Below are 144,179 nucleotides of genomic sequence, written 5' to 3' on the forward strand. Positions count from 1 at the left end.
AAATTGCCAGCTCCAATGCACCTCTCCCCGATGAGCTCAGCACATTCTATGCCCATTTTGAGCAAGAGGTCAGTGAAAGCATGCCCTCCATCCGGAGATAGTCATCGACTTCAGGAAGCGTAGTGGAGGGCAGGCCCTGTCTACATCAATGGGGACGAAGTAGAAATAGTCGAGAGCTTCAAGTTTTAAGGTGTCCGGATCACCAACAACCTATCCTGGTCCCTCGATGTAGCGCTATAGTTAAGAAAGCCCATCAGGTCTCTACTTTCTCAGGAGACTAAGGAAATTTGGCATGTCCGCTACAACTCTCACTAGCTTCTACAGATGCACTATAGAAAGCATTATTTCTGGTTGTATCACAGCTTGGTATGGCTCCTGATCTGTCCAAGTCCACAAGAAACTACAAAGGGTCGTGAACGAAGCCCAGTCCATCACTCAAACCAGCCTCACATCCATTGATACTGTCTACACTTCCCAGTGTACTGGAAAAGCAGCCAGCATAATTAAGGACCCCACGCACCCCCAGACATACTCTCTTCCACCTTCTTCCATCGGAAAAAAGATACAAAAGTCTGAGGACACGTGCCAACCGACTCAAAAACAGCTTCTTCCCTGCTGCCATCAGACATTTGAATGGACCTATCTCACATTAAGTTGATCTTTCTCAACACCCTAGCTATGACTGTAACATTACATTCTGCACTCTCTCCTTTCCTTCCCTATGTGTGGCTATTTTGTCTGTTTAGCACGCAAGAAACAATACTCAATTGAACGTGAACAGCTTACTAAATATGTCACATGCCCAGCTGTTCAATTGAGGATGTCTCATGGTAAAAGACAGGCTAATGCATCAATGCAAAAAATTGACAGAATCTCAAAACCACTTCTAATAAGAACAGTTTTGTTGTATAGTAGAATGTCAGTGAACAAATCTATGGTTTCAAAGTGGCTGCATTCATTCTGGTTACTAAGTGCATTTTAAACTGACTAATCACTCTAAATGGTGTTAATGTTAGTGATCCCCAAAAAGATTTAATTAGCTAGTTCATAAATGAAAAATTCAGTACATAGCTTAAGGTCAGTATGTTTTGAACATTTTGTTCGGTTATTGTTTTAAGTAATGAGAGATGTCTGAATTTTTAGCACTTACTGACTTAAAATTGCAAAAACTAATTTTGTTTAATGTCTCACTCCATTTTCTCTTGTGTAACATTACTAAAATATGCATTACTGAGAAATGTTTGAGTTTTGAAATCCATTGGTTTATTTTCACCAGTAAGAAATTGTAATATTGAACAATGTGATCGATTCAATAGTGTTGATTGGTACCACATTTAGATAAGGGGCATTTTTAAAATTTATTTTACAAGATGTGGGTATTGTTGGCTAGGCCAGCATTTATTACTCATCTGTAGTTGCACTTTGAGATGGAGGTGGTGAGCTGCCTTCTTGAATCACTGCAGCCCCTGAGGTGCAGGTATACTCTTGGTGCTGTTAGGGAGGGAGTTCCAGGCTTTTGACCCAGTGACAGTGATAGAACAATGATGTTATTTCCAAGTGAGGATGCTGAGTGACTTTGAGAGGAACTTCCAGGTGGTGGTGTTCCCATTTATCTGCTGATCTTGTCATTCTAGATGGTAGCAGTCGTGGGTTTGGAAGGGGCTACCTAAAGGTTCGAATGTGTGAATGTGCTGAGACTATTAGCCCTCTAAATTCCACTCACATGCATTGCATTCAAATACCAAAAACAACAGTGAAACACAATAGAGAGCACCTTTCATACCATCAGGGTACTCAGAGAACCTTACAGTCAATGAACTAACTTGGTTCTGTTTTTATGTGAGGCACATGAGGCTTAATGAGGGTTACTTGTTTGATGTAGTATACATGGACTTCAAATTGGCACTGCCCAATGAGAAGTGCCAAGGTGCCCCTTGCGCATTGCCAGTTTGCTCCTTCGGCAGTGGCACAAGGCCAGGCTGGCAATGCCAGGCTGGCAATGTCCACAGGCCACCCCCCCCCCCCCTCTCCCCGACCTCCTAGGAGGCCTCAATGGCCTCTGTTCCCTCCAGCAAGGTGAGGCCGCCTGTTCGCCACCATTAGTGGAGAGGTGTTGTAAAGCTTGCTGGAGGGAACCACTCCTGGCAGGGGGTGGGGGGGGGGGGGGGGGGGGGACATTATCATGGAGATTTCTGTCCTGGGCTTGCTAATGATAAGCAAATGTTAATTTAAATATTTAAAACAGCTCCCCACCAATTTCCGGCGCAGTGCTGATTACTCCAAACATCTTGGAGACAGAGGCAGTGGCGCCCAGTGGGGAGCTCACTAAATGGCCTCGGCTGATGTCACCTGGCCTGTTATGCTACTAGAGCTGTGTAGCAGGCTGGGACAATCGCCTCCATTATAATGTTTCAGCATCCATAGTCATTTGCTTTTATTTTATGCCATTTAATATGCTTGTCAGTAAAATTGAAGCCCATGGATTAAAAAGAACAATGACAGCATCAATATGAAGTTGGCTAAGTGACACAGAACAGTGAATAGTGGTGAATGGTTGTTTTTCAGGACTGGATGAAGATATATAGTGGGGTTTCCCTGGAGGCATGTGCATGCTTTTCTTGATATGTAATAATCACCTAGACTTGGATGCACAAGGCAAAATTTCAAATTTGCTGATCTCACAAATATTGGTAATGCAGTGAAACTACAAGGAGGACAGGGGTGGACTTCCGAAGGTAGTGGTAGGGATGGCAAATGAAATTTAATGCAGAGAAATGTGACATGATACATTTTGGTAGAAAAAATGCAGAGGGACAATATAAAATAAAGGGTATAATTCTAAACGGGGTCTGGAACAGAGAGACCTGGGTGGGTGGCAGTGAGGGGAGGGGGGAGAGGGTGTGGTTGGTGATATTGTCACAAGTTATTGAAGGTGGCAGCGCAGGTTGGGAAAGTGATTAATTAGGCATACAAGACCCCAAGCTTTGTAAATAGAGGCATAGATTACAAGAGCAAGGAAGTTTTGATGAACCTGGATCAGCTTCAACAGGAATATTGTGTATGATTCTGGGCATTACAGATTAGGACAGATGTGAAAACTTCAACAAAAGGGCAGAAAAAACTTATGCGAGTGGTTCCAGGGATGAGGAACATCAGTTATGTGGATAAGCTGGAGAAGCTGGAACTGTTCTCCTGAGAAAAGAGGAGAATCGATACAGATGTTCAAATCCATGAGGGGTCTGGACAGACTGGATAGCAAAAAACTGTTCCCATTGGTGGAAGGGTTGAGGACCGGAGGGCCCTCCTTGTTACAGAGCGAGCAGTTACTATTCTGGAATGCACAGCCTGGTGGAGGCAGATTTGGTTGTTGCTTTCCCATAGGAATTAGATAAATACCTGTAGAGAAATGAATCTTCCGGGTGAAAGGGCAGGGGAGTGGCAGTAGCTCTGGGAGTTCAGAAAGCAACACGGACAGGGGAGGCCTCCCTCTCTGCTTTAAATATTCAACGATTCCAAGATTGTATTCTAGGAATTGCTTTTGAAGCGTAGTTACCCCTTGTAATGCAAAAAACATTGCAATTTTCATGGAGCAAGTTCCCACAAACAATGTGCAAATCAGTCTTTTAGTGATGATGATTAAGGGTTAAGTATTGACCATTTTTCCCCTGGGTGGAACTCACCTGCTTCCCTTCAGGCAATGCTGTGGGATTCATCCGCCTAAGAGAGCAGTAGGACTTTGATTATCTCATCTTAAACAAAGCACCTCTGAGTGTGCAGTTCTCCCTCAGTGTTCTATTGGAATATTAGGTCTCAGTAGTGCATGAACCCACAACAGTCTGACTCAGAGGTGAATGCTGAGTGCAGCTTACTGATAGCAGGGGTGCATGTTCTCTGTATTTATCTCATTGGGCCTGCTTTCAACTTTCAGTGTACAATGGGCAGTCAGCAGGTAGAGCACATCCTGTGCACACCTCTTGTAACTCCCATGAGGCCTAAACCATTTTGAGACATGAGTCTAACTTGCATGTCAGAGAGACAGCACAGGTCAAGCTATCACCCCTGAAACAGGCAGGTGCTACCTGCATTTGCCCCTTCTCAGTGCCATACCCAAAATAGCAATGCTCAGAATCCCAGCAATAAATGGGGTCATATGTGACCAGATACCTTTCATAGAATTCTGCTGCCCAATTCTAATGTAAAATTGGCCCCATCTAAATGCACCTTTCATTTTCTGACCGCGTTGGGGAAATTCCAAACAAGCCCATAACACACACAAAAGTTTAAAGTTTATTTATTAGTGTCACAAGTAGGCCTACATTAACACCGCAATGAAGTCACTGTGAAAATCCCCAAGTCACCACATTCCGATGCCTGTTTGGGTATACTGAGGGAGAATTTAGCATGGCCAATGTACCTAACCAGCACCTCTTTCAGACTGCGTGAGGAAACCGAAGCACCCGGAAACCCATACAAACATGGGAGAACATGCAGATTCTGCACAGACAGCGACCAAAGCCAGGAATCGAACCTGGGTCCCTGGCACTGTAAGGCAGCAACTTTTAGTTTATAACTGTGTGATATCTAAAACACCTTAACTTACAGCATGGCTATCAAAATAAGAGATGCGTCTGGTTTCAGTGCTATGATAAAAAGCCCACTTACATTTGGTGCTATATCAGAGATTATAGATTTATGATTTGTCTATCAGGATAGAGTGATGTAAGTAATGTAAGCAGTGTTAATGTAGGCACCTGGTACATGAACATTGTCTTTTCCAATCTGAACTGAATAAGTAGCAAATGTAAAGATATGTAGGATTACAGCAGTCATCTACAATGAGCCAGTAACGTTGCTGACGTTAATATACATCAACAACACCAATAACTATTTTTTATAAACTTCAGGGCTGCGATAGGGTGAAGGGGTTGACGTATGAGGAGAGGTTAGACAGTTTGGGCTGATACTCGCTAGAGTTTAGAAGGATGAGGGGGATCTGATTGAAGTATATAAAATTTTTAAAGGGATTGCTAACGTAGATGTAAACCAAATGTTTCCTCTTAAGGGGCAATCTGGAACAAGCGGTCACAGGTAGAGGTTGAGAGGTGGTAGATTTAAAACTGAGGTGAGGAGGAACCACTTCTCAAAGAGGGTGGTGAATTTATGGAACTCACTGCCCCATAGCGCGGTGCTCTCTGAAACGTTGAACGGTTTCAAGAAGGAGATAGATATATATTGTTGTGACGTTGAATAGAGTAATTGTAGAATGTTTGTGGAATTGTAGAGTGCTGGAAAAAACATTGCATGGTCCCTTTAAGAGGGTGGTGCTTTTCTGTTCTGAGAAGGTTAGAAAAATGCAAGTACAGATAGAGTGCCCAAAGTGAAACATTTGTGTCGGAAGGATAAGCAGCAAGGTTACCAAGGCAACAGGCTTTCAGGCATTTGAATTATTTGAATTTGGCCGATCAATTTGAATTAAGCACTTGGATACCAAGAGCCTATTAAATTTAAATTTGATGATTTTGGAAACCTGGGACCAATCATATTGTGGGGGATATTGATAGGTTATCACAGGTATAAAAGAAAGGGGGCAGTGTGACAGAGGAGGAGAGCAACTGCCATCTGTCAGAGTAACAACTCTTTGCTCAACTCTCTAGATAGAGAGAGAGAGAGAGAGAGAGAGAACTTCTAGCTCTCACAGCTTCATTTCTGTCTTAAGAGAAAGCACCATTTCGATAAAAAAGGTACCAAAGAAGAAAGCAGTTCCATATAGAAGAATCAACAGAAAAGGCCCAGAATATTCCGGAACACGCCAAACCTGGTTGTAATTTAAAGAGTGACTAAAATCCTATTTTTTGGTAATAAGTGGGAATTGTATTTATCTGAACAGCATTCCAATAGAATCGTGTTTTTATTTGGTCTGTTAATAGTTTAGTTAACTTGTTCAGTTAGTTAAATCAATAAATTGTAACTAGTTGACTTTAGAGGGAGTGTTAGGGAGTTATTTTGATTTAACCCCTAAAAGTTGCTGAAGAGCAGATCGTACCACTTCACTCACTTTTTCAGATTATGAGGTGATGTACTCCTCTTTGAGTGGTTAGGTATTAGTTCTCGGAGAGGGAATCCACCTCCACTTCATAACAATATCTAATAAAAAAAGGGATAAGGGAAAATGGGGAACAGGTGGGGAGGTGGATTTGAGACCAGGGAGAGATCAGCCATGATCTGACTGAATGATGGAGCAGGCTCGAAGGGCTGAATTTGCCTACTTCTGCTCCTAATTCCTATGTTCCTATGATAGAGAGGTCCAGTCGTAGCAATCTTGAAATGTAACTTTTTTTGAAACCTTTTGCCATTTGGTGGTACCAGCTGTTAATGTGAGCTCAAATAATGAACTACCAAAGGTTCTGAATTCCCCAAGCAGGCCTGTTACCACGAGCTTGGGTTAACAACAGTACATGGTCCAGTATACTGAAACTAATGTGAAAGCAGTCGCAAGCTTGTAATTTAATCAAGGAATTCTGATGACATTATAAATCACAAATGCAACGCTTATACAATTTATGGACAACGGCAAAACCGTTTGATTAGATTAAGGACTGTAACTTCCTCCGTTATTTTATTTAGTTACTATTACAAATTTTTGTTTTAAGAATCAGATTAATGAAACAAATACCCTGGCTGCATTGCTGCAAACAGAATGCTGTGTGGTGTATTTTTATTTTTTGGAAATGGCAATAACCCCTGAATGAATAGAAAGTTTAATGCCTTTAGTAGTTATTAAGTCCCCGCCACTTATTTCCTACGCACCGCAATCCCCCCCCCCCCCCAACTATTGCGGGAAACGGTTTACACTGGATAATTAACGTGAAACATTTGTCATTCCCACTGATGTCAATAACAAAGGCTCCGGCTATTTCGGGTAGACTCAGCTCTGCAATCAGCAGTGCGCATCTCATTAACGTGCAATTACTTAATGGCTACTTCATCTCCCGTCACTAATATCTGGCTACAGCTTGCTTAACATGATAACACCGGCAATGAGTGCAATCCAGACTGGTGTGATGTACAATGGAGAGAAGGGAGAAGGATGAAAACAGTGAAGAGATCAGGGTTACACCAGCTGACATTTACTCTGTGGTTTGACATTGTGATACGTTATAGAGCAGCATCCTGATAGATAGCCAGACTGGGACATGATAACAAAAGCAGAGACAGTTTGGTATCATACTGCCGGAAAAGGGCAGGACAGACAGGGATTACTGAATTCTCTGCTAGATAAAAGTAGGACTGTGAAGATGTATATTGTAAGTCTCAGTACAATGACATTCTCTGTAATGTGTATTTAGTTTTAAATTTTTATGCAGGAAATGGCTGAAGTATTAAATTAATACTTTGCACCCACCTTTACCAATGAATTAGATGCTAATCAGGGCATGGTGAGAGATGATAAAACTCTGGCGGGATCATACCAGCTCACCAAGCCCTGCGATCAGCGCAGCGAGCTGTGAAAATAACATGCGAAGCTAAAAATCCGATTTGCGCTCGGCGCCAAACATCTTCTCAACCCCTTTTTAACGGCACGAACCACTTGGTGCCCAGAAAGGATGAGAAGCTTATTAGCATGAGATTAACTGGATTTCAATGTCATTAGCGAGCTTGGCACACATGCTTCCCCCTCCCGGATACTTCCCAGCTCTCTGGCGTGACATCACGCCGGCGCTAATTAAAAGTGTGGCTCAGGCACAGCAGTAGAGGAGGAGAACTATGTTCAAGAGTGACATTTTAAAATAAATTAAAGTAAAGTTAAAGTTTATTTATTAGTCACAAGTAGGCTTACATTCACACTGTGATAAAGTTACTGTGATAATCCCCTAATCGCCACACTCTGGCACCTGTTCGGGTACACTGAGGGAGAATTTAGCATAGCCAATCCACCGAACCTGCACATCTTTGGACTGTGGGAGGAAACCAGAGCACCCGGAGGAAACCCATGCAAACACAGGGAGAACGTGCAAACTCCACACAGACGGTGACCCAAGCCAGGAATCAAACCCAGGTCCCTGGCGCTGTGAGGCAGCAGTGCTAACCACTGTGCCATCCACACAAATTGATATTTCATTTAAAACATCACATGAAGTGATAAGTGAAAAATGTGATTAAAATCTTCCACTTACCTATGAGCACCAACCTCTGGGATGCAGGGTGTTGGTGGGGGGGGGGGGGATCAACCGCTGCCATGGTGCAGGATGGTGTGGGGGGGCATGCATGGGTGCAGGGAAGGACTCGCGCTGGTCTGGGAGATCCTCAGGTCAGAGGTCGCCACTGGTTTGGGGCTCATGTTGCACTTCCCCTGACAACTGAACGATCCCCGAGGGGTTTCATATATGGTTGAGTCTCAACCCCACAAATATTGCTCTGATTACCCTGCCATCTGTCTGCTAGACATTGCATCCAAATCCCCACAGTAACAAGCACCAGGTCTGGCAGCTCTTGCCCTATATGGTTCCGCCCACCGCCTGGACTGCTCTGGCCGTGCCCTCCAGTACAGCCCGCTGAGGGTCTCCGGCATCATCATAGCCTGCTGTGCCCTCCACAACTTGGCACAGCAGTGGGGAGACTTCCTAGAGGGCAAGGAGGGGGGCCAGGCGGACGCTCCTGAGGAGAAGGTGGATCAGGAGGATGTGGAGGACAAGGCCAAGGAGGAGCCAGAGGATGGAAGACCAGAGGCAGGAAGGGTCCACAGGACAGGATGGCGAAGGAGGCCCTATTCGTCACAAGGTTCTCCCACTCGGAGTCGTGGGGACCAACCCCCACCACCCCGTCCACCCCAAACCCCCACTCCCCTCACCCCTTGTCCACACCCCCTGTCATGGGTCCCAGGGTGATGGGCCTGGGTGTGCTGTGTTCGCGAGTTACTGGTCCAGGCAGGAGGGTGATGACAACTCACTGGGTGGGATATTTCAGCCATGCTCACCCCAAGGTCAAAAAATCCTGCCCGAGGTCAACAGATCTTTGCACAATCGGGACTGCCGGGGTGAGCGCAGTGGGAAATCGAGGTGGATTGGGTTGGCCCAGACATGTCCGGGAGGCCAGTAATTGGGGGAGCGGGGGGAGGGCGGCCGGAGGGTCAGTGATGCGGGGGTTGTGGAGCTGGCCAGCGATCAAGCTGGCCCACCATCCAGAGGCCGGCAGTGCGAGTTACTGTGCATGCGCCAATCTCCGTGCTGACAGATCGGTGCATGTACAGTGGCCCATTCAGTGCTATGCTGCCAGCCTCTTCAGCGGGAATATCCCCGCCCCCAGCATTTCAGTATGATTCGTGCTAGGACACTCTGTGATGCCACTCTGCACTCTGCTGCTACTGTCTCTTTTATTCCTCATTGATTGGATTTACTCCAGTTTTTAAGCGAATTTGGCGCTTAGAATTTTGTTGGGAGAATGCCACCGCACATTTTTGCATGTGACTACTAATTTGCATGATGAGGGTATTGCTGCTCATCTGGTGCACTTGGACTTCCAGGAAGCATCCAATACAGTGCCACACAACAGAGAAAAGTTACAGCTCACAGAATAAAAGAATCAATAGCAAAGTGGATACAAAACTGGCTGAATAATAAGATGTGGAGATGCCAGCGTTGGACTGGGGTAAACACAGTAAGAAGTCTAACAACACCAGGTTAAAGTCCAACAGGTTTATTTGGTAGTAAAAGCCACGGATAAAGTTCTTGCCACGTAATGATAAGGTGGCTTTTGCTACCAAATAAACCTGTTGGACTTTAACCTGGTGTTGTTAAACTTCTTACTGTGAATAATAAGAAGCAGAGAGTAATGGTCAGTGGATATATTTTAGGGTTGTCTGTGGTGGAGTTCGCCAAGGGTTGGTATTGGAACCCTTGTTTTTCCTGATATATATCAATGATCTAAATCTTGGTGTGTAGAGGACAATTTCAAAGTTTGCGGGTGAAACAAAATTTGGAAGTATTGTAAACTGTGAAGAAGCGCAAAACTTCAAAAGGACATAGACAAGTTGGCAGAGTGGGTAGATAGATGGCAGATAAAGTTCAATGCAGAGATCTGTGAGGTGATACGTTTTGGTAGGAAGAACATGAATTGAAATTATAAAATAAGGGGTAAAATTTTAAAGGGATGCAGGAGCACAGGGACCTTGGTGTATATTGCAAAGATCATTGAAGGTGGCAGGACAGGTGGAGAGAACAGTTACTAAAGCTTATAGTATCCTGGGCTTTATTAACAGGTTAAAGTCCAACAGGTTTATTTGGTAGCAAAAGCCACTAGTTTTCGGAGCGCTGCTCCTTCCTCACCTGACGAAGGAGCAGCGCTCTGAAAGCTAGTGGCGTTTGCTACCAAATAAACCTGTTGGACTTTAACCTGGTGTTGTTAGACTCCTTACTGTGTTTACCTCAGTCCAACACCAGCATCTCCACATCTTTATTAATAGGGGCATAGAGCACAAGAGCAAGGAGGTTTTGCTGAACTTATACAAAACACTAGTTAGACCTGAGCTGGAATGGTGGGTACAGTTCTAAGCGCCACACTATAGGAAGGATTTGAACACATTGGAGTGTGTGCAGAAGAGTTTTACAAGAATGGTTCCAGGGATGAGAAGCTTCAGTTAAGAGAATAGATTGGAGAAGTTGGAACTGGAGAGAAGGCTCAGAGGAGATTTGATACAGAGATGTTCAATATCATGAGGGGGCTGGACAGATAGATAGGGAGAAACTGTTCACGCTTATAAAAGGATCAAGAACGAGAGGGCACTGATTAAATGTGATTTGCAAAAGAAACAAATGTGACATATGAAAAATCTTTTTCACACAATGTGTGGTTCAAGTCTGGAATGCACTGCTTGGAAGTGTGGTGAAGGCAAGCTCAATTGAGGCATTCAAGAGGGCATTAGATGATTACTTGAATAGAAACAATGTGCAGGGATATGGGGAAAAGGCAGGGGAAAGGCATTTCAGGCATGATGCTCGTTCAGAGGGCTTGTCTAGACACGATGGGCCAAATGGCCTCCTTCTGCGCCATGTCAATTTTGTGATTCTGTGTCTGAAATAATGTTGGTGAAATTACATACATGCTTGGTTAGTTTGTTAACTGGTGATTTGGGTGCATTTGAAATGTTTGAGAACAACTAGTCATTTCAGCAAGCACCGCATATAGTGAGAAAACCGCATTATTACAAATGCTGAGGAACAGTGGGAAATATTTTATAAAATGCACCTCTGTGACAATTTTTATGACCTGCAAAGCTAGATGTTCAATTCTTGTCACGTAATGATAATAGCTGCTGCTTATTAAGTTCAGCTCATTTTCTTTAGTAACTATCCAAAATAATATTTGTGTTCTCCAGTAATTAGACTCTGAAAATAAACACTCTACATTATACAAATGTTATTATTTGTAAGCTCAGCAAAAAAGTATGGAGCGGCTCTTTTCGACTGGCACAAATTGGATCTCACCCAGAAAGGGCGCGAGGTTGATTATCATATTTACAGTAGCATATAAATATGCTTAACCCGTTTGACGCTGGATTCTCCCAGCTCCCGGGATCTGCCAACACACGGGCGCAGTGCAAACCCTGTGAGAATCACTACTGGTCTCCACTAGTGGAGACCAGTAGTGGTCACGCCAGGGTGGTTGGAAGCCATTGAAGCCCCCAGATGGTCAGGGACATGGCTGAGCAGTGTCCATCTGGCACACCGGCAGTACCCACCAGGCACTGGCAGTGCCCGCCGAATGGGGCCTGAGTGGCGGTGGCCTGTGTGGGTCATGAAGGGGGGAATATGAAGTGGGTTTATGACAGGGGGGCTATGACGGGAAGGTTATGTTGGGGGGGTTATGATGGAAGGCTATTTAGGCGGTTCATTAAAGGGGTGGGGCATGAAGGGGGTCGTGAAGGGAGAGCATGTCGGGGGTCATGAAGAGGGACCAATTGGGAAAGCCCCAATGCCCCAATGCCAGCAATCTGTGTCAGGGAGGCCGTGAGGAAACATGCCACCAATGGTGGGGGATGTAGGTCCCGATGTCCATGGGGGTGTTATAATGCAACCAATGATAACATGCTGTGAGGGTCAGCTGACCCAGCAGACAATGTAACCAATGGCAAAATGATGTGGTGGTCAGCTGATCTGCTGACCCAGTATAAATAGAAAACAGATGGGGATTGTGAGGAGCTTGTGTGGCCCAGGGCCTGGCCTGAGTGTTGTGTAATGAAGTTTTTTTTAAATTAAAGCTTATTCTTTGATTTACTTTGTGTAGTTAGTTCTTTTATTGCTTACAATATACTGTCAGATGAACAGGAGGCAGGGTTGGGGTCTTCCATTGAGAGATCGGGGTCGCCCTTTCAAAATGGTGCCCAATCACTTTGCAGACGGGCTCACCAGCTTATTTAGGCCCCATCCCTCCCAGAAACGGCACGCAACTCACCACTCTCCCAAAAATATGGCTAAGTGTGGAGGATTGAGGTCCAGAGCGCTCTGCTTTTCTCGCTGTTATGTCTAGTCATTTTTGGGGAAAATTCCACCCTACATTTAAATTTTACAATATAAAAACTGTTAATGGAAATATCAATTTTTGCTTTAAACTACAATTATCAGTGAATGGGCAAAGATTGCTGGGCTTTCATGGAGGCTTCCTTACTGTTAGTTTTACTAATAAACCAATTACTGTCAATAAATAAAATTAAAGTTCCAAAACAGAAAATATGTCTTTTAAAAATAGACTTTGCACAAATGTACAAGTTATATTGACATTTTTTTAAAAATCTGTTTCCAAATGCTCTTTTACACTGAAGTTTACTGGTGATTAAGTAACTAGTCTCCTCGGATACCAGGTTGGATGCCATGTGTTCTATTTTGAATGGCTCAAAAATTAGTGCATGTTCTATGAAGCAGTAAACATCAATGCCAGGCTGTAGCGAAGCTGTGCCACATGCTGCTGGGATTTTAAAACTCATATACTGGCTGCACAGAAAGCTCTTGGACTATAACATTTGCATGTTTGATATCACATCTGGTGTGGGTACTGCCACTGCCAACAATTAATGTGACAGCTGATCCATCTTCAGTAATTTCTACTGCTTATATTAATGATTTCTGTTTATAACCTTGCTAAGCACAATAGTAGCCTTTTCCCATAACACCAGGATTAATGTTTGTCCATAAATATCCATTTAGATACACTGAGTTAGGAGCGTTTGTCTATTTGCATACTGTAATTGCTATAGAATTATGAAACTGTTAGCATCAGCTTCCACATTTGCACTGCCATATCCATGCATTGGTAGGGTAAAGTTCTGCATTTTAATCTTTTGCAATTCAGGGTTTTTCTTTGTGCAGGGAGCGGGAAGTCCCTACTAATTCCCCAGATCTTCAGACTTTAAGGGTTTTATGGCAGTGCATTATCACTTAGAAGGTAACAGCAAAAGGGCGATAATTTGATCCTGGTGCCTATGGTGGATATTCAGGCTTTCAATGCTTCTGTTTTGTAGAGGGGCTGACTTAACGGTGAGGTCAGTTCATTTGTGTGATGTTGCCACACTCCTGTCAGACTGTGCATGACAGAATGGGATTACCCCAGTTTCAAAGGGGGTGCCAGCCATCTGCCCTTAAAACTATCTTAAAGTTTAAAGTTTTAGAGGTTATTTATTAGTGTCACAAGTAGGCTTACATTAACACTGTAATTAAGTTGTTGTGAAAATCCCCACATCTTGCTTCTAATCAAGGGGAATAAATGTTGCAGCAATTGCAGATGGAAAAATATTTCAACTTAATGAAGTAGCTTTGGAAAGATTGAAGGTAGACCTGCATTTGCAATAGGGACCATAGAACAAGAATAGGCCACTTAGTCCCTCAATCATGTTCCACCATTCAATAAGGTTATGGCTGATCTGCATTTGCCCTCTATCCCTTAAAAGTTTTGGCTAACAAAACAAATCTGTTAATCTTGATTTTAAAATGAACAATTAATCTAGAATCAATTGTAATTTTCAGAAGATGAGCAGTGTTAAGTATCCTGAATGAAGAGGTCCAAAAAATTGACCACTATTTCTCTGTGCACCAAATCTGAGGGAAAATGTGATGATTTCAGAAACATTAGCAAAAAATGATTTGTCTCACGTTGAGTTTAATATCATAATACTGACTTACAAGATGTTGTAACAGCACTTCAGCAGCCAAATGCCAACGTGCCAGATTTTTCACCCTCCCATTCTGAGAACTGCCTATCATGTTGGCAGCTTGTTGATTTAATTTAAATCTGGCCGGGTCCATGAAAGTAGCACAGGCCCCATGCATATTCCTTTGGGCTGGGGAAGCAGATGTCCTGCCCACAGCTTGCCTGATTTACACTTCAGATGGAAATCACCCCCACTCTCTCCCCATCACATCATCAAACTGTACGTTGAATGGATCTGAGGTATTTACCTTTACTATCCCTACATGAGACCAGTCCAAATGTTGACCACTTCCTGCATGAAGAAATTTTGGTCTTTCATCACTTGCAGCCAAAGTCACCATTTCTAACAATAAGTACAAATGAAGTGGCCATTCATACCATCCAGCTCATCCTTCCATAGAAGTCTTTAGCCAGACATCCAAAGTGCACTTCATCCATCGGATATCCATCTCCCATTCTATTTTCTAATAGATTCTACCTTGCATTTATTAGCATTGAATTTCATTTGCCATGGATAGAACGCCTTATAAATGTTGTTAGATCCTTCTGTAACTTCTTGGCTACTGTGGTGAACCATTGTTGGTTACCACCAGGAGTGCTGAGCCATGGTTTGGCCAGCACTATGAGTCTGTAGATATGTTACTGTTGGGGTTAGGGTTGGGCTGTTCTACCTGTTAATATAGTCCTATGGTACACCCCAGTTGGCTCCGCCTTCCAGGAGAGGTATAAAGGTCACTGCTCTGCCTGGTGACCCTTTAGTCTGGGATTGTATATTGTATATAGTACCTCAGTTATTGTTGGCAATAAAAGCCTTTATTTCCCGGGTACATCCTGCCTCCCGTGTGATTTATCGCGCATCAGCTACCTTGTTAGAATTGACTAACCTCCTTCATGAAGCTTAGCTTCATCTTTGAATTTGACCAATTTGCAATTCATTTCTGAATCCACGTCAGTTTTGTAGATTAGGAACAGAGTAAATCCTGTAATGAATTACCTTTAAAATAATGCTTCAGACATACCATTGATAGCATCCTAAATGATCTTAGGACATTGCAACGCATTTTATAGCCAATGAAATGCAATATAAAACTGTTGCCACCATTGTAATGTAGGGTTGTAACTTTGCATAAAGCAAAGGTTCACAAACAGCAATGTGATAAGCACCAGATAATCTGTTTTAGTGATGTTGGCTGAAGGATAATTGCTATGATGTGGAGATGTCGGCGTTGGACTGGGGTAAACACAGTCTCTCAACACCAGGTTAAAGTCCAACAGGTTTATCTGGTAGCAAAAGCCACACAAGCTTTCAGAGCGCTCGCTGCTCCTTCATCAGGTGAGTGGGAGTTCTGTTCACAAACAGGGCATATAAAGACACAAACTCAATTTACAAAATAGTGGTTGGAATGTGAGTCTTTACAGGTAATCAAGTCTTAAAGGTACAGACAATGTGAATGGAGAGAGCGTTAAGCACAGGTTAAAGAGATGTGTATTGTCTCCAGACAGGACAGTTAGTGAGATTTTGCAAGCCCAGGCAAGTCGTGGGGGTTACAGATAGTGTGACATGAACCCAAGATCCCGGTTGAGGCCGTCCTCATGTGTGTGGAACTTGGCTATCAGTCTCTGCTCAGCAACTCTGCGTTGTCGTGTGTCGTGAAGGCCGCCTTGGAGAACGCTTACCCGAAGATCAGAGGCCAAATGCCCGTGACCGCTGAAGTGTTCCCCAACAGGAAGAGAACACTCTTGCCTGGTGATTGTCGAGCGGTGTTCATTCATCCATTGTCGTAGCGTCTGCATGGGCTCCCTAATGTATCATGCCTCGGGACATCCTTTCCTGCAGCGTATCAGGCAGACAACGTTGGCCGAGTTGCAAGAGTATGTACCATGTACCTGGTGGATGGTGTTCTCACATGAGATGATGGCATCCGTGTTGATGATCTGGCACGTCTTGCAGAGGTTGCTGTGGCAGGGTTGTGAGGTGTCGTGGTCACTGTTCTCCTGAAGGCTGGGTAGTTTGCTGCGGACTATGGTCTGTTTGAGGTTGTGCGGTTATTTGAAGGCAAGAAGTGGGGGTGTGGGGATGGCCTTGGCGAGATGTTCGTTCGTCTTCATCAATGGCATGTTGAAGGCTCCAGAGAAGATGTCGTAGCTTCTCCGCTCCGGGGAAGTACTGGACGATGAAGGGTACTCTGTCCGCCGTCTCCTGTGTTTGTCTTGGTGATCTCCTGGACTCGTTTCGATCGCCTCAGGGGGTCGGAGAGGAATTTCCCAGATTTTCTTTCCCCATATTGGCCCTGGGGTTTTTCACTCTGGGTTTTCGCCTCTCCCTGGAGATCACATGGTCTGGAATGGGGGGGTGGGGGTAAGTTAATAGGTTGTAATGAACAAAAGCATCGTAGCTGTGAGGGACAGCTCGGTGGATAGGATATTGGTATGTAGATAGGCTGGAAAATTGGGCGGGGATCCTGGATTCAGGATTCAATCCTGGACCGGGGAGCGGCGCGGGCTTGGAGGGCCGAAGGGCCTGTTCCTGTGCTGTATTGTTCTTTGTTCTTTGTTCTTTGTCTTCTGAGGAGGTCAGTGCGGTTTTTCGCTGTGGTGCGTCGGAATTGTCGATCGATGAGTCGAGTACCATATCCTGTTCTTATGAGGGCATCTTTCAGCGTCTGGAGGTGTCTGTTGCGATCCTCCTCATCTGAGCAGATCCTGTGTATACGGAGGGCTTGTCCATAGGGGATGGCTTCTTTAACGTGTTTAGGGTGGGGGCATGGTACATTGGGGAGACCATGCAGACGCTACGACAATGGATGAATGAACACCGCTCGACAATCACCAGGCAAGAGTGTTCTCTTCCTGTCGGGGAACACTTCAGCGGTCACGGGCATTCGGCTAAGCGTTCTCCAAGGCGGCCTTCACGACACACGACAACGCAGAGTCGCTGAGCAGAGACTGATAGCCAAGTTCCGCACACATGAGGACGGCCTCAACCAGGATCTTGGGTTCATGTCACACTATCTGTAACCCCCACGACTTGCCTGGGCTTGCAAAATCTCACTAACTGTCCTGTCTGGAGACAATACACATCTCTTTAACCTGTGCTTAACGCTCTCTCCACTCACATTGTCTGTACCTTTAAGACTTGATTACCTGTAAAGACTCACATTCCAACCACTATTTTGTAAATTGAGTTTGTGTCTTTATATGCCCTGTTTGTGAACAGAACTCCCACTCACCTGATGAAGGAGCAGCGAGCGCTCTGAAAGCTTGTGTGGCTTTTGCTACCAGATAAACCTGTTGGACTTTAACCTGGTGTTGTGAGACTTCTTGCTGTGGATAATTGCTATACAGGGGAGAACACCATTGGTCTTGTTTGAAATATCTCCATGGGATCTTCTATGTCCATCTGAGAGGGCAGAAGGGGCCTCAGTTTAATGCATATTCTGACAGTGCAGCACTCCTTCAGCACTGCACTGCCTTTTTATCCATTTCTCAGTAATCTCATCTTAAAACAAAATTTTTTCAACTGTTCATCACGTAAACCTCTGACACTGGAGGTCAATCTTTCTTTTAGCAGCTCCAGAAGTTGAATATTTCCCAATATTTTGGAGAACAAGACTGGATACTGTGTTCAAAATGTGATTTGACCAGCGCACCTTGCAGTTTTAATGACAATTTCACAGTAATTAGATCACAAACCTTACAGGAGTTCCAAAATGTTCTGTAAGAATTCTGCACCATTTGTTACGTTAATTAATGTTTTAAGATCCAAACAACACAAATTCTTTGACACTATTTATACCTGGATTAGCTCGAGTGCAAGCAGCCTCAAGATATATTAGGGAACATTTTCCGGTGCTGGTGTTAAAATAATGGAACCTTGCAGCAGTAAGCATAAAATCATACTAGGATAATCTCACAGGATTTCCTGAAGTCAATTGCATTAGTTATTTATAGTTGAGCTGTCAGTTCGGATTGGGCCTGCCTGTGGGAACTCACCAGTGTTGAAAAGTAATGCAGGATTAGCAGCTCTCAAAGGCTGCAGTTGCTATTTAAAGATTTTTTTCTCTGTTGATGGGCAAATTATGAGAAATCACTGCAAAAGGTTTCAATGATGTTTGCAGATTTGTTTTGTGAAAGTCAAGTGAGGGAGGGTTCTCCTTCATAGCATACCAGGGCGACCTTTTCATAGAACATCCCTGTTAACCTGCAGAACATGCTGACTGCTATTGAACCACCCTTTCAGTTAGTGCATCCAGATCATTACAGCTCACTGTGAAATTGAGATTGAATTGAACTGAGATTCATCTCCTTCCTGGTTCTTTTGCCAACTCTCTTGAATTGGTGTCTTCTCGAACTTCTTCCAGTGGAAAATTTCTCATTATTTACTCTATCAAAACCCCTCATAACGTTGAGGCCTCGAACAAATCTCCCCTTAATCTAACGCAAAATACTGCGGATGCTGGAATCTGAAACAAAAACAGAAAAATGCTGGACAATCTCAGCAGGTCTGACAGCATCTGTGGAGAGAGAGTAGAGCTCTGATGAAGGGTAATCTAGACTTGAAATGTTGGCTCTACTCTCTCTCCACAGGTGCTGTCAGACCTGCTGAGATTTTCCAGCATTTTTCTGTTTTTGTCTCCCCTTGATTTTCTTTGCCTAATGATTCCTTCTCCAGTCTCTCCAAATAATTGGAGTCCCTTAACCTCAGTTCCGTTCTAGTAAATTCCCCCTACTATCTCCAAGGTCTTGACATCCTCCCTGAGGTGGGGTACCCAGAAGTGGATGCAATTCTCCAGTGAGCAGTGATTTATGAAAGGCTTGTGTTAATTTCCTGGCTTTGCTACTGTATTCCTTTTTCTATAAAGCCCAAGATCTGTTCTTCACTTCCTTTCAAATTGTACCATTTATATTGCCTCTCCCGACTCTTCCTTCAAAATGCATCACTTCACACTACTGTACAGTAATTTAAATTGTTATAGGGCTAAACAAATAAAATGCCAATCTGGGACTTACCAGAAAGTTCACCTTTCCTGAAAGGGGGTAATTTTAATAGATTTTCACTGGTTGACAAAAGGTGATAGCATTTTTACACCCTGCCTGGTTTTAGTTTGCATTAAAGTCAGCTAAAATGATTCACTAGCATCCATTTTTAGTTAAGATTACCCTGAAGGAGTGTGATCAATACATAAAATGGACTCATGGATGGAGCAATGAAAACATAGGCCCTGGTATCCTTTAACATCCAGCTGGATGTTGTAATGCATGGATTTTGGTTGGAGGAGCTGTGAAAGCCTTGTTATCTTGTCATGTGGCACTGTGCCACAACACCAGGACCTGTTTTAGCATTTGATTGACACATTTATTGAACAATAAATGAATAAAATAAATTGTAAGTATACATTTGCATTATATAACATGTAAACTCCACACAGACAGTCACCCAAAGCCAGAATTGAACCCAGGCCCCAGGTGCTGTGAGGCAGCTAACCACTGTGTCACCATGCCATCCTTTGGACTGCTTGGGAGCTGCAATTAAGAGAAAGATGCCATCTGAGCTCCATTTTCTGCAATCGTAGACAGAGTATCAAACTACCTACAAAGATCTGAAAGCAAAGAGGATCCTACTATTCAACTGTGGAGTTGTGGATGATGACTGAACGAACTTGCAGTCCAGCATGAAGCAACTTTCAGCGGGATCTGTAGCAGAATAAGTAAATGAATGGAAAGGAATCCATGATGGTGTAGTTAATACAGAGGCCAACGTTGGGGAAGGTGCATTCATCCACTGCAATATATATCGAGATGACAGCTCCACCAGAACAAATTCAGCCATTAGCAGTTGGAAAAAAACTGAACAGCTTTGTGATTGCTCTGACCAGGAACCAGTGCCTGTTGCAGCCATAGCAACCCACCTAATAACTGAAGCTGAACCTCCTGTATTGTCAGCATCACAAACAAAACAGTCTGGCATCAAAAACGTGAAACTGTCTTGTGCAGAAAATCACACAAGTATCTACCTGAAGAAATCCAATTAAAGAAAAATGCTGATAAACATTTAACTTTTAACTAAATAAGAACATCAAAACAATGTTGTAATAAAATTAATAAACCAGTGAAAGGAATTTAGAGCTCCAAGCATGTCTGTCAGTGTTTTATTCATCTGAATTGTCCATCCTTATGTAGCAAAACACAACAGCAATTTTCCTCATTGCAACATAACAATGAGTTGAATGACCAGTTAATCTGTATTTTCTAATGTTGGCATTGGTTGAGAAATTAACGTTGGCCAGGAAACCAGGAAGCTTGCTGCGATTAAAATTGTGCTATGGAATCTTTACTACCCAGCTGGAAATCTAAAAAATTCAGACAAGACCTCATTTAACATCTTATCTAAAAGATAAGAAGATTGAATGTCAAAGATAATGGCCGCGATTCTCTGGAATAAAATCAAAGTACTGATGCCAGTGGGAAAATCGAAGAGATTCCCACTGGCACTGGCAGCGCTAACCTCATCCTATTCAGTTGATTTAAATGAGCTACCCACACCACCCCCCCCCACCCCCCCCACCCCACATCACAGGAATCCCACTGTACTGAATGGCCCAGGCATGTGCCCCATTGATATCAGCAATAAGCACTTTCTGCTTTGGTGTTGTCTTGTTGGCTTGTGTTGTGTGCGTGTCTCCTTCTCTTTCTCGCTCACTTTTTTCAGTATCACATTAGCGTGGGCAACTCTCAGACTCAGCACATTCCACCAAACTTACATTACTGAAGTTATTTGTATTTTTTTTAGCGTATAAGCTGGAACATTTAATGGAGTAAAAGACGTTTCACCATCCAGGATCTACAAATCATAGTCAATCACATGTGGGAATAGCAAATGTCCATGTTGGAGTAAAATGACAGAAGAATAAAGAGGGGGGGGGGGGAAGGAAGAAGAATGAAGGCAATAGAGGGAGAAAGATGAAACAGAGAAAGTCTTTCTGCTTTCTTGGAAGGCTCAGACATTTGACAAAAGGTGCAGTGTTAAAAAAACTGGGACAGGCTGATCAGCTGTGGAGAAAGAGGAAGTACTTCTGAGTTAATGAGGTGTGAAATGATTGTATCAACAATACAGTGTTTGATCTTTCTGGGCTGTCAGTCAAAAAAGTCTTTCAGCTGCTCTTGGACCACCTGCTGCTTCTGTAAACAAACACAGGTTAATGCTCTGATGGATCTGCTGTGGAGCTGTCAATCTCCTAAAACTCAATGGAGCCAAAGGTGATTTTGTAAACAAACCCTAATGGTATTTGGAGGGCAATGCCCTGGACAACTATGATCGTGAGTGAACCCTTCCTAAATAGAAGGTAGTAACTGATAAATGGATGGCGTTAGCCATTGGTAATGTATTTTTCACATTTGTTCTTTGTGTATTTGTAATTGTTTTGTACTAACGTACTTGTAATAAATGAAAATAAAAACCCTAATGGAGCAAGTGAAACTGACAGCCTCCTGTGAATCAAAGCAGTTCAAAGAGGTTTCAGAGCGGGTAGGGGGGGTGGGGGGGGTGGGGGTGGGGGGGTGGGGGTGGGGGTGGGGGGGGTGGGGGTAGGGGTGGGGGGGTGGGGGTAGGGGGGGCGGGGGTAGGGGTGGGGGGGTGGGGGTAGGGGGGGCGGGGGTAGGGGTGGGGGGGTGGGGGTAGGGGGGGCGGGGGTAGGGGGGGCGGGGGTAGGGAGGGCGGGGGGAGGACGGAGGGGCGGGGGGGGGGACGGAGGGGCGGGGGGGGGGACGGAGGGGCGGGGGGGAGGGGCGGGGGGGGGGACGGAGGGGCGGGGGGGGGGGACGGAGGGGCGGGGGGGGGGACGGAGGGGCGCGGGGGGGGGGGGGGACGGAGGGGCGCGGGGGGGGGGGGGGACGGAGGGGCGCGGGGGGGGGGGGGACGGAGGGGCGGGGGGGGGGAGACGGAGGGGCGGGGGGGGTGGACGGAGGGGCGGGGGGGGTGGACGGAGGGGCGGGGGGGGTGGACGGAGGGGCGGGGGGGGTGGACGGAGGGGCGGGGGGGGGTGGACGGAGGGGCGGGGGGGGGTGGACGGAGGGGCGGGGGGGGTGGACGGAGGGGCGGGGGGGGTGGACGGAGGGGCGGGGGGGTGGACGGAGGGGCGGGGGGGGGTGGACGGAGGGGCGGGGGGGGTGGACGGAGGGGCGGGGGGGGTGGACGGAGGGGCGGGGGGGGTGGACGGAGGGGCGGGGGGGGTGGACGGAGGGGCGGGGGGGGGTGGACGGAGGGGCGGGGTGGGACGGAGGGGCGGGGGGGGACGGAGGGGCGGGGGGGGGACGGAGGGGCGGGGGGGGGACGGAGGGGCGGGGGGGGGACGGAGGGGCGGGGGGGCGGGGTGGGAGACGGAGGGGCGGGGGGGGGAGACGGAGGGGCGGGGGGGGAGACGGAGGGGCGGGGGGGGGACGGAGGGGCGGGGGGGGGACGGAGGGGCGGGGGGGGGGACGGAGGGGCGGGGGGGGGGACGGAGGGGCGGGGGGGGGGACGGAGGGGCGGGGGGGGGGACGGAGGGGCGGGGGGGGGGACGGAGGGGCGGGGGGGGGACGGAGGGGCGGGGGGGGGACGGAGGGGCGGGGGGGGGGACGGAGGGGCGGGGGGGAGGGGCGGGGGGGGGGGACGGAGGGGCGGGGGGGGGGGACGGAGGGGCGGGGGGGGGGACGGAGGGGCGCGGGGGGGGGGGGGGGACGGAGGGGCGGGGGGGGGGAGACGGAGGGGCGGGGGGGGAGACGGAGGGGCGGGGGGGGGAGACGGAGGGGCGGGGGGGGGAGACGGAGGGGCGGGGGGGGGAGACGGAGGGGCGGGGGGGGGAGACGGAGGGGCGGGGGGGGGAGACGGAGGGGCGGGGGGGGGAGACGGAGGGGCGGGGGGGGAGACGGAGGGGCGGGGGGGGGACGGAGGGGCGGGGGGGGGGGGATGGAGGGGCGGGGTGGGGGACGGAGGGGCGGGGGGGGGGACGGAGGGGCGGGGGGGGGGACGGAGGGGCGGGGGGGGGACGGAGGGGCGGGGGGGGGACGGAGGGGCGGGGGGGGGGACGGAGGGGCGGGGGGGGGGGACGGAGGGGCGGGGGGGGGGGACGGAGGGGCGGGGGGGGGGGACGGAGGGGCGGGGTGGGGGACGGAGGGGCGGGGGGGGACGGAGGGGCGGGAGGGGGGGGACGGAGGGGCGGGAGGGGGGGGGACGGAGGGGCGGGAGGGGGGGGGACGGAGGGGCGGGAGGGGGGGGGACGGGGGGGGGGACGGAGGGGCGGGAGGGGGGGGACGGAGGGGCGGGAGGGGGGGGGACGGAGGGGCGGGAGGGGGGGGGCGGGGAGGGGCGGGAGGGGGGGACGGAGGGGCGGGAGGGGGGGACGGAGGGGGGGACGGAGGGGCGGGAGGGGGGACGGAGGGGCGGAGGGGGGACGGAGGGGCGGAGGGGGGGCGGAGGGGGGGCGGAGGGGGGGCGGAGGGGGGGCGGAGGGGAGGCGGAGGGGGGGCGGAGGGGGGGCGGAGGGGCAGCCGGAGGGGCGGGGGGGGGCGGAGGGGGGGCGGAGGGGGGGCGGAGGGGGGGCGGAGGGGGGGCCGGAGGGGCGGGGGGGGGGGGGGGACGGAGGGGTGGGGGGGACGGAGGGGTGGGGGGGACGGAGGGGCGGAAGGGGCGGGGGACGGGACGGAGGGGGCGGGGGGGGCGGAGGGGGCGGGGGGGGCGGGGGGGGGCGGAGGGGGCGGGGGGGGCGGAGGGGGCGGGGGGGGCGGAGGGGGCGGGGGGGGACGGAGGGGCTGGGGGGGGATGGAGGGGCGGGGGGGGGACGGAGGAGCGCGGGGGGGGGGACGGAGGGGCGGGGGGGACGGAGGGGCGGGGGGATGGAGGGGGGGGACGGAGGGGCGGGGGGGAGGGAGATGGGGGACGGAGGGGCGGAGGGGACGGAGGGGAGGGACGGAGGGGCGGGAGGTGGACGGAGGGGCGGAGGGGGACGGAGGGGCGGGGGGGACGACGGAGGGGCGGGGGGGGGGGGCGGAGGGGCGGGGGGGGGGCGGAGGGGCGGGGGGTGGGCGGAGGGGCGGGGGGGGCGGAGGGGCGGAGGGGCGGGGGGGCGGGGGGGGACGGAGGGGCGGGGGGGGACGGAGGGGCGGGGGGGACGGAGGGGCGGGGGGGACGGGGGGGCGGGGGGGAGACGGAGGGGCGGGGGGGACGGAGGGGGGGACGGAGGGGCGGGGGGGGACGGTGATGGGGGACGGGGGGGGACGGAGGGGGGGGACGGAGGGGGGGGGGACGGAGGGGGGGGGACGGAGGGGGGGGACGGAGGGGGGGGACGGAGGGGTGGACGGAGGGGCGGGAGGTGGACGGAGGGGCGGGGGGGGACGGAGGGGGGGGACGGAGGGGGGGGACGGAGGGGTGGACGGAGGGGCGGGAGGTGGACGGAGGGGCGGGAGGTGGACGGAGGGGCGGGAGGTGGACGGAGGGGCGGGAGGTGGACGGAGGGGCGGGAGGTGGACGGAGGGGCGGGCGGGGACGGAGGGGCGGGACGGTGGGACGGAGGGGGGGGACGGAGGAGCGGGGGAGGTACGGAGGGGGGGGGAACGGAGGGGCGGGGGGGTACGGAGAGGGGGGACGGAGGGGCGGGGGGGACGGAGGGGGGGACGGAGGGGCGTGGGGGTACGGAGGGGGGGGACGGAGGGGGGGGACGGAGGGGCGGGGGGTACGGAGGGGGGGGGGACGGAGGGGAGGGGGGGGGACGGAGGGGCGGGGGGAGACGGAGGGGGGGGACGGAGGGGCGGGGGGGGTACGGAGGGGGGGGACGGAGGGGCGGGGGGTGTACCGAGGGGGGGGACGGAGGGGTGGGGGGACGGACGGAGGGGTGGGGGGGGGGACGGAGGGGCGGGAGGGGGACGGAGGGGCGGGACGGAGGGGCGGGGGGGGTACGGAGGGGGGGACGGAGGGGGGGACGGAGGGGGGGGACGGAGGGGCGGGGGGGACGAAGGGGGGGACGGAGGGGCGGGGGGGATGAAGGGGGGGGACGGAGGGGCGGGGGGACGGAGGGGCGGGGGGGCGGAGCGGCGGGGGGGGGACGGAGGGTCGGGGGGGACGGAGGGGCGGGGCGGGGCGGGGGGATGGAGGGGCATGGGGGGCGGGACGGAGGGGCGGGGGGGACGGCGGGGTGGACGGAGGGGCGGGGGGGACGGCGGGGTGGACGGCGGGGCGGGGGGGACGGCGGGGCGGATGGCGCGGCGGGGAGGGGCGGGGGGGCGGGGCGGAGGGGCGGGACGGAGGGGCGGACGGCGGGGCGGGGGGGACGGCGGGGCGGATGGCGGGGCGGGGGGGGCGGAGGTCCGGGGGGGCGGGACGGAGGGGCGGGGGGGGGAACGGCAGGGCGGGGGACAGGACAGCGGGGCGGGGGAGGGGACGGCGGGGGGGGACTGGCGGGGCGGGGACGGCGGGGCGGGGGGGACAGCGGGGCGGGGGGGACGGCGGGGCGGGGGGTACGGCGGGGCGGGGGGGGACGGCGGGGCGGGGGGGGACGGCGGGGACGGAGGGGCGGGGGGTGGATGGAGGGGCGGCGGGGGGTGGACGGAGGGGGGTGGACGGAGGGGGGGTGGACGGAGTGGCGGTGGGGGGGACGGAGGGGCCGGAGGGGGGACGGAGGGGCGGGGGGGAAGGAGAGGCGGGGGGGGGACGGAGGGATGGTGGTGGGGGACGGAGGGGCGGGGGTGGGGGACGGAGGGATGGTGGTGGGGGACGGAGGGGCGGGGGTGGGGGACGGAGGGGCGGGGGTGGGGGACGGAGGGGCGGGGGACGGAGGGGCGGGGGTGGGGGACGGAGGGGAGGGGGTGGGGGGGTGGGGGGAGGGGCGGAGGGGTGGGGGGGCGGAGGGGTGGGGGGGCGGGGGTGCGGGGTGCGGGGAGGGGCGGGGCTGGGGGGGGGGTGTGTGGAGCAGGCAGGGGGGTGGAGCAGGGGGTGGTGTGGAGCAGGTGGGGGGGTGTGGAGCGGGTGGGGGGGTGTGGAGCGGGTGGGGGGGTGTGGAGCGGGTGGGGGTGTGTGGAGCGGGTGGGGGGGTGTGGAGCGGGTGGGGGGTGTGGAGCGGGTGGGGGGGGTGGAGCGGGGGGGTGGAGCAGGGGGGTGTGGAGCGGGGGGTGGAGTGTGGGGGGGAGGGGCGGGGAGAGGGCGGGAGGGGTGGGGGGAGGGGTGGGAGGGGCGGGGGGAGGGGTGGGGGGGCATGGAGGAAGAGGGTTTTGGGGTTGGGGTAAGAGACTCAAGATGGGTTGGGCATCCAGCGGGAATCCTGATTTGGCCCTCTTGCCCAGTTAAACAGACCATTGGGATTCCTGGCTGGGGCTAGCAGCTCCGGACAACTGCGCCCAAAATCACTGAACACTGGAAAGTCAGGACTCTGACATGTTTTGCATTTCTGCTGATTTTAGAGGACAATTTGGAATCGTAATGAAGAGTTTGGCTTCAATGTGTTGGACAGTTCAGATTGTGAAATTCAACCCAAAGCATGTTTTTGTGAGCAATACTGAGTGACCAGGTATTAATGGCCTCTCGTTCTTTCTTGTCTTTCTGAGCTGTCAAAATTGAAAAATACATTTTGTATGAAAAATCTTTTGAAATCATCATCACCTCACAATGTTAGTATTTATATGCCATTATGTGCTGCAAGTATTGCTGATCTACAATTCATTGCTTACAAGCCATTCCCACTCCATTAAAAGTACACTACTTCTGTTTTTTATTACCTTGTTAACCTGTGAATTGTTTTCACCCTTTAGTTTTTAATCTTTTCAGTGATTTCATCCTTTAGTCAATTACATGACAAGATAAAATATCTTTTAAAAACCTTGTATGCAACATCACTTATTTCCTCAGGGGCCCAACCCATCCTATATTTTCTCTTGTACCTCACCTAGAACATCTCTCACTTCGGAGCATTTTCTCTGAAGTGGAAATTTATACCTGTAGATGAAAAGAACATTTGCTTCTATTAAGGCTGCCAAGGTGAGCCCCCCTTGTTTTGGAAAACTCAAGTGGGAAACATATGGAGGAGAGTTTATAATACACCACTTACCTTTAGGAGAGATGGGGAGGAACTCAAATGTATCACAAAGCTTAATTTGTTTACTGTTTCAGCATATTCACAAAGAGATGTTGGCTGCCCTTTGATACTCATTCAAGTGGCCATTCTTCATCTGTAGGTTGTATCAGTCAGTTTGTGTAGGCTATTCAGTAGTGGGAAGGTTTATCTAAGCCAAACCTGATCATGTTCATACTCAATATTCATGGTAGGACAGTGGTTAGCACAGCTGCCTCACAGCGCCCAGGACGTGGATTCAATTCCCGCATTGGGTCACTGTCCGTGCAGAGTCTGCATGTTCTTCCCGTGTCTGCATGGGTTTCCTCCCACAATCCAAAAGACGTGCTGGTTAGGTGCACTGGCCATGCTGAATTCTCCGTCAGTGTACCCGAACAGGCACCAGAGTGTGGCAACTAGGAGATTTTCACAGTAACTTAATTGGAGTGTTAATGCAAGCCTACTTATGACACTAATAAATAAGCTTACATGATGTTTTCAGCGGTGTAAAAGAACAACCATCAACACAGGAACATGGATGCTTTTCCTTTCTTTATTTCACAATTGTTCAAGGCCAAATGCAGCCTCCCTGCTGCTCTCCATCTGAGATCAGCAAACACTCGAGCACTGGCCAAAGATAGAACTTCAGACCCTTCTGGTCTATCTGGCTCATTTCCAGATTGCATTGTGCATTTACAGAATTGTGCAGCAACAGAGGTTAAAGAGTAGATTTTCTGATTCCCTGCCAAAGCAGGCTACTTGGCCCACTCGAAACTCAATATCCCAGGCAATGAATGGGAAATAATTGGCAGTGCCCCTGTGGTTTTCTGAATTGTGCTGAAAGCAAGTCAGTCATTTTGACATGGGTGAGGAAGCTGAAAATCTATCCTTGTTACGTATGTATTAAGTTTCATTACAGTTCTGGATTGAATCTATTAATTTCTTCAGAAATGGCAATCTATCTGCCCAATGGCCATATCTGTGTTTTTCACCTTTGAATTGGTTACTTTTATTTTCATATTATGAAAAATGTTTCCCCGTGAAAGTAAGATATTAATGCTGATAACATATAAAGTGGACATATAGTTAAATGCCAATATACCATCCCAACCATTATTGCAAGATACTCTTTTTGCAACCTTGTGGAGTCCATGAGCCATGTCTATGTTCAGTGTTATAGGCTGCACAACCTTTTCAGTTTCCTTAAAAATCTTTATTGATGTTTTGTTTGCATTTCAGTCTCACGCTCCTGGTCTATGGGCACCTGGTGAGGAGGGGGGTGGGGAAGGAGGAGGACCTCCTCGTGAACCTGCTCCTGGGCCTAGCAAGGCATTCCATCAGCGGGCGATCGAGGGGGTTGTCCAACCTGACTGCCCGTCCCTCTACCATGGCTATATTCACGGCCAGGTGTCCCTGGAAAGGGAGCATGTGGTGTCCGGGGGCACAGTTGATGCTTTCCGTGCCTGCTGGGCACCGCAGGGATGGGGTGTATTATTGACCCCTCTAATCACATTTTAATTTGCTGTTTTAAGTTTCCTTTGTTTTTTGTTTTGGGCGGTTCCCCTCCTTTTAGGGAGCTGCCCTTTTTGAGTTGTCCCTAAGTTAATTTGATTTTGTTTATTTGGTTGGTACACTAAAAGAGGTGCCTGATTGCAGGTGATTTCTCCCAAGGCTGAATTGTTAAAGGCTTAATTTTATTTAATAATGTATAATTTTAGAAAGGGCACATCTTACAACATTTTAGTGCTATTTGATTTATTTTGAAGGTTCAATTATGCATCACTTTGAAATCGATTGAGTAATTTTTATAACAGATTAAAACATTGGAACATAAATTTAAAAGTTTGCATGTATCTTGTACATTTACTTTTTTAGTGGCGATGCTTTTAAATATCCCGAAAAATTTATTCTAATTTAATTATTTTTTCACTGTGACGACACTGAGACCCGGCCATCTTCTATGCAAACCTAGTGCACTTTTCTTGTAAGCTATGTTTATTTCAGATATCGTACTTAAACGGAGCCTGAGCATAAGCAACGTCCCAGGAGATTTGATAGTTTTATAAAACATGTTAGCATTTGTTAACGTCAATTGGGTCACTAGCATCGTAGATTCAAAATATTGCTCAGCGGGACTATTTTAAAAAGTCAAGCCCATCCTATTTTTTCATAATAGAATCCTCCTACAGTGCAGGAGGAGGCCGTTCGGTCCATTGAGCCTGCACCGACAATAATCCCACCCCCAGGCCCCATCGTACCCTGCTAATTCCCCGACACTTGGTTTTACCTCCTTGCTAAAGTGCACTCCCGCATAGATTTACAGTGATATTTTATGAAATTGTTCCATCGTGGGTGTTTTTAAAAATGTAACAGAGTTTTGAGTGAAGATTAATGAAGGAACATTACACTGCTGCTCCCAGAGAGCTGGCACTGCTTGGCCTCGGTGTGAAGTGAAGATGGCGGCTGTGGGCACGGTCTATCTGTTAGACTGGGAGCTCCGCGGAGCGGCCGGAAGTGCGGCCTTGTTTACAGGGCTGCGCAGCGCGGCGGTTGGAAGGTATCTACTGTCGGAGCTGAGGCTGTGTTTCTGCTGTGAGTAAAGACCGTCCAGCGTTAGCTTCAGCGGTATTGCGACCAGTTTCCAGTTGGCGGCCTGAGCCGATGTCCCGGACTCGGCACCTGGAGGCTCCGGACTGACAAGTGGGCCTCTCCATCGCCCAGGGGGACAGGCACCCGTCTGCCGGGAGGGAAGGGAGTGGGGGTGCATCACCAACACCCAGTTTAAAAGCAAATTACTGCATTTGCTGGAATCTGAAACCAAAAGAGAAAATTCTGGAAAATCTTAGCAGGTCTGACAGCATCTGTAAGGAGAGAAAAGAGCTGACATGGTCTGAATGGTCTAGTTTGGACCAGGGAGCGGCGCGGGCTTGGAGGGCCGAAGGGCCTGTTCCTGTGCTGTATTGTTCTTTGTTGACATTTCGAGTCCAGTGTCCCCAGTGTCTCCTACAGGCAGGAGGGGAGCAATCGTGGGCCCTGGTGGGGCAGTATGATGGCACATAGCACCAGGGACCCGGCTTGGGTCACTGTCTGTGCGGGATCTGCACGTTCTCCCCGTGTCTGCGTGGGTTTCGGGGTACTCTGATTTCCTCTCAGTCCGGAAGACGTGCTGGTTAGGTGCATTGGCCATGCTAAATTCTCCCTCAGTGTACCCGAACAGGCGCCAGAGTGTGGCAACTAGGGGATTTTCACAGTAACTTCATTGCAGTGTTAATGTAAGCCTACTTGTGACACTAATAAATAAATTTTAATTTTCCCCCTTTCTGGGCCCTGTATTCACCCCAACTCTTAATCATGCATGATATTTTTTCACTTTTCAAAATTCACCAATCAACTCACAGAAAGATCCTAGTCAAATAGCAACACCCACTGTGGGCATCTGATCTCAAATCTTGTCTGAGTCCCATATATTAAGTGCAGCCACAATATAATGCAGTGTTGGTTTGAGTGTGCCCTAATAGTGATCCCATGAAACTATTAAACAAAGTAGAAAATACAGATTTTAACAGCCTCATGTAGCATTACTAATTTGACAGGAAAATATCCTATTAGTTATTTATAGCACTGTACAGGTGATAACACTGATTTTGGTGACTGTCTCAGCCTTTATTAACATGTTCTGGACGTTGCACCACATGAACATGGAGACAGAAAATTCACATTTGGAGATAAGATTCAATAATTGCAACCCAGATAAACTGTGTGAGATCTTTTTCATCCAATAGAAGAATTGGAAGACTTTCCTTTTTGAATTATATTCAGTATAATTATTTCATACAATTCTATTTTATCAGTAATTTCATGGGGTAGAAAGATCAAATGATTCGAGCAACAAAATGGAATGATTGAATGACATAGGTCTTCATCAGTAGTGAGAAGCATTGGGGTCTCTGTAAGACCCAACCTTTAAGAGGCCAGAGGACAAATATTGAATGGTTCACAGTAGTATCTGTGTTTTCTTGATCAGGTCTGAAGACTGATGGCAGTGGTTAGCACTGCTGCCTCACGGTGCCAGGGACCCAGGTTCAATTCTGGCCTTGGGTCACTGTCTGTGTGAAGTTTGCACTTTCTCCCTGTGTCTGCATGGGTTTCCTCCAGGTGCTCCAGTTTCCACCTACAGTCCAAAGATGTGCGGGTTCGATTGATTGGCCATGCTAAATTGACCCTAGTGTCAGGGGGATTAGCAGGGTAAATGTGTGGCGTTGCGGGAATAGGGCCTAGGTGGGATGTGGTTGGTACAGACTCGATGGGCCAAATGGCCTCCTTCTGTACTGTAGGGATTCAATGATTCTATGGTTCTTCTCATTACAATATATCTCCAATATCTACTATGTAACACAACATTTCATTATAACATATAACAATACATGGCCTTCCTGTGCAATGGTAAAGGATCAAAAAAGAGCTCCTCTATTTCGCACATAATAAACTTCATTGAATGAAATCAACAGATCATGCTAAAAAAAAAGAAAAACCCTGTCACATATTGGTGTATATGCATGTATTGATGGAGGAATGTTTGTAAACATCTGGTATGAGAGAACAAAGAACGTGCATGGACAGTTACACTGGCTAAATTGATTGGTTTCAAAATTATTTCCCATTCAATGTTTGCTGAGAGTTTCATCAGGAAATCCTGAAGCTGCAGTATCCCGGCTTTGGTGATTTTACATTTTCTGCTATAGCAAAATTATGTGGCTTTCTAACATTTTTCATCTTGGTTCTGTCTGCAGGATTTATCAGTGCCACCTTGGGTGAAACTTTCCCCCAACATTGTGGAAAGACCTGACTGAAATGATTAAACTCGAAGTAAGTTTGCCTTTTTGAATAACTGTACATACCAATTTGCTTTTGTTCTTGAACCTGTTTCATAGTGTAAATGGGATCATTTGGCCACAGAGGAAGACTTAGAATAATGAAAAAGCAGCTTTCATTAGAGGGTGATCACGTTGTACTGAGCTGCCGGATAAAGTGGTAAATGCGGGGTCACTTTTAACATTTAAGAAAAACTTGGACGGGTTCATGGATGAGAGGGGTGTGGAGGGATATGGTCCAAGTGCAGGTCAGTGGGACTAGGCATAAAATGGTTCGGCACAGACAAGAAGGGCCAAAAGGCCTGTTTCTGAGCTGTAATTTTCTATGGTTCTATGAGGAGATTTGATAGAGGTGTTTAAAATCATAAGGGGATTGGCCAGAGAAGATGGGAAGAAACTGTCCTCACTTGTAAAAGGATCAAGAATGAGAGGGCACAGATTTAAGGTGTTTTGCAAAATAAGTAAATGTGATGTGTGAAAAAACATTTTTACTTAACGCGTGGTTTGGGCCTGGAATGCACTGCCTGGAAGTGTGGTGGAGGCATTCAAGAGCACATTAGATAATTATTTGAATAGAAACAATGTGCAGTGGTATGGAGAAAAGACAGGACAATGGCACTAAGTCATGATGCTGTTAGTGGAGAGGTAAACTTGAAATAATACTTTATTGGCTGTAAAGCACTTTGGGACACCTTAGGGTCGTGAAAGATGTATATAAATGCATGTTTTTCTTTTTTTATCAGCGAAAGGGTAGTGAAGAGGGGTTTAAATTATATTTGTGCAATTACTCTACCTATCAGGAAAAATTCATAGAACTAAATAAAATAATGCTGTTTAAAAACTAGGTGTAAATGGATATTAACTTAGAAATAGAACATTATTGTTAATTTATTTCTATTCTTTTATAGAAAGCCTGATGCAAGCATGTACATTTATCTTGGAGAATTATTTTTGTGTGTGATTAAAATGTATTTCTTTTCAGTGTAAACTTTGCATTGTCTTTGCTGAGTGAAAATTATCTGCAGATCAATTTTAGTTTAAATCCCTGTTAGTCTATTTATATTACTTTAATGTTCAGTTTTCAATCCTTTGCATATTTTTTGACCATGACTTGTGCATCACTCCCTGGGTTTTCTCAGCAGACATTCAGAACTTCTTCCGTTCCTATTGATAATCAAGGTCAGAAAAATTGATTTCATCTTTAACTTACACCAAACACCAAGTCTTAGTTTCAGTTTTATTTCTTCACCAATGTTTACAGTGTGTTCGTTTGAGTGACATGCAAGAGCTGTCACCCCATGAGTTTCTTTTTGCCAATTCTGACATTAAATAGTGCAAATGTTATATATCAATTAACACTGTCCCACTTGTGAACTAAAGTGAGACTAAGTTAAACTATTCCCATGTGGAACCTCAGGCAAAAAACTAGCAGTTCCAATTGGAAGAGCCACCACTAAGTTTGGTAAACTCAAAAATATACTACTATATAAACCATATTTAAAAACCCTCAATTGGCATGGTTCCTTACAATTACTTCCAGATATCCATTGTTTTATTTAGAATCAATCCATTTCTGAAGCTATTATTGTTGCATATTTGTGTTTTATGCTGCGTAGGCAGCATTGATTGCTGACCTATTACTTTGCTAAGGGTGTCCATTCGCTCAGTTGGCTGGATGGCTGGTTTGTGATGCAGTGCGATGCCATCATCGCAGGTTCAATTCCCGTACTGGCTGAAGTTATTCATGAAGGCCCGCCTTCTCAATCTTTCCCCTTGCCTGAGGTGCAGTGATCCTCAGGTTAAGTCACCACCAGTTAGTACCAATCACTCCATGATCATCTGGGACTATGACGGCTACCTTTATTGCTTTGTTGCAGAAAGAAGTCCATACGTGTATATTTGGGTACTCGTCATTTGGAAAGGAGTAGTCATTTTTAGTGAAAGGTGTTTGTTGAAAGCCTAAATTGGAAATACTTCGGTTATAATAAACTTTTTTTTTGCAGTTCACAGATTAAGATTAAAAAATCCTGAGATCAAAGCATTATGGAATCTGGGACTGTACAGAATATGAACCCGCCTGCCCCTGAGGAATCTGCCGGTGTGGTGGGCTTAGATGAACCAAAGAAGATGACCAGGGAGGATTGGAGAAAGAAGAAGGAATTAGAAGAGCAGCGAAAGCTTGGGAATGCACCAGCAGAAGTTGATGAAGAAGGAAAGTGAGTACTATTTCAATTTTAAATCTTTACTTTTTATTTGGTCAGCTGATTGGCTTCCTGGGGGAGAAACAGACTGAAGATTTGAAAATGAGAAAACTGTTGGATGTTAATTATATGGTTGGTGACTGCTCTGTCTGCTTACATGCCTTGACCACTACTGTGTGAACCTTTTTCTTATTTGTTGCTGTGGAGATTGCATTATTGGTGATTCACTGCGCATCAATGCTTAGCATATGGAACTCTTTTATTTTTAAAGAACAAATGATTCATAGTACCTGGAGTTGTCGAATCTTGGTAGAAAATTGGAATGATATTGGCATCATTCTGATTTTTTTTTAGTAACTCATTATTATATTTGGTTTTGATTAGCTGTAACATACCTACAAGTTGATGTAAGTGCTGATTAACTGGTATTTAATAAAAATGTCTGTGCTACATTCCTGAAAGACTGAACTTAGACCTGTTGTACTATTTTATTGCTAATAACAGATGTTCATTGGCATTGCACGCAGTGAGTGAATTGGATATGTTATGCAGGTGTGTTATTGGATGTAGCATTAAAAGAGCCTGATCAACATTGGGGTGAGCCTGTGATCTACTGCAGGCTTCTCCCAGGATTTGGAAGCTTGAGAAGTGGAATCCAATGCTCTAAAAACATTGAAGAGGGAGGTTTTAGGATCACTGAGGCATTTTTTGGGGATCTTAGATCATTAAGAGAAATACCCTGGGACCTGTGGAGGAAGTACTCTGGTTCTGTGAACAGCTATAGGACCAGGCAGTACTAAGAATGCAGTCTCGAGGATTATGAGCAGAACAACTCTGGGATGGGAAGTTTTATGACCTAGTAGAATTCTGAAAGGAATTGCTGGGATCTGGCAATTTTGAAGTTAGTAGGGTCTAATGCCCTTGTCAGCTTGGGGCCCAAATGATAATCCCATTGGCTTCTTTTGGACTATTTGCTCCTTTTGCACCTCTGTCCACATCTTTTAGAATGTCACCTACCATCAGCAGGTGGTTCCCATTTTTATATTCTTGCCTTAAAGCAGTCATGTGTAAATTTCTTGTTTACTGGATGGAAAATCATTATCTGATCTCTATTCCTAGCATGCACTAGAAGCACCATTAGTGAGTCTGCTAACTGTGTTTTTAATATAAATTGCTATAAATAAATGATTGCTGAATAAATTGTTCAGAGTTCATTGCTTATCATTTTACAGTTTTTTTGCGTAAAATTCGGCATACTTCAAAAATGGTTTCAGATTCTTAAATTAAACATACACGACCAAAAGTAGAAATATCATCTTGCTATTTACACTGCTGTCTGATTTAAATACTCTTATCGTTCCCCTTTGTTGTCTTTGTTTCTTGTGAGGGGTTCATAAGTACTGTACAGTTGTGATCTATTTGGATGCATTCATCACTTACCTATAAGAAAAATGTTGAATTCTGTCTGCAGCAAAGAAATTCTCAAATCCTCACTTCAGCTCATGTCTGCATCAGTTGAATACTGGGAATTCAGCAAACAGCATAAGTTCAAATGCCAGATGTGGTTGAAAGCTATCAGAGGAAACATTGAAACCCAGGCTTTTGGCAATGCTCCAGTGTTCAAATCAAACTTTAAAGATACCATGATCATTCAGTGGATACATTTAATCATTTTGTGATTTCTTTTTTTGTTTTGTTTAAATCCTATTTTAGGATGTGAGAGATTTCAATTATGAAAGAAGTAATAGTAGATATAAGAAAATTTTAGAAAGCATTTTGCACAATTTATAGAAGTGCAGTGTCCCAAATTGCACTATCAGGATGATTTACTCGCTATAAAAGAGTAGCGATTGTGTGACGCACAGCTTGACATGATTAACTTGGAAAATGTTTATTGCTGAGCTGCCTACAGGATTAACAGAGACATTCGGTACTTATACTGAGTTTTCAACGAAATGCCACCCCAAGTACCGAATTCATTATGGAAATAGATATTTTATTAAATAGATTACAAACCAGAGATTAAATTGTCCAAGAGAATAGGCTTAATATCACAATGAACCTTCCAGGTAGCCGACATTTTAATCAGGATAACAAATGGTGGAATATTCATTATGACATTCATGGATCGCAAAAATAGTTCATTTTCTATTGGAATGCCAGCTTTAAACATTGGTTGGCAAAAACTCAAGCCACGAGTTTAAATAAAAATTGTGTACTATCAAAATTTAAACTAACCTTCTGTTTTCACTTGCACCCTACAGAGACATCAACCCACACATTCCTCAGTATATATCATCAGTCCCATGGTACATTGACCCATCCAAAAGACCGACTCTCAAGCACCAAAGGCCGCAACTTGAGAAGGAGAGAAAGTTCAATTTAATTGTAGACTGGTACAAGAAAGGTGTTCAGGAGGTATGTGGAGTTTCAGCTTGTTTCCACTGAGATTCTTGTATTTATCATTTTTCAAACAAGTTTTAAAAACATAAAAAATATAGAGCACTGTCTAGTTTTCATTTTTGTAAGGAAATATAGTAGTTGTGGACTACTCAAGGTAAGTTCTTTGTAAGACCTGATCGTGGAGTATTCTTCAGGGAAAACAAATCAAAGACTTTGACTGTCTGGAAGAGGAATCCAAGATCACAAATTCAATTGCCTATTTTGTGTCAAAAGAACAAAGAACAAAGAACAATACAGCACAGGAACAGGCCCTTCGGCCCTCCAAGCCCGCGCCGCTCCCCGGTCCAGGATTGAATCCTGAATCCAGGATCCCCGCCCAATTTTCCAGCCTATCTACATACCAATATCCTATCCACCGAGCTGTCCCTCACAGCTATGATGCTTTGTTCATTACAACCTATTAACTTACCCCCACCCCCCCATTCCAGACCATGTGATCTCCAGGGAGAGGCGAAAACCCAGAGTGAAAAACCCCAGGGCCAATATGGGGAAAAAAGAATCTGGGAAATTCCTCTCCGACCCCCTGAGGCGATCGAAACGAGTCCAGGAGATCACAATGGCCCCGATCGGAAAATGCTTCCCAACCCTAGTCATTTCCACTTCCACGAACACCATATGAATTCCCTGCCCCCGAGACAGGTTCCCAACTATCCGCAGTCTCACTCTGTACTGGCACCAGCAAGATGATCGTAGAATGAAGCCTTGAAACGAGAAACCAGGAACAATTAGCCCGCGCCGCTCCCTGGTCCAAACTAGACCACTCTTTTGTATCCCTCCATTCCCACTCCGTTCATATAGCTGTCTAGATAAGTCTTAAACGTTCCCAGTGTGTCCGCCTCCACCACCTTGCCCGGCAACACATTGCAGGCCCCCACGACCCTCTGTGTGAAATATGTCCTTCTGATATCTGTGTTAAACCTCCCCCCCCTTCACCTTGAACCTATGACCCCTCGTGAACGTCACCACCGACCCGGGGAAAAGCTTCCCACCGTTCACCCTATCTATGCCTTTCATAATTTTATACACCTCTATTAAGTCTCCCCTCATCCTCCGTCTTTCCAAGGAGAACAACCCCAGTTTCCCCAATCTCTCCTCATAACCAAGCCCCTCCATACCAGGCAACATCCTGGTAAACCTCCTCTGTACTCTCTCCAAAGCCTCCACGTCCTTCTGGTAGTGTGGCGACCAGAACTGGACGCAGTATTCCAAATGCGGCCGAACCAACGTTCTATACATCTGCAACATCAGACCCCAACTTTTATACTCTATGCCCCGTCCTATAAAGGCAAGCATGCCATATGCCTTCTTCACCACCTTCTCCACCTGTGACGTCACCTTCAAAGATCTGTGGACTTGCACACCCAGGTCCCTCTGCGTCTCTACACCCTTTATGGTTCTTCCATTCAAATGGTGTCATTCAAAATATTTCAAGTTAATGAATAGGCCAGTGAAGGTGGAAGAGTTTGAATATTAGTGATTTATGATTAGGCATCCATACTCTCTAACTATGTAAAACTAATGCTAGTTTCATTTTTCATGTGGCCCGAGGAATCCAAGAATGTGACGCCAAGTCTGGTTTTTATTACAACTCGAGTGTCAGTAAATTGCATTATAGCAATGCTAAGGTTCTAGTACACACCTTGCAAGCTTCCAACAATGTTTAATAGTAGATTTGCTTTGTTTTTTTAATCAAGCTAACTCTGTTAGATTTCTAGATTTCAGCTACACAAATCTAGGTTTCAGGTTTGCAAAACAGTGTTGGTCTGAATAAAAGCTTGATGCCCTTTGTGTGACAGAACTTAAAATGGACATAACTCAAAATAATCTTTGTAAAATGATGGAAGTTACTTGTCATTAACAAATAAAAATAGTACTTGACGACAATGCAGCAACCAGGTCATAGTGTAAAATTATAATTGGTTGATATATGGTAGAAATTAACATTCTCTTCACATAACATCTTAAATATAGAATTACAGCTGATTAGCAGAAAGCTTTGGCATATAAAGAATGCAATCAATTATAATATTGTGCAAGAAATATGTTGGCCAACTAAGTTCTTAAAATATCATATTGGGCTGATATAACAAATGTGCGCTGCAGTGATGTGGCCAAATATTGTTTCTCAGCGTTAACAGAACTGGACAGCCCTATTAATTGGAGAATTATTTTCTATTTCGCTAATTATGTTTTGATCTGAATCCAATCTTTACATGCTATAAATGGGCATTTGAAATGTCAAAGGATAAAAGCTTAATGGTGATATTGTGTGCTCTCTTACTCAGGGTTCTGTTGTGACCAAATACAGGAGAGGTGCATGTGAAAACTGTGGAGCACTGACACATGTGAAAAAGGATTGTATGGAAGTAAGTGACTGTCAATTTCAAAGAGTGATTTTTTTTTTGTTGCACCTTTTTGCAAGTTATTTTCATGGAGCCTTTCTCCCAGTATTTCTTTGGAGCAGGTAAGTCAGAATGAGCAATAATTTATTTAGGTGTGTATCTAGAGAGGTACACCATTCCAGAAATAACCTTTTTACATCTGTTGCCTTAAGCAATGAAAAACGTGGTGCCATTTCTGAGTGGCTTTGGGGATAAGTTGCTTTGTATTTGTGACATTACTGGGCGTGTGGAAGTGCATAAGGATGGTTTGAAAATCTAATCTAATTTATACAGGAGGGTTTATTTGCATGAAGCACCACGCCTTCTAAGCTAATTTTACTACAGAAATTGTAAGGGGAAAGATATTCTGTTAATAGGTTTTATCTTAGCAGCTCTGCTGAAATATTACTAAGTTATCAAGATTTAAATGGATAGAAAATTCTGGTTAGAGTGAGTCCTTTAATCTGTTGTAAGATATGTAATTATAAAAAATACATTACAGCTTTGAATTTCCTGTCAGAACAGAAACATTTTGGATTCCCACCCTTCCAAGCCCATCTGCTAACACTGCCACTTTAGTTTCTAACCATGTCCTGAAGCAATTCTATCCATTCTCATAGAATCATAGAATGGTTACAGCACAGAAGGAGGCCATATGGCCATTCTTGTCTGTGAGCTGGAACAAATTGGTGTGTCCTGTTCCCCAACTCCTTCCCAACAGCCCTGCAATTCTTTTCTCTTAAGGCGCTTATTCAATTCCCTTTTAAAAGTTATAACTGAATCTGCCTCCACCACACTATCAGACAGTGCATTCTAGAGCCTAAGCGATTGCTGCATAGAAAAGGTTTTTCTTATGTCACTGTAAGATCTTTTTGTATAAGAGAGGCCATTTGGCCCATTGAGTCTGCACTGACTTTCTAACAGAGTATTTTACTTAGGCCCCCTCCTTCTGTCCTATCCCTGCCTAACCCAACACATTTCCCCCTCTAATCTGTCTAACCTACACATCTTGGGACACTAAAGGGCAATCTAGCATGGCCAATCCACCTAGCCTGCACATCTTTGGGTGCTCCGGTTTCCTCCCACAGTCCAAAGAAAACCCACTCAGACACGGGGAGAATGTGCAAACTCCACACAGACGGTCACTCAAGACTGGAATTGAACCCGAGTCCCTGACGCTGTGAGGTAGCAATGCTTGCCACTGTGCTGCCCCAATGCCGATTTGACTTGTATCAATGTCATCTGGTTCTCCTGTTACTCGGTCAATTTTGTATCACTGTCCCTTTTAGTCCATGAGCTTTTTGTGAGTCCATGTACACCACATCAACTGCATTATCTTCATCAACTCTCCATTGCTCCATCAAATTGTTAGTTCAATATATTTGTCTTTAACGAATTTGTGTTTGCTTTCTTTAATTAATCCGCACTTTTCCAAGTGACTCTTAATTTTGTCCCAGATTATTGTTTCTAAAAACGTTCCCATCTCTGCATTTAAATTGCCTGGCCTGTAGTTGCTGGATTTATCTTTTACCCTTTTTGAACAATGTAATATTTGCAATTCTCTAGTTCTCTGGCACCACCCTGGTGTCTAAGGAGGATTGGAAGATTATGGTGAACGCCTCAGTAATTTCCTCCCTTACTTTCCTCAGGGTCCTTGGATACTTTCATCCACTCCTCATAAATACAGCCAGCTTTTCTAATATCTCTATCGATTTTAGCCTGTCCAGTGTTTCAACTGCTTCCTTTTTCACTGACTTCAGCACCTTCCTTGGTATAAGCAGATGCAAAATACTCATTTAATATTTCAGCGATGGTCTCTGCTTTCATGTGTTAATCCTGTTATCTTTGCACTTCCAAAATCTCACTTTCCATCTTGTTTCCTATCCCTACCCCACTAGAGCCATCTGCTGCATTCCTATACTCTGCATTTTTTGGTCTGCCATTTACACATTCCGATCTCTTAATGGACACTCTTAGCACCATTCTCAACCTTTATCATCTCCATTTCCTTTGTCTTTTTGTCTATGCCATTCCTATCAACTAGAGCCCCCGCACTCCCCCTCATCCTCTCAGTATGGATCTTGCCCAATTTTCCTTGTCTTTAGCTCTGACAAAGAGCCAGCCTGACTCAAAACGTTGGCTCTATTCTCTCTCCACAGATGTTGTCAGACCTGGTGAGATTTTCCAGTATTCTCTGTTTTTGTTGTGAATAATTTATATCTCCTATGAAGACAACTGTAGACATCTTGTTTTTAACCAAGGCTCAGTTCTAACTGACCGTATTATGTACATAGGGAAGGTTCGTTTTTTGCTAAATACCTTGGCTGACTTGGCAACTTAGCATTCCAGAGTTTTAATTACCCCAAAACTACAATTTATATTCCTACAACATATGAATCATGAAATTGTGTATTGTTTGTACTATTTGTACAACTTTTGGATTCCCTTTTAGTTTAGCTGTCAGTCTCTTCTCTTTCTCTGTCTTTGCCTCTCATTTCATTTTTCACTTCACCTCTGAACATTCTGCATTCAGCCTTGTTCTCACTTGTATTGTCAACCTTGCGTTTGTCATATATGTCCCTTTTCTGCTTTCTCCTATTCTCTATTTCTTTCATTGTCCAAGAAACTCGAGATTTGTTTGGCTTAACTTTTCCCTCCAGGAGTTTAAGTTTATTTATTATTCTCACAAGTAGGCTTATATTAACTCTGCAATGAAGTTACTGTGAAAATCCCCTAGCCGCCACACTCTGGCACCTGTTCGGGCAAACTGAGGGAGAATTTAGCATGGCCAGTGCACTTAATCAGCACGTCTTCGGACTGTGGGAGGAAACTGGAGCACCCAGAGAAAACCAGTGCCACCATGCCGCTCATGCATCTCTTTAATGGCAACCATTGTTCTATTACAATTTTGCCTGAAACTCTTTGATTCCAATTCACCTGTTTTCCCCACCCTCCCCCACTGAAATTGCTCCTCCTCCCCAATTAAGTATTTTTACTGTAAATTGTTCTTTGTCTTTTTGATAGCGAAACTCGGCCTTCTGATACCTTGATCGCTGTTCCCGAAATGATCCCTTTCTGACACTTGATTCACTTCACCCACCTCATTCCATAGCAGCATATTCCAAAATCCCTCTTTCTTGTTTGGCCAGTAACGCATTGACAAGAAAATTCTTATAATGCACATCAAAAATTCATCCCGTTCTCTGCCCTTTACAGTAAACCTACTTTTGAACATATTGCCTTCCCTCTTACTCTGACCCCACCTGATACCTTACTTTACTACTTCTTACTCTAGTGCTATCTTTCTCTGCCAATCCATTATACACCTTGTTTCTCGTTTTTGTTTCTACCTCCTGGTTCCCATTCTTGTGCTAGCTTTGTTTAAGCCCTTCCAAATGACACATTTTAATGGTGCTTGCAACTTTGGGTTGCCCCACCCCCAGCTGCCTGCCACACTCTCTTCCTCCATCTAATTTTTAACCACATGGAAGAGCGTTGGGCCAAAGTGAACTTTGTAGCTTGGGTGCCTCCTGGCTACCTTTGTATGAGGTCTAGATGCTTTCTCCAGAATTTTCACTGGTGGACCTTACAGAGTTTGTGAGAAGATATGAAATTAATGTTCTTCACAATGGGAATTGGTGAAAATATAAATGTTTCCTATGAATTAGATGTTTTGATTTGAATAATGGTACATAATTGGGCGGCACGGTAGCACAGTGGTTAGCATTGCTGCTTCACAGCTCCAGGGTCCCGGGTTCGATTCCCGGCTCGGGTCACTGTCTGTGTGGAGTTTGCACATTCTCCTCGTGTCTGCGTGGGTTTCCTCCGGGTGCTCCGGTTTCCTCCCACAGTCCAAAGATGTGCGGGTTAGGTTGATTGGCCAGGTTAAAAATTGCCCCTTAGAGTCCTGTGATGCGTAGGTTAGAGGGATTAGCGGGTAAAAATATGTGGGGGTAGGGCCTGGGTGGGATTGTGGTCGGTGCAGACTCGATGGGCCGAATGGCCTCCTTCTGCACTGTAGGGTTTCTATGATTTCTATGATACAGAGAACTTTATATTACAAACTTGCAAATGCTTTCCTTAAGCTATGTTTGTACTGTGCTCTGACTGATGTTTCATATGTTTTTTGAATAGAGACCTAGAAAGGTGGGGGCAAAGTTTACAGGTGTCAACATTGCTCCAGATGAGCACATGCAGCCAACGTTTTCATTTGACTATGATGGAAAGCGCGATCGTTGGAATGGTTATGATTCAGAGGATCATATGAGGATTGTGGAGGAATATTCAAAAGTAGATTTGGTATGTAATAGAATATTTGATTTATTATTGTCACATGTATTGGGATACAGTGAAAAGTATTGTTTCTTGCGTGCTATACAGACAAAGCATATCGTTCATAGAGTACATAGGGGAGAAGGAAAGGAGAGAGTGCAGAATATAATGTCATAGTTAGTGTGTGGAGAAAGACCCGGTTAATGTATGGTAGGCCCATTCAAAAGTCTGATGGCAGCAGGGAAGAAGCTATTCTTGAGTTGGTTGGTATGTGTTTTCAGACTTTTGTATCTTTTTCCTCACGGAAGAAGGTGGAAGAGAAAATGTTCGGGGTGCGTGGAGTCCTTGATAAAACTACTTTTCTGAGGCAGTGGGAAGTGTAGATGGAGTCAGTGGGTTGGAGGCTGGTTTGCGTGATGGACTGGACCTCGTTCACAATCCTTTGTAGTTTCTTGCAATCATGGTCAGAGCAGGAGCAAACCAAGCTGCGACACATCCGGAAAGGATGCTTTCTATGGTGCATCTGGACATATTGCTGCATCTCTGTCCAGTCCAGTAGAAGAGTGATTGTGTAAAGAAGCTGTTTTCTCTAAAGAAAGGTTAATTACAGAGCTACCAATTGGTTTGTTATAATGAGTATTGTAGACATTCATATTGCAGCTGATAGAGAACAACTTATTTTTATCCATCCAGATCTCTTGCAGTGTTTAAACTGTGCTGTCTCAATGTTCTCTTTGTATAATTCTAAAATAGAGTTTTCAAAAATATTGTAGATGATGTTAATTTGCTTTTTTAGTACAGTCAGCTCCGTGGGTGTGACTGACTAGAGGCTGTTTTATAGCGACATCAGTAATTAAAAAGATCTAGGCTTTAAAGTTTGGGCTATTTTGGGAAGTACTGTTCAATTCAAGGAAATCATGCTACCTCCATGGGCTTCAGTAATTTTGAGGAGATCCGTTCAATGTAAGGAAATTGTGGAAATCTTGCAGCTTTAAGTTAATATTTCGTACTTAATATGGAAAGATAATATACTATTGAGGTTTCAACTGCAGGTTATGAAGAATGGGAAGGGAATCAGCACAGCAACAAATTTAGAAAGAACCAGCTCAGAGTGAAACAGTTGTTAATACTTGTGTTCATCATGTTTTCTCAGCATTCTAGCTTCATACTTTCTCTTTTTTGATGCTGGGTGGAGAAAAGTAAAGTCATCTAGGCTACTATTGGTAAACTGGCCTAAATTTTGTGGTGGAAATAACAGTGAAGCTGACCATTATTAAGGAGTAAATTTGACAGCAAACTCCTGGACCATACACACACACAAGTCACAAACATGCTGTCTGAGTTGTTCAGTTCTTCCAGAAGCTTAGTTCTAACTGTATTTCACCAAGTGACTTGGCATTCAAGCACATGAAAGATGGATACTTACCCATTAGATATCCACTAAACATGGCAAAGTTAGGGATTGTCTATTCAAGTGTAAGTAAATTCTGTCATGGGGGTAACACTGCCATGGGGTGATAAGTCTTAATTACTGTTAATCCTTCGCACAGAAAATTTACTTTTTAAAGCATGGAGTCTTATTCCATTAGATTTTAATTATTACAGATCAAAGAAAAGCATTCACACTAGCAAGTGAATGGCGAGAACTTCTCTCCTGGAACGAGCACTTAGTCCAGTTGAGTCTTAATATCCTAAAGGATCACCAATTGTCCTAAGCCCATAGATTTCTTTTTGTTTCAATAAAAATTATAATAGAGGTTGAATAATTCATTGTATTGCCAGCACTTTAAGCAGCACACCAAATTATATAAGAGGTTTTTACAGGATTTAATGAGAGTTGATTTTTCTTTTAGAATAAATAGCAGTAAATCTGTTTGGCTAATGGGATTTAGTACATAATGTACAATACATTGAGGATAAGGTTATCAACAGGACAGAAGACCATCATTTAATTAGTCAAACAAAGTGCTGAGAGATCACACAAAGATGTAAATAGCTGTGTATGTTGGGTTTGATCTTGGGAGCATTCTTGTATGTATCAACCTGAAGTGACTAAAGAGTTGCTCTTCAAAAAAAAAGTATTTGTATAGTGTTGTTTAGTGTAGAAAAATGCCAAAGTACTTTGCAGACGTGTAATAATAATTAAAATAAACATCAGCATGCAAGTACTGAGAAAAGTCAACACCGAGTATTCTGCAAGACCTATTAGACTCGAACTGAAATGTTCTGTCACTGTTATTTAAATTGTCAACTCTCGTTTAGGCCAAGAGAACTCTGAAAGCTCAGAAACTGCAGGAAGAGCTAGCATCTGGAAAGTTAGTGGACTATGTGGTGAGTATAGTGATCATGATGTTGCTCCATATCTATAATGGTATTTCACTGGGCTGAAACTGTAGAGATAATTTTGGAACGGAGAATGTTGGAAAATGTAATATTTTTTTCTCTGCTATATACTTAGCCGCTAACCCAGGTATTCATCATGTAGAGCAGGGCTTGTCAGTATTCTGACACAAGATCACATATTCTAGATTTGAAAAGAATCTATTACTGAATCACCTCTTTGCTTTAAGATTGCATGGTAAAACTGATGAAAAATAGCTTCACACTGCATCTTAAACTATCATCCTGGAAAGCCTATGTTCTTAGGAACACTGTGAGCTGTTAGTTGGGTTCTGCTCCTGGAACAGATTTTAACAGCTTTCTTTAAAAACAAAATACTTCAGATGCTGGAGATCTAAAATAACAACAGATACTAGAAAAACTCAGCAGGTCTGCCAGCTTTCATGGAGGAAGAAACAGAATTAACATTTGGAGACCAATATTGCTCCTCTTCAGAATTTGAGAGGTAGAAATGTGTTGACTTTTATGCTGTTGATAAAGAGGCGGGATCAGGTGGAATAAAAGAGAAGTTCAGGGATGGGTTATAAAGCAGGAGCGATTACATGCCAAATATGCCGTGGAGCAAGAGGCAAATGTAGTCAAGAATAAAGCATAGGTCCAGTATAGGTGTTAGTGGCAGAATAAAGGTCAGCTCAATCTGAAAGCGAGAAAAAAATACAGACTGGCACTTGGCAAACAAAAAATCAAAATGGAGGATGGAGTCCATTGTCTGAAGCTGTTGAACTCTATGTTCAGTTCAAAATGCTGTAAAATGCCTAATCAGAAGATGTTCCACCAGCTTGTGTTGCGCTTCACTGGCACATTGAAGCAAGTTGAGGACAGAAATGTGAGCATGAGAGAAAGATGGTGAATTGAAATAACAGCTGACAGGAAAGTTAGGGTCATGCTCATAGACTGAGTGAAGGTGTTCAGCATAATGGTCACCCAGACTGTGTTTGATCTACTCGATGTAGAGGAGACTGCATTGTGAGCAGTGAATATAGTAGAATAAATTGAATGAAGGACAAGTAAATTATTGTTTCACCTGGTAGGAGTGTTTGGAGCTTTGGACTGAGAGAGAGGAGTTCAAGGGGCAGGTGTTACTGCGGTTGCCTGTACAGTGAAAAGGGGATGAGATGTTGGGAGTGATAGAGGAGTGGACCAGGGTGTCCCGGAGTGCACAGTCCCTTCGGAATGTTCACTGGGGAGTTGGGAAGATGTATTTGGTGGTGGCATCATGCCAGAGGTGGTGGAAATGATAGAGGGTGATCCTTTGAATACAGAACTGGTGGAGTGGAAAGTGAGGACAAAGAGAGCCCTATTGTGATTTTGGGAGGGAGGGGAATGGGTGTGGGCAGAAGTTGCAAGAAATTTGTTGGAAATAGTTGAGGACCCCTGTCAACCACACTGTGGAGAAATACTCAGTTCAGGGAACAGGAAGACAATGTTGGAAGTGTCATTGTGGGAGGAAGCGTCATCAGAACAGATGCGACAGAGGCAGAGAAACACGAAGAATGGAATGGGATCGTTACGGAAAAAATGTAAGGAAGTGAAGTCAAAGTAGCTGTGGAAGTCGATGGGCTTGTGATGAATATTAGTAAACAGTCTATCCCCCATAAATGACGACAGATGTTAAGGAATAAAAGTTTCAGAGATGGACCTTGTGAAAGTGAGAGAAGTGTGGAAATTGGAAGCAAGACTGATGAATATTTCCTGCTCCAGACGAGAGCAGGGAGCAGCACGATTATAGTCATTAATGTACCAGAAAAAGAATTGTGAGAAGGAGCCTGAGCAGGACTGAGCAGGATTGTTCCACATACCCCACAAAAAGACAGGCATACCTAAGATCCATTGCCACGTTATTTTATTTGGAGGAAGTGAGAAAAGTTCCGTGAGACAACAAGTTCAACTGCCAGGAGGGTGGTGATGGATGGCAGCTGTTCGGTCCTCAATTTAAGGAGGCAAGCAGAGAGCTCACAGACTGTCCTTGTGGGGATGTAGAGGTGTTGGATGTCCATCGTGAAAAGGAAGCAGTTAGGGCCAGGAAACTGGAAGTTGCTGAAATGGGTGTTAAAAGAGTCATAAATGTAGGTGGGAAGAGACTGGACAAGAGGAGATAGAATAGAATCAAGATAAAGGAAATAATTGCAAAATATTTCTTAAGATGGCAGATGAGGTGAAGTAAAATGAAACAGAATAGCTGTCTCAAGTCTCTCTTTCTGTGGTTGATCCAGGAAGTCTTTGTTACAATCAGTGCAAAAGAACCTTGGAACACTTCAATATCCTTTCCTGGCCCAGTGCCTGAGGCAGTTGACAAGACCTCGTGCTAACAAAAGGGGAGGAAAGTTGAGCACCATTACAGGCCTGAGAGCCCAGTCCTGGAGCCTTGTGACTTGTACTGAAGAGTCAAGTTGCATTCAGATGGCCCCAGGTGATTCACTTTCAAAAACAAAACCTTTTAGTTTTGGGCAGCTCCTCGGCTTAACGCCTTGCCCTTTGACCTTCTAACTTGTGGGAATTTCTGGTACAAGCTCATTATAGGCTTCAACTCAACTGTAATGCAGGCTAGTTCCTATCAAAAACACATCTTGCTCCACCCCTCTGACAAAGCTCTGAGAATCCTGGAGCAACATAGAACAGCGACCATAACAATGAATCTCCACACCATTTTCTGATCATTTCTCCAAAAGAATGGGCATTCTCAGATCTAACAAATTATGGAGCTGATTCTTCCATGGAACTGCAATCACCATCAGATTGCCATTCAGCTTTCTTTTTACTTGCCCCAGCTTGGAGCTGCACATTTTTCACCCAGACTTCCAGCTCGGGCCTCCTGAGAAATGTGCAGCACTGCTGCTGCACAGGTCCCATCATCGGGGGGAGTTTTATCATGCCCCCAGTACAATTTTAATCTATAGATGTTTCTAGATACAAAAGAAGTCAATCGGTGGGAAACCTAAAAGACAAGTTTATTCAAGGACATTTTAAAGTTAGCACACCAGGGCATGATTGAACTCAAAATTAAGTTTCTTGCTGAGTTGTGGAGTATGGAATATTCAATTTTTTAATTGGCAGGAATTGCCCGTTATCTGCTCATTTAAAAATAACAAGTTGCTTGCTGCACTCTGCATATATAAAACTTCAGCTATTCTGTTCCAAACTCAAGTCCCCAATGCTGTGAAATCGGATGCCTTTATTGATCAAGGAAGCTACCTTATCCTTTTTAAGTCCTTGCTTAAAGTAATTATAAAGATCAAAAGAAATACTGCTCGTGTATTTCTGATTGTACCATACTTGCCTCCAAGCTTTAATTAAAATTATTCAGGTTATTAAAACATTGTAAATTTCTGAAGTGCATCCATTCAATCTACATAAGTGGGAATTTTTGGCACCAAAACCCTGTTAATCTGTGACTAATTTTCTAGCAATTGGATAGAATGTAATACTCAGTGATTACCTCTCCAGGATTTGAGTACTATCTTGGCTTCATTCGAAAGTTGAATAACTGCAAGTAGAGAAAGTTCTTCCTTTGGTGATGATCAAGATCTGGCCCATGTTTCTTGTGAGACCTTGAGTAATGAAGAGCGTATATGTTGTGTGATGTGAGACTAAGGTTCAGCTGTTTCCAAAATTCTTCTCAGGACTCACAACAAGTGAGAAAAATCAGTGGCTTATTTTTTTGGTCATGTAACCCATATGTTTTGAAGTGAGCCGTATGTAATAAATTGTATCCTCTTTGAATTTTCCATACAATTGTCTTATTGGGCTCCTGCATGCTGTAAGTTTTTCTTTCCGTAATACATAGTTGCATCTAGCTTAGAAATGTAATTACCTATATTTTTGGCATTTGTGATGCTTTTACTTAATTTGGCCAGGAATCAAGGCATTTATTTTGATGATGTAGATAAATTGGTTGGTTAGCAATAGAAAAAAGGTCATGCACTTTTGTGTTTTCTGACTGTTACTCATTTGGTTGGTTTTAACATGCATCCCATTAAAAAAACCTGAAATAAATCAATCTAGTCAAAATTCTTAATCTTGTTTATGCAAAGATACTGAAAAAATTCACATTTATGACCCCAAAAGAGAAAATGCTGGAAAATCTCAGCAGACCTGGCAGCATCCGTAAGGAGAGAAAAGAGCTGATGTTTCGAGTCCACACGACCCTTTGTCAAAGCTAAAAGGCATAGAAAGTAGGAGATATTTATACTGCAGGGTGAGGGAATGAAAGATGAGTCATAGCCACAGAAACCAGGGAAACCCAGTTAATATCTGTCCACACAGAGAATAAAGGGTGTGAATGGCCAAACGGCAGAGAAGCTAAAATGAAAATGTGGTGGCGCTGGCAGGAGGTGGGGCGGGGTGGGGGGGGGAGGGGGGGGGGGATGTTGTGGGGGAATGGGTGGGACAGAGATAAGATTTAGAAAAGGAGAAGCAAAGGGGGAGAAAAGGTAGGGGGAGGGGCGTAAAGTAGGGGAAAAGAGTGGGAAGAAAAATGAAGAAAGACAATAAAGAAATAAAAGGTAGAGAACAGTAAAAAATAAAATAAAATAAAATGAAAACAAAGGGGTCGAGGTGGGGTAGAACAAATCTATGACTATTATTTATGACTATTTCTGTAAAAGCTTCCAGGTAGTGAAACTTTGTGAATACTGGGTGAAATATAATCACTGAAGGAGTAGCTGTGAGCCCAACTGAAGCGCGTTTTTAAAAAAAATGAAAAAAGCAACATTTCATCAAGAAATACAGTCTTGTTAAAGACTCAGAATAAAGAGGAACTTTATTCTGGTCGATGTCTGAAAACTAAGACAATTACACAGAGTGGATATAAATCTATAATTACTGTTCGTTTTTTGTGTAATCATACTTAGCTGCATAGTTGATCTATCTATCTTTTATTGCTGCAGAACTCTTCAAGACGTCAGCGGGGAGAAGAGGATCATAATTCAGCAGTATGTGTGTTAGCCGAATGGAGCATTTTTGTCATCACTGAATATTTCTAGTTCCGTTTAGAGAAAGTGTACTAAATTCTTCTGACACACACACTCACACACACACACCTGATGCTAATCCCACTGGGGAGATGGGTGAACAGTGAGCTCCATGTGACTCAGGCTGTAAGCCCACTAATGACATGTAACTATGTGTACTTAAATTCTTATAGGCTTCCCACCTGCTCCGGTCAGGAACCTTGTTGTCAGTTGTTAACAATTCAGGACAAGTATGTTCCTGTAAAAATGGAGGATAAAGATGGCAAGACTTGGAAACCCTAGATGACAAGAGAGATTGTGAGCTTAGTGAAAAAGAAGAAGGAGGCATACATAAATTTCAGGAAATTGAAAATGGATAAGGCTCTTGAGGAGTTCAAAGATAGCTTGGAAGAGCTTAACCAGGGACTTGGGAGGGCTAAAAGGGGCCATGAAATGTTCTTGGCAGGCAGGATTAAGGAGAATCCCAAGGCTTTTTATATGTATATAAAGAGGAAGAGGGTAGCTAAGGAAAGGGTAAGTCACTCAAGGACAGTGGAGGGAATTTGTGTGTGGAACCAGATGAAGTGGGTGAGGCCCTTAACAAGTACTTTGCATCAGTATTCACAAAGGAGAAGGATGTGGTGGATGGTGAGTGTAGAAAGGAGGATGTTGACATTCTAGGACATGTTGAAATGAAAAGGGAGGAGGTATTAGAGGTTTTGAAAAACATTGTGGACAAGTGCCCTGGGCCAGATAAGATCTATCCCAGAATACTGAGAGAGGTGAGGGAAGAAATTGTTGAGGCCTTGGCCAAAATCTTTTAATCTTCTGTAGCCACGGGCAAGGTCCCAGAGGATTAGAGAATAGCTAATATTGTTCCTCTGTTCAAGAAGGAACAAGAGACAATCCAGGAAATTGCAGGCTAGTGAGCCTTACATCAGTGGTGGGGAAATTATTGGAGAAGATTCTTGGGGACAAGATGTGCTCACATCTGGAAAATAATAGGCTTATTAACGATAGGCAGCATGGTTTTATGAAGAGGTGGTCATGTCCCTCAAATTTGATTGAGTTCTTTGAGGCAGTGACGAGAAAAAAATTGACCTGGGCAGGGCAGTTGGACTTTAGTAAAGCCTTCGATAAGGTTCTTCATGGCAGGTTGATGCCCAAGGTGAAGTCATATGGGATCCGAGGTGAACTGGTAAGATAAGTACAAAACTGGCTTGGGCATAGAAAGCAGAGAGTAGCAGTGGAAGGGTACTTTTCTAACTGGAGGTCTGTGACGCCAGTGTTGACAAGGATTAGTGCTGGGGCCTCTGTTATTTGTAATGTATAAATAATTTGGAGGAAAATGTAGGTGGTCTGATTAGTAAATTTGCAAATGATGCAACAATTGTGGGAGTAGTAGATAGTGAGGAGGATTGTCAGAGGATATAGCAGGATATAAATCACCTGGAGATCTGGGCCAAAAGATGGCAGATGGAATTTAACCCGGACAAATGTGAGGTGATGGGATTTGGAAGGTCTGCTGCAGAAGTAAATATACAGTAAATGGTAGAGCTCTTAAAAATATTAGCATACAGAGGGATCGAGGCGTGCAGATCCACAGTTCCCTGAAGGTGGCAACTCAGGTATGCAAGGTGGTCAAGAAAATGTATGGCATGCTGGCCTTCATTGGTTGGGGCATTCAGTATAGGAATTGGAAAATCATGTTGCAGCTGTATAAGACTTTGGTAAGGCCGCATTTGGAGTATTGTGTACAATTCTGGTTGCCACAATACTGGAAGGATGTTTGTGTGTTGGAAAAGGTGCCGAAGAAATTTACCAGGATGTTGCCTGGTTTGGAGGATATGGACTGTGAAGAAAGATTGAACAAACTTGGATTGTTTTCATTGGAGTATCGGAGGATGAGGGGGACCTGATAGAGGGTTACAAGATTATGACAGGCTTGGATAGAGTGGGTAGTCAGAGTCTTTTTCCCAGGGTCAAAGGGTCAATTACTCAGGGGCAGAGGTTGAAAGTGAGAGGGGGAAAGTTTAAAAGAGATGTAAGGGGCAGGTTTTTCACACAGAGGGTGGTGAATGCCTGGAACATGTTGTCAGAGGAAACAGATTCTACAACAACGTTCAAGAGGCATCTGGATAGAAACATGAATAGGCATGGAATAGAGGGATATGGACCACGTAGAGGCAAGAAAATATTAGATTAGAGAGGCATCTGTGTCAGCACAGACTTGGTGGGCCGAAGGGTCTGTTCCTGTGCTGTACTGTTTTGTTCATTTAGTCAAACAGTACCATGAGAAAAGCATGCTTCATAGATTATAGTATTTATATTGAAGAAAGATTAACAATTTTATATTCGATTGTTGAATTTTATTCCAGGGCAAATCCATTCTTTTTCGCTTGGTGATGGTTGACCTTGCTAAGTAGTTTCAGGGCAAGCCAAGGCCCATGTGCAGCCAGCCAACCTCAACTGTTGGAGCCTCAGTACAAACTCTTTATGCCCTTGTGGGAGAGGCACAAACAATGCCGCACATTTCTGATGAGTGTCCCCTCCACAGATTAAGTGGCAGACCAGTCATCTTAAACCCAGCAAATGGAGAGGCTGTCATTTGGCTTTGGGGATTTGCATTTGCTAAATAAATAAATTCTCAGTAAATAGTCTGTGATACCAATGTTTGGATAAAGGAGTGTTCTGCTCTTTATAAATAAAGCTTTTGTCATAGATGGAATCATAGATTGATTACAGCACGAGAGGAGAACTATATTGTTTTCCGGTTGTATAGCACATAACTGAGCTTTATAATTGTCATTATGTTTCAGGAGAAGGACAACAGTGAAGATGAGGATGAAGATAAGTATGCTGATGACATTGATATGCCTGGACAGAACTTTGATTCTAAGCGAAGAATTACAGTCAGAAATCTCCGTATTCGTGAGGACATTGCAAAAGTATGGAAGTATTCTTCATGTTTAGATTAAAGCACAATATTTTTTTGACATTTTGCTGTTCAGTTACATTTTACCGTTGGTGATAGTACTTTGGTTAAAATTGCTGCATCATGCTTATGTTTCCAAAATGTAGACTTTGAAATTTTCAGGACATGGAGGCATTTAATGTCCGATTGGGTGACAGCTGCTAATTTAATCATGTATCAAATTTGAAAGTGTTTACATCCTTCTAAAGTATTTTTGGCCCTTTTTTCTGTTTCTTCACAAAACATATGTTCAGTAGCCAATAGAATGGTTTTTCTGGTTCCAACAAATGGTGTTTTCCATGTTGCCATTAGGAGGTCCTTGCAAGCTGTCTAAGATAAATTGTGTTCCAACAGCATTAAAAAGTATTGTTTGCGCTACTCAAAGCAAAATCCCCTAAATCGTCCAATAAAGTAGTCTTAAAGTCATCATTAAAAATGTAAATTATCCCTTTGAGAATTGCATTTGCATTCTGTACCAGAACAAAAAAGCAGCAAGATTACAATTCTATTTTGTACTGTAAGTAATGATGTTGAAAATGTTTTCTTTGATTCTTGGCATTTCCTATAGTGCATGGAAGAAGTTTACATGAGTTACATAATGACAAGTTTTAGTATTTTGAACACAGGTCAGACTGTTCTGTGGTAAATTCTGTTCCGTGATAGATTATTGTGGGGCGTGGTTCTACAGATGCAGACAGTCTTCGAGTGGTTATTCGTTAAGCATGGGTCTCAGTAGGAGTGGTTTGAAACTATTCAACTGAAACATCCTCACACCCATAGTGAATTGCAATAATAGCTTTATTTCCCCTCTCCAAAGTTAAGACATTAAGATTAATTTTGACCCTACTGCAACCCTCAGCAAGGTCAACTACCTCCACATAATTCCGGATCATAGAATCCCTACAGTACAGAAGGAGGCCATTTGGCCCATCGAGCCTGCATCGACAACAATTCCAACCTATCCCTGTCACCCCACACGTTTACCCTGCTAATCCCCCCGAAACTAGGGTCAATTTAGCATGGCCAATGAACCTAACCTGCACATCATTGGACTGTGGGAGGAAACAGGATCACCCGGAGGAAACCCACGCAGACACGGTGAAAACGTGCAAACTCCATACAGACAGTGACCCAAGCTGGGAATCAAACTCGGGTCCCTAGCGCTGTGAGGCGTCAATGGTAGTCATGATGTGGAGATGCCGGCATTGGACTGGGGTAAAGAGTAAGAGCTTTAACAACACCAGGTTAAACCAGGCCCACCTGGGGCTAGCTAGCCCTGTTGAAGCTCCAAGTAGAGTACTTGTTTTGGGAATCTCGTGTTAGGCATGTGGACGATGTGACTTGATATCATACAGAAAATGTACTCTTATCACATACAGACACGAGGCAATTTGTGTTAGTGTGGATGCTTGTTATTTTCCTGTGAGCTGTGATATTGTGTCAACAACAGTGATGGATTTACAGCTAGTGGGGCCCATGCTTTGGTTGATTTTACATCCCCCTCCCCCACCCCCACTGCCAGAACCATCCTTTCTCCTCCACTGCCCACTCCAGGGCCACCCCTCCCGCCACCCCATGCAATCGCAAACAATAAAACCATTAATCGGAAGGGACCAATTTCTGAGGAACTAACATGTCCCGGTTAAATGTCGAAAGTGTGGCCAAGTGCTTAATTTTCTCCTAATGATCTGCAAGTAAAAATGAGTAACAAGTTGACAAGGGAACTGAAAATTCCCATGACGGTCCACAGGATGAAAAGAAAGTATGATATTTATAATTAGGTAGACTTTGGAAGTTTAGTTAATCTTTGAAATTACTACTGGGTGATGCATTGACAGGTCAGGATGAACATAATGCCTGTAGAGTTGATTGAAATCATCGACTTCTGGGGCATGAAGATTTTACGAAATCACTCAAATAAGAATATCCCTCCCGTATCTTTCCAAGGCACAGTGGTTAGCACTGCTGTCTCAGCGCCAGGGACCTGTGTTCGATTCCCGGCTTGGGTCACTGTCTGTGTGGAGTTTGCACATTCTGCCCGTGTCTGCGTGGGTTTTCTCCGGGTGCTCCGGTTTCCCCTCTCAGTCCAAAGATGTGCGGGTTAGGTGGATTGGCCATGCTAAATTGCCCCTTAGTGTCAGGGGGACTAGCTAGGATAAATACATGAGGTTATGGGGATAGGGCCTGGGTGGGATTGTGGTCGGTGCAGACTCGATGGGCTGAATGGCCCCCTTCTGCACTGTAGGGATTCTATGATTCTATTTAGATGAACGAATTACCAGTTTGTAGCTGGGCTGACTGCCCTATCCATTCAAACTTGCAAACTAGAATGTATTAAAAAATTAAAACTTCTCATTATGTAAAACATGCATTTTTTTTGCTTTTCTCAGTACCTCAGGAACTTGGATCCAAATTCAGCATACTATGATCCAAAAACAAGAGCCATGAGAGAGAATCCTTATTCCAACACTGGCAGAAACCCAGATGAGTAAGTCATTGGACAGTAAGTCCTCGCTTAACATCGGTTCCCTTAACATTGGTTCACTTTAACGCCATTAATAAAATTGTGCAGTATATCTGTTTAACATTGCCAGTTTCACTTTAACGCCATTTACCACAGACTTCGCCTACTGTGGCCTGTCTGTTCACCTGACTTTTCCTGCCTCCACTCTTGCGCTCAGGCCTTTTTCCTCATGCTCCTGGATTTGCCAGCTCCCATCCTCTGTTCTCACCCTAGTCCTCGGGTCCTGTTCTTCAGTGGCCCCTGACTTTTGGCTTCGACCTTGGCTTTGCTTTGCTTTGCTTCTGAAGTTCTGGCCTCCATCTAGCGGCAGAAGTTGTTTGGTGCATGCAGTCAGGACTTCAGCTGCTACCTGCACCAACCAACCTCTACCACTAGATGGAGCCTGGTTAAAGGTATTGTACTGAGGTGAGTACTGTAATTTTAAAAAATATTTATTTTCTGTTTAGTGATATATTTTATTTTGAAAAAATTTCAGGTAGGGATGGCACAGTGCTGCACGTGTTTGGTACAGTGCTATTAACTTGTACTTTTGTCTGGGTGAGAAATATCGAAAGGAACCCAATTCTGGCTTTAATATTGACTCCTACGGGAACCTGTGATTCAATTAAAGTTTGTGTCACTTAAAGTCATGATTTTCAGGGACACAACCACAACTTTAAGTGAGGACTTATTTAGATGTGTAGTCACAATAGCACAGATCTGGTTAGAATTATCAATGAACAGGTATATTTTTTATCATAAGGCAAATATGTTGTACTGTGTTCGGATAACTAACAAAGGAATAATGACTGGGTCTTAAATATAGGTTGTCTTCAGCTGATTTTAAAGCGAAAGATTGGTAGGAATGTTTCAGTGCAGGTAGATAGAGGGATCTCAGAATTACTTAAAGTACAATTCTGAAATCTAGCAGTCGCGATAAATTTTGTAATTTAAAATTCATGCATACAGTGTTCCTTTTTCTATTTTCCACTTCACACTTGTATTTTGTAAAAGAAATTGAATGCATCCTTTAAGTTTGTCAAAAATGCCGGTCTAATTTTATTTTTGTTCATGGGATACAAGTGCCACAAGAGCAACATTTCTTGTTCATCCCTGAACCGCTCAGGTGCTTGCGAGGCCATTTCATTGGCCAGTTAAAAGTCAATCACATTGCTGTTGGTCTAAGTCATATTTGGACCAGACTGGGTGAGGATGACAGATCACCTTCCCTAAGTTTTTTAAGTTTATTTATTAGTGTCACAAGTAGGCTTACATTAATATTGCAATGAAGTTACTGTGAAAATCTCATCGTCGCCACACTCCAGGTGCCTGTTCGGGTACACTGACCGTATGGGGTTTTTAAGCAAGCAGGTAGTTCCAGAATTATTTCATTCATTGCATTTAAATTTCCCTTGTGTCTCTGGATCATTAATCTAAGTCTCTGGATTACTAGTCCAGGAACATAGTCAGTATGCAACTGCACCCCTTAATTAACTCTCCCAATGCCTCCAGTTGCACTGGAACCAAACCATAAAGACATTCAGTCAATCACTAAACCCATCCTTTTTCTGAAAGTCTTCTCCTAAAAAAAAAATCATCTTTAAAGTATGTTCTAAAGAAAGACTTTGGGATATGGCTTTCTTGTCCTATTCACAGCAGTTCAGTTGAAACTTTGTTGTTTGTAAATAGAAGGTAACTGAGAGCCTTTGTGTCATGTCCACTTTATAATCCTTCAGTATGCACCAGAATCATTGTACAAAGAGATCTGATTCCAAAAGGCATGATGTCAGATGATTCAATGATTTGTACAGGGAAATCAAATGAACATCACTTGCCAGTTTGATTTTTTTCTAGATAACAGCAGCTTGCGTTTATAATACATCCTTAACTTAGAAAAAGGTTCCAAGGCACTTTACAAAAGAATAATCAAATGAAGTTGGCACTGAGTCGAGGGGGGAGGTGTTAGAAGCTTGGTCAAAGATGTAGGGGGCGATTCTCCCGTCCCGCTGTGCTAATTTTCTAGCACAACAGGCTGGGAGAATCTGCACCGCGCCAGAAATCGGCGGGGAGTCAGGGCTAACATTTATATTTTGCAAATCATTTAAATGCTATTAGGAAGCCCAGGACTGAATTCTCCGGCCCCGCTAGCCTCTCCCACCCCGCCAGAGTGGGAGAGATTTGAATAGCTAGAACCCTCTAGCGGGGTTTACAGTAGGCCCCCACTTTCAGGGTCCCCACTCCCTGCTGGAGTGAAGGTGGGGCAATCAAGGCCTCCCCAGGGGGATGGGTGGGTGACCCCTGGGCATGGGTACCCTGGCAGTGCCAGCCTGTGTCCCCGGCACTGCCCAAGGGGCAAAGTGCCTGGCCACTGGTGTGGGGCAGTGCCAAGGGGGCAGGGCCCAGGGGGCGATCGGTGGGGGGTCCCACTGCCATTCTGTATTGGGATAGATGGAGGCGGGAGGGAGGTCAGCGATCGGGGTGGGCTGGGGGGGAGAGAGAGTCTGGTGGGGGGGGTCTGCTGGGGGGGCTTGGCACTGCGGGGGAGGAGGGCTGGAGATCGGGGCGGTCCAGTCTGGGACGGGGGCAGGTTGGGGGACCGCAATCAGGCTGTGGTGCGGGGGGGGCCGGAGGGGATGTTGGGGCGGGGGGACACTGCAGGGGTCTTGAGCTGACCAGCAAACAGGAGGCTGACAGTTTGGGGCCACTGCGCATACACAGCGGCAGCTGGTTTCAGCCTCCTGGGCAGGAATAGGCCCCGTACCCTGAAATCTAATGAGATTCATATTGGTGGCCTCTGCATTGCACAGAGTGTGGGAGATTCTAGTGTGAACTCCCAGTGAAAAAACCAGCATGAATTACTCGTTTTCCCACAAATTCGACACTCGGAACTTTTTTGGGAGAATTCCGCCCGTAATTTTTAAGGAGAATCTTCATGGAGTAGAAAGGAGCTTTGTAGAGCTTGAGGAGATTACATTTGGTGAGGAATGAGTTGTACAGAGATTTAAATAAATGATGTGAATTTTAAATAGGAGATGTCGGGTGCCAGAACCTATTGTAGATCGGTGATCACAGGGTTGATAGGCGAGTGCAGGTTAGGATGGCAGGAGCTGCGACTTGGATGAGCTAATCTTTATGGAGGATGGTAGGTTGGCAAGCAGATCAGTGGAATAGTTGAGTCAGGAGGTGACAGAAGCATGGATGAGGGCCTCTGCGGGAGGTGGGTTGTGGCAAGGATGCAGGTGGGTGCTGCTATTCAAATCTTTCTAATTTTTTAATGGAGTAGACTGTGCTTCACTGAGGCAAGACTGGTCGTCAGAGAAGCAGGCTGATATCCAATAGAGGAGTTGATAACAGGTGAAAAAAATGTAAAAGTTGTGTATTAACAGCTTGTATGTTGAATTAAGTGCAGTGTCGTAGGATGATATTGTCAAGGGACACCCTTGAATGAAGATGATGGATGCTTGGAGGCCACTTTTGCTTACAAACACTGAAACTTGATTGATGGGGTGCATAGAGATGTTAAACGTTACTGCTCAGAATCTCTGTGTTGAAAATATGCCAATAGATCTGCAATAAAAGTTCTGCATTTCGTGTTTTCATTTTATCAATTTGTATTCGCAAAATGAGATCAAATGGCCATGCTGTCTAACAATGAACATAGTATGGTTTTTAATCTAACGGTAATTAGTGCTTCATATGTCTTCATTGAAACAGTGACTATACCTCAAACTTATTTTATTGACAGTGAAAGATTTTGAAATTTCCTGATGCTGTAAAAGGATTCCTTTAAATGGAAGCTCTTTTTTCTCTAGTGATGGCACAGAACTACGATATTATCCATATTTACTTTCTTGCATTTTTTATTCTAGAGTTGGCTACGCAGGAGATAACTTTGTACGTTACACAGGTGACACAGTCAGAATGGCACAAACCCAGTGTAAGTCCTATAACATTTGAAATATTTCAAGGCTTTATTTCTTCTAACTTGTAATTGTGAGACAGTTGCAGTAACATTTTTTCTCCTAATAGTGTTTGCTTGGGAGGCTTATGAGAAGGGTTCAGAAGTCCATCTCCAAGCTGATCCTACGAAACTTGAAGTCCTTCACCAGTCATTCAAGGTTAAGAAAGAAGAGTTTGAGAAACAGCAGAAAGGAAGCATATTAGAAAAGGTACAATGCAAAATAAATTCTAGACCAAATAGCCTCATGAAAGTTGCATCTTTAAAGGTTACAAACTAGGTTGAACATCTTTTTGTTCAAATTTTACAGAAAATGTAGTGGCTCTTTGATTTTTTTAAGTCATTGGTTTCCTGATCAAGATGGAGATTTTTGGGTTGAACCTCCTTTCCTGCATGGATAAGACATGGTATCACCGGCATGGAGTTTCCCAGAGTGGTTCCAGTTGCAACTATGAGGGGGCAATAATTTCAAATCAACCTAAAGCGCTCATCTTTGGTGTGCGGCTGGTAGAGTTGTTGCATTAAAGGAGAATAAATGGAATCATGAATATATTATCAGATACCTCGGTTACTTCAAGTTCTTTGTTGCATTTCTTTTTGGGAAAGCCCATTTCTGTTTCAAAATGAAGTATAGAATCACAAGGTTCCAAGCTGACCGAATCAAACATTTCCTGAAAGCTGCTCCAGAAGGTGGAGTAAACCACAAGAGCATATTAATTATTGCCTTAAAGCTCACTGTATAATGTTATTAAATTAATTTAAATAGCTCGAATCAAACTTCATGAGCAAGTCTCTCTCATTAGACAGTAATGGGGAAACAGGTATCAGTAAGTGCCCTAATGCTTCAGTGTGCCAAATTAATTAATTTAATGCAGTAATTAACTAATCATTCCCAAAAAAATCTAAGTTTGTTACAAGGTTTGGGACTTTCAGTACAATAATTTTAATTAAAAGGATCAATAATAGGTTAAAAACAGCATGGAATGACCATTGTAAGTGAACAGCTAGGATTTCATTTTAGGATATTAATTACAAAGGCAAAGTGGCTGGCTTATTGGATATACAGCTTTTATGTGCTTCTGCTAGAAATTACAACATCACCATTAATTCTGGAGGGAACATTGTGCTGGATATCTGATGTTGGAATAGCTCATGTGCATGGAGTCTTTATCCATTTTTTATTCGAAGTCCAACCTATATATCCTCGTAAATGCAAAAGGAATAGCCACTTTGGTGTTGATTGCCTTGAAGAACTTGTATGGACACAGTGCCTCAAATCTGGCTGACCGAAAATAAAAGGTCTCTCATTTTAAGGCGGAGATGAGAAAACATTATTTTTCTCTAAGGGTCATGAGTCTTTGGAACACTTCCCTGGAATGTAGTGGAGGCACGGTCAATGAATATTTTTAGGGCTGAGGTGGATTCTTGACTAACAAAGGAGTCAAAGGTTATTGGGGTAGGTGGAATGTGGAGTTGAGGCCACCATCAGATCAGCACAATCTTATTGAAAAACAAAGCAGGCTCTTAGGGCCATATGGCCTTATCCTTCTCCTAATTTGTGCTGTATTTTTTAATGCATTTCTTGCTGAACTGGTCATTTCAGTAGAAATTATATTGTGTTTAAATTTTATTATATTTAAAACTATGTAGGTAGTTAGTAAGATTTTTTTAAAAAATCCAAAGCTGTTTATTGAGTATAGTGCCGAGCCAGAGCAACCATCAATTGAATAATGTTTTTCTTTCCAAAAATGACTTCTCCTCCACTCCCTACAGGTATCAGGTTTTAGGAAATGTAGTTGTTGGAGTTAAGGATCAAACCTAAAAGAAGTTATTTGATTACCTCAGGGTTTTTCATTTTGTTACAATCTTAAGAGTTGACTGAGAAAAGCACTGGATTGCTGCGTGCTGAAATATGTGACAGAAAGAGAGAGAGAATCTTAACATTGCCCAAATGTTTTGTTGTGCCCAAATTGATTGTGATTGATTATAATAGACACAAAAATTAGTATTCTTCAATGTACAAAGATTAGCTCATGTAATTGAAATCTAATCTGACAATAGAAACTTTTTGTTTAGAATGCATAATATTCAAAGCCGAAATCTATTCCTTAAAAATTTCTTATTCCTCATTTAATTTTTGAAGAGCAAATTTGGTAAAATTGCCATGCAGCAATGAATTCTTAAATTTCCTATTATGGTATTACTGAATCCAGCCAGAATCCCAAATATTTCCTTGAATTGTGGCCATGTGAGAGACAATTTTAAACTGAATATGAACATTGGAGCAGAATAGAAAAGTGAAAAAGTGTGGTCATTTAAGTACTTTTGGATTTAATCCCACTCGCTCCAGGTCATTGTTTACTTATTTTGTTGTTGATGCTTTTCCATAGGCTCATATTTAAGCACACATTCATCTGGCTATCATTGTTCCCTGTCATCAGTTCTGTATTCAGCCTTGCAGATCTGATAGAATCTAGGGTCACTTGAGTGTAAAGTGCAAAATAAGAGAGTTGTATGTATCTGTGTACATAATCTGTACGTACCAGTTCCCAGACTTAAACTGCTATTTAAATCTTTTAATATAATTTGGATTGTCAATTCTAGGCATTATGGATTTGGTCCTTAGTGATTGCAATATGTCCAATTACTTATTATAATCCAACTGGGATGTTAAAGATAGCACAGGACTTACAGATTACTTGTGCAACTGAAAGCTAAAAGTCTGAGGTTTCGGGACAGTTATTGTAGCAGGAATTATCCAAAGGACTAACCAGAAAGAGGTAAATATAGACCTTATGGAGAATCCGCTCTCTGATTTAAATTTGTGTTTGGTTCAGTCCATCAATTTGACCTTTAAGCCCATTCTAAACATTTTGGGTCTGAGTAGTGTAACATTGCATTGGCTTTTTTTTTTTTGGCCATTGACCGCAATGGCTCTGATTTCTTGTGGCACATTCTAATCAGTTCTCCTCCAGTATAAATGGCGCAAATTCACAAATGGTGGATTGGCCATTGAACACTAATATTGTTGTTCCAGTGAATTCAGGCCCAATGTTCTTTCTGAAGTGGGGGAAATATTTAAGTTATATCTTGCTGAACTTGTGTTCAGCCTGTACATGTTTGACCTGCATAGAATGTGATGCATGTGAGAATTGTATGATGATCTGATTAATTTTTTAAAAAACTCGTGGAGCAGTGATCAGCAGTCCTGTTTGAATTTTGCACTAGGTGCTGATGTTTCATAAAATCACCTTCTCTTTGCAGTATGGAGGCCAGGAGCATCTAAATGCTCCACCACGTGAGCTGCTGCTAGCTCAGACAGAGGATTACGTGGAATATTCGAGGCATGGTGCTGTCTTAAAGGGCCAGGAGAAAGCAGTCATTCGATCCAAATATGAAGAGGATGTCCTGATTGGTAATCACACGGTAAGTGACGGAGTTTTGATCAAAGAACTTCACATACTTCGATCTTTCGAAGCGTAAGATCTATGATTTCCTTTTATTAGTTCATTGGAATTTGTATTCAGCCATCAATTCAACACCCCTCTAGCCTTCCCATCTCATCTTGGTATTTTGCTGTCCCACATCCTCAAGAGTGTCCTCCCAACATAATCTTATCCTTGTCCAGTACTACCTTGTCTCCTAGTTGGGCTTCTGGACTTGATAAAACAATGTAATACTTAAGATTACTCAGATCGTGAATTAGAAAGAAGAACTTGCATTTATGTTGGATCTTTCAAAACCTCAGGACATCCCCACATCTTTTAAATACTCGACAGGCAGTTTGTACACAACAAGGTCCCACAAAAAGCAATGAGATAAAGGACCAGATAATCTCTTTACATAGTGATTGTGGTATAAATGTTGGCCAGGACACCTTTACTTTTCTTTGAATCGTGCTGTGGAATCTTTGACATTCACCTGAAAGAGCAGATATGGTCTCAGTTTAACATTTGTCCAAGAGGCCAGTGTGCTGAGAGAGCAGCATTTCCCTCAATACTACGGTGAAGTATCAGCCTGGATGTTGTGCCTGGGAGATGGGGTTGAAGCCACAATTTTTTGATTGAGAGATGAGAGCGTTGAGCAAAGGTTGACACTGAGTATTTAGGTGGAATGCCAGACAGACCAACCATTATAGCATTGAGACAATGAGGAATTGTTAAACTTGTCCCAAAGCAGTTTTCACCCCAGGATCAGAATGGACTTTTGCATCTGGGAGGGAAGGCAGCACCGATTTTCCATTTCATTTCTGAATTTGAGATTCCATACCAGGGGGCAAGGTGGGGTTTTAGTTAAGCTGGTAGCTTTTGAGAGCCAACTTGATGGGCCAATCCTTGTCTCACAGCCAATGGTGAGAGGTTTCTTTCTCTCCCTCTTGTCAGTTGTGTGCATTAAATAGGCATTTGCACACTATTGTTGAAATAAAGTTTTTGTGTTGATGGGGCATTAACTCAAAATTCCAGTCCTTGAATTAACACTTCTGATATGCCTTTTCCTCAACTGAGGATTCCCCTTCTTCAATGTTAACAGGGCCCCTGTTCATTTCTGTCCCATTTCCCGCACCTCCCCACTCACTCCCTCTCCTTCCTCCCAGAATCATGATGGGTTTCCTTTGTCCTTAACTTCCATCTCACCAACCTTCATATTCACTAGATCATTGTCTGCCATTTCCGCTGCCTCCAGTGTGACGCCACCGACAAACACATATTCCCCTCTCCTCTTTCAGCATTCCACAAGAATTGGTCCCTTTGTGACCTGGGTCCATTCCTCAATCACCTCCAACACCCCCTCCTCTTCTCACGGCAACCTGGAGCACAAGCAATGGAGATGCAACACTTACTCTTTTACCTGATTTTTTTTCCATCCAATGCCCAAACTTTCCTTCCAGGCGAAATAGCAATTTGTATATTGTACATTCAATTCAGTATGCTGAATTCTCTGCTTACAATGCAGTCTGCTCTGCACTGGGAGACCAGATGCAGATTGGGTGACCACTTTACAGGACACCTCCGTTCAGTCTGCAAGCTGACCGTGAGCCTGTCATTTTACTTCTCTATCTTGCTCCTACTCTGGCTTTCTGGCCTCTGCCTCTTAGTGTTCTAATGAAGCTCAGCACAAGCTTGAGGATCAGCACCTCATCTTTCAGTTAGGAGCTTCATATCCTTCCACTCTCAACATTGAGATCAGCAATTTCAGACTGCAACTCTTGCCCCATCTTCTTTCCTTTCTCCTAGCTGGTGTCGGATTTATTCGTTCAAGTTCCCTCTTTGGTTTGCTTTCGGACGGTAGCTGTTCATTATGCTGCCAGTCACAACTCCTCTAGACACATCTTTTGTTTCTTTACTTATCCCTTTACCACTCCTTGCGACAACAACCTTTTTGTCATTTAATCTACTTTGCCTTCCACCCCATCACAGACCTTCACTTTTGTTCTTTTTGCCAACCTCCACCCCTCCCCCACTTTGCTTCCTTAAAGCCTGTTACATTTTAAATCTTTCCCAGTTCTGAAGAAAAATCATCAACCTGTTAATGTTAACTCCATTTCTTCCTCCAGAGATGTTGCCAAACCTCTCGAGTATTTCCAGCATTTTCTGATTTCCAGAATCCGCTGTATCTTTCTTTGTTGGCTCTGTATCTTTTAGTGTCAGTCAGTATGTATTATCACCATTTCAAATCAATTGTATTATCTTGCTTCAGTAAAATTGTTGATGTTACAACGATGAGGAAATCACTGTCACATCTGGGCCATTATGGGAAGATGGTAAATATTAGAAACTGCATGCCCGTGTGCAGTACGATGGGGAATCTTCTCGGGATAAGTTGGAAATTTATGTAAGGAATTATCTGTTCGTTGGGGGAGGCACTCAATTTTTGAACTTTTCTTTACTAACATAGTACCTTGTTACATTCCTAAATAGTTTTGAACAGGTCTCGGTAAATTTGTGATTCTGATGCTAATGAGTTTTCAATTTGTAATGCTAACTTTTTGAGCACTCATTTCTAATTCATGTTTTACTTGTGTGTTACTTTACAGTCCGTTTGGGGCTCCTACTGGAAAGAAGGGAGATGGGGGTACAAGTGCTGTCACTCATTTATCAAAACTTCCTATTGTACAGGAGAAGCAGGGAAGCAGATTGCTGTGAGTACTGCAATACTTCAAGACAGCCCTTATATTATTATTAAACTTGTAAGATTCCTTCATTTTCAGCAGCCCACATTGAATCGTGTGCATATATTTGGTATTATTCTTGATTATTAAAGTCTGTAAGCTATTTGGTTTACTTTAACCTTGCACTAACTCCTCCCATAGGACTTGAGTTTTAATCTTGAGCATTTTATTTGCAGTAATTATGTTGAAGGGTTTCTAGGTGGAGCACTGTGTGACTGTTTACTATAGTTTAGAGGATAGGAAAATATTTTTAGCAGAAGCAGTTTCAGGGCCAGAGAGGTTCTGCTTCCGCTGGTTAAACCCCACACTAACAGAAGGAGGGAGAACAAAGAAATAGACAGCATAGGGAATGTGAAAAAGAGGAAAGGATTACCCATCCTGGTGAATATTCCATTACACTCCTGTAAGTGACGGAGAAGCTTTAACAGGTTAGCAAGCGAGTCACTCATTGCAAGGTAACCACCATCCACCCTGTTTTTGCAACCTTAATGTTAATGTGGCTGAGCCAGTTAATGATGGTAAATGACAGTGTTGGTGCTTGATGCCATTCAGTGAATAGGAGCTGGTTGAACTTACTCTGGTTTGAGGTGATCATCAACCTAGATGTAAGCCTAGACCCGAATGCTGTGTAGATTCCATTGTGATCTAACAAGGGCTGCTTCATTATCCAAAGAGTTGTGAATGGAGTTGAACATGATATATTCAGTGACTAACCCCACTACTGACATGATCTAGCAAGGTGACCTACTGAAGTAACCCAAGATGGAGGTCTGTTCATTTCTTGGGTACATAGAAAGTTAGAAGATCAGCCTGAAGCACAGAAGCCAAAAGTGCCTACAGTAAATAAGCACCATGACTTTAATGATAGCATTGTCTTAAATTTAAAATTAATATTAGATCCCAGTTCCGTTGAATGGTTTACACATGTAAGGTTAACCTGTGTTTAATCTTACCAGGTACTGATGGACTGCTGTATATTTCCAGCAGCGTTGTTTTTAAAAAAATTATAGATAAGTTGTTGAATGGCATAAAAATACTAGATTCCTATCTCCATTGTAACATTGCCCATATTTTTCTCAATGTAGGTGGAGGATCAATCGGACTGTCCAAGTGAGATCCCAGATTCTAACCAGGAAGTATACGAGAGCGTACCAAAGACTTTAGTGGAGGCAAGTATCATTTTTACATGATATTCTGTACAAATATCATGAAAAACTATAACATCATTTGAAACTTTATTTTCTTAAATGATGGCATGAAACTGTCGGTACCTAAATGTCTTAATTATTTTCCCTCGCTTTTTACACTTGTTACTGACTCCAGAACTTGTTTGTGACTTCCAGTGCTCTCCTCGTTGAAGTAATGGGGATTTTGTAGTGAATGGGCTTCTGTATATATTTTTATGAGACAATTGCAATTTTAATTAAAACACACTGCCTCTTTTCTTCTGATTAAAAAGAGTCAAAACCAACATTTTGCAGTTCAGCTCAAAGGTCATTAACCTAAGATGTTATTTCTGTTTCTCTCTTCAAAGATGCAGCTTCCATCCTGAATATTCATGATTTTATTTCTCTTGCTGTCAGGTGCAAATCACATTTTCTAAGAACTACAATGATTTGGCCACTTGCAAGAGCTTTCTGATATATTAGATGCTGGTGTCTTGGCAGGTGGGATTAGCTCAATTAGCTAGATGGCTAGGATGTGATTCAGAATCATGTCAACAGGGTTCGATCCCCATTCTGGCTGAGATAAGCGTGGGGTTTGCCTCAGAGAAAAAACAATTCCAGCGTGGGCAATGGTTCGACAACCCTCAAATTGAGGAATCAAGCTGGAGATTAAGAATAATACATCTGGTGATTCATGTGCAAAGACACCCACTCCTCTGAATACAAACATTTACTTGATTTTATTATCCTAGATAGCATTTAATCTTTTGGTAGCCCTGATTAGGTCATAACCTAGGAACTGTCATTTGACAAGCTTGCAACAAGCAGGAGTACAATTTGACCCATAGTTGTAGAGGGAGAAACCCAGATTTGCCAGCTGAAACATACGTGGTGTGTGACTCTTGAGGAGGTAAAAAAGGGATAAAATCAGGAGTTGGGTTTGTGGTACGAAATACAACCTGTGTTGAAATGATTTACTTTCCAACATGTGAGCTTCAAGAAGCATTTGCTTTGTCTAATCACTTGTTACACTCGTTTAATGCTTGGTTATAGATACATAAAGAAAAGCTTAAAGAAGGCAAGAAGAAAAAGAAGAAGAAAGAGAGGAAAAGTCACAGCTCAGACAGTGAAGATGAAGAGGCAAAAAAGAAAGAAAAACTGAAAAAGGTGAGTCAGCAAATTTATTTATTACCTGTCCAAGTAAACCTGCTTTGATAAATTCCTACAATTAATTCATTGTTTATTAACTCTGGTTTTTACCAAAACAACATTTCTTTTCTGTCCCATCATTGTGTAAGCATATAGATCAATATAAATGTAACTAAATTGAAGGTGTGAATTCAAAGCTTTAAACTTTTTAATGATATAGTGACAGGTTGATTATTTGTCATGATTTCAAAACTCATATTTAGGATTAAACTTTAATGGTGCAAATCAGCCATTAAAATTATATATCGAAGCATTTGCACAGTGCTGTGCAGGCACTCATACATTAATTACATCTGTGCATGACAAATTTTATGCCATATTTATAGAATATATTTGATATAGATCAAAAGTCAAAGCAATTAGGGGTATTTTACTGTTCACAAATAATTCAAAATAGGCTAGCCTTGCTGGAAGAAAAAAGTGATTCTACAAAATTTTATTTATGGTTTAACACAAATGATGCATGTGGCATAAATGTTTCCAGTAAATATCGCTACTTCAGTTATTGAAGTACAGATTTATTGCTATATTTCATTTGCTGTGAAAATGGAGATGAGTTATTATTGAATCATACATCACAGCGGGCAAACACGATGCCTTGATGGACAAAAATAACTTGTACTCTGTCCCTCCTAATATTTCTTCCTTTGGCCAATCCTGTTTTGCTGAAACATCTTGGTGTAATATTTTTAACATAGAAAAATATATGACTTCAATGTCTCATGCTTTTGATTAATGTTTATTTTATCCAATTATGCCATTATAACTTGCTTTTGAATGAAGGTGCAAGGAATGGTTTAGATGTAACTTGGCTATTAATATATCAGATCAATTTTGTGGCTTTAGAATAGGCAATAAAAGCTGACTGTGTGGATAACTATTGAAGTATGTCGTGTAGGAGATTCTAATGTCTACTGAGAATACATGTAATTGATGATATTTAATTGATTCTGCATGAATCAGTAACTTTCTACAAGATATGTTTTCCCTTAGGCAGTTTCATGTTCTGCAAGAGCAAATATTCTTCATTTTTAGCTTACTGTTTCTTAATATTTATTCTTTTAAATTCTCTGATTATTCAGAAACTGAAAGTAGGAGGAAAATATACACTATTCACATAATAAAATCATGTAAATATATATTATAAATGTAATGTTATAGTGTTCACATTATGAAAATTACTTCAAAATATTTAACAAAGTCACTGGCATTCGAAGACATATCGATGCAAAGAATGCTGTTATAGGAGAGGTACGATTTAAAGATACTGTAACCATTGTAATGAGGGGTATAAATCAGCTAGTCAATATCTTTTCCCAAAGGTAGGGGAGTCTAAAACTAGAGGGCATATGTTTAAGGTGAGAGGGGAGAGATACAAAAGGGTCCAGAGGGGTAATTTTTTCACACAGAGGGTGGTGAGTGTCTGGAACAGAGGTAGTAGTGGAGGCGGGTACAATTTTATCTTTTAAAAAGCATTTAGACAGTTACATGCGTAAGATGGATATAGAAGGATATGGGCCAAATGCGGGCAATTGGGACTAGTTTAGGGATTTTAAAAAGTTGGGCCGAAGGGCCTGTTTCCTTGCTGTGAACCTCGATGACTCTAGTCCCTGGCATGTTTATAATTCATCTGGAAATATTTACAATGATGGCAATCCAGTCAGTGCTTCTCTGTGAGATGAACCAGAATTGGTGTCGATCGGATTGACTTGTTTCCAGACTAATTGTCAGGTGCTTTTAAGTCTCAATAAAATGTTTTACTAAACATAGAATTAATAACATTGTCACTGTACTTGTGTTTTATCAATAATGAACATTGTTGGTTGTTAACCAGGCAAAATTTGTTTTGCATTCTTCCTTTAAAAAGGATTCAGTTCTGAATAACTACAATTATTGAATATAATTCCTATCATAGAATCATACAGTACAGAAGAGGCCCTTTGGCCCATCGAGTCTGCACCGACACGCAAGAAACACCTGACCTCCCACCTAACCCCATTTACTGGCATTTGTCCCATAATCTTGAATATTATGATCTGCCAACTGCTCAAACGGGTACTTTTTAAAGGATGAGAGGCAATTTGCCTCTATCGCCCTCCCCAGCAGCTCATTCCAGACCATTGCCACCCACTCTGTAAAAAAAGATTTCCTCACATCCCCCCTAAACCTCCTTCCCCTCACCTTGAACCTATGTCCCCTCGTGTGACTGACCATTCAACTTCGGGGAACAGCTGCTCCTTATCCTTTCCTGTCCATGCCTTCATAATCTTGTACACCTCGATTAGGTCAACCCTCCGTCTTCTTTGATCTAACGAAAACAACTCATGCTTATCCTTCGTAACTTAAACGTTCCACCTCAGGCAGCATCCTGGTGAATCTCCTCTGCACCTTCTCCAGTGCAATCACATCCTTCCTATAATGTGGCAACCAGAACTGCACACACTACTCCAGCTGTGGCCTCACCAAAGTTCTATACAACTCCAACATAACTTCCCTGCTTTTATAATCTATACCTTGACTTATAGTATCCCATCTGCCCTAGTCACCACCTGACTAGCATGCCTTGAGAGGACTATGGACAGACTTGCCACGGTCCCTTTGTTCCACAGAATTTCCTAGTGTCACGCTGTTTATTGAATATTTCCTTGTCAAATTGCTCCTTCCAAAGTATATCACCTCTCACTTTTCAAGGTTAAATTCCATCTGCCACTTATCTGCCTCCCTTGCCTCTCACAGCAGCCTGGGACACAATGGGCCCGAACGGGCGCGAAAACGTGGTAAAGTCGAGTGTGAGGCCATTAACGCGATCCGTGCCCGCATCCGCGCAGGTTGCCACTTTACCGAAACCCGGGAATGATGGCGATCTGCTTCGTGCCTGAAACGGGCGCAATGGCAATTTAAATGCATTTGCATGTATTTAAATTGAATTAAAGAACTGCCTGTCCAACTTTATCAGCATTTCCCCCTTTACCGCCGCATTCGCCAATCCGGAATCGGGCCAAAATGGACCTGCTGAATATAAGTCTGAGTCAGGTGCTCCAGCTGCTAAAAACCGCATTCAGAGCTTCCAACGGCACTGACTCAGATCGGTGGTGGGGGAGAGGAGGGAGGCGAGTCAGATCATTCTCTGGTTGGGGGGGGGGAAGTGAGGCCAGATCGTTGTCTGGTTGCCGGGGGGGGGGGGGGTGGGGGTGGGGGGGGGGGGGCGGGGGGAGGAGGAGGCAGGTCAGATCTATCTCTGGTTGGAGGGGGAGGGCCAATCGCTGTCTGGTGGGGAGGGGGAGGGCTGATCGCTTTCTAGTGGTGGGGGGAGGGAGGAGGAGGCCGGTCAGATGTTCCTCTGGGGAGGGGGGGAGGTAAGTGAGGCCAGATCGTTCTCTGAGGGGAGGGAGGCAGGTAAGATGGATCTCTGGTGGGGGGGCAGATGGATCTCTGGTCTGGGGGGGCAGGGGGTCCACTGCCACCCTGCGGGCAATCGGTGGGGGGGAAGGGGACAGGGGGTGGCGATTGGTCTGGGTGGCGGGGGACAGAGTGATGTGTGTGGCGGCCATTGCTCCCGTTTTTCGCTCCCGGGCACTTTCTCCGCTTTCTGCGGCCCGGGACCGATCTGACAATTTTTTTCTAACTGCGCATGCGCAGTTCAGAGCTCCAATTGTTTAAGGCGTGCTGAGCCCCGCCCACAGCGTGATTCAGACCCGCAATTTTTTTTCAGGCTGAGTGCGTATAGGGGCACCTGAAAACAGATTTCCAAGTCGGATCTGAATTACGCCCAGATTCAGCACTTAGAATGAAAATGGTAAAATCGGGCCCAATGTATCCAGACCTGAAGATTTGTCCACTTTTAAACCTGCCAACACCTCCAATACCTTGCCCTTCCCCAAGTCAATTTGCTCAAGAACCATCTTCATTCTCTTGGGTGAAGACGGATGTGAAATATTCGTTCAACATTCGACCAATATCCTCTGGCTCCACTCACTGATTGCCTCCTTGGTCCCTAATGGGCCCTACTCTTTCCCTGGTTGTCGTCTTCCCATTGATATACTTCAAGAATATCTTGGGATTTTCCCTACTTTTACCAGCCAGAGCTTTCTCATATCCTGCCTTTGCTTTCCCAATTGCTTTCTGAAGCTCCACCCTGCACTTTCCCGTTGGGAAATTACTTCATGGCGATGGTGCCTGCAAGGACACTATTCCCAGACGGTTTCATTTTGAATTGCTTAACTTTTATATCTACTTCACTAATGCCTCTGCTGATTTGCTCCCCTTGTACTGGCTAAACCAGAGATATTGTTTCCTGAATATCTCTGGTCATCCATGGTTCTCTGCGCTTATTACTATCACCCCAGAGGGAACATGCTGGGCTTGTAACCTCCTTTTTGAATGCCTCCTGCTGCCGTTCTGTAGATCTCCCCACTAGTAGCTGTTCCCAGTCTACTTTGGCCTGATCCTGCCGTATTTTACTAAAATCCACTCATCTTCTCTCTCTCTCTCTCTCCCCCCCCCCCCCCGCCCCCCCCGGTCCAGAACCTTTCTTTACAACTTGTTTATCCCTTTGTCCATAACGAGCTTAAATTGTACCATGTTGTGATCATTATCAATAACATGCTCCCCACCACCACCTTAACTACCTGTCTGGCTTCATTTCCCAGAATAAGGTCCAGCCAGTTCCTTGTTAGACCCTCTACATATTGGACTAAAACGTTCTCCTATACACACCAAGAAATCCACTCCATCTAAGTCCTTAACACTATGTCTATCCCTGTTAATGTTGGATAAGTTGAAATCCCTATTATTATTTTTACACACCTTCGCAACTTGTGCACCTATTTGCTCCTCAATTTACCGCTGACTATCTGGGGGTCTATAATAAACACCCAACAATGGGACTTTCCCTTTTTTATTCCTAAGCTCTACCCACAAAGCTTCATTTGATGTCCCATCCAAGATATCATTTTTCCTTACTGCAGTAACTGACTCCTTAACGAATAATGCCATGCCTCCTCCTCTTTTATCCCCTCCTTTGTCTCGCCTGAAGATTCTATATCACAATTCCACATGTCAATCATCCCCTTAACTCATCTGTTTTACCTGCAATACTCCTGGCATTAAAGTAGAGGCCATCCAGCCCTGCTGGATTTAATATATTAAGATATTAACTATTAATAATATATTAATACACTTTAATATAGGTTAGAAATACCCATCAGGACTTATTCACCAATTATCTGCTCCCGTTGGGAAATTACTTCATGGCGATGGTGCCTGCAAGGACACTATTCCCAGACGGTTTCATTTTGAATTGCTTAACTTTTATATCTACCTCTTTCTGGTCAGTCAGTTCACTCTTCTGAACAATTCTAATTTAAAATAATGTAAATTCTGGATATTGAAGTTAATTGTTATTAAACATGCTTGCGCGCAACTGGAGCATTAAGATTTTTTTTAAAAATGCACACACATTGAAGAGCATAAGAAATTTTCAAGCAAACGGAGTATTTAATACATCTTTTTTTACCCATCGTTATATTTGAGAGAGGAGGTGATTGTGCCGGCCTTGTACCTAAGCCATATTAGTATGATTGGCATGCAACTTTGTTGGTCTGTTTTGCATATTTTGGAAATTAATATTAAGCTTTTAAGATTGTTGTTGTGTTATCACTGCTGCATAATACTTTATTTTGATTTGCTTAGGCCCTGGTTGCTGAAGAAGCTCGTTTGAGGCAAGTTGAACAAATTTTGCAGATCGATGAACGTAAACGAGGATATAACAGCCTTTATGAAGCAAAGGAACCAACTGAAGAAGAAATGGAGGCCTACAGAATGAAACGACAAAGACCTGAAGACCCTATGGCTTCTTTCCTTGGGCAGTAATTTATATGATTGCTTTCAAGATCAAAGAATTGAACTTTTCAAGAATTCCTGAACACCAATACTACAAAGCTTGACTTCTCAGATCTGCTCTCAAAGTAAAATTCCATTTTCATTTTTTAATATACGTGTGATTAATTCAACATCTCCTTTTGCAAATGCTGTTTGTCCTATGGCTTTCTGGAGAAACTTTGCAGTGTTTCGCTCTTGTGCATTTTGTTTTGGTTAGACAAAAAGTTTTGTACTATGTAAAGATTTGTTATTTTAAGTCTTGACAATGTACAATGCATTCTGTTCTCCAAGTAAATTGAATTGATTTAAACGTAAGTTACATTCAATTCTACAGAGAGCTGGTATGGGCTGAATGGCTGGCACCAATTTAGAAATATGTTTTGGTAATTTGGCAACTGCCAAGTCAACTCTTGTTTTCCCATAAACATTCTAACCATGCAATTACAAATATGACTGTTTCCAGAAAGTGTGCAATTTCTCTTTTCCTCCACCTTGGTTCAATGAAGAGTGCAGGAGGGCATGCCAGCAGCAGCACCAGGCATACCTAAACATGAGATGTCAACCTGGTGAAGCTGCAACACGGGCTACTTGCATGAGAAGCAGCATGTGACAGAGTTAAGCAATCCCGTAACCAACAGATCAGATCTAAGCTCTATAGAGGCCTGCCACAAACAGTTATAAATGATGGTGGACAATTAAACAGCTAACTGAAGGAGGAGACTCTGCAAATATCCCCTTCCTCCATGATGGGGGAGCCCAGCATTCACATGCAAGAGACAAGGCTAAAGCATTTGCACCCACCTTCAGTCAGAAGTGTTGAGTGGATGAACCATCTGGGTCTTCTCTTGAAGTCCCCAGCATCACCGATTCCGACCAATTCGATTCACTCCACGTGATATCCAGCAGTGGCTGTATATACTGAATATTACAAAGGCTGTGGGCCTTGTCAATATTCTGACAATTGCATTGTAGATTTGTGCCCCAGAACTAACTGCGCCCCTAGACTTACTCAACAATAACCTGCTCATTGAAGCTCAGATTGAGTTCTGCCAGGGCCGCACATCTCCTGACTCCTTTGGTCTAAACACTGACAAAAAGAGCTCAACTCCAGAGGTGAGGTGAGAATGATTGCCCAGATGATGTTTGACCAAGTATGGCATCAAGGAGCCCTAACAAAACTGAAGTCAATGGGAATTGGGGAAATCTCTCCACTGATTGGAGTCATAGCCAGCACAAAGGAAGATGGGTGTGGTTTTTGGAGTTCACCTCACCTCCGTCTTGGGACGTTGTTGCAGGAGTGCCTCAGGGTAGTATCCCAGGCCCAACCATTTTTTCAGCTGCTTCATAAATGATCATATTGTCAGAAGGGCAGGTGGTGGCTTGGTGGTATTTTCACTAGACTAGTAATCCAGAGACCTAGATAATGGTCTGGAGATGCAGATGGTGAAATTTGAATTCAGTGAAAAACAAATCTGGGATTAAAAGTCTAATGACCATGAAACCTTTGCTGATTATCGTAAAAACCCATCTGATTCACTACTGTTCTTTAGAGAAGGAAATCTGCCATCTTTACCTGGTCTGGCCTACATGTGACTCTTAAGTGCTCTCTGATATGGCCTACCAAGCCACTCAGTTCAAGGGCAATTAGAGATGGGCAGCAAATGCTGGCCCAGCCAATGATGTCCACATCCCATGAATTAATAAAAACAATGCGGGGTTGCTCAGGGATGATTGCACAATGGTCAGCATTATTCACAGCTCAGATACTGAAGCAGTCCCTGTCCATATGCAGCAAAACCTGGATGGTATTCAGGCTTGGCTGATAAATTGCAAATGACATCCATGCCAGGCAGTGAATACCTAAGTTTATTTATTTATTTGTGTCACAAGTAGGCCTACATTAACATTGCAATGAAGTTACTGTAAAAATCCCCTATAACCTCCAACAAGAGAGGATCTATAACCATCTTTCCTTGAGATTACTGAATCCCCCAGTTTCAAGATCCATTGGGTTACCATCGCCAGAGGGCCAGCCATGTGAAAGTCGCCATAGTCCCCAAGGACCAGAGGCTGCTCTCCCCTTTAGAGGGAAAGCTGACTGGCAGTGATTTAACCTGAGGGTCACCACGCCTCAGGCAAGGGACAAGGTTGCGGGGCCTTCATGGATAACCTCAACCAGTACAGGAATTGAACCAGTGCTGTTGACGTTGCTCCACATCATGAACCAGCCATCTAGCCAACTGAGCTAACTGACCCCCAAAAGTGTGTGCCATTAGTGCTGGAAAAGCCAGCATTTACTGCCCATCCCTCATTGCCCTTGAGAAGTTGGTGTTGAGCTGCCTTCTTGAGCCGCTACATTCTATATGGTGTAGGTACACCCACAGTGCAAACTTACTCTGGGCAATTGTCCCGCATTGTGAATCATGGTATGAGTTCCAGCTCCACTTGTTCAAACTTTTAAGCTGTGCTCTTTCTTGTCTATACAAGCTACTTTGGCTACAAGAAAGCAAAGAAAGAGTGGCTCCGTAGAAACGTCATGGGCAGACATTATGGCATCAAGCCCAGTAATTATATGTAAATTTATTAAAATATATGGAAATCTGGTTCACACCCTTTCTGGGCATGATCCTGGTTACATCACCAGAGAGTGGGCGGGGAGGAAGAGATCCCAAATTGAGACCGCTGGTGCACATTATGTGTTTGTCCACTCATGAGATTTAGTGGGACTTGCACCCGTAGCTAACCGGGCTGCTAGATTGCACCCAATGGAGCTTTTAAAATTTGTCATTAGTTTGGAAAAAATAAAGGTTAATAAATTATTAAAACCATTCCATAAACTTCAAAAAAAGACTTTTGTCACCCAAAGACAGTTACATTTTAGAAATAACTAAAGCTTTGAAATTCTATTTTCATGTTTAAGTGCTGAGAAATACCCTTTATCTTGCAGATCAATTTAATATAAAACCCACCACCACAAAAGCAGTTACAGTATCTGAATTTGTTTTCCAGTCTGAGATTGACATGTATATCCTTCAAAACCAATTATAATCTTGAAGAAATTTGGGGAAACATCTGGTTCAGTGAGTCTCCATCTGTGCCGCATCAAAATAAATTCTATTTAAAGAGACCATGTGGTATGTAGTCTGGTGCGGAAAAGCTACAGGAGTACCGGGTTTCTCAGTTTAAGTCCTCTTATGTGGAATAATTGACAAATTAACTCAAGCCTCCATCTGAACAGCAAAGCCCAAATTGTTCTCTATGTGGCCATTGAAGCTGGTTTGGTGGTGAAAGGCATCCAAAATCCCACGGAACCTCAATACATGACAATTTGCCACTGACAAGTTAAGCCATAAAGTGTGAAGTCAGCTGGAGTCATGCAATAACTTTTTTTAAAAAGGTTTTAGCTTTATTACACAAAGGTGGTTCGGCTTCACTTCTCGTACTAACTTAGTGATTCTAGCGCCTAAATAAATTGATTTCTGTCATCGCCAATTTTGATTACTGAACAGACTGTACGCAACTTGTTCAACTCGGCTAGCATGCTGTCTTCTGAATTTATGGATTTTCCCCGGCAAAGCCCAGAAACAGAATCATGGCTTTCAGGAAGCTGCCCGTTGCAATTTTTTTTTTTTTCTGGTGCTATGAAATCCATCTTGTAACAGAAATGGGGCAGATCCTCCACCACTGGGAGCTAATTTCACAGACATTTCACTGAAATAGTTCTGTTTGTAAATGCATCACTGTTGTCAGTTGGGGCGGCGCAATAGTTAGCACTGCTGCCTCACAGCGCCAGGGACCTGGGTTCAATTCCGGCCTCAGGTCACTGTCTGTGTGGAGCTTGCACATTCTCCCCGTGTCTGCGTGGGTTTCCTCTGGGTGCTCTGGTTTCCTCCCACAGTCCAAAGGCGTGCGGTTTAGGTTGATTGGCCATGCTAAATTGACCTCAGTGTCAGGGGAATTAGCAGGGTAAGTATGTGGGGTTACGGGAATAGGGCCTGGGTGGGATTGTGGTCAGTGCCAAATGGCCTCCTTCTGCACTGTAGCGATTCTATGGATTCTAGTTGCAGGAAATGTAATATTTCACCAGTTATAAACCAATCCAGAATATGAGGCTGATTTTTTTTAAACGATCATTCAATGCAGATTTCTTCTTTGTTCTTTTTTAACTGTGCTGCTCGACACTCCTCCTTAACTTGCTTGGAAGCACAGACAAGTGGAGGGAATGAGGTATTGCTTCTCCCATTTACTTTGTATGGAAATGTTGCAGGAATCCCAAATGGCCTTTTAAAACAAAATTTACCTTTTTACTTGCTTATTTGGTTCATTTCAGGCCCCAGAGTATGACCCTAATTTCCTTCATTTGGTAGGACTTGAGTAATTTGGTGGGGGTGGAGAGGGGTGATTTGGGGGGGGGGGGGGGTGGGCAGAAGAAGCTGGTTAGCTGAGTTGGCGAGATGGGGCTCGATCCCCATTCCTGCGTTCCCACCCTGTCTTGTAACAAAATCACAGCATAAGTCATGGCAGCACTCACTTTTTCCTTCTTCTCCAGGAATTATTTAAGTGGGTGTGGCAGTTAAATTGCTTCGATTGGGATGACATTCCTGATCACAGTGAAACGTCGTGCATGCCCTGCTTCTGGTGTTAGTATTCAGCTCCTGCTGCAAGTCAAATATTAACAAAGAAGATTTATTTAACAAGCAGATGATGAAGAGTATAACTATGATCAGAAGCACCTTCACAAAAGCAAACATGAGGCACAGTACTGCCTGTTGGCATTTAGTGCCAAATTAAACTGAACTGCAAATAGGGATAGTCCCTCAAAATCAATTGTAACATTATTAAACAGACCCTAGTATCCAAAAGCCTGCACCAATGTTAACAGCTATCCAAACGTGGAATTTATGTGGACAAGCATCAGAAACATTTCAAATCAGAAATTAGTTCATAGAATCATACAATGCACAAGAATGCCATTCAGCCCATTGAATTGGCACCAACCCGGAGAAAACCCACACAGACACGAGGAGAATGTGCAAACTCCACACACACACACACACACACACACACACACACACACACAGTGACCCAAGCCAGGAATCGAATTCGGGTCCCTGACGCTGTGAGGCAGCAGTGCTAACCACTGTGCCACCGTGCCACACCGTTACATCCATCTGTGACCATGACAAAGGTAAATTTTCCTTCCTCATTATTCTCGACCTGTCATTTGACGCAGCTAACCACACAATCCTCCTCCAATTCCCCCCCACTCACCCTGTGGACCGGGCTTTTAGCATACAAGTGCCAATTCCCTTATCTCTCCACTTTGAAGTAATCTCCTATGCACTGTTATCAAGCTGGGTGGGACTGCTCTCACTGGTTCAATTCTTGTACGTGATCAATGCGAGAAGCAATGGCTTCTCTTCCTGCTCCTACACCGTTACCTCGACTGTTCCTCAAGGATCTATCTTTGTTTCCACCTCTTTAACAAATCTTTGGACAACTGACTTAATATCACCTTATTTGGCTTGTTATGATTCATAATGATCCTGTGAAGTGTTTTGGGATTATTATTTTTTATTATTACCACATTAAAGGCACTATATAATTATAAGTTGTTGCTTATGTGTCAACTAAATGATCTCATCTGTATTTACTTAAACCACATTTTAATAATTACTGAGATTCACATACGTTTGCAATGAAATTAGAAGCAATACAATTTCTAATCCAGTTTTATTTTTGTTCCACAAGGAGGATCAATTCGTATTGCTGTCAGTTTCTCGTGTAGGCTTTGCTGACAGCTGCCCTCAAGTGGACAATGGTGGCACAGCAGTTTGATTCACATAAATCTTAGTTCTACCCGCATAGAGTAGGTATGAACATAGAGTAGTGGAACATGGAAACAGGCCCTTCGGCCCATCTCCTCCATGCCAACCAGGTTTCTTACACTGAACTAGTCCCATTTGCCTGTATTTGGCCCATATCCCTCTAAACTTTCCTATCCATGTACCTGTCCAAATGTCTTAAAGTTCAAAGTTTTAATGTTTATTCATTAGTGTCACAGGTAGGCTTACATTAACACTGCAATGGAGTTACTTTGGAAAATCCCCAGTGTCTTCTAAATGTTGTAATTGTACCCGCCTTCAGCACCTCCTCTGGCAGCTCATTCTATATACGCACCACCCTCTGTGTGATATGCTGAAATGATGAAAAAGAGGATCAAGTTTTCAAGCAAATCAAACTGATTTAATCTTTCATGCTGAGACCAATTACAGTATTGCAACCTTCAGCTCGCTGGCATTTGGCTAACGTGGCATAGCATATGAAGAAAAGTGCACCTGCATTTTGTCTGTTTGAGTTTCGATAGTGTCAAGAATTGGGGGAAATCGAGAATTAAAAAGTGAAATTGGGATGAAAATAAAATAAAGAAATGGGATAAAGGGGAATTGATAAGTACAACTGAATGAAGGCGTGTTTTTGAGGTGCAAATTAGTGTTTGCCTAAGTGACTATGGGAAAGCAATGGTGTATAGAAGAGGTGACTTCAAAATGGAGAGATAAGGGAATTGGCACTTGTATGCTAAAAGCCTGGTCCACAGGGTGGATAACATCAAAGAGAAAAAAAATAATACATCCATGGCAAGATAGCTGGAGAAGAGGGAGGAGAAGCAGCAGTTTGACCATGATAGCCACACCCAATTGCAGAAAGCAGGCTCTCCCAACATCAAGCTGTTGTTGAAAGACTGTTGTTTAAAATCAAAACTCAAACAGAGAAAAAACTCGACGCTGACTATGGCTTTCCCAAACCTAGAAAATAACCTGTGGGGATGGTAACTATATGCTGAATTTAGCCCATAGAGTTACATAATATTGGATGTTGTATGGAGAAAAGGGGGCATTTCTCAGAGTTCAGGAAATGTAGGTAGTTGGGAACAAGGGGTAACTTCATGAGATGCTGTGGATGCATGGCCATTAGTGTAGTTAGGTGCACTGTTTTGGCAAATTATAGTCTTTCTTGTGTGTTTTCTTTTAAGTTAATAAATATTCTTTATTAATTGATTACAACAAGACTGGAACATTCCTCCTTGGTTTGCATATCTTTCTCACTTTATACCAAATTAAAAATGTACGCCACTAAGAACTAGTGTTCCAAGTTACCCTTCTTGGTTTTGGATACTCTTACATTGGACATCAGCATACATTGAACATTAACAATAGATATTGAAAATGCTGCGGAGTGACTGTTCTAAAGTTAGACTATTACCAGGAATGGATAGGTTGTCTTATGAGGAAAGGTTGGAGAGGTTAGATTTCTATCCAGTAGAGTTTAGAGTAGTAATAGGTGACTTGTTTCAAAACCTTTTTAGAAGATCCTGGGAGGATGTGGAGAGGGTGGCACGGTGGCACAGTGGTTAGCACTGTTGCCTCACAGCACAAGGGATCTAAGTTCAATTCCGGCCTCGGGTGACTATCTGTGTGGAGTTTGCACATCCTCCCCGTGTCTGTGTGGGTTTCCTCCGGGTCCTCCAGTTTCCTCCCACACTCCAAAAATGTGCAGGTTAGGTTGATTGGTGATATTAAATTGCCCCTTAGTATCAGTGGAATTAGTAGGGGAAATACGTGAGGTTACGCGGATAGGGTGGGATTGTTGTCGATGCAGGCTTGATGGGCAGAATGGCCTCCTTCTGCACTGTATGATTCTATGATTCTAAGGATGCTACCTCCTGTTGGAGAACCTAGAACTAGGAGCCACTGTTTAAACATGAGGACTAGCTCATTCAAGAGGGAGATGAGGAGAAATTATTTTGCTGAGGGTCATGGGTCTCTGGAACTCTCTTCCTCAAAAGGCAGTGGAAGCAAGAGTTTTTGAATATTTTTAAGGCAGAGGTGGAAAGATTCTTGATTAATAAGGGGGGGGTGGGTGAAAGGTTATTGGGGGTAGGCAGGAATGTGGGGTCGAAGTTACAATCAGATCAGCCATTAACTTATTGAATGGCAGAGCAGGTTCGAGGGACTGAGTGGCCTGTCTACTCCTGCCCCGAATTCGTATGGATAATTAATTTATAGCAATTGCTTTGAAGTAGTTTAGGGGACAAATGGTGTGGATGATTTGTACTATGATTCTCTCTGCATGTGTTCATCTTCCCAAGAGCAGCTACACTGTGTTATTTCCATCCTGCTTCCCAGTTGTTCCTTCTGACAGAGTGGAATCAGAATAAAAAACAAAAGGAAGGAAACTCTTCCACCAAAATCAGTGAAGATGGATTTCAAACTTCGGTTGGATTTTTTTTTGCTCTGTGTTATTGAGTGGAAAGACAGAGCAGGCAATTTGGAAAGGCTTGTTTCAAACAAGTCAATACTTGGGCACTGCTTAATTCATAATGTTTTAATCACCAGGTCCCTTTGGTGATTGGTCCCTCCATTGTGTTTGGACAGAATTCATGTTAGTTTGCAATGTATTCTATTTTGAAACCAATTCCTGTTTATCTTTTCCAGATTTGTTGAAACAAAATTAATCTGGATGGTGATAAAAGTGAAGCTGGGAAGGCCAGCAAGTCAATCAGCATCTCTGATGAGAGCAGAACACTTAACTTCTTGGTTCCAGTCCATTCTAAATCTGAAGAAGTAGATAGACATGTTAACGAAGAAGGGGAAAGGAACTAAGTACATTAACATAACAGGAATCCTGAGTGAATGATCCACAAATTCATGAAGTAGTAATGGACAGAAACATCCTTGAAATTAAGATTGCTTTACAAGCTAAGGAAGTGGGACTCCTGGCAAATGAGAAAATGGGTAAAATGGAAACAAGGGGCCTTCCCAATGCCATTAGTCTCACTCACAGTGGAATTCTCCCTCCTGGGACTAGTCTCGTGGCGGGGTGCTTCCCGCTGCGGAGGTTATGGGAAACCAAATCATATCTTCTAACGCCAACCTCATTAATTATACACCCAGGAGTTTAAATGCTGTATTCTGTAGCAGGGCAGGCTTTATTGCACATGCCCCACCTTCATATCTAACATTGAGATTATAAAGCATTCATCAAAGAAAAAAGTTAGAACCACATAGACCTATAAAACAATCGAACAATAAACTGACTTTATATGGTACTTTTCCACTCCTCATAGAGTCTCAACACTCTTCTCGGTATTCACAGATGGTACTTTTACATGAGCAAATAGCAGAAAACCGACACCCTGCAAACTACCCATTGTGCTTTGAAAGCATTGATTGACAAGGAAGTTGGTGACCAGGACATAAGCAGAACTCCACAGCCTGTATTTCAATGTTGTCGTGCAAACTTCGACATGGACCTGAAATGGTAAATAGGGCCACAGTTTAATGTCTCATTCTGATTCAGCTGCTAACACTGTAGACTGGAGGAACCTTTACAATAGGGTGGGTGCTGCAACTCTGGGGAGGAACAAAGAAACTCAAACCACTTGCCATTCTGGATCCTCAGATGCCCATTGTACGAGTGTAAAATGGGCACCAAGTCTCCCTACTTCTCACTCCTTAGGTTTTCAAATCACAGTGTGTGCTTCTGAAATGTTAACACAAAAGTGAAAGGTAAGTAATAAATCTTTGGCAGCTTATTCAATGTGCAATTGTGCCATAATAGAAACATAAATATTAACAGGAGTGGCATGTGTTCCTAAAATCAAAGCATATGGAAAGTATAGCAGTTATAAATATTGAGAATGGGAATTCCTATTTTGTCACTTCTTGTGGATACATTCACATTTTGCTACTGTTTTCTAGTCATTTTAGGTGAATTGTACATTAAGAAGCTTTAAAAAATGCACAACCCAAATATTATTCAAACCATGAACTCTCCTACTTTAGAAACAATGAGAAGAGTAACACAAATTATATTACAGCATTGTGGCCACACGCAGAGTGTTCCAATTTGGTATTTTCTATTCGAATCATAGGATCAGTGACTGGGTGCAGAAAGAAGGAAGCCATTCAGCCCCTTGCAACTGTGCCAGCTCTCTTCAAGGGCAACTCAGCTGGTCTCACTCCCCACATTTTCCCTGCAATTTTCTCAGATAATTATCCAATTCCCTTTTGAAAGCCACACACACAGGCCATACATTCCTGATCTTAACCATTCATTGCTTAAAAAAGCTTTTTCTTATCTTGTCATTGGTTTTTTTGCCAATCACCTTAAATCAGTGTTCTCCAGTTCTTGATCTTTCTGCCAATGGGAACAGTTTCTCCATTTCTCCTCTATCCAGACTTCTCACGATGTTGAACACCTCTATCAAATCTTCTCTCAACCTTCTGAATGGAGGACCACCCATTGTCTCTAACCTATCCTCATAACTGAAGTCCCACATCGCTGGAACCATTCTCGTGACTCTTTTCTGCACCCTCTCTAATGCCTTCACATACTTTTTAAAGTGTCGTGCCCAAAATTGGACATGGCACTCCATTGATTAATGTGCTGGACTATTTTAAATGACCTTTGAAATGGTTTAGCAGTCGGCCGCAGTTCGAGACCAAAAGGGATTGCCAACAAATGCTGGCCTTGCCAGCGACACCCATATTCCACAAAAGAATAAAAAGGTTGAGATTGAACCAGTGTGTTGTAAATGTTCACCATTGCCTCTCTGCCTCTATTGATAATAGAGGATCAGGATCATGCATGCCCTACTAAGCGCTTTCTCACCCTGCCCTGACACCGTCAACAATATGTGAATATATCCTCCAGGTTCCTCTGCTACTGCATTCCCTTTAGAATTGTACTCTTTATCACACACTACTTCTCATGTGTCACTTCCTACTTCTCCACATTAAAATCCGGTACCATGTGTCTGTTCATTCCATCAGCCTGTCCATGACTTTGAAGTTATCCCTGTCTTGTGGTTCACAATACTTCCAAGCTTTGCATCATTGTTCCTACTAGTTGGTGGCCTCCTGAATACATCTAGGAGTGTAACTGAATCTCTATTGTTTTTTAGTTCGAACCAAATAGACCCCACTAAAACATCCTCTCTCTCCAGCCCTGTAATATTCTCCTTAATCAGTGCAGGTGCAGTAGCTAAGTGAGAATGTGATGTTGAAAGCACAGAGAAAGCAGACCTGGCTTAAAAATGAGAAGGACCTGGGTTCTAAGGTAGGAAATGAAAGGATGAGGGGTGGTAGAAACAACTTGTGGGAAAGATATAGAGCAGCAAGAGTGCAAGGAAATTAGAGCAGTGTAAATGGAATGTTGTCATTTGTTGCGAGGGGGAACAGCATATCAGCTGGTCTCACTCCCCAGGAAGTTTTGCTGCAGTTGCACAGGGCATTGGTGAGGCCACATCTAGAGTACTGTGTGGCATTTTGGCCTCCTTACTTGAGAAAAAATATAATTACATCAGAAGCAGTTCAGAGAAGATTCTGGGATGAAGTGGTGATGTTATGAGGAAAGGTTGAGCCTATATTCATTGGAGTTTAAAAGAGCGAGAAGTGTTTTTCTTGAAACATGTAAGATATTGAGGGGAATTGACAGGGTGAATGCTGAGAGGATGTTACTCCTTTGTGGGAGGGACTATAATTATGGTGCACAATTGAAAAGTTTAGCACTTCTTTGTGTTCACGTACATGCAAATAAACCATTGTTGCATTCCCTCTTGCTCTGACCTCACTTAATGCCTTACGATTTCTTATGCTAGTGCTATCTTTCTCCCTTTCTACACTTTGTTTATCCACTCTAACGTTGCCTCATGGCTCCCATCATCCTACCAAGTTCGTTCAAACCCTTCCTGATAGCACTACCAAACCATCCCGCAAAGATACTGATCCCAATTCTGTTCAGGTGCAACCCACCCAGTCAGCCTAGGTCCCATCTCCCCTGAACCAGTGTCAGTATCCCAGGACTCCTGCACAACTGCTGCAGTCGCACATTCCTTGGCTCTATCCCCCTATTTTTGTGTGCATAAGCGAGTGGCACTACAAATAATCCCAAAATTACTAACTATGAGGTCCTGCTTGTTGATTTCTTTCCCTGATCTCTGTCAGTAGGAATTAATCTCTCTGCCTACCTATGTCATTGGTATTTATGTGGATCACGACCTCTGACTGCTCACCAATCACCCCTCAGAGCACTCTACAGCCACAAAGTAACCACCTTTGCCCTGACATCAGGGAGGCAACAAAACAACCTGGATTGTCCATGGCTGCAGAAATGCCTGTCTGTTCCCCTAATTTTCTATCACTATTGTTTTGCCAATCTCCTTCCTGCCCACTGTATACATCAGCCAGCCACAGTGCCATAGATGTGACTCTGACTGCACTCCCCAGTGGAACAATCACTTTCACCATTATACAAAACTGAATACCAGTTGGAGAGCAAGATGCACTTCGAAGCCTTCTGTACTTCTTGCATTGTTCTCCTTGACTGCTTGATTTGATTGGATTTATTATTGTCACATGTATTAGTATACAGTGAAAAGTATTGTTTCTTGTGCGCTATACACACAAAGCACACCGTTCATAGAGAAGGAAATAAAGATAGGTCATTGACTCCCCATTGACCTGCATAGCCTTAAGCTGTGGGCAATCACATCTAGAAATGTGTTATTCAAAAATTGTCAACTCTCTGGATACACCGCAATGATGCCAGCTGCTTCTTAAACTCTGAAACCAGAGACTCGAGCTGCCCCAGCTGATGACACTTCCTGCACATGTGTTTGTCATGATCTGGAGTTCCCACGAGGAACAGGATGTGCATTGCATGGGACTGAGATGCCTTGCCATGCCTCTATTTATTGGACTATTAACTGACTTAACAGAAATAAACTTAAGACTTGGGTCTCAATAAAGACTCACCAAGCTACTCACCAATCAGTTGCTTCCCTGTTGCTGAGATCAATAAATTTTATAGAGAGTTAATGGCAATGTTTAACTTAACTTGTATTATTTATATACCTCGGATATTAATTTACTGAAATGTCAAAACTATCCGTGGTCATCCAAATTTAACTATATCCCCAAGATTTGACTAATTAATTGAACAGTAATTAAAGGAAGACTTATGTTTTGAAAAATAAATACAAGTAAAGACTGATGAAAAGATGGCTAATAATGTAAAGTGACCACTTTCTGGAAAATTCTGCTGCAGATTATACTGGACAGACTGGTCCCGAGAGAACTTGGCACCTGCAGAGTTTCAAGCCCTATTTCAAATAGAGACACTTGAAATGAAGATATGAAAAATGCAAATGACTGAACATTAATATCCTGTGGTTGTGGAGACAAAAGACTGTTTTCCACATCTCAGCGGTCATCTAAAAAATCTATTTTGTATTGATTCATATCTCAGAATGTGTAAAATGTTCTGAGATAAAAAAAAACAGATTCTGATTTTGTTTTGATTTGATTTATTATTGTCACATGTAATAGGATACAGTGAAAAGTGTTGTTTCTTGCGCACTATACAGACAAAGCATATCGTTCATAGAGAAGGAAAGGAGAGGGTGCAGAATGTAATGTTACAGTCATAGCTAGAGTGTAGAGAAAGATCAACTTAATATGAGGTAGGTCCATTCAAAAGTCTGATGGCAGCAGGAAAGAAGCTGTTCTCGAGACGGTTGGTATGTGTCCTCAGACTTTTGTGTCTTTTTCCCGACGGATGAAGGTGGAAGAAAGTATGTCCGGGGTGCATGGGGCCCTTGATTATGCTGACTGCTTTGCCAAGGCAGCGGGAAGTGTAGACAGAGTCAATGGATGGGAGGCTAGTTTGTGTGATGGACTGAGCTTCATTAACGACATTTTGTAGTTTCATGCGGTCTTGGACAGAGCAGGAGCCATACCAAGTTGTGACACAACGAGAAAGGATGCTTTCTAAAGACATGCCTTTTTTCCCCTCCTGGGAATACAGAGAGAAAAATGGGTTAAAAAGATAATTGCTAGGCTGCTGTGCATGTGACAACAAGAAGAAGAAACAGCCACCCTGCAGAACCACAATCTCCCCTTCTGGGATAAGACAACAAGTGTCTCCAACAGTTATGAATCTGCCAAAGTCAGCTCTGCAAAAGTCACCCAACTAATGACTGCAACATACCACCATCTGCACCTTACAGACAAGATGTGGAGATGCCGGCGTTTGACTGGGGTAAACACAGTAAGAAGTCTAACAACAGCAGGTTAAAGTCCAACAGGTTTATTTGGTAGCAAAAGCCATTAGCTTTCAGAACAGGCTGTCCCTCCGTCAAGTGGGTGGGAGGGAGTTCTGATCACAAACAGGGCACAAAGACACAAACTCAATTTACATGAATTATTCATGAATTATTCATGTAAATTGAGTTTGTGTCTTTGTGCCCTGTTTGTGATCAGAACTCCCACCCACCTGACGAAGGGACAGCCTATTCCGAAAGCTAGTGGCTTTTGCTACCAAATAAACCTGTTGGACTTTAACCTGGTGTTCTTAGACTTCTTACTGTCCTTACAGACAAGGTAAGAGTTTTAACAACACCAGGTTAAAGTCCAACAGGTTTATTTGGTAGCAAATACCATTAGCTTTCGGAGCGCTGCTCCTTCGTCAGATGGAGTCACTCCATCTGACGAAGGAGCAGCGCTCCGAAAGCTAATGGTATTTGCTACCAAATAAACCTGTTGGACTTTAACCTGGTGTTGTTAAAAGTCTTACTGTGTTCACCCCAGTCCAACCCCGGCATCTCCACATCCTTACAGACAAGCCCAGGGCTGATTTGTATATATTCTTTTAACTTTTATTTGGACTGCTAACTTATCATTTCTGATCTGTGTATTGTGCATGTCACGTTTTTATGATTTTCCTTGGGTTTTAGTAATGAATGAACTGAGTCTTTCTCTGACTCAAGGAAGCCTGGTTAAATTGGCTCCTTCTAAAAAGTAAATACATCAGGAAAAGGTATCCATGGGGAAAGGATTTTTAAACAAACCTGTTGTGACCAACCAATGGGGGTTGAATAAAGAGGAAAGCCAGCTCATTTTCCTCACCCAGGATCTTAAGAAAATGAGGGCCCATCCTCAGTTGTAACAAATGGGGGATCTCTTCTGGAAGTTTAACAAATGGGGAATCTCATCTCGGACCAAACAAATTGGGCTCTTGTCAGAGATCTTTCCCATAGATGAAACAAAGAATTGGAATGGGAAAAGTAGTTTTCCTTTGAAACCAATTTATATAAATGCAAAAAAGATTTTCTTGAGTCTGTACTACTGAAGTTTTAAAATTCCACATTTGATGCCAACGCTTACCTAGAAGGAGGGGATGTTAATTTTGAGAACTTAAAAGCTCTGTCCCTCGAAGAGCTAAAAAAGATAGCGAGGCACTTAAAAGCTATATAAGGTATGATGATACAACTCTTGTCCAGAAAATTGCATCACAGATGTAAGACAAGACTACAAAAAGTAGTAGAATTGCTGATAATGCAGCTCAAACGGTGATATGAATAATTAGACAATGAGAGATGAAAGAGAGAAAATAGTGAAAGAAGGGAAACTTTCCAATGAAGACTACGTGAACTGGAAAGGAAGATAGAGGCATCCTGTAAAATAATACTTCCGAGCAGGCAGGTAAAATCACTTGAGTCAAAAGAAGCTGAATGGGCCAGAGGAAGGTAGCTATGATCTGTAAGAATACAGTGAAACCAGCATAGTTCAGAGGCCTTAAACAGGACACCAGAGCCTGTTGCAGTGACTAGGCAAGGACTACCTGCAATCAAAGAGGCTGGGAATGCGCAGCCAAGGTTTGCAGAGATACAGAGAGCTGGAAAGTGTTCAGAGGCCCAAGAGGAGGCAATAGAACCAGTGAGGGTGGGAATAGTTAAGGAACAACTTACTGAATTTAAAAGGTTCAGGTCTGTAAAGTTAACAAGGGTCCAGAAAAGACTGATGGAATTTAAAAGGAGCAAAGAGGATGACCCAGAAATTCAGTTACAACTTACATTTTTCACAGAATTAAACAGGGACCAGGGGAGTGTGATGATGGATGTTTTTAAATTTATTTTTGTGAAAATGGTGGTATTCTGTAAAGAAGGCTGTATGTCTGTGTGTGCATGCATCCATGATTAATTAAACTGGGGAAAGGTTAATAGAGACAGCTTCACTGTGAGAGCTGAAAGATGAAAGGGTAAGATGACAGGTGCATGCATTTGTAATGAGAGCCTAAAGTGAGGTTAGATTTTCAAGTAAATAGATTGGGTTTAAAATTTGCATTAGGAGATAGGTAGATACTTCACTTTTTAGTTCTTAAATTTCAAAGGGGTGTTTAGAATTGACAAAAGGCCTTTACAACTTCAAAGATTTCATATGTAAACAGGGGAACATTATTAAATTTTATTGGCCCAAAAGTGAAGGCAATGGAAAAACAGGAAAAATTTTTATATTTCAGAGAAGTTAGGTGGAATTTTCCTGTCCCATCCACCACAGGAATCGTAGCAGGCAGCGAGGTGGGGGGGGGGGGGGGGGGGGCGGGGACCATGCAAAGGTCCATTGGTCTCGGGCAGGATTTTCTGGTCTTGGGGCGAGCACGGCCATTGAGTTCAAAGAGGTGCTTGTGGACAATGGAATCTGAGGTGAAAGAGGGAAAGGATACTTAAGGAAAAACATTGAGTTGAGGTGACTAGGTGGGGGAGATGTTCCGAGAACATCTCTGTGCTTGGAGAAGGTGTAAACGTTGTGACAGCCAATCATTCAAGCCCAGAATGTTTTCAGAAAGCAGTTTGTTTCTGAACCTCCTTGAATTTCCCCAGCAGAGTGGACCGGTTTAACCTGCCATGTGGTATACCGTTATTAAAATAATAGCAGTTTTTGCCCTGGGTAATATTATTGGATATTTATAGTTTAAAATCTGTAAGGCAATTGTTGCTAAGAAGACAATTTATTTCTGTGCTTTGGCCAAGTATTTTTGGGGGGGAGATGATTTGTAAGACTATTTTAACTGTGTAACTTTAATATTATGTGGTTATGTTATTTCTTCTTGTTCATAAATCTTTTAGTTTTCTTTAATCATAAAGGTGTTACTGGAGTTCTATGCTTTTGGATCAGTAACCTTTCCACCTCATTTCAAAATACAAAAACAATTATGATCAGTAAGACAGGTTTCCTCAGCAAATAACATCAGCTGTTTTATTTATTTTATTTATTAGTGTCACAAGTAGGCTTACATTAACACTGCAATTAAGTTACTGTGAAAATCTCCTGGTTGCCACACTCCAGCGCCTGTTCAGGTACACTGAAGGAGAATTTAGCATGGCCAATGCACCTAACCAACACATCCTTCAGACTGTGGGAGGAAACAATGCACTTAGAGGAAACCATGCAGACACAGGGAGAATGTGCAGACTCTGCACAGACAGTGGCCCAAGCCATGAGTCAGCAGTGCTAACCACTGTGCCACCGTGCCACCCTGTGGTTGTAACAGGAGTCCCTAGACAAGTAAGGAGACAGTGAGAGAGGTGCCATGTCCAGTTGCAGAGCCCCTCAAAGTTAAAAGGGCCGAAGGCAAGCTAGCAGAAATATAAAGAGAAAGGGTAGAAGCTGAGGAAGTTAAAAGAATCAAAACTAGACCAGCAGAAATATAAGAGGTCCAAGAGGACCTGTAAAGGTTAAAAAGGAGGACAGGAATAGACCAATGATCTGTTTGGCAAACAGCTTCAAGGCAGATTTAGTTGGGGACAAGAAAAGCAGATCGTGAGGGAGATGCCTCACCCGGTTGAAGAGCAACAAGGGAGTGCAGCAGGAGCCAAACATCCTCTTGGAGGCAATGTTTCAGGAAATGTGGGACAGGTTAGGGAATGCAAATTCCCAAGACAGCAGAGGGTGCAAATGAAGTAATGTTCTGTTTGATGGATCGTTCCTTGGCAAATTTAAACGAGGAGCAGGGAAATTCCCAGATAGGCCACAGATGTGTGAGGATGTTGCCCCACTTAGCTGTAGAACAACAGGGGAGTACAACAGGAGCTGAACCTCCACCTGAGGCCAGTAGTGTTCCCAAGTGCATGGGACAGGCTGAGGGAACAAAAGAGGAAGAGAGGAGAGTCTACCCTAAAGTAGGTAAAACTTGTGGAAACCACAAGGGGTACACCAGTGAAATTTATGTGGAGCTAGCCCCGGCGAATCAAATAAGAAAGTTTCAACCCTTAATTACAAAACACTCTGCAGTATCAAGGCAGAGTCCACTAAAGGGGAGGTACCAGAACTGAGTTCAGACACTGTCCCAAAGCTTAAACTTGGGTTACCACCCATTCCCACCACAGGAATCAGATTTTCACAGGAGAAAGGGAAGGTAACCAACCCCAAAGCAGGTAATACCTGCGGAGATCACAAAGAGAAATAGTCCTAATAAACCAGATGAAACACAACAAGCGTTGGGCCTCAACCAGAACTGTATTGATGAAAAACTCACTGAAAATGAAGTATCGGAATCAGAATCCTTAGAGAAGGTGGAAGTCAAAGCATAGCCAACTAACCTCCTAGCAATTAGATCCGTACCACTGCCTGTGTTTAAGCCAATAGACTTGCGGGGTACAGAGGCAGGCAAAGAGTTAAACTTGACAAGACCAGCTCAGCAAAGCAGCCTAACGAAAGGAAGAACCTTAGACAGCCTAGGACAAGAGGAAAACACTGCGTCAGCAGCTTGGCCCTTATCAGCAATTAGGGAGATAACCATAAGGTAAAACAATCAAACTCCATTGATGATACTGAATCCAGCATTACAACAAGGGATTGACAGAAGGTTACTGACCAGAGATGACTATAAGAGAAAGCAACATGAAGTATATTTTTGCAAAAAACAATTTGAAACTCTGAGACTAGGCTAATTTGTAAATGAATTAGCCAACCACCTGAAAGAAGATAAAAATGAAACTACACGATAAGGTTATCCAAAGCCTAAAACAGCTTAGCATCAATTGGTTATTGACCAATACTATGGGAATTAATAAGAATGCGTGTATTCATTGTTTTATATTTTTTGCCTTGTAATGTGATGAGAATGAATCTCATCTCTTTCCTGGTCAGCAGATGTGAAAAATGCAAAGGACTGAACTTTAATATCCTGTGGTTACGAAGACAAGGCTGATTTGTACATCACAGCCGTCATCCAAAAATCTATCTTCTATTGATTTATAGCTCAGAATGTGTAAAATGGTCTGAGATTAAAGAAAAACAGACTCTGGGTGCAATACATGCCTTGCTCCCTCTCCTGGGAATACAGATAAAAATGGGTTACAAAGCTAGTTGCAGACTAATGCTGGGGGTGCTGTGTATGTGACAAGAAGAAGAAAAAACAGTCACCCCTTCAGAAGCAGGGGTATTTTTTCTCGTTCTCCGCCTTTGTTGGAGGCAGGATTTTAGCTGAAGTCACAGGCAAAAAGGAAGTAGGACAACCTCTACAGCTACCCTGCAGAATCAGGATCTCTCCTTCTGGGGTAAGGCAACAAATGTCGCCAACAGATTAGGCATTTGCCAAAGTCAGCTCTACCAGAATCCCCCAACTTAACCACTGCAATGTAACACCATCTATACCTCACAGACACCCAAGGAATGATTTGTATGTTTTTAAACTACATGGGACACACTGTACTGAGGAGAGGATAAATAGAGAGCCAGGCTCGGGGCCAACACTCACTTTCCCGGAGCAGAGACAGTCAGACCTGTGAGGGACACACTGTACTTAGTAGAGGATAAATAGATTGGATGTAATGTAATGCCCTTATTCAAAAAGGGAGGGAGGCAGAAAGTAGGAAACTATAGACCAGTTAGTTTAATGTCTGTGTTGGGAAATTGTTAATCCATTATTAAGGAAGTAATAACAGGACATTTGGAAAGTCAAAATGCAATCTATCAGAGTCAGCATGATTTTATGAAGGATAAATCATGTTTGACTAATTTGCATTCTTCAAAGATGTAACAAGCCAAGTGGATAATGAGGATTGTGTAGATGTAGTTCATCTGGACTTCAGGAGGGCGTTTGATAAGATGCTGCACAGAAGGTTAATACACAAGGTAAGATTACATGGGGTTAGGGGTAATTTATTAGCTTGGATACAAGACTGGCTAAATGACGGAAGGCAGAGAATAAGGATAAATGAATATTTTTCTGGTTGGCAAGGTGTAATTAGTAGGGTGCCACAGGGTTCAGTCCTTGGTCCCCAAATATTTAAAATCTATATTAATGACTTGGAAACAGGGATAGAAGCTACTATAGCCAGATGACACTAAAATAGGTAGGAAAGCAAGTTGCAATGAGGAAATAAGAAATTTACAAATGGATATAGATAGGTTAGGTAAGTGGGCCAAAATGTGGCAGATGGAGTTTAGCGTGGATAAGTGTGAGGCTATCCATTTTGATTGGAAAAATAGAAAGGCAACTTATTATCTAAATGGGGAGAGACTTTGGAGTGCCAAGGGGCAGATGGATGTGGGTGTTCTCATGCTTGAGTCACAGAATACTGGTATGCAGGTACAGCAGGCAATAGAGAAGGCAAATGGAATTTTGGCGTTTATGGCGAAAGGAATAGAGTATAAAAGTAAAGAAGTGTTGCTGCAACTATACAATATATTGGTGAGACCGCACCTGGAGTGCTGTGTATAGTTTTGGCCCCCTTATTTGAGGATGGATGTAGTGGCATTGGAGGTGGTTCAGAGGAGATTCACTAGATTGATTCCAGAGATAAGGTTTGCCTTATGAAGACAGATTGAGCAGTTTAGGCCTTTACTCTCTAGAGTTTAGAAGAATGAGAGGAGATCTAATTGGGGTCCAAAAGATGATAAAGGGGATTGACAAAGTACACGTGGAGCGGATGCTTCCTCTTGTGCGGCAATCTAGAAAAAGGGGTCATAGTTTTGCGATAAGGGGTAGAGCTTCTCGTTTCTGAGTTGTGTGTGTTCTGCTTTTATTATTTCTCCTCAGGTTTTAATAGCCAATAACTTTGACCAAGAAAACCTGGTTAAATTGGCTCCTTCTAAAGAGTTGTTGTAGGGAAATATCCCTTTACCAGTGCAGAATAGAAGTTGAGTCGCAAATCAAGGTTCAAAGCGTGTCTTTATTGTACAATTACTGGGATCCCAGGGAGACCCCCGTAGCCAGCTCAGAAACAGTGGCTTGGCCACGTTGATCTCAATCCTTTCACATCAGCTCTGGATCTTTATAGGGATCCAAATTCGAGCGGGAACATTTGATTATGCATTTTTACAATATGTATAAAGTGGTCTGTCAGTTTAAAAAGTCCCTAGGAAGTTTCATCGATTAGCATTTGTATGGTGTGTGTTCGTGTTAATGGGATTACTTGGTCCTGCCCCGGTGTCTAAATGCGTTTCCCATTATCTTCTCTATGTGTCCTCTTATCTGAATTGATCTTATTGTTTCGTGTCTGTGTTTCCTGCTTGTGAGATTGAGTGTTAATGTCAGCCTGTCCTGTTGGATGTCTGGAGTATTTCATTCTAATCTTTTATTCTTATATCTTAGTTTATCAGATTTTTATGTCTGCCTTGGCCGAATTGGTAATATTTCAGTGATAGCTTGGTTTTGATAACCCACTCTATGTCTCGTTTCATAGGGATCTTGATCGTCCTTGGCCAGTTTAAAATGCAGCTGCGCGCTGTTGCTAGGCAGATTAGGGATCTTCCGTAGTCTTTGAAATTCGCGAGTCTCTCAGCTGTGCAGGGGGGGACCCGATCGAATATCCATCCGGGGGTGCCCCTCTGCATTGTTGGCCCGTTATGAGTGGTGCCAATTAGTCCAATAAGTAAATATGTTTGATGATACAAAATATGGTTTTCTGGAAAATTTCCTCCTTCAGTCCCTCCTCTCGTCCAGGGGGTGCCATTCATGGCTGACCCCCCATGGACGACCTTCAGAGGAACAGTGATTTGTACAGCTGTTGTCCTTGCCGTTGTTCCTCTTCTTCTGTGTCGTTGTTAAGTTCTTGCATCTGGATACTGGCAGTGGGTAGCATTCTTGATGTAATATTTGCACATATCACTTTAATACAGGTTAGGCCAAGGCAGAGTGTGAACAGGATGGCTACCACTAGGATTAATCCCTTCATAATATATGCTCCCCAAACTGTGTTAAACAGCCATCCTAACCATCCATCAGTCCCTGTTAACCCCTGTTTAAAGTTATCCAATTGTTTTTGTATCCCGGACATGGCTGCTGTTATGTTTAGTGTCTCGTCGTGTACGTATGTGATGCATTTTTCCTTGATGATGGTGCATACCCCCCCTTGTCTGGCTAGCTGATAGTCCACCGCGTATCTCGTTTGTTGTGCGTATAGTCTGAGTTCTGCGAGTTCTTGGTCAATTGCACCTAATGCTTGTAGGGCGTTGTTTCCTAAAATGGTCAGTCCACATATGAAGAAGTTCCTATTACTGGCGCTGATCACCCCTGCGGCGCCTCCCAGGGATAGTGTCCCCAGAAATCCATATCCTAAAGAAGACCCTAGTGTGACAGGGGCCTGCCAGTCGGAGCAAAATTCTGCGCTGATGGCCCTGGTCACTATGCGTTTCTGGACATGCCCTTCGCTTGGGCATGGAACCGTGAGAGGTCTGATTGTCCCTACGGAAAAGAACCTTGGAGGCCTGTCTGTGGCCGTCATATATACATTTTTAAATAAAAACACATACCCGTCTTTAACCCGATAACATGCATTACCCCGGGGTCGTTTGACCGCATGGCCCCATCTTGTGGAACCTTCCCTCCCCCTGGACTGTCCACTTGATTGTACCTCTTGGTGAGAATCAAATGGATATGTCCCTGAGGCTGAGCTTACGTGGGTGCTGTTGCACTTGCCACACATAAGCTGCCTACCCGCGGTGACTGCAATGCATTTTTGTTGCTTGCAGTCACAAGTGAAGTGTCCTTCCCGGACCTGGCACTCCTGGAGAGCACAATGTGCCTCAGCGCACAAATCATTTTTAGGGACAAAGGCATGCACGCACCCCCATCCCTCTCCCTTAAAACATTGTGGGTAGTTCCCATGTGTCTCCTCCGGTTGGGGTCCCGTCCCCCTTAGAATTCCCGGCTCAGTGAGCTCTACACACCTTCCTTGTATCCCTTGCTTAAAGTACCCAATATGTTCTTTGCAGGGTGCCCCCGATGTGTCAATAGTGAATAACTCTTGTGGGAGCCACCCTGGTGTTGCGATGAATAGGGAGTTTACTGATCGCGCTGAGGGGTAACAAGCGGTCCTATTCCCATAGATCTGGATGTGTGTTTTCAGGAATAGGTTTCCTTCCATGATTGGTGGTTCTGCTCCCCTAACCCCCATATGTTGGAGTGTATTTACAATGGTCAGGGTTATTATCAGATATGTCCCTGTTCCCATATCGCTCTTTTTTTTTCAACAGTATTTTACAATTACAGTATATATAGAAAATAAACAGGCAATCAAATTAAAAGTAGTTGGTTCCGACGTCTTGATAGTAGATCTGGTCCTGGTTCCTGTGGAAGTTGAATGAGCAAAACGGTATTTTTTAGTTCATTTGTCCTCATATAGTTTTAATTGGGTCCAGTGTTTCCAGACCCCCTGTCCCCTTATATCTATACAGGCACAGGTATCTCCACTAATAATGACCTCGTAAGGTCCGTGCCATCTTGGGGCAAATCCTGGTTTTGCAGGAAGCACTTTTGTTAATACCCGGCTCCCGGCTTTTGGGACTTCTGGTAATATTTCTGAGTCCCCCTCTGCGTCGACCTGTGCCTGATTAGAAATTACGGACCAGCGCATCCCCTTCAATTGGGTGCTAAGGTCTCGGATGTATTGTCGGATCCTATCTTTTATCGGACCCACATTTGTCCAGCCTGTAATAATGTTTTCGGGTAAGTGCATTGCTCGCCCGGTCATCAGCTCGTATGGAGTCAAGCCGGTAGTTCGATTTGTGGTCGCCCTAAGCCTCATCAGAACTGCAGGTAGGACTTCTGTCCAATTTCTACCTGAGGATTGCATTGCTTTTGCCATTGTTATTTTTAGAGTCCGATTCATCCTCTCCACCATCCCGGAACTTTGTGGGTGATAGGGGATGTGAAATTTTTGTTTTATTCCTAATAGTTGGCAAATGTTTTTCAGAACCTTTCCTGTGAAATGTGTTCCCTGGTCCGAATCAACTTGAATTGGCATCCCCCATCCATAGCAAGCTTAGTGTGAATTAAATAACACTTTGTACTGGCCTTTTTTGGCTGCAATTGGACATCCATTCATTTGTATGTAATCTTATCAAAAGACATCGCTTTCCCCATTAAAATCACATGCCATACAGTTCCGATCTTTATATGAGTACTCTTACACTATCTCTAATTTGATCATTTGTTTGCGTGCAAGCGCTACACCACAGTACTTCACAAAATAATTATGTCTTTATCAATACCCAATATAGTATATGAATATATCATACAAAGTTGGTTAAGGCTTTTCAGGATTTGATGTTATTCTTGTGTCTATATGGCAGTGCTATACTGTATAATATCAATAATCAAGCGGCAGTTGTATCATACCACTTTACACATCGTAACCGTGATATCCAAACCCTTTTAATTCAAGCCGTTTCTATTTTTAAACTGAGCTCCAGATCGAAACCCCCGCACTCTAGGAAAAGTAACAGGCGCCGAATCAAAATCAAAGCAGGTACAATACATACCAGTTATTTGATTAGGAACATTTTGGTTTCCTATCTGGCTAGATTTTAAGCTTTGCAGTGCTTTTATATTTGGCAAACCTTGAACCCTTGATGGCTCATGAAATTCCGACGGCAGTACATAATTTTAACTAGTTCAGAATACTAAACTATCTGACGTTCGCAAATCGCGATATTCTGCGATTAATACTGTATTTCACTGACTTGATATACTTTAAACTAATTCATAGACCTCAGTCTTTTGTTCCTGCTTTTCTACCTTTCCACAAAATAACTTATTTTCTTCTCTTAACTCCTCAACTAACTCTTATAATTTCTACTTCAAGACAAAGGAAAGAGCACATGCTTCCTTCCAAGGTTTAAATCCTTTCTTAACATTAAAACAAACAACAACAAAGCATCCACGCAACCACTTTGTTTAAACACACACACACATGGAAGCTTCCAAAAGTCATTCCACAGTACATCCTTTTTCATTCAAACTTATCATTTCAGACTGGGATGAGTGTAAAACATTCAAAGAGAATACAGAACATTGATTAAGACAATCGCTTTTATTCTTCTTTCTTCCAAACTGTAATTGACTCAAAACAGAAGTAAATTCAAGAAATCCTATCACTTTAATCTTTAACAGTTTTAACACTCTCCCAGCCCCCTGAGGCTAAACCAAGGTGCAATGTACTGCACCCACTGCCTGCAGCAGACATTCCACAGGAACAAAGAGCTCCCTGCTCTCAATCTAATTACAACAACAACCACCTACATTCGACAAGCTACCAGATCTCACAAACACACTGAAATACAAAAACTAAGATCTCTCCTATCCATCTGCTGCCTTTCCCCTGGCGTAAAAGGCTTATAGGTTGCCTTTGGTTGTGCTAACGTCCCTCCTCTCGTGACTGGCGCTAGATTATAATTTTCTATGTTTTCTTCTGATGCTGGAGTGGCTGTATGTTTCTGCACTGACTCGTATGGGCGCCGAGGGTCCGTTTCCTCTGATCTCTGCGTTATCTCCGCAGTGTGGCTTCTGTGTTCTAATTCCCTCACTCTCTCCTGTAATACTTTAATTTGTTCTGTCTCTTTGTGTCTCTCCTCCATTGAGGCATTTACTTCCTCAATTAGTCCAGCTAACTGGGTCACTAATATTACTCCCATTACTTTTGTTTTGTCCCGTTTAACTCCGTCTACCCACTTTCTTTGATCTTCTAAAGTTTGTGATGCGTTCCACCCGTTCCGTTTCATCTTTGCAACAATCGCTTCTCTGGCTAACAGATACTTCAAAATGAGAGCTACTGCAGTTTCTCCCTTAACAACGTGGTCTGCCATTTTTCTGTCTAGCAGTCCTGCAACCCCCGTATGCTGGCTCCAACAGTAAAAGTGCCTCAACTCTCTCCCTTATCTCCTGTCACTGATACTGCCCCAGCACCGTCTGTATTGCTGTAGGGCCTCGTAGTGGGGTCCCAGTGGGTCTCTTTCCCCTGGGCTCCCCCAACTATTCCTGACACCTCACGCTTGGTCTATTTTGTGTTGTCTTATTGGGATGTGTGCTGGTTGTTTAGTGGGTTTGTCGGCCCCTGTTCCCAGCCCCTCTAAGTACAACGCCTCCCGCTCGGCCACCACCCCCACTAGCAGGGTTGATCCGTTACCCCAAAACCGGGTATCCTGCTATGGGCTGTGGTGTTCCCTACAGACGAACAAGGTTATCAAACTCCGCCCGGGTCCCTAATGGATCCTCCGTCGTCGTGTCTCTTGGTCAGGATGGATCGGGTCCCCTTTTCCTCAACACTGACACATATGTATTCTGTTATCAAAGCCCCTGTTATAGTTAGTAACTGTATCGACTCTGAGGTTGTTCGTCCCTTCAGAGTCAGTGTTGTTACCCGATTTACACTGTCCGTGCCTTGCACCCTGAGTGCCTGTGCCTCTTAGCGCCCGCTTCAAAACCCAACCTTAGCGTGGGAGATTTCTCCTCTTAACGTCCAGTTTAGGGTAGGGCACCTTGAGTCAAGCACTCCCTTGTCCTATTGCCTTGGCACAGACAGCGGTTTCATTTACAATCCTGGGTTAGTTACACCAATTAGTTCTGCATGCGGTACTTATCTTTATATTAGTCTTAATTCCTGTTATCAAATAGCCCAAAACCTGTTATCTTTACCTCTGGTCCTTTACTCCTATTAAAGTTAAAAGTTACTTACCTTCTTCCACGCGGTCGTTCTGACCTGTACCTCTTTAGTGCGGACTTCTGTTTCAATTTAAAAACTTAGGCAAGATTATACAGTTCTACAAGACAACAATACTTAAAACAGACAAACCCTAACCCTTAAAGGTACCTCACTTTGAACGGAGACCTGCACTCGCCTTTGACTGCTCTGGATTTGTATCAGATTCGTTTAAATTTGATCCCGACTTTCAAACTGTGGCCATCAGTCAGAAGTCAGATATCAAATCCTGCCGACTACGCCATTTTGTTGTAGGGAAATATCCCTTTACCAGTGCAGAATAGAAGTTGAGTCGCAAATCAAGGTTCAAAGCGTGTCTTTATTGTACAATTACTGGGATCCCAGGGAGACCCCCGTAGCCAGCTCAGAAACAGTGGCTTGGCCACGTTGATCTCAATCCTTTCACATCAGCTCTGGATCTTTATAGGGATCCAAATTCGAGCGGGAACATTTGATTATGCATTTTTACAATATGTATAAAGTGGTCTGTCAGTTTAAAAAGTCCCTAGGAAGTTTCATCGATTAGCATTTGTATGGTGTGTGTTCGTGTTAATGGGATTACTTGGTCCTGCCCCGGTGTCTAAATGCGTTTCCCATTATCTTCTCTATGTGTCCTCTTATCTGAATTGATCTTATTGTTTCGTGTCTGTGTTTCCTGCTTGTGAGATTGAGTGTTAATGTCAGCCTGTCCTGTTGGATGTCTGGAGTATTTCATTCTAATCTTTTATTCTTATATCTTAGTTTATCAGATTTTTATGTCTGCCTTGGCCGAATTGGTAATATTTCAGTGATAGCTTGGTTTTGATAACCCACTCTATGTCTCGTTTCCTAGGGATCTTGATCGTCCTTGGCCAGTTTAAAATGCAGCTGCGCGCTGTTGCTAGGCAGATTAGGGATCTTCCGTAGTCTTTGAAATTCGCGAGTCTCTCAGCTGTGCAGGGGGGGACCCGATCGAATATCCATCCGGGGGTGCCCCTCTGCATTGTTGGCCCGTTATGAGTGGTGCCAATTAGTCCAATAAGTAAATATGTTTGATGATACAAAATATGGTTTTCTGGAAAATTTCCTCCTTCAGAGTAAATACAATTGGACTTGGAAAACATAAAATTATAAAGATCATTAAAACATTGGGGTCCCATCCCAGTCATGACAAATTGGAGATTTCATCTGGCACCAGTTGTAATACTATGTACAACAACAAAAACAGAAAATGCTGGAAAATCTCAGCAGGTCTGACAGAACTACGTAGTATTACACTAAGATGAAAGCAAATTACTGCAGATACTGGAATCTGAAACAAAAGCAGAAAATGCTGGAAAATCTCAACAAGTCTGACAGCATCTGTAGCAGGAGAACAAAGCAAATGTTTCAAGTCTGGATGACCCTTCGTCAGAGTTGAGGGAGTCAGAGTACTCAGCTCTGATGAAGGGTTACCTAGAATCAGCACTATGTAGTTCTCTTTACATTCCATTTTCCTAAGTAATAAAAGTGTCATGGTGTATTTTATAAGTGTAACATGCTACCTCAGATTTAACACACCAAGAATCTTTATGCACAGATTGTATATGTCCTATGTTTAGACCTTGTGTATGTGGTAACTTTGTAATTTGAGTATTAGTTGAGGCTATGTGCCATTCATACTCTTTTACTCTTTTTAATTAATTTCTCCTAAGCACTGGCAGCTGCTACAAAAACATATAATCGCAAAGTAGTTCCCATAATTAAAAGATAGGGATAGGCACCTGCTGTAATAAGAATTCCACAGGATATCAGTTAGACATTTGGAACAATGAATCCAAATGTTAAATTACTAGACTTGACATCATGCGTTCTCTTATCTTAAATAAACAAAGTAAATTTCTTAACGCACCTCATCACCTCAAGTGGGAAGCCAGAAATTTTAATGAAATCTATAATCAGAGGCACAGTCCCACATCTAACTGACACATTAGGCAGCACGGTGTCATAGTGGTTAGCACTGCTGCCTCACAGCACCAGAGACCAGGGTTCGATTCCTGGCCTGGGTCACTGGCTGTGCGGAGTCTGTACGTTTCCCCCTTGTCTGCGTGGGTTTCCTCCAGATGCTCCGGTTTCATCTCACAGTCCAAAAGGAAGTGCTGGTTAGGTACATTGGCCATGCTAAATTCTCCCTCAATGTACCCAAACAGGCACTGGAGTGTGGTGACTAGGGGATTTTTACAGTAACTTCATTGCAGTGCTAATGTAAGCCTACTTGTGACGCTAATAAATAAACTTAAAACACTTAAGTGACCAGTTCAGTTCCCTTTCCTTTCCTCCCTCAGCAGCTTGGAATAAGGTTTTTGAATGCTCTTGTTCTGAGCCGCAACCTAGTGCTGACAGAAAGGAATCGAGAATTTATTGTTAGGCTGTCAGTTTACTTTTCTGTCTCCTTACAATAATTGTTTAAGAACTTAGAATTTGTTCAGAAACCTAGAACTCTGATGGATAGAATTCAAGCCTTGTGCTTGAATGGTACAAACACTAGAGCGAGGTGGCTACAGTTTGCTCGATATATAAAAGACCAACGTCAATCAATTTACTTCACTAACTGGTTTTACTAGATCATCCTCCCAGATCATGTCAGTGGCGGGTTTAGTCACTGAATATATCATGTGGGCGACACGGTGGCACAGTGGTTAGCACTGCTGCCTCACAGTGCCAGGAACCCAGGTTTGATTCCCGGCTTGGGTCACTCTCTGTGCGGAGTCTGCATGTTCTCCCCATGTTTATGTGGGTTTCCTCTGGGTGCTCTGGTTTCCTCCCACAATCCGCTGGCTAGATGCGTTAGCCATGCTAAATTGTCTCTCAGTGTACCTGAACAAGTGCCGGAGTGTGGCGACTAGGGGATTTTCACAGTAACTTCATCGCAGTGTTAATGTAAGTCTACTTGTCACACTAAAAAATAAACATTAAAAAAAACTTTAGAAGGCAGTAAGGAGGCAACAGGAAATTACATCATTAGATGACCATCACCCTTGAGAAAGCAACCAGAAGCTGATAACACACCATCTAATCCAATCAAGTACTGGCACTGCTGAAGCCAATTAGAGTGCAGGAACACTTCTGATCTGGCAGATGGGCTCTAGCTTGGGAAGGGTTGAAAAGCACCAACTTTGAGCTGCCTGGCACGCTGACTTTGAAACTGATGACAAGACATTGCGATCCTGCTGAGAGAAGACAACGATGTGGAGATGCTGGCGTTGGACTGGGGCAAGCACATCTTTTTGGAGATCCTCTCCACTTGGAGCAGAATTGCTGAGCAGAAACTGATAGCCAAGTTCTGCACACATGAGGACGGCCTCAACCGGGATCTTGTCACACTATCTGTAACCCCCCACGATTTGCCTGGGCTTGCAAAATCTCACTAACTGTCCTGTCTGGAGACAATACGCACCTCTTTAACTTGTGCTTGGCCCTCTCTCCACTCACATTGTCTGTACCTTTAAGACTTGATTACCTGTAAAGACTCGCATTTCAACCATTATCTTGCAAATTGAGTTTGTGCCTGTATATGCCCTGTTTGTGAACACAAGTCCTCACTCACCTGATGAAGGAGCAGCGCTCCAAAAGCTTGTGCTACCAAATAAACCTGTTGGACTTTAACTGAGAGAAGACAATCACAGAGCTAACAGAGAGATGGCGAGATAACACCTGTAGCCCTAGGCTCTATCAGGAACCAAGAACCACATGGAGCCAGCTTTGCTAACTGTTACTTCTGTTGCTTAACAAACATTTCCAGAGTTACATCATAGAATAGTTAAATTCTCAAAAGAAGAAATTGGAAGTTAAACACACCCAAAGAGCTAACAATGACCATTTCCAGTCTCACCCTCTCTTAGTAGCCAAATCTGCTTTCCATTCACTAAGTATTTTGAAAGTGTAAAGGTCGTTTAAAAATTAAATCTTCCAAAACTGTAACAATTGTAGACTTCAACATGATTCCAGACAATCCATCTTGAAGTCTCACCCTGATCACTTTCACACATTTCATGGTGCAGTCATGCACAAAGACGGGCACGTAGAAATAGATAAAACTTACACAAGCTTGCTGAAGATCGTTTTTATTATTTGAATCTAAGATGCATCAAAAAAACTGAAAGAGCTGTAGGCCCAGTCAAAACTACAATACATTTTATGCAAAATACAATGAACATCTGCTGCAAATAAAAATTAATCACAAAGTTAACAGAATACCTGGTTTAAACGATTGATGTTTAGAGATTAGCTTCCTTCCCCGAGGAGGCTGTGTTTCTTGGCAGTTGAATAGTGCTTCAGTGCACCAAACTCCATCTGGAAGGTTAATGCTGCCAATTTAATTCTACTTTTTTTTACCATTAGTAAAGATGAACGCTGTTTGAATTTCTATATTCACGTTTAATGTAAAATACATGTACCCAACATAAACATTACTCTGCTGATTACTTTTGAAAAGAGTGCCAAAAGCGCTTGGATTATTATTGGGGTAAAAATATATTGGCTTTATTTGTCAGAATTGTATTAGAGACAACTACAGCAATTAATGGAGATGGGATTGTCGCCACCTCTTATCTTTCTGCACCATTGATCAAAGACAGAGAAAAAAACTAAAGCAAATGAAGAAAATAAAGTTTACACGTTGGTGCCGGAGACAGCTGTCAAAGCAACTAGACACAAAAGATGAAAACCAACAGTTTCCGACCACTGTCAACATGTGCAGTCTTAATCTTAATACAGTCAAAATTTCCAACTACATGTGACATTGGCGGGAGCTTTTCCAACGGCTTACGTTATGGGAAAAGAATGTATGAGAAAGAGGAGGAGAGCGGGGGGGGGGGGGGGGAGAGAGAGAGAGAAAGACCAAAAGGCAGCTTTGAGTTGGAGAGGGGTCCAAGAAGAAGCAACAAGAAATGTCTCTGAACTTGCTGTGTCGGTGAGCGGTTTTCGAAGCACTAACTCGAGAGGGAAACGTTGAGACAATGGAAAGGAACAACTTACTTTCCTGACGATTTTTTAAAAAAACAATCTGCGCTACATGCAAGTGGAGAGTTGCTGGTTTGAAACATCACTGCAGCTGGACTGGCCGCACAGTTACTTTCTGGTAAATTCTGTTTATATGTTTTATATTTTAACTCTTCGCATGCATCCAGTTATCGTACCCAACGATATTCTTTGTGCCCAGTACATGGGGGAAATTAAGTTATAGAATGTCTGGGAGCACCAATTTACGACAAATCATGAGAGAAAAATAGTTATGGACAGGCCTGGCATTTCAACTGACCCCCCCTCCATGAACAAGCTGGCATTTTAGCCAACCCCTCCGTGGACATCCTGACCCACCTTAGGGCAGCACGGTGGCAGAGTGGTTAGCACTGCTGCCTTACAGTGCCAGGGTCCTGTGTTTGATTCCCGTCTTGGGTCACTGTGTGGAGTTTGCACGTTCTCCCTGTGTCTGCGTGGGTTTCCTCCGGATGCTCCGGTTTCCTCCCACAGTGCAAAAGACGCGCTGGTTAGGTATACCCGAATAGGCGCCGGAGTGTGGCAACTCAGGTATTTTTACAGTAACTTCATTGCAGTGTTAATGTAACTTGTGACCAATAAATTAACTAAGTAACTTTTATTTATTTTGTCAGTTTTGTAATCTTTAATCTTCAAGATCAAAACTTACCTAAAACATTTAAATTATTAACCAAGCAATGCTTTGGCTTATTAGTTTAGCCTCCAGCCTATTTTGAATTTGCACTAAGTTGATATCAATATAAAAGAATGCTCCAACACTGAACAAGATTCCATTGGTTTCCTGCAGTCACTTGTAGCTGAAACAATGTCAGAATCTCAAAGGAACTACATTTGGGTTTCTTGCATTTGAATCCTTCTGTTAAAAGGATACCGATTTCAGTTTCAGCATGAACTGTATTGGGAATGAAACCCTCACTGGAGGGTCCTGAAGATCTTTGAATTAAATTTGTCTCCCATTTTCTAAAACCAATCCCTGACCCACTGATTCAGATTCATTTCTGCACTGCTTCTATCAGTTAACACCACAGAGAAGATGCAAACCGGCAAAGAAGGGAATCCTTCTGTCAGAGGATGGGAATTGGCGGATAATTGAAATTGTTCTCCAGTTTTGATGTCAGATATACAGTAGTATATATTGTTGGCACGTGTGTGAAGTTGAACAAGAGACAAAGATGTCTGCGTGGATTCTGGTTACTCTGGTTTCCGTCCACACTCCAAAGAGGTTAAGTTCATAGAATCATAGAAGCCCTACAGTGCAGAAAGAGGCCATTCGGCCCATCGAGTCTGCACCGACCACAATCCCACCCATGCCCTACCCCCATATCCCTACAGATTTAACCACTAATCCCTCTAACCTACGCATCTCAGGACACTGAAAGCAGAGTTGATTGACCATGCTAAATTGCCCCTTGGGATTAGGGTAAATTAGCAGGGTAAATACGTGGGGTTACAGGGATAGAGCCTGGGTGGCGTTGTTGCTAGTGCAGGCTCAATGGGCCAAATGGCCTCCTTCTGCACTGCAGGGATTCTATGATTATAATGTGTCATTTGGAGAAGCCAAAATACAAAGAATAAACTGCGCTAAATATCCTGACTTGTGATTGTATCCTGTTAAACCCCTTGGATAATAGGAGTGCAGATAATGGAATTCCCGTTGTGTGTAAAATTTTCCGCTGTCAGCCTGGTATATCAACCGCACTCTGTTACCACGTTGCACTGGTTCTGAGTATACCACAGATGGGGGCTGAAGAAGCAGAGCACTTAATGTACTTTTAAAGGATTTAATCCTCCCCCTCACCCCATTGTGCAGATGCCACCTTGCAGAAATTTAGCAAATTCAATTATGGCATGATACAAATGTTGCTGCTGCTTTGGATTGCCACGTGGGCATGAATTTGTTTCCAAGAGGTGTCGCTGGGTCCTCAGTCACTCCCTGCTCTGTTGTAGTTGATTAACGCCATTCATTCTAGGCTGTGGGGGCACCATCTAAGAATAATTGGATATATAGCACCAATGCGTATCCATATATATTGGAGAGAAAGCCTTTGTTTTGCATGTTAATGACAATGATAAATCAGTCAGTGCCAATTGAGCCACAGATGTCACACATTCATGGTCTTTACATTCTCGCTGATAATGTTGGCCTCCTATTAAATCCTGCAGAAACTTTGAACTGTGTCACAGGATGCTGCAGTTTATTCGGGGTTCGTTGTTGTAGCAGTGATGAGGCTAAAACTCAAGTGAATTTTGGAAAGGGAACACCAAGATATGGCTCAGACTTGAAACCCACAGCTGAATCTCTTTTATTCATTATAAAGCATATGAATATAATTACTGGGTTCTAATATTTGATTAGGCCATATGGCAGTGAGGCATCTTCAGGAGTAGCTGAGCACAGAGCAGAATGGGACCAGCAGGAGCAGGAGGAAGTGTCTGTGTAACAGCTGGGAGCAGATCGCTGGTTACCACTCCATTGTACCTCAGATGAAAGTGCGTTCATGGGCAAATATATTTACAGTTGGCTGCTGCCATCATGGCAGTTGATCTCTAAAATTGATTACCTTCGGGTGGCGCGGTGACACAGTAGTTAGCATTGTTGCCTCACAGCACTAGCGACCTGGGTTCGATTCCAGGCTTGGGTCACTATCTGTGCGTATCTGCATATTCTCCACGTGTCTGCGTGGGTTTCCTTCGGGTGCTCCGGTTTCCTCCCACAATCCGAAAAACATGCTGGTTACATGCGTTGGCCATGCTAAGTTCTCCCTCAGTGTATCCGAACAGGCGCAGCAATGTGGCGATTAGGAGATTTTCACAGTAACTTCATTGCAGTGTTAATGTAAGCCGACTTGTGATACTAATACATAAACATTGTGATACAGCAAGCATTGTGGAGCCTAGCTGTGGTTGTTGTCCTGCCTTATGTACAATCCATCAGTATGCTCCACATTATTTAGCCATTTTTTTCTTTATTCTTTCATGGGATGTGGGTTTCACTTGCTGGGCCAATATTTGTTGCCCATCCCTAATTGGCTTGCTAGACCATTTCAGAGGACAGTTGTATGAAATACGCAGGTGATCTCAAGCTCCCATTCCCCATTATACAGCGCCAGCTGGGCTGTCTCGTTTTGGTGATTAGAATGTTCTTGACCTTATAAAACAGGTATCAGTTCACTTACTGTGTGCAATGCCCCAAAATATTCCAAATTCTGAACAGTACATTTGCAAAAGAAACTCAGGGAAGCAATGCAACTCACAGAGCTCTGTTTCTGTGTTGGAAAAGCAGGTGGCCAGTGGTTGAAAACCATTGTGGGAGAGAGTAACACCTCACCCATCCCATTGATGTCCAAGCTCTGACCATTTCCATATACAGGCAGATTCCAAAATGGATGAGCAGCTTTGAAACAAGGGCGTACTGCTTTATTATACAAATTAGGGGCCTATGCCAGTTCTGGGATCTTGCTGCAAAATTCAAGCACAATCAGGCAGAGTTATCGCCTTATATTCACCACCTTGTTGCACCAGGTCTTTTTGCAGCTTAAACAGTGGCTCTTAAATGGATTGTTGGAGGCTATTCAAAAGATAACCACAAAACGTTTGAGAAGTTGTGAATCCAGAAATTGCCCAGGACCTGAGAGTCTGATGGAAATCCTGCCTGGTCTGACAGGTCAACTGGAGCAGGGTGGCCATTTGACACCCGCAGGTCCTTGCACCCTTTTGAATGAATCCCGAGACCTGACTTGGTTCAGGGCTCAGGTTGGCATGGACTATTGAGCAAAGCAATGGCATTACCAATTTGCTGCATGTCAGGGTCACAATTTTTCCTCTTCAGATCTGTAAGCCATTCTTGGAACTTGGGTAGCGTTCAGGCTTTCCTTTTGAAGATTCTGCAAGATATCTGTTTCACCCTGATTTATTTTGCCTCATAAGCCACATCCCAATTGCTTACATGTTTTGCATGTGGATATTTGGCATCTGTTGTTTAATGTTAGAACTGCAGATAATTAAATATGATTTCCCCCAGATGAGTGTGTTCACAAGTTAATAAGGAATTTCCTTAAAAATTGTTGCTGCTGCCAGATTTCTTGTGGGTTGTGCCAGCAGTATTTTGAAATTATTGCAACGCAATGTAGTATAAATCATTATCATCCATCCACACTGTTAGCAGCCCTGTTATTTTACTTCATTTCCATCCTATCCCTTCCTTCCCTGTTTTCTTGGAGAAGATGCTTCATGTTGTAGGTTAGTTCTATGGGTCTGAGAACCAAGTAGCAATTAATCAAAGCCATCATACTTTGTGATTCTAGACAAGGACCAGGTACAAAGATCATAGCCAGAACCAACACTCTCTGTACCTGGTGTCTACACATGCACACTTTACAGAAAGCAAGCGATCAGGATACCTACTTCCTTTTGTTATCCTTAGAGGTACTGAGCCTAATTGTCGCACATCAAATAATTGTGACTGATTCAGTACAGTCTGTGACAGAGTCTGTGGCCTTTTTGATCTCTATGGCTTGACGTTATTAAGGAAAGGACTAATCGGTTAAATAGCACTGATCAGACAGGACATAGTTAGTTTAGGTTTGCCTTAAAAACATGATTGTTCCACAGATGATATTTTAGGCGTTTATTCTGCTTATCCATGAACTCTGGTTTGACATTGAATGTGTTATATCAGCGAACACCTCTGGACTTGTTTGAAGTGATGGTAATGCTGAGTACGGTGCCTGGGCTTGTACTCTGAGGGTAGTGAGTTATTGAAACAAGTGGGAAAAACACACTATATTATTTGCATAGTTAAACATTTTGATGCTGCACAGAGAGTATGTGGCAGAATTCAATCAGTGCTTAATACTTACTGAAGGACATTTCCACACAGAATTAATGAGACTAAAATCATACTAAACTGGAACTATTCCCCTCTTCTTTGTGTGACACCAGCACCATGTAAGCTTCCCAGGCAATGGCCACCATGGTAGTGTCTTTGAAAGAAAGTGTCCTATGTCCAATATTCCTATGAAAGATAGATTTCACCTGCTGTGTCTTCCCAAAAGCCTGTGCTTTATGTTTCTACTATAGTTTTTTTCTTACGCAGAAATAATAAATAGTGCATTGATTGAACAAATATGTATGTTAGTCTTTCTAATCAACATCATTCTAGGTCTACTTTATTGAATCTAATGTGTTAGTCCTCAGCCATATTTATTTCCACTCTTGATGCTATACTGGATCAATTTTGATTAAATACTCAGGCAAACTCATTTGATGTCGGTATTTTGATTTAAATTATTGGCTAATGACATATACGGCAACATTCTAGCTTGCTTCAGCACTGTCATCTTCTAGTCATAGGATTGTGGCTTCTTTTGAACTTGAACACATTCGAGCACTAGAACTAAGGAAGAGACGCCAGGGGGTTGGTCTCAAGCAATCAGGGTCTCAATTAAAAGGAAAGACTGAAGTGACTTGGGCTGTGGGTGATAATATAGAGACAAGCCAAATGTGACTTTAAATTGCGTTAAGAATAGGAAAATTCTCCCCACGTCTCGGACAATATTTATCCCTCAACTCGCATCAACAGAACAGATTATCTGACCATTTATCTCATAGCTGATTGTAGGAACTTACTGTTTTCAAATTGGCTGTGATGTTTTCCTACATTATACCAATCACTACATTTCAAAAATACTTTACTGATAATAAGAGATGTTGTGGGGAATTGAAAGTTGCTGATGTTATTCAGGACGTCAAGGGAACATCATTCAGATATCGGTAAAATCTCCACTCACTCTTTCACCAAACTGGATTTCAGCCAAAAATACCAGAATGCAGAAATTTTGAGCAGCTTTTCTGTTTCTTTGTGTTTCTCTGATGGGGGGAACAGTGTCTAAGGAGGCTCAAACTGAGTAGGGAAGTAATCACTCAAATCAATATCCAAAAATGTGATTGCAGTTCCATGTTGCTGAAATTCACTATTTTTGGCAAATAGAATCAAAAACTTTTGAATGAAATTGGCCACAATTCCTGCTGCTGTGATTTTTGGGTCCCTTTTGGCAAATAGAATCAAAAACTTCGTACAGCATTTTAGCTGATGAAAGCTGATTTAAAACTGCATGCTATTTCTTCCTGTAGTCTTACAATTTTGTAATGTATCTCCATCAATTATGTCTCTGGCGTTCAAGAAATTCCACAATGGAACATGAACAGATTTAGATGAACGGATTTGCTGCCCAAAGAATGACCATGCTTTCTCTAAAAGGACTATGTATGTGAGATGACTCAAGTTGAGTATGAAAAACACCAGTGAGATCTCCACATCTCTGTGACTGATCTAGAGCTAAACACTGTTTCTGGGACTCTGATTATTCACCTCATGGCAGTGGAAGCTAAGGAACTCCACATCAGTGGAAGCTAAACAGACTTGATTTATTTTTCACCACAGGGTTGCTCCAAGTGCCTGCTGATTTTATTGACATTGCTCTAAGCACATTCACAATGTAGCAAGGAGGTGTTTGAAGCCTTCATACCACATTCTTTGTGTTTCATCCATTTCTGGAAAAAGAACAGCAAAGTCCTCAAGTGAAATAACTTTTATTCAGGTGCTTGATTTCTATGAGTAAGCAGTAACTGAAAACACACTAACATTGACTTCCTCTCAAAATGCATCAATTTTCAGTGATTCAAGACGCAGAGCTAATCTAGGTGGTTAGGTGGATTGGCCATGCTAAATTGCCCCTTCGTGTCCAAAGATGCGCAGGTTAGGTGGATTAGCGGGGTAAATATGTGGGGCTACGGGAATAGGGCCTGGATGAGATGATGTGTTGGAAAGTCAGTACAGATTTGATCGGCCGAATGGCCTCCTTCTGCACTGTAGGGATTCTAAGTACTGGACATGCTTATGAGTAAATGAGAATACTTCTGAATTTGAACAAAATTTACTCATTCTTCATGTTTATTTATTTAAGCAAAGTAACTGGTTTCAAAGATATCAGTCGTGTGTCCAAAGGTATCATTTGTAGCCCTGGCTAAGGACCCTGCAGAAAAAGTGATAGAATCAAGCTGAACGAAACTACACTCACATACATAGAATGCCAGTTTAGTTGTGGAATTTAATATTGGTAATAGTGGCTGAAGAGGATGCTGAATAGATTCATTTTTATCTTAAAAAACTGTTTAAACTCAGTTTCTTTGTTGTCTGCCATTTGTCTTATTCAGCCCATCCAAGGCACAATACTCAGAATTCTGAATACTGGGGAAGCTGAAAATCTGAAATTAAACAAAAAATGCTGTTTAAACACAGCAGGTGTGGCAGTATCTGTGGAGAGAGAAACACAGTTAATGCTTTGAGCCAATATGATGCTAATGGGCTGTAGAAGGGACCCAAAACATGGGCCGGAACCCTACCACCTCGCCCACCATGGAATCGGAGTGGGTGAGGGTCCGACAACGGAAACTTCCATTGACCTCGGGTGGGAATTTCCGGTCTCACTTGAGCGTGGCCATAAAATCCCGTCCATGAACTCTGTCCCTCTCTCCACTAACCAAAAATCACAGCAGCAGGAATTGTGGCCAATTTCATTCAATAACTGAGGCGCATGCAATTAATTATGTTGCCCTTCTGTTCCAGCTGAGGTCACAACAACTGGGGATTTAGCTCCTCCGGGTATATTGCTCAGAAACAGTCTCTCGAACTACTGGGCTAACTGCAATAATTTTTCCAAGTTGTAATCTGCCTTCTTTTATTCCAATTTTTTGTCATGGTCTGCTCAATTAGCATAAACCTATTTAGAGAGGAGTTTTGGCAATGCTTAAAGTAGAAATCCAACTGGTCTGGGTGGGATACCATTGCAAGAGGAAGTTAGGCTGGAATTAGTGGAGGCTCTAGCCATAGTTTTCCAATCTGCCTTCGATATCGAAGTTGTGCCAGAGGACTCGAGGGTTGCAAATGTTGCACCCCTGTTCAAAAAAAGGGACGAGGAATAAACCAGGTAAGAAACAGAAGGCAGAGAGCAATGATTAGTGTTTTTTTTTCAAACCGGAGTGAAGTATAGAATGGTGTACCCCAAGGTCAGTATTAGAATCAATAATCTTGACTTGGATATTCAGGGTATAACTTATCATAGAATCATAGAAACCCTACAATGCAGAAAGAGGCCATTCAGCCCATCGAGTCTGCACTGACCACAATCCCACCCAGGCCCTTCCCCCGTATCCCTACATATTTACCCGCTAATCCCTCTAACCTACGCATCTCAGGATACTAAGGGGCAATTTTAGCATGGCCAATCAACCAAACCCGCACATCTTTGGACTGTGGGAGGAAAACGGAGCACCCAGAGGAAACCCCCGCAGACACGAGGAGAATGTGCAAGCTCCACACAGACAGTGACCCAAGCCGGGAATCGAACCCAGGTCCCTAGAGCTGTGAAGCAGCAGTGCTAGCCACTGTGCTACCGTGCCGTCCCTTCAGAGCTCAGAATGTTGCAGACAGTGAAGGGGATAGTAACAGACTTCAGGAGCACCGGTGAAATGGGCAGACAGGTAACAGGTGAAATTTAAAGCAGAGAAGTGTGAAATGATTCATTTTGGAAGGAAGAATGAGATGGAGCTACATAAACTAAATGGTACAATTTTAACAGAGGTGTACGAAGAAAAGGATCTGGGGCCTTAAGTATACAAGTCGTTAAGGTGACAGGATAAGGTGAGAAGACTGTTAAATAAGGCATACAAGTTCCTGGGTTTTATAAATAGAGGCATATTGGATAACAGAATGGAAGCTATGTTAAACCTATGTTAAGTTAAACCACTGGCTTGGAACTAGTTGGAGTATTGTGCTCCGTTCTGGGCATCTCACTTTAGGAAGATTGTCAAGACATTTGAGAGGGTGCCAGAAAGATTTACTGGAATGGTACCAGGAATTAGGGACTTCAGTTGTGTGAAAAGACCAAAGGAGCTGGGCCTGCTCATCTCAGAATGGAGATTATACAGAGATTTAATAGACGAGTTAAAAACCATGAAGGATTTTAATATGCTAAATAAGGAGCAATTGTTTCCACTGGCAGAATGGTTGGTGATCGAAAGATAGAGATTTAAGATGATTGGCAAGAGAGCACGAGGTGAGATGAAGACTTTCTTCATGCAGCATCTTATTCTGATCTGGAAAAGATAGTGCAAACAAGTTCAAAGAAAATAAAACATTTGCACTTATGTTGTGCCTTTCATCACCTCAGGGTGTCCAAAGCACTTTACAGCCACTGAAGTGCAGTACTTTTGACGTGTCGTCAATATTGTAATTTAGGAAATGCAGTGGCTACTTTGTGCGCATGATAATGACTGGATAATCTATCTTACATGATGTTGATTGAGAAATAAATATTGGCCAGGATACTAAGGATAGCTTCTGTGTTCTTCAAAACAGTGTGATGGAATCTTCTACGTACATCTCAGAGGGCAGCGGGGACCTGACTTTCATTCTCATTTGAAAAAAAAGACATATCTTCCAGTGCTGCACTGGAGTCTCAGCCTAGATTATTGTGCTGAAGTTTCTGGAGTGGGACCTGAACTCACCCACTGAACCAGAGTTAACACTGAGGCCAGGATTTTGCTGCCATGAGGTAAGTTCCCACATCAGGACCCAATGCGGGACTCAGGCCTGTGTGGACAGCCTCTGGGTCCCTGCCGATAGTCTTCCTGGTAACAGCCAAATAAAAGGTCGCCATTGGAACTAATGTCCAATTAAAGGCAGCAGGCTGCCTCTGCAAACTGCTGGCCTAATTGGCAGTGGCCCGACCTTGCTATGGAGGGATGTGAACTCATGCCTGAAATCTCGATCTTTGGGATTACTAGTCTAGTAATATTATCAGAGACTGTGACATAGTTGTATTGCAATTTAAAGCAGTATGCCTCATAGATAATGCCATAGTGTATGTAAAGAAGTCTTGCAAAGTGCTCTATCTTACATTTAGAATATTAGAAAGGAGGAAATCTAAAAAGATAGAGTAGGAATAGATGGAAATTCAGGTCTTGTGACCCTATAACTTCCTGACTACAGGTCACCGTGAGCACTGCTAATCAAAACGGCCCCTAGGGTTCTCTGAATTCCCTTCACCCTTTGTTATCTTGCCTGTGTATCCTTCACATGTACCCCTGGACAGTGAATGGCAATGGGCTATTCCAGTGGGAGCAGCTTTGGTCAATCTCACACCTGCTCTCACTCACTATCCCCCCCAGGGGTGAATTTTCAAACCAAAGCCACTGATCGACCCCAGCTCAGTAGTAGGTGTGCATTCTAACTGTCCATAATGCCAATGTGGCTGAGACCAGCTGTCTTAGCAAAGACCAGGATTTAACCTTGGATTGTCCTTGTCTATGACTTAGTGCTTGCTGCAAACAATATCCATTTTAACTGACAGTTTGGAATGTACCACGCAGTGTAATAAAAAGACCATGCACAACACATGTTCCCTCTACGACGTATGTGTGTTTGACCGTGTTGCAATCTTGAATATACTATGCACTGCAATAAACACTGGGGAGGCAATGGCCAAGTGGTATTATTGCTAGACTATTAATCCAGAAACTCAGCTAATGTTTTGGGGACCCAGGTTCGAATCACGCCACGGCAGATGGTGGAAGTTGAGTTCAATAAAAAATATCTGGAATTAAGAATCTATTGATCACCATGAAACCATTGTCGATTATTGGAAAAACCCATCTGGTTCACTAATGTCCTTTAGGGAAGGAAATCTGCCATCCTTACCTGGTCTGGCCTACATGTGACTCCAGAGCCACAGCAATGTGGTTGACTCTCAAGGGGAAGTAGGGATGGGCAATAAATGCTGGCCAGCCAGCGACGCCTATGTCCCACGAATGAATTTTTTAAAAAAGCTGTGCATAACGAAGAAGTGAAGGCAAACCTGCTGTGGAGGAAGGGTTGCTAGAATTGTTGCTAATATTCCTGATATACAGATAGAAATTTGCCAATGTTTCCCACTCCAGATGATTAACATGAGTCCTACAGAAAGTACATTGATGTGGATGTTCAGTGGGGACAAGGTTGGGATCAGCTAGGTGGCCATGTGATCATATGACCATTCAACTTTTATTCCTGACACTAGCTGAATGGTAAGAAGTCTCACAACACCAGGTTAAAGTCCAACAGGTTTATTTGGTAGCAAATACCATAAGCTTTCGGAGCACAGCTCCTTCGTCAGATGGAGTGAATATCTGTTCTCCAACAGTGCACAGACACAGAAATCAAGTTACAGAATACTAATTAGAATGCAAATCTCTACATTCTGTCTGGAGACAATACACATCTCTTTAACCTGTGTTGAATGCTCCCTCCACCCACATTATCTGTACCTTTAAGACCTGGCTGGCTGTAGAGATTTGCATTCTAATTAGTATTCTGTAACTTGATTTCTGTGTCTGTGCACTGTTGGAGAACAGATATTCACTCCATCTGACGAAGGAGCTGTGCTCCGAAAGCTTATGGTATTTGCTACCAAATAAACCTGTTGGACTTTAACCTGGTGTTGTGAGACTTCTTACTGTGCTCACCCCAGTCCAACGCCGGCATCTCCACATCATGACTAGCTGAATGGTCAATCATGTAAGGTCTTTGCAGGTCTATGGGTGCCTATGGAATTGTTCCCCAGTATGAGTTACAAACCTAAGAATGGACAAATAAAAGGAGAATTTTATAGGTTTCACATAATACCCACTAAGAGTCATCTGCAGCACAGTTTTGAACTAAGAGATTGTCTCAGGTATTTGGATACATACATAGTTCAGTGAAAAGCTGTCTAAACGATAACCTGTGTTGACTTTCCTTCCTAGATTTGATGATGCTGTGGCTTGTTCTCCTTTTCTGCTTTACGTCCCATGCTGCCAATCAACTTCCGAAAAGCCAAAAGACGCCCATTACAATTGACCCTTCCCAACTTATTTGCAGCGCTCCTGGCCCCCCAGGGGCTCCTGGGCCTCCAGGTTACCCTGGCCAAGCAGGGACAATTGGAAGAATGGGGTTTCCTGGAAAAGATGGGCCAGATGGTAAGAATGGTCCCAAAGGACAAAAAGGGAAAGAAGGTAAAATAATTGCATTGCTCTTTCTAGTAGCTTCTGTCAAGATGTCTGGAATTTACAGTCATGGTTGTCAAAGACAGTGCAACCTCACACTTGTGTAGGCCTTGTGAGCACTTCCACATTCAACACAAAAGTGTAGATTCTGATATCAGTGCAAAACGGATGATAGACAGACAGAAGTCCATTTTATATCGTTTTCCACTGGCTGCTTTTTTATCATATCCTTTTTTAATCATATCAAGTCAAAATTTACCCCAGAGGAAGAGAGCATTAAGCAAGGTTTATAGGCCCTTTATTAAAAAGAGCATTGCAAATGACATTTATAGTGATTTTTTTTAACATTCTCATGCATTTTTATAAACTTTTCTATTTTTAGGATCACAATGGGATGCCATACATGATGTCTCTGGTTATCTGTTAAAATAATACTTGGATGGGTGCAAGGATAATAGGTTAAGAAATCCAGAACAAAATCAAATTGTAAGAAAAATGTAAACAGCTAACGGCTTTTTAATCTATGTTTATCAATGGAATGTTGAGTAGGGAGGAATCTAAATAGCCTGGAACCTGTCCAAGTATTCATGACATTTGCTATATTTACTTACAAATGTTGTGATTTATGTATGCTGTATGTGAATTAAGGGTTAATCCACATTAAGAAAAAAGGTTTTTTAACATTCTTGACCTCAAAATTGAAACTTTAAAAGCATTAAAGTTAAATAGTTAAAGTTTATTTATTAGTCACAAGTAGGCTTACATTCACACTGCAATGAAGTTACTGTGAAAATCCCCTAGTCGCCACACTCCTGCACCTGTTCGGGTACACTGAGGGAGAATTTAGCGATTCACCTAACCTGCACATCTTTGGACTGTGGGAGGAAACCGGAGCACCCGGAGGAAACCCATGCAGGCATAGGGAGAATATGCAAACTCCACACAGACAGTGACCCAAGCTGAGAATCGAACCCGGATCCCTGATGCTGTGAGGCAGCAGTGCTAACCACAATGCAACTGTGCCACCCTGAAATAGATTTCAGCTTCTAATTTAGTACATTAATATTTACTTTGTAAAATGACTTTATTTGCATTATTTCAATGGTTGATTTCACAAGTTCATAGATTGTGCACTCTTGAAAAATTATTCCTTGACTTAAACCAAGCCAATTTTTTTTTTGATTTGGCAAAATGTAGGAATGATAAATTACCCTTATAAAGATCTTTAACGTCCTTAAACTTGCCCTTAAATTTCCTTGTTTTATTCTCATCTCGGATACGGTTATTAGATTTGGAACTTTGATTTATGTGCTTTTCTTCCATGGGCATTATATTTAAAACTGAGTTTAAATGTAGAAATTGGACATGTGGTTACTTCATCCTTATGTGACGGTTAACATCTTACTGTGCTATAGCTGGGAAGTTCAAAATTACAAGACAAAAATGTAATTTAAAAATCCTTACAATTTTGAGTTTTGAAACATGAAACTATTCCACAACATATGTTCCTTTGAATTAACAGCAGATTATGATTTATTTTAATGGAATGAACGCTGCCCATGCCACAATATGTTTGAATTGGGCAGTAGGGTGGGAGGGAGAAACCTGAATTTAAACCCGAATTGGCTAAAGGCTGGGAAGGAAGGTTGCTCTTTGGGGGTTTCCGTTTGCCAATCATGGGATGTCTCCCTTGAAGTGAACACCCCATTCCTTCTTACCTGCTCCCTTCCTTATGCCCAGCCTCTCCCCTTGCCCTCCCCACCAATTCTCCTCTCCCTAACCTTCCCTAACCTTCCCGGCCCAAAACTCTTGACTCACCTACTCTGGGGATCGAAGGCTCCACTCCCTACCTGTTGTCCCAGCAGCTGCCACTGATGCCTCCCAGAGATTGGGACCTCTGCCCCAATGAGGAGACGGAAGTCCCACTCAGCCCTCATTAATAAGCCCCTCAACACTTCATGGCTGTGGGGGTGCTTGGTCTGTTGTCGATGGGCATCATGCTGTCATGGTTTCCTGGGGGTGGGGTTTGGTGTGAGTGGTGGGTGGCATGCGATTCCACACTCCCCTCTACCCATATTATTCAGCCCATTGGAACACCACGCCCAGGACATCCCTCTCCAAACCATTCACCATTCTGACTTGGAACCATAATGCCATTCCTTCACTGTTGCTGGATTATAATCCTGGAACTCTCACTCTAACAGTACTTTGGGTGTGCTACACCACTTGAACTGCATTGGTTCAAGAAGGTAGCTTACCACCATCTTTTGAAGGGCAGTTAAGGATGGACAATAAACGCTGGCCTAGCCAGCAAAACCCACACCCCGTGAATGAATAAAAGAAAAATGCTTAGCTGCACTGCCCTCTGCAGCATGCTAACATTAAATGTTGACATGAGAAATGGCCAATTAAGCCAGATAACCTATTCAGACACCCAGCAAGAGTCAAGAACATCCATGATCTGAAGAGAGGAAAAGAAATGAACATAAAAACTGATAATCAGTTCTGGTAAAAGATCATCTACCTGAAACATGAGCTAGATTTTTGAAGAAGGATCAGAAACCCGATATCTGGATGTACCCTGGGTCCTGACACCGTGCGCAAACTGCGTCACTCTCGCGATGCTATTTCTAAATTCAAATTGTCCAATTGGTCAGAAGGCAAGCTCCGTCTCCAGCTGAGATCTGCTGCTGCTTGCCTTACCCGGGCCAAATAAAGTGGTAGTGCAGACTAGATTATGTTAGGTCACCAGAACCAGCATGAGGAGGTTCAGGAAAGGTCAGCTTTAAATAAGTGGAGCGAATGTTGCTGATGACCCTGTAGCGGACCCAAAGCTGTGCATAAACATACACCAAATCACGTGGGTTCTTGAATTAAAAATTCAATACAAAGTTAGATTGGAAAACAAATTGTGAAGAGGATACAAAGAATATGCAAAGGGATATAGATAGGTTCAGTGAGTGGGCAAAAAATTTGGCAGATTAAATATAATGTGGGAAAATGTGAGGTTGTCCATTTTGGTTGGAAGAATAGAAAAACAGTATTATTTAAATGCAGAATGCTGTGGGACAGAGGGACTTGGGTGCCCTTGTGCATGAATCACAGAAAATCAACATGCAGGTACAGGAAGTAATTAGGAAGACAAATACAATGTTAGCTTTATTGCCGGGGGGGGGTAGAGCATCAACATAGGAAGTCTTGTAAATTAGGGCATTGGTGAGACACCACCTAGAGTGTTATGTACACTTCTGGTCACCTTACTTAAGGAGGGATGTGCTTGCAATGGAGGCAAGTTAGAGAAGGTTTACAAAACTGATTCCTGGGATGAAGACAGATTGAGCAGTTTGGGTTAAACCCATTGGAGTTTAGAAGAGGGATTTGATCTTATTGAAACATGTAAGATTCTGAGGGGGCTTAGAGGATGTTCCTTCATGAGGGAATCTGGAATTAGGGGTTACCGTTTAAAAATAAGTGGTCACTTGTTTAAGATGAGGAGGAATTTCCTCTCTCAAAGGCTTGTTAATGTTTGGAATTCTCTCCTCTAGCGAGCAGTGGGGACTGAGTCATTGAATATATTGTTGCAAAGTTGAGTGGAAGGTCAGAATTTGGTGTTTGTAAAATTATAAAAAATTGTAAATTGCTAAGAAGTGAAAGTATTGCATGGTCCCTTTTATTAAAAAAAAGGTGTTTTTTTTCTTTAAAAAAAAAGTATGTGCCTATGCAGTACACAGACTGAAACATTTGTATCAAAGGCCAAATAGCAGGGTTGCCTTGGTAACAGGCTTCAGGCATTTGGATGTTTTGAATTTAGCCTATCAGTTTAAATTAGGCACTTGGATACCAGCAACCTATTAGATTTGAAATTGATATTTTGGTAACCTGAGAACCAATCATATTGTAGGGGATGTGGATATGTCATCACAGATATAAAAGAAGAGGCAGTAGGTCAATAAGCAGAGACAGTAACCGCCCTCTGCCACAGCTCATAGCTTTTAGCTCAACGCCCCGTGTAGATAGCAAAGAAGACAGAATATTCCGGAAGACAACAAACCTGGTTGTAATTTAGAGAGTGACTAAAATTCTATTTTTTTTGTTAATAAGTGGGAATTGCTTTTGTCTAAACAGCATTCCATTAGAATCATGTTTTATTCTGTTTGTTAATAGTTTAGTTAACTTGTTCATTGTTAGATCAATAAATTGTTACTTGTTGATTTTGGAGAGAGTGTCAGGGAGTTATTTTGATTTAACCACTAAAAGTTGCTGAAACGCAGATATTACCACTTCTCACACACTTTCAACAGATTATGAGGCGAGGTATTCCTCTTTGGATGGTTCGGTGTTATTTTCTCAGAGGGGAGATCAACCTCCACTTCATAATAATATCCAAGACTGAGACAATTTTTGGAAGTCCATATCTTTGGAGGAAGGCAGAAAAGTGGAGTTAAGGCTGGAATCAGGTCATTATCATTATCCGGGGCGGCACGGTAGCACAGTGGTTAGCACTGCTGCTTCACAGCTCCAGGGTCCCGGGTTCGATTCCCGGCTCAGGTCACTGTCTGTGTGGAGTTTGCACATTCTCCTCGTGTCTGCGTGGGTTTCCTCCGGGTGCTCCGGTTTCCTCCCACAGTCCAAAGATGTGCGGGTTAGGTTGATTGGCCAGGTTAAAAATTGCCCCTTAGAGTCCTGGGATGTGTAGGTTAGAGGGATTAGCGGGTAAATATGTGGGGGTAGGGCCTGGGTGGGATTGTGGTCGGTGCAGACTCGATGGGCCGAATGGCCTCCTTCTGCACTGTAGGGTTTCTATGATTATTGATGGGCTTCCACAAGCTTCAGGGGCCAAATAGCCTCCTGCTCCTATTTCTTTTGTTCCCATGTTCAAAATTGCAAACACACTGGGCATCTGAACAAGCCCATTGAACAGAATATGGTGCTGTTAATTGGTGGTAAGTGGTCCGTCCGTCCCACTATCCCCCCACTCCTCACTAGTCCTTTTGAAAATTTAAGTCTGTCCCTGAGGTATGAGAATTCAGTAATGACCTCCATGATTGCAGGTTTTAAATCCTGTCCACGCCATGTCCCAACCCCATGGCCATTTGAAAATTTGGTGGTGTACTTGGTTTTTCTCCCTGCAAAGATGCTGCCTGGGTATTTCCAGTGTTTTCTGTACAAATTGCTGCCATTTGGTTATGCCGTTCTGCCTGCCCTTACCTCCTGCCAGCCTCAGCCCTTCACAAGAGCATATCACGGCTTCTGCACTTCAGGATTTCACAATTTGATTTCAGTGCTTTGGAAGCCAACTCTAGAGGAAGGATTGATTGATGTTGGTCTTCTATATATCGAGCAAACTGTAGCCACCTCGCTCTAGTGTTTGTACCATTCAAGCACAAGGCTTGAATTCTACCCATCAGAGTTCTAGGTTTCTGAACAAATTCTAAATTCTTAAACAATTATTGTAAGGAGACAGAAAAGTAAACTGACAGCCTAACAATAAATTCTAGATTCCTTTCTGTCATCACTAGGTTACGGCACAGAACAAAAAGATTCAAAAACCTTATTCCAAACTGCTGAGGGAGGAAAGGAAAGGGAACTGAACTGGTTACTTAAGTGTTTTAAGTTTATTTATTAGTGTCACAAGTAGGCTTACATTAACACTGCAATGAAGTTACTGTGAAAATCCCCTAGTCATCACACTCTGCTGCCTGTTCAGGTACACTGAGGGAGAATTTAGCATGGCACCTAAGCAGCACGTCTTTCGGACTGTGGAGGGAAACCGGAGCACCCAAAGGAAACGCACACAGACATGGGGAAAATTTGCAGACTCTACACAGTCACCCAAGCCGGGAATCGAACCCGGGTCCCTGGCACTGTGAGGCAGCAGTGCTAACCACTGTGCTAACATGCCGATCTTTGAACAAACCAAAGTGCCTTAGTTGAACTTTGTGACAGAAACAAAATAAAGAGCTTGCATAAACCACTTTTCATACCTCAGGGTGTCCCAAAACCACTTCACAGTCACGATAGTTCTTTTGAAAAGTAGTCACTATTGTACAGGCTTTTCACAATCTCGTGACGCCTGTTTCAGCACAGAACCTGAATGATAATGAATATGGGATTACAAATTTTACCAAGAAATAAAACAAAAGTTTTCTTTTCAGGTGACAGAGGAAAAGCAGGAATAACTGGAAAACCAGGTGTTAAGGGAATTCGAGGAGCCATTGGCAAGGCAGGTCCCCGAGGACCAAGGGGTAATAGAGGGGATCGAGGCAATTCAGGAACTAATGGACCAAAAGGCACCATTGGAATCAATGGTGACCCTGGTTTGCCTGGAATCTGCAAATGTGGCACAAATGCAGCAAGATCTGCCTTCTCTGTGGCTATCACCTTCAGCTACCCAAAGGAACGTATGCCCATCAAATTTGACAAAGTCCTCTTAAATGAAGGAGGACACTATAATGTTTCCAGTGGCAAATTTATGTGTGGGATACCTGGTATTTACTACTTCTCTTATGATATTAGCCTGGCAAATAAGCACCTTGCCATTGGCTTGGTACACAACGGGCAATATCGTGTTAAGACTTTTGACGCTAATACTGGGAACTACGATGTAGCCTCTGGTTCAACTATTATGTACCTGAAACGTGAAGATGAAGTTTGGCTGCAGATTTTCTATTCTGAACAGAATGGTCTGTTTTATGATCCACAGAGGGCAGACAGTTTATTCACTGGTTTTATGATTTACGTTGATCAGGACTATATGAATGAACTTGAAGAAGAGCAGACTCTCTAGGTAACAAAAGTCTTGTACCTTGTGATTCTAAGACTTACATTTCCAAAGTATAAGCTGTTCAATCACTTAGTAAAATCCAGACTGGGATATTTAAAGTCAGTGCATAACTTAACAAGATGATACCTCCATTAAAATAGCAATGAGAAGAATGTCACAGCGAACCAGTAGGTTTTTTTAAAAGCTTTTTTTCTCCAGATGTGAGTACGACTATAGTACGACTATATTTATTTGCCCACCCTAGTTGTCCTGCGGTGGTGATGGTGGGCTTTCATCTGAGTGTTTGTCTTCAAAGCTTACTGGTTTGCTAATGCACTTTGGAGGGGGATGAGCCAGCCACATATTGCAGACTAGAGGCACTTGTGAGCCACATCAGGTCAGGGTAGGAAGTTTCTTTCACCTGAACAGCGTGAGTGAAACAGTTAGGGTTTTACAATAATCAGACAGCTTTTATCGTACTTATTTCTGCTGTCAACATCTCAGATAATTATTATGCTGAATTAATCTGATTCTAACACTAATAGTCTTTTGTGAATGCTTTTGACTGATTTTATACAGATTTGGCCACCGTGTGCCCTGATTTTCATAATTATGTTTCCATAATAAGACAAATTTCCATGACAAACGTAATTTCCAACTTTAATAATTATAAAGGAAAATTGAAGCCATGGCGATGTGACCTAATTCTACAGTCAGGTACCTGACGCAACCACGTACTGGGCAAGAATGTGGTAAATTGGGCTGGAGTGGTGGATATTAAAATGGGGAAAGTGTCCTCACTTCCTTCTCGTGTCCCAGCGAATACCATTTGAATTCCTAAGATGTGGGAGGCTGGAGAGAAGGCCACACAGGCAGTGAGGGCCTCATAATTATGCAAAAGTAGGGGTTGTATGATGCAATTTGGTCCATGAAGTGACATTTAGCCCTTTCTGTGTGTGTGACTCGGGCTGAATGCAGGAGCCACCAGGGGACCCATATCAACAAGCAGAAGCAGGACCAGAAGTGATCAAGGAAGATGTTTTTTAAAAATATGTTTTTTCATAAGCCAGGAGAAAGAACATCTGTTCCTCCAGGCCCCATGAGTAAACCATGGACATCTCTGATATGGGCTTCTGCCCCATCCTCTTTCATCTGCGATCATGTCCTGATTAGCCTGTAAACGCTGACCCAAGTGCCAGGGAGTGCTCCTTTACATTTTCAATCGTGCTTTCCTGTCACCCAAAATCCTGCTTCTGCCCACTGGCCAGCTTGTGATTCCCACCGTGTTTGTGTACCGGCACCTAATATCAAGCACAGAAGTAGAGTTAAAATCTCTGTGGGCCTCACGCAGCCAAAGCATGGACCTCACATACCCATCCCTGTTGTTAACATTGGGAGAAGTCTCACAACACCAGGTTAAAGTCCAACAGGTTTATTTGGTAGCAAATACCATAAGCTTTCGGAGCAGAGCTCCTTCGTCAGATGGAGTGGATATCTGTTCTCAAACAGGGCACAGACACAGAAATCAAATTACAGAATACTGATTAGAATGCAAATCTCTACAGCCAGCCAGGTCTTAAATGTACAGACAATGTGGGTGGAGGGAGCATTCAACACAGGTTAAAGAGATGTGTATTGTCTCCAGACAGAACAGCTTGTGGAACTCTGCCTTCACGGGCATTCAGCCTTGGATCTTCAGGTAAGCGTTCTCCAAGGCGGCCTTCACGACACACGACAGCGCAGAGTCGCTGAGCAGAAACTGATAGCCAAGTTCTGCACACATGAGGACGGCCTAAACCGGGATGTTGGATTTATGTCACATTATCAGTAACCCCCACAGCTTGCCTCCTGGACTTGCAGAATTCCACAAGCTGTTCTGTCTGGAGACAATACACATCTCTTTAACCTGTGTTGAATGCTCCCTCCACCCACATTGTCTGTACATTTAAGACCTGGCTGGCTGTAGAGATTTGCATTCTAATCAGTATTCTGTAATTTGATTTCTGTGTCTGTGCCCTGTTTGAGAACAGATATCCACTCCATCTGACGAAGGAGCTGTGCTCCGAAAGCTTATGGTATTTGCTACCAAATAAACCTGTTGGACTTTAACCTGGTGTTGTGAGACTTCTTACTGTGCTTACCCCAGTCCAACGCCGGCATCTCCACATTATGGTTAACATTGGGACCATAGAGTCAGTCAATAGGGACATCCTTGAATTGTTGAGTTCAAGGCTTGAAGTCCCTGTTTGCACAGACACATGGGAAATGTTCCCTTCTGTTCAATATCGTGCAGTTGGATATAGAAAACAAAATTACAAACTGAACAACAATCCCAGGCAGACATGGGAGATGCATTTACTTTTCTTAAGATCCTTTATCGACAATCCCAAAGTTGACCTCTTTGTGCCATTCATGGAGACATTTTTGTTCTGAATTTCAAATTGCTTTATACAACAGACTTAACTTTGTGTTCTTATAAAATATATTATGACTTTGTTGCAGTTTTTGAAAATGAAATAGGATGTGATGTAGCAAGTTATTTACTTGTTGTGGTGCTGCATTCATTTGTGTGTATTCTGGAATCAGGAAATTGGTACATGGGCCAAGGTCATTTTGTAATTCTTATTTCTATAATTGGACATCTTTAGACTGCATAAGATTTCTCGTAGATAATAATATTTCATATTTTTGTCGAATAACTTAAAAATACCAAAACTTGAAATAAAGAGCATTTATTTGGGGAACAATGCATGAAGTTTTCATTATAGTTTTCTTTTGAAATGAAATCATCTAAGCAAAATATTAAGATGTAATGACGCATTTTCACAGACTTCATTCAAAACACATAAGGTATTTATTAAAAAGAAAAATTGTACAGCAGTACAGCAGCCACATGGCTGCCCTAGTCCCCTTCATGTCTTCTGCCTAAAAGAGGACTCGCCCCCACCCCCCCCCCCCCCCCCCGGGTGATTACCCATTCTGCATCCCAATTGGTCCCCTCTCAAGCCAGGTGACCCTTACCCTGGTCCATTGCCCTTAAAGGGACAATCACCACAAATCACCACATCCCTCCCCCTTTAACTTCTTCAATAATTAAATTAGTCAGTCCTAAATAAATATTATAGTCATTAATTGGACAACTATAAATCGATTCTTTGAGGGGTTTTTCTGTTTCTCGTAGAACAGTGTAATTCTGTAGTCTGAGATCGACATTAACAGGAACTGCAATAATAGCTACCTTTTTTGGCACAGACAGTTCATTACTACTTTCTTCCACAGAGACATCAGTTATGTCTATAACAAGTCCAACAGGTACTTCAGTGCTTACGGGTTTGAAAACCTTTCTTGAGGGTAACACTGATGCTGGAGCAATCCACATGCTTATGAACAATCTGTCCCTCCATGTCTACTTGGTACGACAGGGGTCCGGTCTCAGAGACAATAATTCCAGATTCACCACCGAAGTCTTGTATCATGTACTTAATTTTTTTATGTTGCAGAGGTAATGGCTCATTGATGAGATCTTGAGAATGGAATGTTTAAACGTAAACACTTTTATTGGTAGACTTTAACTATGCACAGTTCCAAATATGGTCCTGCCAGTTTTGTTTACAATATTAATCTGTCACATGTGAAGGACAGGTCGGAGCACTGTTTCTGGTACTTAGGTCATGTGATAAACTTTCTTTTCTTTCCAGCATTTCAAGTCAGCATCTTTTTCACCGACCATTTTAGCATATTGCGTTTTGTGATTTTCTAATTGTGAGAACATTTCAGCAATCTTGTTCTGACTCGTAAGGTGGGATTTTATGGCCTCGCTCATCCCAAAACTGTAAAATCCTGCCCAAGGTCAACGGACCTTCCCATGCTCCGGCACTCACCCGCTCCAATTCCAGAGGTGGGCGGGTCGGTAAAATTCCAGCTGCGGTCTCAGTTTTTTTCTGTCTGAATTGCTGATTCTGCTGTTAATTTCAATGTTCTTTTAAACCACTTCAGTTAATTTTCCATTGTCAAGCTTCCTTCTTCAAGCTCTTATTCTCTTGATTAAATTATTCACTGGATGTGTTCTCATTTTCTAGTTGCTCTTCATGGAGTTCGGTTTATTCTACATTGTCTCATTAAGTTCTCCTTCTGAACTTCATTTTGTCAATTTTTGCAACTTTTTTTCAAGTTTGCTGTCAATCATTTCATCTTGTTATTTTACTGCCTTCTCTAGAGATTCAATTATTTTTGCTGATTCCTCTTTACAGAACCATAGAATCCCTACAATGCTAACCACTGTGCCTGCTGACGGTGCAGCATGTTATTATATTCAATAGTTCCCAGTTTCTTTTAAAGTCTTTAATTTCTGCATTTCTTCTGAGGGGAATCCATCATGTTCTTACTGGACAGACACATTTCACAACTGGAACCTTCATTTCTACTTGTCTTAAGTTCAGCCAAACCTGTTTGGCTTCATTGTTGGTCGGATCTGTCTCCAATGATGCTTTGACTTGTTTCCGTTCTGCAATTCTCTTGTTGTTCTTCATTTGGTCATTTAGTCTTTCATTGTCCTCCTTCTGGGGTCTTTCAGTGCCCTTCTTCTGGGGTCTTTCATTGCCCTCCTTCTGAGATCTTTTATTACCCTCCTGCTGGGGTCTTCCATTGTCCTTCTGGGATACTTTTTTGCCCTTCTAGAGTTGTTCATTACCCATTTTCTGGGGTCTTCTATTGCCTCCTATATGAGGGCTTCTTTTGTCCTCTCTTTGAGGTCTTTGTTGCCTCCTCTGAGCTCTTCTGTTGCCTCTTCCTTGAATTTTCATTGTCTCCTCTGATTTTTCCATTGCTTCTACCTTAAGGTCTCGGTTGCCTCCTCTGAGGTCTTCTGTTGTCTTTTCTTTGAGGTTTTTGTTGCTTAAGGACCTTTTTTGAGAGTTGCCCTCTATTTGGGGTCTTCCCCAGTTTTTATGTCCATAGCTGTTTGTTCTTTCTTGTGGTTGCCACTTTAAATGCATTCTGTCTGTAAATGCATTACTCAGTATAAGCCTTTTTTTCACACAGCTGTCAGCTTTCTCTCTGTGGTTTTCCTGCGCTTTTGAAGTTTTGGCATGAACCTGGCTGCTCTTTATTGAACTTTTAAATCTACTTTTAAAGCGATCTCTGGAGTTTTTTTTTGCCATTTGTAGAATCCGTTTTTCACTTTTTTGATGTGCCAATTTGCCAATTTCACTTGCAGTCGAGGTCCGATGGGGCTGTTGTTTTTAAACTAGTTAACTTGTCGTCTTTTTGAAATTTCAGAATTTCTCTGTTTGAAGTCCATCCATGCAGGGATTGCTGCTTAGGAACTCCTCGAGGCTCTGCTCCGATCGGGAGCTTGTCAGTTTCTGCTCCTTGATTTTCCAGTGCTTCTAGAGAGCTTGCTGCAGCTCCTTGCGGCATTTTTACTTTTTCACTTAAAGCACTGTTTTCTGTGTTCTCTTTTTTAAAAAAAATGCAGCAACTCTTTTTAACTTGACTTCCATTTTTTTAAAACTTAAAGCCACGGCTCTTGCTTTGCAGGGTTATTTTCTCTTTGTTTTCGATACGTTTCTAAACTTTTGACTCCGTTGGCCAGTTCAGTTTTGTTCTGTGTCTGTCCCTCAGAGCCTGGCAGTATCTCAACATCTCAGATGGGTTTGTTCACCAAAGAGAGGAATTCGGGTGAGCACTTTCTCTTTCAGACTTTGATTAAAGCAGGATACTCACAGGAGTTGGGCCAGAGCTAGTGTCATCATAATTCTATTCTTGTTGCCAGATTTAATGACGCACTTTCACAGAGTTAATTAGAAACACCGAAGGTATTTATTAATAAGAAAAACTGTACAGCAGGCACACAGCTGTCCTAGTCCCCTACATGTCTTCTGCCCAAGAGAGGACTCCACCCCCTGGGGTGATTACCCACTCTGTGCCCCACTTGGTCCCCAAGCCAGGTGACCCTTACTCTGATCCGATGTCCTTAAAGGCATAATCACCATAAATCACCACGTAAGATGCTAACCAAAGTAGCTCATTTGCTTATAATGTGTGAAAGCAGAGAATAACAAACAGTTCAGAGAAAAAGAATTAAGGGTGTAGTCCACTGACTCTAACAATGTCATCGTTGTCCTTTGCCTCATTTAATGGACACCATTTCAAAGGCTCCATCTGGAAATCAGGGTGTGCAATGGGAATGTACCATTTTACCTCAGATTATCTTTATGCAACTAAACTTCCATTCAGCCAAGAATGTAACTCTTCAGTCAGCTGCTGCAGCTCTGAAAATGCAGAAATTTCTTGACAGCTGCACACGGCTTCGAATTGACTGCCTGCTGTGCAGTTGGAAGCTAATTTTGAATTACCCTGAATATTAGTTGGGAACAGTTGTCCGAGAAAATCACAGTATCGTCTCCAGTGTTGCACTGTTCCTGCATTAGCTGCATCCATAAAGGAATTTTGACTCTGCCGCTAAAGTAAGATCAGTTTTACACTATTGTAAAATTGGAGCTGGGCTGAAATTACATAAACAAATTCATGATGAATTGCAGAGTTCTCTAACCAATATGATGTGAAGCATGGAATGGACACACACATGCAATATTAAACCCTTCAGCTCCCTTTTCTTGACAATTGAATTTCTAAGCCATGACCTGTGTGAACAACAGATCACGATCACACAAAGATCTGAGCTTTGATGTCTTCCATAATCAAATATCCTGGCAAGATTTACCAGCCAGATTCTACATAAAGAAAATAACAAAATACTGCAGATGTTGGAAATCTGAAATAGAAGCAAAAAGAAATGCTTTAAGTGCTCAGCAGGTCAGGCAGCATCTGTAGAGAGGAACAGAGTTAACTGGGTGGAAGTCTCCCATGCCCCCACTGGCAGGATCAAAGATAGGTGGTGGGGAGGGCAGGAAGAATTTGGCTGGAGGTGCAAAAATAGGCTTCATTCCAGTGTGAAAGATGCACACTGATCTGTGATGCACAGATCTTCTGGTGATGCACAGCACCATCGTGAATTCTGCTGGAGGCTGGCGTGGGGATGCAAGTGAGGGCCTGACCTGAATCTTCACTCTCAGGCATGATTCTCTGTTATGCAAATGGGAAAACATATTGGTTCAGGACATTTCTGGACCAATGTGGCATGCAAATGGTGAACAGAATGGTGAGTGTGAGAGGGGGCAGAGGGTGCCATCGGTAGGGTGGGAGAGTGAAGGTACGTTGGTAGTGGTAGAAGCAGTGGTGAGGGTGATTGGTGGAGGCTCCAAGGCAGACATAGACCCTGTGAGTGGGAAGGAGGATGTTAGGGATGTCAATGTGGATGGGGATGAGATGTTTGAGAAGGTAAGGATCATACATGTTCACCGCTGTACATTGTTTAAGGAGAAGGATTTAAGTTGAAGGGTAATAGGGGAGACTGAAGGTTATGCCGGGGGGATGGGGGTGGTGTTGGTGGAATGGGTGTTACTTGAGAGGAGTAGCATGTTACATTGGTTGGGAGGTTGGAATTTGGTTCATTGGTCATTTCTCCCCTCCGAAGATAGCCCACTCCTTTGTGGCAGGGTCATCACTGGTGTAAATTGGGCAGAAGGATTGTGGACCAGCTCCCTCCAGAGTACTGAGCACATCCACATGCAATGGGATTGCCCATACAGAGTCCTCTCTGCGTCTTGGCTGTGTCCCCTCCCTTCAACCCCTCAACCCACTGGATATGACAGAGGGATGCGTGCCATCAAGCCTACTTCACCATGGAAGATGGCGCAAAGCATAATCATTACATAATCAATGACATCAGGGCCAGAATATCACCCTCCACAGTGGGAAATACTCCCCATCCCACCCCCCACCATAGGACTTAATCTCAGATGGGAGAACTCTGCCAACGTTTCAGATTATCTTTCATCATTAAGGCTGTGTGGGGAGGTAGAGGGCAGAATGAACCAAAGGGAAAGTCTGTGATAGAGAGCAGAAAGTATTAACTAGCAAAAGATTTCCTGATGCAAATGCCAAAGAGTAATGGGTAAAGATTCAAAGTTTGTGTCCGGATGAGACTTCTGTTATGATCCTAGATCAGACCCTTAAGTTTTTGGTAAGATCTGGTCAGGAATCAATAATGTTTTGTTTTAAGTAGACAAAGTTGAGATTCAAGATGCCTACTAAGGAAATAAAACCACAAGCTTCCACGAGTATTGAACTAGCAAAAATAAACTTTATTTTCCAAGGTCAAAAAGGTAAAACAATGGCCTGTAACTTCCAGCCTGAATCCCGACTTATGGGGATTGTGTGTCACACATGCGCATTGGGACAAAATGGGAAGCCTGACCCATGGACATTTGCGCTGAAAGCGCACCAAGTTTAAACCTCTGGTTTGCTTTATTAAAGCTGTTATAATTGAAGCGCTGCGCTGAAGTCTCTCCCTATCTTCTCTTTCTTGCCCCAAAGATAGGGGAGTATTTACACTTATATATTTGCACACTTTTTTTCTGCTCTAGCTGCAGTGTAGAGGCAGCAGACATTCTTTGGGTGGGTTAATTTTTTTGTAAATGTGTTTAAAAGACATTTAAAATATATGCAATACGCAGAAAGTGGAAGAAAGATTTTTAAAATATTTTTTACAACTCAGTAAAAAGTATGTTTGTATACAACAAAGTGGATTTGCAGTGTCTGTAATAAGTTTCAGCTAAAATCCATTTGTATTTTGCTATGTATTTTAAGCAGTGTTATTTATCTTAATTTTAAGAGTCTCCCTGATGCAATGTTAATCCTTAGAAGCCTCTTAAGATATAGGGTGAAATGTGTCCCACGTTTACAGTGGGAAGAATGCAACGTGGCTATTTCAAATGCTTTAGGAAAGTGTATTCCTTAAGATGATATATGCAAGTCTCCTGTAAGCTGATGTGAACTATTGCAGAATCCAGTGCAGATTGAAGATCTGGATTCATGTTCCATCATTGCTGGCACATCACACTTTTAGCTTAGCTTCTTAAAATCATTGAAGTTCTTTTGAGGCTTTGACGCAGGTGCGGGGATCATGAGAGAAGAGTCAGGCTATATATAAAATGTACAATTAATATGTGCAAACCCTCCCCTCCCCCCCTTACCCCTTCTCACATCCATCCCTCCCTTACTTCCCTGTTTAAAGAGACAACAGAACCGTTATGGTGAAGTTAAAAAAAAATGATTTGATCATTGTGTTAAAGAGAAAAAATATATTTTATTGCAAAAAGTTTGAAAAGATGAGGTCATTAAACAAAATGTCATAGTGCAGCTGCTAAAGTAAAGTGTTTAGTTAAATGTTAACATGGTATCAAAGTTTTCTATTTATAACATTACATTTGTTAATAAATGTTTCCCATTAAACTTCACAAAATTCTACTTATGCTTTATTGAAACATCAAAACACAACAATTAAATATGAGATAATTATACATGAAGTAAACAAGGCAAAACAATACTAATGATAAACACATGGTGACTTAGATTTTCCAATGTGAACTCTCCTTTGCTCAACCTCATGCAATAAAGTATCTTAATCACGGTCTGAGAAGTTCTGACCTCTCTTCTTTCCAATTACATTTACAGTTTCCACATTCTAAATTAAAACATACAAACATGTATAAGCATGGCACACAGAAAGATGTATAATAATATAATCCAGATTTAAATAGGAGTTTCACAGGTTTCAAACAAATAAAAAAACCTATGACCATTTTTACATATTAATTAATACTCATTTTCAATCATGAAAATAAAATTACACTTTAAATGAGCCAACAACAACAGGATGAACAGCTTTAAAAAAAAGCAAAAAAATCAACATACATTTATAAGAGCAAGGAATCCTTTTGATCATGATCAATCTCTATGATTTTTGAACTAAGGGAAGTGCGCAAAAAATTCATCTATTTTTGACGACCCATGGCTTTCCACTTGCACTCAACCCTGGAACACCTAGATAACAAAGACACCTATGTCAGACTCCTATTTATCGACTACAGCTCAGCCTTCAACATCATTACTCCTACGAAACTCGTCTCCAAATTCCATGTCCTGGGGATTGGCTCCTCCCTCTGCGAAGGAAAGAAGAGAGTGCAGAATGCAGTATCGCAGTCAGAGCTAGGCTGTAGAGAAAGGTCAACTTGATGCGAGGTAGATCCATTCAAAATTCTGATGGCAGCAGGAGGAAGCTGTTGTTGAGCCAGTTGGTATGTGAGCTCAGACTTTTGTATCCTTTTCCCGATGGAAAAGGTGGAAGAGGGTATGTCCGGGGTGTATGGGGTCCTTGATTATGCTGGCTGCTTTTCCAAGGCAGCGGGAAGTATAGATGGAGTCAGTGGATGGGAGGCTGGTTTGCGTGTTGGACTGCCACTAAAACTTCAAGCAGTCAGTGCTGCTGTGTATAGCTCAGGTCTTTTTCACTCAGGAGCTAATGTTTCAGCATCATGACTAGACTGATTTAGAGACCTCGATATTAGCTCAGAGACGGGGAGAGAACTTGGGATGGCAGGAGGGGCAGGGCCTGTTTTGCCTTCAGGAAATCAGATACAATTATGGAGTGGGTGGAAACAGGTAAGCTGGATCCAGCAGGCAAATGGAAGACCCGTTGGATCCAGCAGTACTGACGTCTCTTTAGTTATTGGGTCTTCAGAAAGCTGGAAAACCCAACTGATAAAGATTACATTTGAAATGGAGATTAAACTGCAGGCACACAACCAATTATAGTATTTAAATGGCCAACCCCATCCCAGGAACAGTTTGAATACCAACTCCACCATCCGGTAAAAGCAAAAATGGGCTTGTTCAAAGCAGGTTGGAGCTAGCTTTGAGATTTTTAACATTTCAAAGCCCACTGACACAAACTCACCTATTTCTGGCGGGATTAAAACTCTGCTCTCAGGTGGTCATTCCTGTCTCTTTATCGTTGGTTTTAAATGTTTATTTTCTAGTATATTTACAGAAATAAGGACATCCCAGGACCGATATGAAAACAATGAAATGAAGCTACTCACCCCATGTGTGGTGCATACAGAAAACTCTGCACAGAAATAAATATGGAAAGAAAGCACAATATTATTCAAGAAATACGTTTTTAATATGAAAGGCATTTTAAACATATGTTGCTTTTTTCTCTTTTTATCTCTTTCTTATTTTATCTTTGCTGGAATGCCTTTTATCTTTTACTTTAAAAGTTCCTGTGAAATTTGTAGCCTCCAGATAGGGCTGGGGGCGCTAAAGAATTAAGAGCGAAAGCATTCCACTCCCTCAAAACGACTTGTTAGTTGTGATGCCAACAGAACCTATGACCAGGCCACAAAATAATAATTCTATTGGATTCAAGCGCGAATCTCATCCTCCTCTGCGGCCTATTTGTCCTAAGCTTATCACGCTACCGGGTCGATCCAATACTGATCAAAGCAATACCAGAATATCTCTGCAGGGGGCATCAATCTCAGCAAAATTACACTTTAGCTTCATGCTGAACTCTCAAGTCAGCATTGTACATGTTGTAGATCATCTCTCTGAAAATGTTGATGATCTTAATATTTTATATGTTGGACCAGCTTCAAGGTAAGTTTAAGGAGATGTGTGGAGGATATTTGTCACGCAATGTGGTGGGTGCCTGGAAGGCGCTGCCGGAGGAGGTGGTGGAAGCGGGCACATTAGCAACATTTAAGAGGCATCTTGATGGGTACATGAATAGGGCGGAAATAGAGGGATACGGACCAAGTAAGGGCAGAAGTGTTTTATTTAGTTTAGTTAGGACATCATGATCGGCACGGGCTTGGAGGGCCAAAGGGCCTGTTCCTGTGCTGTATTTTTCTTTGTTCTTTGTTCTAATTTAGCATAACAGCAGACTCCTACTTTGTCGAAGGGCAGGAGAATGCACTCGTGGTTATCTTTGGCATTCTGGAGTGCTGAAAAATGTCTACATTTTGCACATTTCTCGTTTCCCCTTCATATATTCCTCCCCAGTTTTAGATTCCTCTTCTCCTTGCCCTTGGATTCCCTTCTCGGCCCGCGCACAGGTGGTCTCCTGGTTCCCAGAATGTTTCACCCAACAGTTGCTCACCCACATGCAAAGATCCTAATCTCCAGGGACCCAACCATTATATACAGTGAGTACAGTAACAGTTACAGATGCCAGATGAAAGAACCTGGAGAAATAACAGGCCTGACATCCATACATGGGCTTTGGGACCCCCACAGTGGAGAGCCTTTGGGCTATGCTGCTTCCCAATAGACAGTTTCTGACGAATGCTCCTGGGTGGGTGATGGAAGAGAAGTGGGACAGACTCTCCAGTTTAAAACTGTGGTGGGCAGGAGTTTTACTCCACTGCATTCACACCAGGTTTACTGGGGCCATTACTTTATGCTGAGGAGGGTGAAAAGCATTCTAATTTAAATCAAATGTTAAATCAGTGTTATGATCACTATTCTAAAACATTTGCGGTACATAATACATCCCTTTCCACCTGCTTCCTGTTGAATATTCTGTAACATGCCCCCAGCTGACAGAGTGTGTGTGTGTGTGTGTGTGGCAACTACACTTCTGGACCTTTTTCTAGCTGCTGCTCTTTTGGACTTGTTCAGTAAACTACTTCCAATCATACATTCCAATATTCAGAGAAAGTGCCTGTGAAAATATTTGACTTAGCTTCAACTTCCTAATGTGTGCTGACAAGAGTCGCCTTGATAAGCGAACAAAATGGATGGAATGTTTTGCAATCTGTCATTAAGAGTTATAAGCCTGTGGGGATGCATTTGGTGTTTTCCAACCTAGGCATCAGGATATCTGTACTAATATATTCAGATCTTACAGCTCGTCAACTTTTCCAATTATGAATTCCTATTTCCATGTTGATATAGTTAACCGTGTGTGTAAGATCATTAGCCATTCCAGGAAATTATATCTTCCCTCCAGTGGGGGTATCATAACATGCAGCCTGTTTGGATACGAAGCTATTAAGAGAGCGGCTGGTTTTTAAAAAGTATATCAATGGAGATGAGGAGATGTAATATTGCCCATCATACTGCCATTCCACACAAATCAAAGGTAAATCTGACACTGTCCCTGAGCTCATTTGCAATGTGGCCTTCCTAAATCCCCAGTTCCAAACTCAGACATTTGTTGTTAACTGAATTCAGTGCAAAAACAGTGAAAGTGATTGAAAAATGTCCCGTTTCCATTCCTGACTGTCTTGTGGCTCACTTTTGTAAAGTATGTACATGCGGTGAGGTGAGGTGAGGATCGGTGCAGTATCCACCCAGTAACTCATCAGTGCCCTGTGTCTGGCCGTGCATATGAAGAATGGCCATGAGAAGCATAGGAACAGGAGGTCATTCTATCCCTCAGGTCCATTCTACCAGTCAATTAAATCATAGCTGCAGTAGAGTAGCAGTTGTCATTGACAAAATGATATGTTGAATGAGCTATTGGAAGAGAGCTGGCATTTGAAAATAACACAAATTAACATTTAAATTTACATGCAGACTGTAGTGACTATATCATCAACCTCCCCAGCAGCAACAGCAAGATGAGCCCCCACAGTAAGCTCCATAAGTGTTCTAGCCACAACAGAGAGCTGTATTAAACACACAGTATTTAACTAAAATAGAGAATCGGCACAAAACTATTGCTGTCTCTGTTCTTAAAACTTCTTCCCAGAAGAAGAGAGATTTTCCCCTTATGTTGCTGGACAAAAGCATGGACTAAGACAGTTACTGATCCAGGCTGAGTGGGCTTTTATCTGGGTTGCAACTAACCATGCAGCTGTTAATGGTTGCCCTGTGGGTATGGTCACCAGTCCCAGACAGATGGTTTCCTGCTTAAGGCTTGGCGTTTCAGATTGCTTGGTTGTGTTCTTCACTGTCATTACAACATCTATAAACTCTTTTATAGCACATAGTGTACACAATGGAAAGGAGGCACAGTGAAGCACTATTGTTTTTATTTTACCCAATTCTTTAGCTGACTTCTGTTCCCATCACTCTGAATCCCTTGTAGTTGTGCAATGAACTATACATTGTACTGTTTCACATCAGTCAGAGCAAAAACAAGAAAAGGAGACAGTCCAGACTTTCCTCACCTCCCCATTCCCTCCTACATAAAAAAAACACCTGAGGCTCTGACACAACTACTTGGACATTAGCATATGAGCATTAGTGGCATTCTATAGAGATAAATAAAAGAACAAAGAACAACAGTACAGCACAGGAACAGGCCCTTCAGCTCTCCAAGTCTGTGCCAATCATGATGCCTGCCTAAATTAAAACTGTATGCACTTACGGAGTCCGGATTCTTCCATTTCCATCCTATTCATGTATTTGTCTAGATACTAACCTTTTATGCCGCTATTGTACCTGCTCCCATGACCTCCCTGGGCAGCGCATTCCAGACATTCATCACCCTCTGTGTAAAAAACTTGCCTCGCACATCTCCTCTAAACTTTTCCCATGCACCTTAAACTTATGTCCCTTAGTACTTGACTTTTCTACCCTTGGAAAGAGCATCTGACTATCCACTCTATCCATGCCACTCATAATCTTGTAAACCTCTATCAGGTCACCCCTCAATCTCCGTCGTTCCAAAGAGAACAAACCGAGTTTATCCAACCTCTCCTCATAGCTAATACCCTCTAGACCAGGCAACATCTTCTGTACCCTCTCCAAAGCATCCACATCCTTCTGGTAGTGTGGCGACCAGAATTGTACACAATATTCCAAATGAGGCCGAACTAAGGTTCTGTACAGCTGCAGCATAACTTGCCAATTTTTATACTCAATGCCCCAACCGATGAAGGCAAGCATGCTGTATGCCTTCTTGAGAATATCTTCTAAACGGCAGAGCTCTGAGATGCAGAGGGATCTGGGTGTCTTAGTGCATGGATCGCAAACGGCTAGTATATAGGTACAGCAACCAATTAGGAAAGCTAATATACTTATCATTGATTGAGAGGGGGATTGAATATTAAAAGGAAAGAGATGTTGCTTCAGTTATATAGAACACTGGTGAAATCACATTTGGAGTATTGTGCACAGAATTGGTCGCCTTATTTAAGAAAGCACGTAAATGCATTGGAAACAGTTCACCAGAATAATACCTAGAATGGGTGGGCTGCCTGAAATAACTCATCAGAGGCTAGTGTCCCTTCACCAGATTCCCTTTATTTACAAACTCTATTCCACTCATCACATGCTTCTGATACACAGTCAAAATCCAGAGTGCCAGAAGACCTGACACTCCCATGAGACTCCCTGCTTGGGCAGGCAATTATGACCTCAATCGGGGAGTTCATACGCCAAGAGGCCAACCTCATGTGCCTTGTTGAAGTCATTACATGCCTTATGAGGAAAGGTTGGACTGGCTAGGCTTGTATCCGGGAATTTAGAAGATTAAGAGGTGACTTGATTGAAACCAATAAGATCCTGAGGGGTCTTGGCAGAGTGAATGTTGAGAGGATGTTTCCTTCTGGGGGAGAATCTAGAACTAGGGGTCACTGTTTAAAAATAAAGGCTGCAATTTTGCACTCCTGTTCGTATCAGGCACGAGTGACAACGGGAGTGCAAAATTTCCAGAGAGGCCCAAATCACGTTTTATGCAAGTGGGACTCCAGGAACCCCATTAAAACAAATTTATATTTAATTATCAGGCCTCTATGATGGGGGGCTGGGGGAGGGAGGGAGGGGGGGTCCTCCTTTGACTTTTATGTAGTTTATGTACTTTATTTGACACCTCAATCTTTAAAAAAATAAGTTGCTGGCGGAGCAGGCTCAATCAGAGCCCAACCTGCCAGTGTGACTTTGTGGGACCCACACGTTCTAATTTTTTTTCCAAATTGCGAGCAATACTGTGGAGAAATCCGCCATTGAGGATGACGGCTTCAATGCTGCTTTTCCCACCCGCTGTGACACTCTGCAGAAAGATGAAAAAATCCTGCCCAAGGGGTTCCCTATTTAAAATGGAGATGAGATTTTAAAAACTTTCTCTCTGGGGGTAATAAGCCTTTGGAACTTTCTCCTGAAAATGCAGTGGAGGCATAGTCTTTCAATATTTTTAAGGCCGAGGTGGATAGATTCCTGCTAAGCAAGAGGGTGATAGTTTTGAGGGGGGGGGTGCAGATTTGAGGAATCCTGCCCCTGTTCTCCTGTAGCCCCACCCCTATTCTCTCTAGCTCTGCCCTGTTCCCTCTAGCTCCACATCTATAAGACCATAAGAAATAGGAATAGGAGCAGTGCATTTGACCCCTCGAAGCTGCTCCGTCATTCAATGGGATAATGGCTGATCTGACGTTCGACATCTGACATTCTTCACAGCTACTTTCCTGTCCTTTCCCATAATCCTTGATTTCTTTACTGATCAAAAACCTATCTCAGCCTTAAATATACACAAGGACTCTGTCCCCACAACTCTCTGTGGCAAGTAGTTCTAAAGACCCACAACTCTCTGAGAGAAGAATTTCCTCCTCATCTCAATCTTAAATTGGCACCCCTTTATTCCAAGACTATGCCGTCTGAGGGGAAAGTTAAGCTGTGGGAGGGATACAAACAGTTTACAAAGAGATATTGATAGGTTTACTAAGTGGGCAAAAATTTGGCAAATTTTTTTCAAACTGCGAGCAATATGGTGGAGAAATCCGCCGTTGAGGATGCCGGCTTCAATGCTGCTTTTCCCACCCGCTGTTCCCTCTAGCTCCACATCTACAAGACCATAAGACCCATAAGAAATAGGAATAGGAGCAGTGCATTTGACCCCTTGAACCTGCTCCGTCATTCAATGGGATAATGGTTGATCTGACGTTCGACATCTGACATTCTCCCATGAGGGGAAACATCCTCCCATGAGGGGAAACATCCTCTCACCATTCATTCTGTCAAGCTCCTTAAGAATCCTATATGTTTCAATCAGATCACCTCTCATTCTTCTAAATTCCAATGAGTAGAATCCCAACCTGTTTAACCTTTCCTCATAAGACAATCTCTCCATACCGGGGATCATCCTGGTGAACTTTCTCTGAACTGCCTCCAATGGAATAATACGTTTCCTTAAATAAGGGGACCAAATCTGCACACAGTACTCAAAATATGGTCTCACCAGTATCTTGTACTGTGGCAACAAGACTTCTTAAACTCTAGCCTTCCTGATTACCTGCTGCACCTGTGTGCTAGCTTTCCGTGTTTCATGCACAAGTACTCTTAAGTCCCTTTCTAATGCAGCTAGCTTTCTGCAGTTTGGTTCCATTTAAATAATAGTTCTTTTTTCTCCCTTCCAAAATGAACATCTTCACATTTATCCACATTTGCCAAATTTTTGCCCACTTAGTAAACCTATCAATATCTCTTTGTAATCTGTTTGTATCCTTCCCGCAGCTTAACTTTCCACCTATTTTTGTGTTGTCTGCAAATTTGGCTGAAGGACATTTGCTTCCTTCCTCCAAGTCATTAATATATATTGTAAACAGTTGTGGTCCCAGCACTGATCCCTGTGGAACCCCACTGGTTACAGGTTGTCAACCTGAAAAAGAACCCCTTATCCTCACTCGCTGTTTCCCATGAGCCAATTTTCTATCCATGCCAATATACTACCTCCAACATCATGGGCTCTTATCTTATGACCTAACCATTTGTGAGGTACTTTGTTGAATGCATTTTAGAAGTCCAAATACAAAACATCTACTGGTTCCGCTCTATTCACTCTGGTTGAGGTTTCCTTGAAAACTCTAATAAATTAGTTAGACATGATTTCCTTTTCATGAAGCCATATTGACTCTGCTTGATTGGTTTATGATTTTCCAAATATGCTGCTGTAACTTCCTTAATAATTGATTTCAAAATTTTTCTAACAATAGATGATAAGCTAATTGGCCTATAGTTATGCACTTTTTGACTCCCTCCCTTTTTGAATATGCAGTTTTCCAATCCTTCGGTACTTCTCCAGAATCTAAGGATTTTTGGAAAATTGCAACCAATGCATCCACTATCTCTGTCGCTACTTTCTTTAGGATCCTGGTGTGCAAGCCTTCAGGGCCAGGGGAAGATACTCCAAACATCCCATTGATGCTAAGAAATACAATTGGGACTAGCTGGGAAGACGCCATGGTCGACATGGACTGGTTGGGCCGAAGGGTCTGTTTCCGTGCTGCCTTTAGCCCCATTAGTTTACCTCATACCTCTCCCATATTAGAGTCATGGAGCAATACAGCACAGAAACAGGCCCTTCAGCCCAACCATTTCATGTCAACCATGGCGCCTTCCCAGCTAGTCCCAATTGTACTTCTTAGCATCAATGGGATGTTTGGAGTATCTTCCAAATAAGAACATGCAAAATATTTGTTGAACTCCTTTGCTATTTTCATGTTCGCTATAACTATCTTCATTTTCAACCAGATTTATGTTCACCTGGACCTCTCTTCCTTTTTACACCTGTTGCTTCTAGCCCAACCCCTCTTCTGCAGCTCCGCCCTACACATATAGCCCCGCCCTTGCCCTATAGCTCCACCCATTCTCTCAGGTCCCCGCCCACTTCAGATAACACCGCCCACTTTCTCACCTTATTCCCAGCCAACAATCCCACTGGCCCCGCCCACAATTTGCAACAGCCCCGCCCATTCCACCATGGCCCCGCCCTTTTATCCACTGGCCCCCGCCCACTATCCTCTACTCCCGCCCCTTTGTCCAGTAGCCCCGCCCCCTCCAGCCGGGCCCGGCCTGGCCTGGCCTGCGGGAGGGTGGCTGTTGGCGCATGCGCGGTGGCCGGCGGCCGGCCAGCTGCAGCCGCTGCGGTTGGGGGTTGAGCTCGGGGGGAGCAGAGGGGCTCGGGCTCTCCGCTGTCG

At 43.3% G+C, this 144,179-nt stretch overlaps 3 protein-coding genes across 8 annotated transcripts in view; all 3 read left to right on the top strand.

Annotated features, from left to right (window-relative positions):
* Nucleotides 1-29,770: 29,770 nt before the first annotated feature.
* slu7 (SLU7 homolog, splicing factor) lies at nt 29,771-74,975 on the top strand. Of its 2 annotated transcripts, XM_078231160.1 has the most exons (17): nt 29,771-29,861; nt 32,060-32,135; nt 34,144-34,356; nt 36,606-36,759; nt 39,090-39,170; nt 43,320-43,484; nt 45,720-45,788; nt 50,744-50,788; nt 53,626-53,754; nt 56,171-56,268; nt 60,153-60,220; nt 60,313-60,452; nt 63,506-63,667; nt 66,276-66,380; nt 67,496-67,579; nt 68,630-68,743; nt 74,477-74,975. In XM_078231160.1, exons 3-17 carry the CDS (start codon nt 34,184-34,186, stop codon nt 74,654-74,656), a joined length of 1,767 nt encoding a protein of 588 aa, XP_078087286.1. In that variant the 5' UTR covers nt 29,771-29,861; nt 32,060-32,135; nt 34,144-34,183; the 3' UTR covers nt 74,657-74,975. The 2 variants fall into 2 exon arrangements, with proteins under 2 accessions (XP_078087286.1, XP_078087287.1); XM_078231161.1 differs by lacking the exon at nt 32,060-32,135 and having other exon boundaries at nt 29,802-29,861.
* Nucleotides 74,976-106,319: 31,344 nt separating this feature from the next.
* On the top strand, nt 106,320-128,101 carry c1qtnf2 (C1q and TNF related 2). 4 transcript variants are annotated; one of them, XR_013499791.1, is made up of 5 exons: nt 106,320-106,590; nt 115,927-116,122; nt 118,350-118,598; nt 124,745-126,752; nt 127,476-128,101. XR_013499791.1 is itself a non-coding variant. In XM_078231163.1 (4 exons), exons 3-4 carry the CDS (start codon nt 118,355-118,357, stop codon nt 125,374-125,376), a joined length of 876 nt encoding a protein of 291 aa, XP_078087289.1. In that variant the 5' UTR covers nt 106,320-106,590; nt 115,927-116,122; nt 118,350-118,354; the 3' UTR covers nt 125,377-128,101. The 4 variants fall into 4 exon arrangements, 2 of the variants coding, with proteins under 2 accessions (XP_078087289.1, XP_078087288.1); XM_078231163.1 differs by having other exon boundaries at nt 124,745-128,101; XR_013499790.1 differs by lacking the exon at nt 115,927-116,122 and having other exon boundaries at nt 106,327-106,590.
* Nucleotides 128,102-144,103: 16,002 nt separating this feature from the next.
* ccnjl (cyclin J-like) overlaps nt 144,104-144,179 on the top strand; it is a 120,774-nt gene continuing 120,698 nt past the window's right edge. The window contains exon 1 of one of the 2 annotated variants that reach the window (XM_078231164.1): nt 144,104-144,179. This exon is cut by the window's right edge and continues 215 nt beyond it. The gene's annotated coding sequence lies outside the window, so the exon portion shown is untranslated. The other variant, XM_078231166.1, reaches the window with a different exon arrangement.

The sequence above is a fragment of the Mustelus asterias genome, chromosome 16, assembly GCF_964213995.1.
Source record: "Mustelus asterias chromosome 16, sMusAst1.hap1.1, whole genome shotgun sequence".
Lineage (NCBI taxonomy): Eukaryota > Metazoa > Chordata > Chondrichthyes > Carcharhiniformes > Triakidae > Mustelus > Mustelus asterias.

Excerpts from the sequence above, each read along its gene's own strand:
- slu7 (XM_078231160.1), top strand. The coding sequence starts at position 34,184 with ATGGAATCTGGGACTGTACAGAATATGAACCCGCCTGCCCCTGAGGAA. Across the intron at positions 34,357-36,605 it reads GAAGTTGATGAAGAAGGAAA|AGACATCAACCCACACATTC; the intron begins GTGAGTACTATT and ends TGCACCCTACAG. Across the intron at positions 53,755-56,170 it reads TTCGTGAGGACATTGCAAAA|TACCTCAGGAACTTGGATCC; the intron begins GTATGGAAGTAT and ends TGCTTTTCTCAG.
- c1qtnf2 (XM_078231163.1), top strand. The coding sequence starts at position 118,355 with ATGATGCTGTGGCTTGTTCTCCTTTTCTGCTTTACGTCCCATGCTGCC. Across the intron at positions 118,599-124,744 it reads AGGACAAAAAGGGAAAGAAG|GTGACAGAGGAAAAGCAGGA; the intron begins GTAAAATAATTG and ends TTTTCTTTTCAG.